Genomic DNA, 107,922 nt, shown 5'->3' on the forward strand with positions numbered 1-107,922 from the left:
TCTTTACTGAGTGTTGTCAGTCGCTTTCCCTGGAGAATCCGCCGTACTCACAGGGGCACGAAGGAAGATTTCGTCTGCAGCTTTTTCTTCTTCTTCTTCTTAATGGTGGTTGGGAAAAACCGCTAGGTAAGCATTATCGCCACCTACTGGTATGGAGTGCGGTTGTAAGTAATTTATTTTTTCTTCAAAATAAAAGTCACAAATTCTGTTATAAGCTTAATATCAGACTCAAAATAATATGTCCTACTTAATACACCATATTAAGTCACGTGACTAAAGTAAGACAGACTTCCTTTAATGTTTTAATATCGCAAGAACTCGAGCTTAATAAGAGCTAATAATCGCAAAATTGATTTGACATTTAAACATAGTGAATTTTTAACCACAACCTTTGAATAAAATCTTTCCAAATAAAAATTTTTTAGTTTTACAATAATGTTGAAGTTAACATGCAAATAAAAATGAATTATTGAACATGAATATTCCACATGGATGCTTTTACTTATACCTGCTTAGACGCGATCCAAACTTAGAAGAGCATCGCTTCGAGATGCAAATGTTTCTGTGCTTGATGGTGTAATTGCTAAAACAAAGCCCAAAATAGAGAAGGGTACAATAAAAGAATGGTCGAACCACATTCTAATGAAACCAGATGGGGTAGCTTTAATGTGCTTCAAAATTTAGTTTATGATGGGTTTTACGTTATGACTGTAAATATCTCTATAATGCTGTTGGGCGCTGAGGTAATGGCCCTAAACTCTGTGGGGAAGGACGGCCTTTCAACTGTTTTGTCACGATTTTCACCCAAAGCTCCGAAGTCAGATCAAAGGAGGCCTCTCGGGAGCTCGAGAAGGAGACACACCGAGAAAAGGAGGAGTAGGAGGAAGCAACGGATGAACCCTCGGCGCAGCTGTACTCCACTGGAACCTTTAAGTGCCCTTTGCGCCCTCCTGCTGTCAAACAACCCCTGAATCCTCTCTTGCGGCAAACTGCAGTCAAGCTGAGCCTGCCGACAGGCTCTGGCAACCCTGACTGTCACTCTTTCTGCGTCTGCGGAAACGTCTTCTTCCTCTGCAACCCGAAGGGGGAAACTTGAGGGCAGACGCACAGACCGAACAGACAGACAAACCGCAGGCAGCCTTTGCGCTCTCGGAGTTGAAATAGCATTCACATTTCACAGGAAGTCATTGCTCACTGCGATGCTTCGCTGCTCAGACACAACAAAGTGGCTTTCTGGAGACACAAACACGCAGGGAGAAAAGTGTGGGGTTAAGTGGAGGCCAGGGGCGGCATGAGAACTGAAATAAATTGTGTGCTGAATGCAAATTGCACCGGATGAATAACAGATATGTGAAATAAAACTGAGGTGAGCTGCTTTTTGAGGAAAAACTTTGCTCAGCCGCTCTTACGGTGCAAATGTATTCGTGCCCCTTGAAATTTTTCAAGTCTGGAACCACAAAGTTCAATCTATCTAAGGCGAAGAAGAAAAAAATATGTATTTTCATTTATGACAAACAAAAATCTGAAGAGTGTGGCATGCTTTAGTATCCTGCCATTTCTGCAGTTTTTCCCTCCACCCTCTTTGCACTCCTGCAAACTGATATTTTTTGCATTTTCTTTTATTCCTAAGTGGAATCAAACTAAAAGGCTTAGCTTCTTAAACTAACAGAACCCTGGATAAATGTGAAACATATTAACACAGCTGAGTACAGAACCCACACACACCACAATCAAATCATTTAAACCATCGTTAAACTCCTTGGACACCTTCGCCGACGCACATCCGGTCTTTGCCGAGTGCGCGTTCTGACCCGACAATGCAACCTCAAACCTCACTCACTGGTACAGAGCAATTTTCTAAAGATGTCGACGTCGATCCAGACTTGGCCACTGAAAACCTCGACACGCACTTTTAACTTAACTGTTCACAGTCGAAGAAACTGCGTTTAGCTTTGACTGATGAAAGGAATCGGTGCCTATAACACCAATAACAACACTGTTTCACTTAGCTACCATCTCACTGAAGCAGGAAACTTCATCTGGAAAACAAAAAAACTAAAAACTTCTCAACGTTTTGTCATTGATGTCCTACAGATGCTGAATCAGCAAACTTTAACAAGGTCGAGTTGACGCCGTGGCGTTATCCTGAACAACGGCACAGTTTGCTCTATGAATATGGACTGAGACCTTCACCTTGTCTGGGATCAGTTTTACACAGGTGTGTGTCCTGGTGCTCTGCTGCTTAGTATATTTCTATAAAATTCATGTGTCCAGTGGTGAAACGAGCTCCGTCTTCCCCCAGAGAGCAGGCGAAGGAAACAGAAGCTTGTCAGCAACAACTGGGAAAAAAATTCAAAGCTCCCAACTTCTGCTCAGTTTGCATCTCACGGGCTGGTCATTCTGTTCTTGAACATCAGATGATGTTATTGCGCAGAAAAGGGGAAGACAAACCCACTTGAGCCCCGAACTCGTAACTTTTAACAACAGGATCAATGCGCTAACACTTTAAGCAATCCATATTTGATTTCTTCCAAATGCAAGGGAGAGAAGCAACAAAGGCACCTCTCGCCCCCAACCCCACACACAACATGCGTCACTGCAGCGATGTGCAATGTTAGCTTTCTGCCGCACAAAGCTTTCCTCATCGAAAAAGTTCAGAGCGTGTTCTGGCCTCCTGTTTGCTGTGTCTGCTTTCATTGGGACGTCTTATGACTTTCTTTTTTGGCGTTCTCCCATTAAAGACGAATTTGTGGCGCTCATGTTAGTTAGTCTCCCACCTGAGCTGTGTATCTCCGCAGCTTCTCCAGAGTTACAAGAGGCCTTTTGGATGCGCCTCTGAATTATTCTCTTTCACTTTCTGTTGTTGGACAGTAGTTTGGTTTATAACCTAATGCCAGCATAAGTTTATCTAGAACAGAGAATAATGTCTGCATGGACTATTTACTAGTCTGGTGATTTGTGCAGGACTTCTTGTTGAACTTTGGTGGTACACTCTAATATAAATACAATGCATTACAGTGTCATACAGGCAAACGCATAAGCCTCTTCCATAAAAAAAAGTAATAATAAATAAATAAAAAGCTTTTTTTTTATCTAAACCCCATATCAGGCTACAAATTTAAAAAGAACAAAAAGCCATGTAGCACAAAAGTTCACCACAACAAACAGCAAGAATCACATCATCAGTGATCATCAGTCACATCTGATTGTCTAACAGCCATAATTTTAAGTCATTAGAAAATTATTAAAAAGACTGGTACATTCTTGTGGTATTTTACTCCAGTCATGAGAATCTTTCACTGAAAATGAGTTCTGAACGTACTGCGTGTATACGGTACAGAAAGGTTCAGCTCTGGCGGTCCTTACAGACAACGGTGTGACAAAGAATATAATTTTCCACCCACCTCACTACCGCACATTACTTTGTGCCCCAATAACGTCCAGTGCGTCGCCGTAAATCGGCAATATGCAAAAAAAAAAAAAAAAAGTCAAACGGGCACGAATACTTTTGCGAGGCACCACACGTTATTATTTTTCCCGTAAGTCACCCTTCAAAGAAAGATGCCATTGTCCGCAAAAGCATTATCTCTCCCCGACTATCGAGTGTCGGAGACCTCCAAGAGGCTCCCGGACCTATTTAAAATGTCCGATTACTGTTGTGGGGTAAAACAGCCAAACAAGCGGTGTGCGGGGCCGTGTAATGGATCCGTCCAAACATTCCTTTGTGTATGTGAGGCCCCTGCAAGGTTCAATGTGCAGCTGACACAACAAAGAGAACCTGTGTTTGACGGGCGGGCTGATGCCAGGCCCGCTCCGAGGACGTCGGGGAAGGCCGGGACACTCTGAACCCATCTTAGGTTGGACTGGCAAAAACGCTTGACAGAGATAGAAATGTTATCAATGCGCAACCAACACCTTGCTGATTGACTGTGTTTCACTTTAGAGGAAGAACGGCTGACATGAAAATGAAAAATCGTCTTCTTTTCATAGCACTGACCCTGTGGAGATGAAGTTCTTTGGGGAATAATGGAGATGGAGGCTTTAAAGGTAAGGGGGAAAAAAAAGAAAAACAACTTTATTTAACTTAATTTTTTTTATTATTATGTATTTAAAGTGAGCGACATGTGTCTCAACATGTGTTGAAATGTCACTCAGAGTGGAAGAAGCCACTGCAACAAAAGTCACGTTGCAGTTTCTAAAAGTTGTGGTGAACCTTGTCCTACCGGAGGTTGCTTCCTGTTAAAGGGGAGTTTTCCTTTCCGCTGTCACTGCATGCATGCTCAGTTTGAGGGATTGCTGCAGAGTCAACACCACAACGCCAGCGATCGTCTCCTGTCGCTACGGTCACATCCAGGAGGAGTGAACCTCTCTATTCAGTGACTCCATGCAGTCTGCTGGGTTTCCTTAGATGAAAAACTTTTTTTAAAACAAATTTGATGCATTGGATGTAGGTGTAATAAGATTACTAGATTCAAATTTTTTTTTTGCAAAGTGCTTTGAGATGGTATGTTGTGACTTGGCTCTATGTAGGCAAACTGAATTGAATATCAGCCAGGGGATTGGTTAATCGTAAAGATGATTGTGTGTGTTGGTAACTCTGAGAGAGGGAAAGCAGTTGCTGCAAAGAAAGGTAAAGACCAATTTATTAGGGAATTGATTTCTGTCATCCATGGCGATGGTGGTGTTATGCTGTGGGACCGTGTGTAAAAATGGTTCCTCAAACAAAGTGGACACAAAACTTGAGAACTACCTCCAATCGTTGACATGTTGATTACTGATCATCGCGACTTTTTTCGACAGTTTGGATCTGATGACCGACGCTTGGAAACAATGTGGTGCTCTGAACCTCGTCCCACTTGAAAATGTGCAGGTTCACCTGGAAGCCAGGTCTGTGCATAATGCCCGTCCACCAAAATAAACCAAGTCCATCAAGAACAGGGACAAAATTACACCGTCTGTCCATTTTTGACCTTGTATGGTTGAGAAAAAAATGTAAGAGTATAAATTCAAACTTGTGCACCAAAATTCTCACTTTTTTTATCACAACTCCAAGTGCACATTGTAATAACCATTGAACAATTTAAAAAAATAACTAATTATTTATTCATTCAACAGACAATAAAAAGTAAAAACAGAAATTAATAAGACAAGTAGTTATGTCAACTGACATGCAGTTTTACACAATTTGTTTGAAAAGGAACAGGTAGCAGATAAAAGATCTCTCGATTTCCTGCACCTCTAACTTATTTACACATTTACAGTAAACTCCAAAAAGACATTTCGACTGAAATTATTTATGCACCGAGGAGAAGTGCACTGCAAAGGTTAAGCAGGCATCGATTACCCACACCATTTGAAAAAGAAGAAAAAAAATTGCTTTAAGCCGATGTGCTCATCCTGAATGATTTACATGTGTGGGTTAATCAGCAAAATAATGAAACTCTGGAATAAATAAAGGCAAGCCTGCTGTGTTTTAGGCCGATCGAACTTCAGTGGCATTTCAGAATGCAAGTAATTTATGATGTAATCCAAGACAATAATAAAAGAATGTGGGATTAAAGTGCCTTTTTTTTCATGTTGTAACAAAAGTCTGGAGCTGATTGTTTTTCCACATTTTCACTAACCACTTTTCAACAGAGCCAGAGCGCAGTCTCGAAATGTACCAGCTTCTTGTTCTCGGCTGCCTGTTTGTCTTCGTGATCGTGCCGCTGCTTGGGGAGTGAAACGCCGCGTTATCTCCGTGACCCTGACTGGCGAGTCGAAACCTTTTGTCGGGGCAGCGAAAGTCAAACGGACTCCGGCGCATCTTTGAAATTCTAAGTTATTTCTCAACGAACGTGGCCCATTCATTTCTCCCGCGAGTGCAACCCGAGGCCAAGCCTTGCCCCGGGTTTGCGCGAGCCTTCACAAAGAGCAAACCTCGGGCCGTGCTCGAACGGCGAGGGGACGCTGTTTGAGTTGGGCGCAGTGCAAACACAGACAGCGCACGGCTCATTGTGTGAGACGGCCGAGAGGAGAACCAACGGCCTCCTCACACTGCAAACACTCCCAGCTGTTTGGCGGTACGAGGCGTGTGCATTTACACGCGCGCGCGCGTGTGTGTGTGCGCCTGTGTGTGTGCGCGCGCGCTCTTTGTCCGTGCACTTGTGCTCGTCCGTAGCCACGGTCAGATACAAATATAGCGCCACACCTTGAGTCAATGCCACTCTGTTTAGCTTTCGCAGATATGTAAACTCCAGTGCCAAAGCATGCATTTGATGTACCCGTCAAGTTTACCCAAAAGGAGAGGAAAGTTAATACCTAATGCCTTTCAGCAAGGCTTTCCTCAACATTAACCCGCTCTATCCCCAAGCAAGGCAAAACGCAATCATAATCTTTTCTGATACCAAAGACCAAAACATATTTAAATCCAAGATGACAGATTGATTTTTGTAGATGGTATGGTGGGGTCCACTTCAGATCTAATCTTGCCTTTTTCCTTTATAAAAATACTTGATGTAGTATATAAAGGGAAAAACCTTAACCAACTAAGTTCAGTCAGGATCGAAAAATCTATTGAATCTTGCTTAAGGTTAGATATAACATTACCTTAGTATTTGGTAAAAACCCTTCATTAATACCTTTAGTAATCACCTTCTAAACTATGTGACTTGGGATATGCCCTTTTGGAGTCTGTTCAGAAGCTTCTCACAATAGTTGGTTGAAATTTTGACCCATTAATCCTGGCAGAACTCATACAATTGGGTCAAGTGTACCAAATACTCTGAAAATGAGCACTTCAAAATGTTTACTTCGCCGTTTTCAAGGTACTTTATAGCTAAGCTTTTGGTATGCTTTGGAAGACCCGTAACTTTCCAGCTGATTGTTGTGAGATGTGGTTCCACAGTTCTTTTTCTCTGGTATCTTGGTTGATTTGCTGTTATTTTTTAACGATGTGACTGGAGGAGTTTGTTCGATACATCCACAGGTGTCCCTGTGAATTCGAACTACCCAGTGAGAGGCTTACAGAGCCATGACGTCATTGTCTGGGCTTTTCGAAATGATTTAAAAGTCTCTTTCATGGTTTTTATTCTTTTTTTTCTTTTTGCTAAAACCTGTAAATCTAAGCAGCCTCATATCTACTTGTTTTCATTCATAAATCACAAATGGAAACAGCGGTAACCCACACAGCTGCGAGCCTTCAGAAATAAATTTGAGTATGTGAAATGATTGGAGTTATGGTGTGGTAAGTGACTACAAAATCTGTGTCGGACGTCTCCCCATTTCATTCTTACATAATGATAATAGAATGAGGATACTTAATACAGTAATGGTGGATGAACTCTGTAGTTGTCATATTAAATGCCATAAATTGAGGTTTTTATCACTCGTTCTTACTCTTCTTGTTGGCAATGCGTTCTGTCTTGCTTTTAAATGCTGTCTCCTTGTGATCTGTTGCATCCGTTAACATATTCATCAAACCAACACCTTTTCTAATCTTTTTTTTTATGTAAGAGACTTCTGCAGTAAAATAGAAAAACCATTTTTACCCTTTATTGGAATCCTGATTGCTTGAATACACCAGGTGACAACATGTTCACTCGTATGAATTCAAAACAACGTCTGGGTTGTGATTCTGGCAACATGCAAGTTAACAAAGGTCAAAAAAAAGAAGAGGTGTGCTCTGTTGTACCCCCAAACCTAAAAGATGGTCACACTTCCTGTCTGCAGCAGGCTCCCACACTGCAACAACCAAAACAACAACCACTCAGTTTTAATACATAAGTTAGGCTGGTCGATAAATTAGCCTTCCCTTTACATTTAAAATTCTAGTGAAGAACGATAAAAAGTGACTTTGAATAAAATGTGAATAATGTGGATAGAAACCAATAAAAGTATAACCCAGAGGAGACTCATTAGTTGATCTCATCTCTGAATAAATGAAAAGGAAGCTGGTTACTGTTATAAAACCATCTGGCTCCCTCTGTAATGGTGTTCTTCCATGTCTTCTTATGTGCCAATTATCCTTAATGTTATTAAGAGTAGCTTGACTTTTAGTGTGGTGCCGAACTGTTTTTAACATGCTGCTGTGAAACCCCCTGTTGAAGGAATCTTTCTTCATTTCTTCCACAGTACTGAATCCGCAGTTTTAATTGTTTTTAATGAGATGTTTTTAGCAACGAACTATGATAAATGTGCTTTACTTACGCTTGCAGATTTAATAGCTGTTTTTGACAATGTGAACCATAACAACTACATATTCATCCTTTGGGGTGCCGCAAGGCTCCTTTCTTGGTCCTCTTGTCTTTTATCTTTATTTGATCCCACTTGGTGCTCAGAGTTTCCCCCTGAAAACCTGCTAAGCCTGGCAGTAGGGGAACGTAAGTCCAAAGAGCAGGTGCAGGGACAGCTCCCCAATTTCATGAGTCAACTATAAGCCTAGCTTAATCAGTCTTTACTGTCACTGTTACTGGTGTTTTGAAAAAAACAAACAAAAAAAAAACTATTTAAACTAAGCAAATGATCGTCAGCCTGGTGGGAAGGCAAGTAAAGCCTGATGGTCCACCAAGCTTATAGTCTACTGGGGAAAACCCTGGTGCTATTTTCTAGCATTGTACACCATTTCACATATATACAGATGATTGTCAAATCTATTTTCCTTTGAAACACAGTGGTTCTGTTCAGCTTCCCCTTGACTGTGTTAGTGTTATCAAGGAACGGATGACACTGAATTTTCTTAATTTGACCAAAAAGAGGTTTGAGGTCATGTGTTTTAAATCCAGTGGCTCCATCTGTGTCCCTTCCTTCAACTTTCCTTCTTTGGCCCTGCATGAAAAATCCAGCATCACAAATTTATGAATAAGCTCCTCCTGTCTAGACACCAGGTTGAGACACTGATTCATGCATTTATCACCTCACAGCTGGATTATAATCACTCTTTTGACTGAAGTTAGCCAAGGAAAACTCCATGTATCACTGTTTCAAAAATTAGACAAAAACATATTTTTGTTGTACTGCACTTTGGTCAACAGCTATTTTGTATTTTTGCGTGTTTAAGAAATAAAGTGGTTGATGTATTACGTTATAGTACGTGATGGTACGTTACTGTACAGTACGGTGCGTTACGTTACGCCATGTTATGTACGGTATGTTACGCTGTGTTACGTTACAGTACGGTATGCCACCAAAGTCATTAGGGTACACTTTCTTTCCTTGTTTTAACATACAAAATAAAGGTTTAAATTACAAAATGTCTTTTCCATGCAGATTAATTTAACCCACGTATTATTTGTCCAACTATTTTGGTTTTCATGCTTGTCTAATTGTAAGTTTGCGTTGGCAAGGCTTCCTTTTTTTCTTGAAACTTTGAACTAGAACTTTAGCACTTTTAGTAACTCATCATCAGCCAGTTGTAGCATTCTTCCAATGCTCACAAATCATTTCATTCTTTCTTTTTATAATGCTGCCTGATAAACAACTTGAAAGTGTTGGTGGCTTCTTCTGTGCTTTCGTAGTTGAGTCTCATTGACAGTTTTTATGAGTCAACTCTGTCAACGGGCAAACTCGTTTTAATTAGTCATATCCTGTCAAACCTTTATCAAAAAAAAAAAAAATAAAAAATCTGCAGAGATACTTGGCATAATAAATGCCTTAGTATTGGGAATATGAACTAAAAATCAGCCTATAGTTTAATATGGTGAAGACTACAAAGTAATGTACCACTGAAAAGCTGTCCATGCCTTCTGTTTATCGACAAAATCCACAAAATAGCCCCACTAATGATCTTATTTTTGTTGTTTTTCCACATTAAAAGGAGATTAATGTTAAGTCCAACTTTCAAAAACAACAGTCACTGGTGTATTTCAGATTGTAGATGTGTTGGAACCAAAAACGACAAACACATTTTCTTCCTGGCATTGCTTTGTGCCTCCTTATAATTTTCAAATAAATCAGAAGTGTTTGTGCAGACAAAATAAAGTCACACAAACAAACCATAAGTTATGTTGTTTTCGGCCTCACAGAGGTTCCCTACAGTGGAATCAGGATATTTCCCTGCTGAACTGTCACATGCAAATACAACATTTATCAAATGGTTATTACTTCACTTTCTGCGAAACTGTACATGTCCCTTGAAAGCGTTTATAGGCCAGTTCTCCACACATGGCACTGTAGAAACCTAATCTCGCTCATTCCAAGGCCTCCTTAACTTGAAACTGTACTCTTTTCTTTTCTTCAACTTGTTTTACTGAGTGGGCTCTTGAATAGAGGCTACAGCTCTGGCACAGTGTCCCATACTGTCAGATTTAGGTAAATTTATCCAGCCTCCCTGTTCTGTCTCAGAGCTTTGGCCCGATCAAGAAAACACTCACGACAGTTTGGCTCATAGGCTTGGTAAAAAGGGGACTTTATGTAAACAAAAAATATTGCAAATTACTATTTGAAGGATTTAACTTGGGGAAGAAAACACTAATCCCTCTCTGAGCTCAAGTTCAGGCTTTGAACAAGCTCTGTTTGTTGTGTTGGGCGCTGTGGATAACCTATTTTAAAACCTGACTTTTGTTGTGAAGCAAAACCAGATAGCTGCTAACTGATGACAGTGCAGCTGCTAACGATGTGTTTCGTTTTGTACTTTAAAACTTAATGTTGCTTAGTACTATGTGTGTAAAAGATTTTTTGAGAAGTAAATTGGTAAAACTGCACAAGAAAACAAACAAACAAACCTCCTGCCAAAAAATGATTTAGGCAAAAAACAAAAAAAGTGCTAAAAAATAACTTAGGGCATTATTTTAGGAAGGTGACGATGTCCAAGTTTGCCATATTGGATTTTCAGGTCAAGGTTGGTGAGAAACCTTCAGCTCCCAATTGGATTTACAACTTCTAGTGATTTTTTTTTTGTAAAAAATGTTCTAGCATCAAACTTTGAGGTACTGACTAAAGTGAAAATTAACAACAATTAAAAACAACAACAATGTTTTAAAAAGAAATACACTGTGGGAAGATTTGCTGTTTCTCAGTTTGGATAATTTATCTCTCCATGCAAAATCAATTTAGTCCTTAGTTTCAGGTATTTTCTTCTTCTCTGAGTGCAGATCGTACAAACGAACACACTACCGCCCTCTAGGAAGTCGTAGTGAAAACTGTACGTGGAAGGCAAAAATGGCATGAATAGAAATTCTTGTTTGCCCATGAGGTCAAAGCCGTAATAAGGCCTTAAAGAAAGCCCCAGTTTAGTTGCACTTTTGTTTTAAAAAGTCTGTCAAGATTGCGGTACTTTAAAAATGTGGTATTTACTGAGGTGGTACTCGTTTCATAACCGCTGGAGTAAAAGCGTCGAAAACCCTGCTACTGCAGTGAGTGAGTCAGGATTCAATCACACAACACTGGGTGTCCGTATCTCAGCTGCGGTGGAACGGGGTAGGACTGAAGGCCAAAGCCACAGTTAAGAATAGGAAGATTGTCGTTGGTTGGTTGGTTTAACCTTTGACACCCCGGTCACTTTCTTACAAAGTACTGCAAAGTTTGAAGTTACAAAGCTCACTATATTCAGACAAAAAAAAAAGAAAAAAAGAAAGTTTGAGGAAGTGTTAGACTCAAGAAGAGCTAAGAGTTCTACTGAGATGCCTGATGGAGATGGAAAGGGGGACTTTGCAAGCAAAGTACAGCTATTTTCCCCCTCCTGCTTGGGGCCCAGAGTAGATGCGGTGGACCCAGCCCCAGACGCCACTCCGTGGTTTGGCACGCTCTGCATTTCAGCCCTCTCACTGTTTCCAGTTGAACCAGCTCCCATGCAAACACATGGGCGACCGGTGGGTTTTCTTATTTAGTTGTCGGTCAATAGTACTTAATAATATTCAAAAAGACAGAAGCGACGCAGCGTACCCGCGCTTGCCAAAAATGTGATCTTCCTCTCTCGTCTTCCTAGCCTCTGAATCTTTAACGTTTGCAGAAAGTGCTTTCGGAGCAGATTCATAACAATGCAGTGCAATCTTAAAGAAAAAGAAAGAAAGAAAAAAAAAACTTGGCGGACACTTAAAAAGTCCGAGGAGGACAATGATTTCCTTTCAGATGCCTCTAAGTGGAAATATTTCACATGCAACGGCCTGTATGTGCAGCGTGAAGCACGCGCGGCGATGTGGCGTCCTCAGATTGATGTCCTCGCTAACCCGAGTGCTCTCATCCCCTGCCTCAGCTTTTTGAAGTTGAATAAACAGTGTGTCATAGGATCCTCCAGATACCACCCAAGTGCTACGGCGTGTGAGAGAGTCTGCGAGTACGAACAGTGCCTGTGTCTCCGGCTTGATTTGTGGGGCCTTCAGTCGCCGCGGCGAGTGCAAAAGAAAAAAAAAAAAGAGCCAGGAAGGGCCCCCGGGGGACTGTGTACGACCAGTGCACTGGGAACGCCGTCGACGAGCATAGCGTCGATGCGTGTGACATGTCTCCAGTGACAACGGCGGGGTGACAAATAACGCTGACGCACACTGTCCCCGGTCTTCATCCAGCCACCATAAAAACGGAGCTGGGCCTTTGAACATTTTAATTAAACTAAAAGGGACCATCTCCACCCAGGCCTGTGATTTAGGAACGTTCGAGGACAAACAACACCATCTTTTTACAGGGTAGACATCAAATGGATGTCTTTTTTTTTTTATGTCACCCTGGTTCCCTGGAGTTGACTTTGATTATTTCGAAAATCCATCTGGAATTTTGATGGGCATGTTTTGAACGAAACAAGGCCTCAAGACAATAAAAGCGGGGATGTCTTGAAACAAAAGGTCTCTGCGGTTTTGTCTGTTTCTCATGCTGAACAACAGCCTCACAGTCTGTGCACTCAGGAAACTCATGTCTGTAATTTTAGTTTATGCTGTCATTATTACAACACGTTAGCAAATGTTCATTTTTTTTTTTTTAATGGTTGGAAAGGGTGAGTCGTGTCATGCGTTATTTTACGGAGCCAAGTTTGGACTATGAAAATGAAAAGAATGCAAAAGTTAAAGTCAGACTTTTGCAGCGTCCAAAAAAGCTAACCCTTCTTCGCTTACTGTATGTGTCGATACCATCGAGAGGTGGAAGGATTTTCCCCGTTCTTCCTTGGAAAGAAGGTTTGAATCCAGTCCGACTGGACGGAGTGTGTCTGTGAAAATCTATTTAATGTCGGGGACTTTGAAAGCATCACCACAGTCGAATCCCTCTGAAGGGGGTCGATGTATTTCAGACGCCATGTGGAGTTTGTTTTGCACATCAGCCAGAAAGTTCAGTTTGGTCTCATCCGACTGGTGCATATTCTTACACGTATTTACGTGGGTGGACTCTGTTTACAAAGTGTCAGGGTTCGTATTCGGATCCTGCCACAGATTCTCAGTTGGGAGTTGGGTTGTCTCATTGTAACTCTCAAAAGAAAAGCGTCCTCACAGCATTTAGATGCCACCCCCCCAAGCTTCCCCGTAACGGCTTCTCCCACGTTTTTTGCTGTGTCTCCGACATCAGGGGTCCCCGATCCTGGCCCAACAGGTTTTAGATCCGCCTCTGCTCCAGCATAAATGAGTCAAGCGACTGCAATACATTGTCAACATCCTCAATAATCATCCATTCATTTTAGTTGTGTGTGTGGCAGATGGGAAATACCTAAAACATGCTCAAGCCACTGGACCCTGAGGACCAGAATTTGGGATCTCCAGAAACTGAAAATATGACAAGACCACCAGGGAATCATTTAAATATATATATATATATATATATATATATATATATATATATATATATATATATATATATATATATATATATATATATATATATATATATATATATTACAGTATAACCAGAGATGCACTGATCGGGCCAGTATCAATACCAGTACTGATGCAAATTCTGGATTTTCTTTGAGGCATTACCTGATAGTTGCGATTTTCACCATTCCCCAGAATGTCAGCACATGAAACAGGAAAAAAAAAAAACCTTTCTGCATTTAAAATAAAACTTTGATGCACTAGAAAAATATATATAATTTTCTAGAAGGATTCCTGGCTAAACCTGAAGGAATTATAGTTGCACATAATTTTATTTAGCGCCAGTGGATTAAAGGGTGGTTAATACAAAATAATATAAAAAAAAGTCTAATTTTTTTCTCCGCTTCACAATTACGTATGCACTTCTTTTTTTTGTCTATTACATAAAATCAAAATAACAGACAGTGACTTTTGTATCAACTGACAAAATGTGGAAAAGCTCAATTGAGTCTCAACACTTTTACAATAAATTTAGTGAAGCCGAACTGAACTGTATGCAAGCTGCTGCTACTTGGCCTCCAACGTCATTGGTTGGTTTTGATGCAACAAAAAAAAAAAGCCTTCCAGCAATATAAGGCTTAGTATATGTCAAGTGGGACAACAACCAAAAAAATGCAATTGTATTTAAATTAAGAATGAAAAAAAGGCTGGCTGAGACTCAGATCAACATCTCACTGCCACCAGAGGGAGTTATGTGTTGACTCCCCCAAGGAATTTATTTATACATCTGGACAAAATTCACAACTCGATAATAAATAAAAATCTGTTTTCTCTATACTGTTCCCCCCAGTGGGTCTGACAGAAAAGGGGACCAATGCGACATATTTATCAGAAAAGCCAGTTCGTCATAATTACTCATTATTAGTCATGCAGTGCTATGTTGTCTTGTAAGGCAAACAGCTGGAAAGCCATTTGGATTTTTTTTTTACTGGGCTTACTGTTGTGGTGTGGCCCATCCGGAGGGGGGGCGGAGGGGGCACAGAGGGAGGGGGGCAGCCCACACTGCCGGGGCAAAGTCGTGATGTTGCAAGCGCCCAGTTAAGGCTTATAAAAAGGCCATTCCGTTTCGTTCCTCGTTAGTTTTCTGTACAACAACCACACGTGTTGAGCTCAGGCTGGAAGCCCGTCCCATTCACTGCATATCTGGTGCAGGTAGGGGAGGAGTGGGAGGAAGAGGAGAAGAAGGAGGAGGAGGAGGCGGAGGAGGAGGCGCACAGCCCTTTTGTTACCTGTACTAGACGTACCTGGCTGTTGGACGGTAGTAACATGCTGAGAGTTTGAGGTTGCGGGGAAATACTTCCAAGTCAGATTCACAGAGTTTGGATTTCAATCTTGTGAAGACAGCAGTGTTTTTTCACCCTCCCCTCCTTGTTTTCTTCTTCTTCTACCTTTTAAATACGCACCGAGGGTTGTGGGGGGAGGAGGGAGAGAGAAAGTTAATTAGAATTTTAGCGTTTCTTTTGTTGGTTTGTTTGTTTTTTTAAAGTGAGGACGAATAGGAGTCACTTCCTCCCAAGAACTCATTCAACTTTTTTTCCCCCCCCAAACTGCGGTCACGTTTCCAGCTTTCGTTTTTCGGACTCCTCTCAGCATCTCACCTGTTCTGGACGATGGGTTTGTCGCCGTCGAGGATCCCCAAGGAGCTTCAGCTTGACGTGACGGGAACCAGGCGGTATACGTGCCTCTGGGGGGGTTAGGAACGCTGCAGATGTGAACGCCACTTTGTGTTAACAGTGCATGGCCTCTGGATAAAGTGCTACCGATCATGCACAAACCCCTCCGAAAGTGGAGTCTCTACGTGTTCCTGTGTTTCGGCATCATATACCTCAGACTAGGGTGAGTTTTTTTTTCTCCTTCTTCTTCTTCTTCCCCTCCTCTCTCATAGCTTCCTTGCACGCGCGAGCTGTAAAATTGACACACACAAAAAAACATGCGCACTTGATGTGTGGATTATAGTGCCCTCTGACCTCACGTTGAAAAAAAATTTTTAATATCAAAATTAGATGCATCGACTTTTTTATTTTTTAAATAGTCTTGTGAGTAAAAAGTAGCGCCCGGTTGCTTGTTGCAACGGACACCAAGAGGCTTTATTTGTTTCATGTCAGGAGGCTCTTTGCTCTTTTTTTTTTTTTGGTTGTTGCACAAGATCATTTCAGCCAGTGTCTCAGCTCCCGATCCTGCATACCTTCATTAATAGCGGCAGACTGAGTTGTATTTCCACATTCCATTGCCTAGACTGAGATCTTTTTTTTTTACGTCTTTACCTGTTTTGCAATAGCTCAGAAACACACCACACCATGACACATCATCCAACGTCTTCATAGCTCTGGAAGAACTGCTCTAATATTTTGTGCGTGTTTTGCTTGTAACTATTGTTTTTGCCAAAGCCGGTCCCGGGATATATGAGGGCCACGGCACAGTGTTACTGGGGTGGGGGGCCACCACTGCAGTTCACAGAGCAAAAGACAAAATTTTCAACTTAAATCTTCAGGTAGACCTGATTGATAAATTAGTCAGCTTGAATTGTGTACGTGGATTTTGTGTGTGTGTGTGTGTGTGCGTGTGTGTGTGTGTGTGTGTGTGTAAATTAAGGCTACATTCATTTTGTTTACAGTTTAATTGAAATATTCCTATAACGTGTTTAAAAAAAATTCCCAAGGGTCACAGACAGTATAAATCATCCAGAGACGAACAAATGGAAATGTAACTTCATCTTGTTGTGATATTGTGGGAATAATATCAAAGTGGAGAAAGTGTCTTTTTTTTTTGTTTTGTTTTGTTTTGGTGAAATGTTGAGAGAATTATGTTAAAACGAAGTAACTGTAATATAATTTATCATTTTCAGCACCCCAGATCCTCTAAAATGAAATCAGTCAAAGTATCCTGGAGTAATATTCTAGTTTATCGTGACTTCTCCGTTTCTCATGCGGATGTCCCGAAATCATTCCTAATGCTCGTTTAGATTTACAGGTCTTACAATTCATGTTGGGCTATATACCTCAAACTTTAGCATAACAGTCTGTTGTCAACTTAGACTTTTTTTTTCTATGGTTCGAGCTCAATCAGTTTTTGCATGTCGTCACAAAGTAACCAGCTTGTTTTACGGTTAACTCATTAATCGACTTTTGATTAAGTCGACGATGCATCAGGAGGCGTTTTGCTCAAAGTCATGTCACTTTATCTCATAAATAAATCAACTAGGAGGAAGTACCCGTTGATTTTTACACACAACAATTTCATGGGTGCAAAATAGCGCCGAGGTTAGCGCTGCTACCTCACAGGCATCGGGATATGCGGGTGTAGGTAACGGATGAATGGACGGTGCGTTTACATGCGCTGTGTGAACTTAAGTTAATGTCGAAGTGGATTTTTTTTAAGGTTCCCTTTAACCTCGGGCCGATCCGTGAAACTTAATTTGTGTTCTGTGTGTGATTTTAAGCGATCCCCAAAGGTCGCTGGATAAAATAAATAAAAATGATGTCAGAAGAAATAAATTTAAGCATGATATCTGTTGCAATTCATCCCAAAAGTATACATATTTTATGCTTCCTGCAATGAATATGAATCCTTTTGTTTTTGACAGCAGTGAGCCATGTGTCGTATTGTTCAAAAAGAAAATAATAGATTGCACATTTACAAAAACCAGAGACATAAAGTATCTGGTGAAGCCCTGAGAACTTAATGAACAGTGGCACCAGTGGAGGAGAACCGGGCAGGCAGTCGTTAAACCCCACCACGGTCTCGTATGCTGTCTGTTGTTCTGCTGTGCAGTAAAAAGGCTTAATGACGGAGAGGATACCGTGACTTTTATCTATTATTTATTTATTAATACTCGTCCAACATTTTAACATTTGTTACGAGCCACTTTTAAGTCAGTCACTCGCTGCTTGAAATTGGAATCAAATGTTTTTTTACGGTTTTCCCTTCGACCAAACAGATTATATGCACAACAGGTCCAGCGAACATACTGATTCAAGAGGCGGCAGCATGAACTTCGGCTAGTCAAGCAAGCACCCCGTGCACAACACCAGCATAACGTTTCCGCTGTGGCATTAAGCTTTGCTGTGCCACCCCGACTCTTTCGCTGCTCACCATCTGGCTGCCCCTTCCTGACTTTCTTTGGCTATCGCATGACAATAGCTCCACTATGAGGTAAAAGTAACCCATCTTCATGTTTACTAATCCGGAGCTCTTGGCTCACTCCGTCCATCCTTTCACTCCGGCTGAAAATCTTTCATGGTACCCTCTTTGCTTCCAGTGCAGGTGTTGAGTGAGAGTCACAATGCTGGGGCAAAAGAACGAAAGAAAGAGAGGAAAGAAAGAGAGGGAGGAAAGAAAAAAAAACCTGCGACAAAATCTTCAGTGTTTTATTTCCTTGCTCTGATTCCATTGGACTCTCATGATGTTATGCAGTAGATTCCTCTTATTTGTGTAGATATATCAGCTGGAATCCTTTTTCGGATTAAAACTGTGTCGTAAAATCATAGCTGTCATCTTCAGGTTAAGTGGAAATTTAATTCAAGGAATAAGAAACAGGGAGACAGATTGTTGATGCCTTGTCTTTTTAGGACAAGTATTAAGACTTTACACTGTAAGAAGGGAATTTGGAGGGAATTATACATACGAATTCACTCAAGTGTATAACAATATTGCCTCATTTTGAAAATAATTGAATGGACATGTTTGTTCAGTCCAGTCAGCCAATGCTTCCCTTTCATTGTCGTGTCCAACAGAGAACAGTAAATACATTCACTTACTGTTCTCCATAGACACAGTATCAATTCAGGGAAAGTCAAGACCCATAGTAAAACTTTGTGACCTACTTTAGCTAGTTTAGCAGCAGTGCTAATGCTAAAGTCGGCTTTGCTAGCTTCCTAACTCTAGGAAGTTGTTGGCAATGAACAGCTTAACTGTGGCTGTCAAAGCTTCCCGTGCTGCATTGCTAAAATAAATAGTGTCAGTTTGTATCCAGCTTTGGGTAGCTTAGCAATAGCCCGAATGCTAAACTGAAACTTGCTAGCAAGCTGAGCTTCTAATCCCTAAGGTAATCACTGCAAACAAATTGTACATCCAGCCATGACTTGCCACATTCTTAGAAAAGACAGTTTGCTACCATTTTACTAGCAACTATTTTTATTTTTGTTTCTTTTTAAAATGGTGGAAAACCATGTAACCTTTTTGAAGAAACAGCGAATTAGCTAGCTTGTCACATTTGGCCCTTTCCACTAGCGCCTAGCAGAGGGTTCGACCGGGCTGAATTCTACTCTGCCCTCCGTTGCAAACAGGTAACAGTAAAAGTGCATGTAAATACAAACAAACACTCAGACGGGTCTTTTTGTTCAAGTCAGAGTATTCCTCGCACATTCTGCATTCGCTCAGATGACAAAAAGAACAAACCACAAGCAGAAAATCAAAATACTGAACCAAGAGGCAGAAATAGCACAACGAGAAAAGGTACAGAATTTCACGCAACAAAAATAAACAGAAACTCTGTAGCCTAAAGATATATATCTCTGTACGAATATGTTAGCTTACATTCTGTATGCAAGCTAATATTTTTCACCAGCATTCGTTTTGAAGACTAAGCTAGTCTTAGCCATGGTTTTAACTAAATAATAAAAAACTCATAATGGAAATGGCTGACGTTTTCCTCAACAAATAAAACAGAGATGAAAGAAGCTGAAGTCCAATATTTGACCTGAATTTGTAGGATTTAAATCTACAATCAAGAAAACTAAGGGATTGAGAAATTTCTAAGTTCATCATATCACATAAACTGCAGATTTACTTGTACTTTACTTCAAAACAAATATAGAAAATTTGAGTAAGTAAGTATTTAAGTACTTAAGCTGTTGGATTAATCTGAGTGCAACTGTTTAAAACGAAATAAGTATATTAAAAGGTCGATTGAACGCTGCAATATTTTAAATCCTAATCTGTTTAAATAGCTAAAATAAAATAGGATAATCCTAACATAGTGGGATCTTAAAACGGATGTTGAATTAATCTAATTATGCACCCTATTTTTGTGGGAAATTGTGTAACTTCTAACGATTCTGATCATTTATTACGCATGTCAGTCTGCGCAAGAGATCAGATTTGAATTTGTAATCTTAAATCCACGTAAAACAAACAAATAAAAATAATCATTTTACCATGGCAACAACTTGTTGAATCAGAGAGAGGTCGCGACAGAGAAGTGTGCGCTCGGTCTGTTTTATTTGAAGCTCACGCAGCTTTTCGTCAGCGTTTGTTTATTTTTGGCTGGATGGGTTTAGGGTAGCAGCGGCAGGGGCGGCGGCAGCGGCGATGGTGGCTATGGAGGCTGATCATGAATGAAAACCTCCTTCACATCCAGCGTGGAGGTGGGGGGTGGGGGGAGTGGAGGGGATCGGATCAGTGTCACCCCATTGTCCCGCCGTGGCAAAGTGGGCGGATAGCAGTGTCTCCTCCTGCCCAATGGCAGCCGCGATCCTCATGAGAGCGCAGAAGAGGCACTTTTCTGCCATGCAGAATCCCTAAAACCATCATCGCTCCGGCTCGGCTCGGAGAGCCCACAGCAGTGCGCGTCAAAGAGCCTCGGCTGCTGAGAGATGTCAGAGCCAACCTCGGCGCACACACGGCCCTGCTGGGAGCTCGGAGCTGCGTAGGGAGCGCCGCGCAAGGAGAATCTCTGGTGTCTCTTCTCTCTCTCTTCCTCTCTCTCTCTCTCGAGCGGACATAAAAGCAGGAATATACATTTTTTTCTATTTTTATTTTTAATTTTGTTTACTTGCATCGGCGTCGCCTCACTCCTGTCCGAGCGTGGCCATTCGCTCAATGTCATCATGATCATCATCTCGTCGCGCAGTGTACTGCTGTCAGTCTACTACCCGCAGATCTTCCTGATCCTGACGAGCGGAAGCTACCTGTAAGTTAGAGCCAATTAACCCAACTGCTCCTTAATTAGCTCCGGAGCCTGCCTGCTCCGCGGCTCATCCACACCCACACCGCATTTTAGTTGTTGTTGTTTTTTTAATCCCACTTACTAAATACATCTGAAGATACATGAACGTTTCTCGCTGTAGATAAAGTTAAAGGGTTTTTTTTTGGAGAGCGCGTAATGCGCAACGAGCTATTTGTTCAATGCCAACCACATTGCTGCTGCTTCTTCTTCTTCTTTTCTTCTTCTACTCGTCGGATTTTAATTGTAAGATGAAGTTGGGGGATTCCAATCACAGTGCACATCGTCAGGAAAGCCATCCACGTGGGCTGATTAGTTACACTTGAACGCCGCGTCATGTCAGCGCGTAACGAGCCGCGCCGTTGATTAATCGGTCGCCGCATCAAACGGTTTTTTTTTTTTTTTTTTTTTGCATGTTCCGGCCAACCTCATTTTGATCATATGCTCTTTCTTTATTCTTTTTATACAAATTATTTTCCTCCAGAAACTTGTTTTCGGATTCATTTCGGCCACTGAGTGGCAGAGGTGTTCTAGACATTTCGGATGTGGATTTTCAGATTTTACTTTCTTTCTGAGGGGAAAATGTAATGTGTGCGAGGAGACGTTTTATTTGTGTGTCGTTACAGCACCTTCAGTTTGTTCTTGGTGTGTGAGTGTGTGTTAGTATTTGATCCTGCGTCCTTTTGACCTGCTGGCAACAAGTGATTGATGCAGAGGCGTCTCCAGACAGCGGTGTTGAATGAATGGACGAGCGCCCCCTGGGCCCATCAGACTTTTCTCATGTATTATTATGCTTGTCAAGAAGAAAGGTGTTCATAATTCCCACTAAAAGTACATTTATTTAAAATTCTCTCTTATTTTTTCTTTTTACAAATATTATGTCTTGAGAAATCCCAAATCATGTCTTAAGGAATCTAAATTCAGCTTTAAAATGATCTCCTTCCCTCTTGATCCGCTGGATGCTGAACTAGAGGTGATCAAATCCGATCCAGACTCCATTAAAAGAACTAAACTAAAACAAGAGGCTTTTTTTGTTTTTGTTTTTGCTTGTGTGTGTTATTTTTTTGAAAGAGCAGAATCAGATGCCGCAGTATCAGCCAGCTGCAGTGCGCAGCCCACGTTTCACCGTAACACCAACACCGTGTCGCCGGAACGCTTAGATACGACGACACGAACGCTAAACGTTGCGATTCTTGACACGCCGATTGCGCTGCGGACGTATTTTCCTTCCTCATTTGTCTGAAGCAGAACGCTGGCTTTTTCCAAAAATAATTCCTCATCCACTCCATCCCTGCTCTTCTCTCTTTTTTGCTGCCCAGAGACCCCAAACCTGAGTCCAAAATAGATGTGGTTTCCACTACTATGAATAGGAATGGCTTGCACATCAAAGCCACTCAGAACAGTGTCTGTTTTAATTCTCTCAGCATAATTCATGCCCAAATCTTTTCACCAGCCGTTTCAATAAGGGTTAAAAGCAACACGCCCGTGTCTTCGCAAAATATATTTTGACATGTTCCTTCATAGAGTTTGTTTAAAATGCCTGTGGCAAAGCAAGGCGATAGCAAAGTCTCCGCTTTCTGGAGGAACTTTGCTGCCGTGACCAGCATTTGGATCCGTGCAATTTCAATACGTTGTTATCCATCTCCTCTTATTTAACTTTTAAGCTGAATGAGCGTCTGTTCAGGATCTGGAGCAGTGTGAATAGCCAGTAAACAGTTGTGTAGGAAACACAGAGAAACAAGCGGGAACAAAGCAGACGATGAGACGTTTCAGAGAGTTTCTGTTGCTTCGGTTGCTCTGAAACAGATCCAGGATGCTCCGTTGACCTTTTCAGACCCCGTCCTCAAGGCTCCCCCTGGCTTGCAGCTGGAGCCTCATGCTGAGATGCGACACACTCTCTGACTAGACGCGGGGCCCGCATGAGACCGTCACTGAAAGATGAAAGATGCCCCCCCGCCCCCTGAGGAAGAAATAGTGCGATTAGAAGAAAAAGAGAATGATGCAGCATGTTCTAATCGCCTTTATGTAAAACGGGAAGACAACGTTTAGTCATACTGCTGCTAAAATAATGTTATATTCTCTACGTTTCTAACACACTGCAAAAACACAAAATCTTGACCAAGTATTTTTGGTCAAGCTTCTGGTGCAGACATCTCAGTACACGTTTCAACAAGATGAACAAATAACAAAATATAGTTTTAAGTCAATAATGATGAAAACGTGCTATTTCCACTGGGGGATTATTTCACTTATAACATGAGAAAAATATCTTGTTATAAGTGAAATAACCTGCCTGAGGAACTGTTTTTTTTTATCAATATTGAGGAAATATTGACATAAAACAAGCTCCTGTATTTTGTTGAAAAATACAGGAGCTTGTTAGTTTTGTCTAATTTCAAGTGTATGAAGACATTTGCACTAGAAACTACACCAAAAATATTTGGTAAGGTTTTGTGTTTCTGCGCTGCATTTATTCACTACATTGCTGCTTGTGCACTGAAAAAAGAAAATAGTTGAACCAGCTTTAGATGATTTGTTTCAGTTGGTAACAAGTAATTCAATTAAACTAATCCGACTTAATTTCTTAACTCTTCCGGACTGAACGGAGCGCCAGCGATCCAGCCGAAGTTGCAGTACCGTAATTCCGCCACACGTAGCGCTGTCTGAAAAATTCCAACAGTTTCTGAAAGAGGAGAGACGTTGCGCTTTCCATCTAATATCGGGTTATTACGGTAATTTCACCCCTGCCGTAACAGGGAGCGACATTAATCTTGAGAGGTGCGCTATTAATAGACGGTAAATTGCAAAAACAGCTACATATTGAAAGTTCAAAAAAGTTATGGATAAATGGGCAAATATATTTACTTGCAGGACATTTAAAGAACTGTGTGCACTTAAAATAAGCAAAAAATATCCAGGTAGATATTTTTATAATAATATAATTTAGGACATAAAGGGCTAAGTTTGTTTAACTTGACACATTTAAGACAGTCTTACTCAAATCACTTAGTTTACATCAAATAAAGAAGTAAACTAATGAGTCAAAATGTTTGTATTTGGTTCAAGCAGCCTTTATTTGAGAAGAGAGAGACAGGAAAGCAGGTAATGAAAGAGGGGGAAGACATGCAGCAAAGGTCATCAGGCTGGGAATCAAACCTGCGACAGCCACGTCAAGGACTAAGGTCTCCTTATGTTGGTTGTGCTAGACCCCTGTGCCACCACAGCACCAAGGTTGGTACAGGTTCTGTTGCTGGTGAATATGGCGTCATGACATCAGTCGTCAGATACGAACGCAGCATTGAACTTAATTGTTTCAAGTAAAGTAAAAAATTACTTTAAGTTAAAAATATGTAACTTTTAAGTTAATTCAAAATAGAAAAAAGTAAGTTGTCATCACTAAACCAAAAGAAAATTAAGTGAGATTAAGGTAAATAAGTCCATTGGATGACCTACAACTGTTAAGGTGTTTTACACTTTTTAGGGTGTGACATATTTGCTACAAGCGTAGCATTCAGCTGCCTGGCACTGCGCAGCAACAGGTTGGGAAGGGGCAGCGCTGTGTCACTGTTTGTTCCGAGGTCGATGATCAACGGGGGGCGGGGGTTCTGTTTGACATTTTTGAAGTGGGCAGCGCTGCGCCCGTTATATAATCATGCAGTTTGTAAATGAGCAGCCAGAGAGGAAACGCCTAACACAACAGCAATTCCCCGCTTTTATTCACTTGACACACTTCACTGTGTCTCCGGCGTTTTGGTAAGTGCATTCCTCAGCGGAAGATGCATGCCCCCGGAGCTTAGCAGCGTTTCAGTCAGGTTCATAGTGTTTCATGTGATGGAGTGGGTGGCTGGAAGCACGCTGTATGCCATGAGGGTATGGTTTCTTTTCAGGCCACCCTGCTTAGTAATAAAACCTTCAAGTTTTTTTTTTTTTCCCCTTCTTTTAAACCACTGATGTTGGGTAATGCTGCAGAAAGGCTGATGCCTCGCCGGTACTCAATCATTTCAGCGGCTGCCGAACTGCCCGGGCGCGACTTCGTGACACTTTTCGGTCGTCGGTTTTCCTGTCTCGTGGGAGACGAACTGTGCCCCCCCCCCCACCCCTCCTACCCCGCCGAGCCACTGCTGGCACAAACAGAGAACAGGGCTAAAGCAAACAGAATCACATTTGTGCGCCGCGATGATGCAGGGATTTAAAAGCTTAGCTCTGGAATTCCCTGTTTGGTGTTTGACGGTTTGGGACGGCGTTGGAGCTCTGTGTGTTTCAGAGAAAGTACAGGGGGATGAGCGAGGGAAACCGCTCGAGAGAAGGAGCCAGTGAAAAAACATCTTGCGTGGGCTTTCAGCAAAGAAATGTGAACACTAAAAGAAATGAAGGGATCTGGAGCGTATAGTGGCGTTGGCAATGATAGCGTCCGTCATGCCGGTAACCCCGTTCTACAGTAGCAGGTTGCTTTTACTTAATGAGTCCGCCCCCTTCGGCTTGTGCAGACAGCATACCGCCGTTGCTAAGAACAACCACGTATACAGCTGGGGGGTCAAAAAAGGTCAGAGGAGTTCACATCTCTTTACGGCGGAGAGAGCAAAGAGGGCCTGAAAGCAGCAGCCGGCTGCACTGTTTGCTGTGCACCTGACAAATGTCTTGTTCTCCGCCTCGAGGCTTTTTCTTCTCTCCTTGATATAACATCTCATTTTTAACTTCTTTTTTTTTTTTTTTTTTTTTTTTTTTTTTGCTGCAACTGCATTAAATATAGTGATATTTGGCTGCAACAAGCAGAGAAAGGTTAGGAAAATACGCCAGGAGTCTCTGATAAACATCTTTTTTTTTAAATGTGTTGCAAAAGTATCCACTCCTGTTGAGGTTTTTCATGTTACTACGTCAAACTCTGATGTTTTTTTTTTTTTGTTGTTTTTTTTTTTAGAAGTAGGGGGAACATTATGCAATACATGGTTTTCTAAAGGTAAGTAAAAATGATAAAAGAAAAATCTGAAGAGTATGGCCTGCATTTTTATTCCATTCCATTTACTCTGTAAGGAAATCCGGTGCTACTCTGACCAGCTTCCTTGGTCCTGCTGCTCATGCCTCCACCATGATGCTGCCACCAATGTGGTTTCATGGTGCGTTCAGGGTCATGTGCAGTGTGAGTCTTCTTCTGAACATGGTCAAAAACTTCCATCTTGATCTTCGATGACCAAAGCTGTAAATGCATAAATCCGCTGTGAGACTAAGGTTGCGTTCGCACCTGCCCTGTTTGGTCCACTTTTATGAAACTTCAGTTCATTTGTCTAGAAAGTGACATTCGTTTGGGGAGGTGTGAATCGAACTCTAATGCGAACTCTGGTGTGCCTGAAAAGCTTGCTGTCGTTTTGATTGTAGTGAACTCTAGTGTGGTTTGAATGCATATGTGAACGCCAAGCAGACTGGAAACCACTCCAAAACCAGGAAGTGGACTGTAGTGCAGAGCATTCTAGGTAAATACAACGAAAAGGAATTAAATGCATCTAGAGCAAGTGGAAGATATAACCCAAGAGAGAAATCCAACAACCACTAAAATCAGACGCCACTCCATTTTTGTTTACATTTTTGGAAGGAAGTTGGGTTCATGTCGTCTTCGGAGATTTTTGTGTCATTTCCTTCCGTGGTTCTTGGTGCAGCGCCACCGCAGGCAAGGAGGGGAAAAGGTTTTTCGAAGTTCTGCCACGGCAGTATGACGGCGAACTGCATCGACTGAAAACGTAACCAACGTTGCAGTTTTGTCCCCGATCGAACCAAGCCGACCGCACTCCAATAGTCTGAAAATTTGTGGGAGTATGTGCGTGCCTAAAACGTAAAAGTTTTTTTTTTTTTTTTTTTTTTTTTTTGTGAGGTGGAGCAAAGGTACTTGTCCAGATGAGATTATCTGGGAGTGACTTTTACCCAATAAAAATATATTAGTTCTCAGCCTGTGGTCTTCTCCCAGAAGCTCTGTAAACTCCAATCTAAATCCAAGAGACTATAATTCTTCAGCATTGTTCCTCCTCACCCATTCTTCCACTAACCCTCCTCTCCGCCTCTCCTTCCTCACGCTCCGCCATCCCGTTTTCGCTGACACACAACTCGCCTGAGTTCGTTCGCCCCATCTTGTGGTTAATCTTTTTCGAGGTCAACATCGTATTTCAAAAGGAGCAGTGTTCCTCCAAGCTCATTTCTGGCTGCCCGTCCTCGACATGTTTAAAAAAAAAAAAAAAGTACGTATCTACACGGTCTTGATGGCAGCAAACAGAGCCCTGGAGGGAGTCGGCACTTTGTTTTTGGCACCAATCCGCCTTTGGCTTCCTCAGCAGCAGAACCACCCCACCTTTTAAATGTGTTTTCTGTGTATTCACTGCAAATCACTGGATGTGTGTTGTCTCTGGGTAGAACAAGAGGAGGAGGTGTGTGTCATTTTCTCTAAAGCGTAATAACCTTGAATTACGGCGATTTGTGTTGAAAACGCTTTTTTTTTTCGTTTTTGTTTTTGTTTTATGTACTCATTACAAATTAATTATGGGATGTGGCTGCAGATAAAACAGTCTCTTGTGAACAGCGAGGGTGGCACGTTACCTCAGGAGTCTGCCTCAAACGTGTAATTAAGCAAAGCCTGAGACGTATTACTTTGTGTGACATTTGTTTGAAAGAGGGACACTGCTTCCACACCGAGAGAAACCACAACGGAGTACAATGTGTTTCCATAAGAGCCTGGAAGCCCTTCACAGTGCTATGGTACCAAACAATTAGCATAAAACCCCAAACTCATTACTCAGACTCCCATCATCTGAGCCAGCACTGAATGCTGTCAGTAGTCAAACATGCATCCTGCTTTTTTCTTTCTTTTTTTTTTCTGGGTACTTTCTGTAAGTTTCCATCTCCCTTAGCAGTTTTATGTGGGTTTTGTGTGAAACAAAGGGCCGAGGGGGAGGTACAAAAGCATCTCGTGTGCTAAGTACGGAGAATGTGTGATGCTGTGGGCCAGCGTTTCTCCCAAAGGAAGCTGGAAACTTGTCAAACTGTGTGGAGTTTGGAACCGTTTGAAAGGGCAGCGTTTTGTAAATTTGACTTTTTTATTTTTTAGCTTCCCATCATGTTATGTTATCTCCTCATCATAAACATATCTGGAGTGTTGTCTTGATTCTTTCATGCATGTTTGAGAAATCCTTTAATCTCCCATGGCAACCACTCAGCTGGACAAAACCCCTGGGTGGACCTGGCTCCGCCTCTTTGAGGACGAAGCTCCAGCTCGGAGCTGCAGTTTCCAAGCTTCAGCGTTACATATCGGCCTTCTCGTACAACTTACCCACTCAGCTCCTTCAGACTAGCCAGCAGCAATCAGCAAACACCTGGAGGAACTGCACACCTGCTGAGCTCATTATAGGAGCTGCTTCTCATCACAATGCTGTTAAATTGTTGTTAAGGAGGAGCCATGTTGGGATGGAGGAGGCGAAGGCGGAGTCTCAGAAAGAGGAGGAGCAGGAGTTTTTAAAGAGACAGTAACCCAATTTTAAGGTGTTAAATGACAAAGTCGGTTTTCTATTCAGTCGTATTTGACATATTTGGCATTCTTAATAACAGCCGGATGTAACATAGTTACTTGATTGTGCTGTAAACTGATTCTGTGTGGCTGGGAAATCCCTAATTCTGCCCCCTTAAGACAAGAAGAAAATGAGCTGTTAATGAGCTACCAGTGGGTATTTCAGGAGGTTCTTTGGTCTGACACATATCGTCAAATAAACATGAAAGCGGGTCGACCTTCTTACACGTCTATCAAACGTAAATTCTACAGAAAACCTGGGAGGAGAACATGAGAGAAGAAGCAGAACTGTAGAAATGGTCAGAGATCCTGCTCTCTCTTTACTTCTAGAAGGGAAGCAGAATAAATTTACTGTGTCAAATTGCACATCTACGATGAAAGATGAACTTATTTCAGTGTTATTTACTCATATTTACTAGAGGTGTAAGCATGTTTTCAAGGTTCACCCACCAGCCTTTCTTTGTGCGTCTGCTTCATGTGTGTGTTTCTCTCACTCCGGCAGGGCCCTGTCCTCGGTTGTGGCTCTGGGTGCCAACATCATCTGCAACAAGATTCCGGGGCTGGCACCTCGCCAGCGGGCCATCTGCCAGAGCCGCCCAGACGCCATCATTGTTGTAGGCGAAGGCGCCCAAATGGGCATCAATGAGTGCCAGTACCAGTTCCGGTACGGACGCTGGAACTGCTCGGCACTCGGAGAGAGGACGGTCTTCGGTCAGGAGCTTCGAGTAGGTCAGTCTGAGTTCTTTCACCGCAGGGAAAAGGGCACAGTGTGTGCGTGTGCGAGTGTGTGTTTATGCACGTCTAGGGCTTACCATTCGGAGCGCTGACATTTATTTTTACAGAGGAATTAAATTTTGGGGACACCTGGCTTCTTTCCTGAGCAACCTTTATCTTCCTCAGAAGTGGGATCAGTTTAGATTTGTGTAATAAATCTGGGCAAAAAGGTTTCAATATTCCCCTGTTTGATCTCTTACTTAGGTAGCCAACACTGAATGATGTTATTTTCACGTAAAAAGGTACAAAAGAAGCTTTGTGTGCTACTCCCGATGCATCCGATTTGACTTTGAAAGCTGTACGTTTAGGTGGACACCCATGTCCAGATCAGCTGAGTTGGACTTTCTGGTTTAGTTCTCAATTGGTTCAAGTCTTACATGTCAACTGGTAACGTCTCATCAGAGCTGAGGTACCCCAAGGTTCCATCTTGGGACTTCTCTTATTTACTATCCTCGTGCTCCAGATAACTCAGAAAACAACATGTAATACGATTAGATACCATAACTACGCAGATGATGCTGAGCGCTGAGCAGATGATTCACTCCTGAACCTTCAGAGACACATAAAGACAGTTACAAAGTCGGCCTTCTGTCACCTGGAGAACATTTCCAGGATTAAAGGACTAATTTAACAGCAAGATCTGGAGAAACTCATACATGTCTTTAGCTGCATTGATTGCTATATCGTCCTCACAAGTCTCCCCCGGCCCCAAAAAAATCCTCCAGCCGCAGTTGATCCAGAACGCCGCTGCTACTCACATTCTCTCTGAAACCAGGAAGACAGAACACACAGCCCCAGTTCTGAATTTCTTGCACTGAGTCCTTGAATAGACGTTTCTTTTTTTTTCTTTTTTTTTTAAATGCTTTTGCTGGTTCATAAATCTGAACGGCTTGGCACTAAAATACATTAAATATCTGTTGTCGTTACACCAACTTTCCAGACCGCTCGGATCTTCTGGTTCGAGTCGACTCGGCACACTCAGAACCGGATCCAAACACGGAGAAGCAGCAGTTAGTTTTTATGCTTCACTAATCCCGAACAATAAATAATTACTGGAGTATACATAAATTTTTTATGGTCTTCACTCCAGTGTTTTACAATTTTTGATGATTGCGATGATATCACTTGATAAAATATGTTTGTTTTATGTTTGTAGCATGTAAAGCACCTTGAGTTGCCCGCTGTTGAAACGTGCTGTACGAATACATTTTTCTTGCCTCGGTTGGTTTGAGGTTGTGTTACAGGGTTTCCATTTTGAGCTGATTAATTGAATGGAGCTCTGCTGGTCGCTTAAAGTTTGGGAAATTGCTTTACGACCTAGCTCTGCTTTACTATTCAGATGATTTTGGAGGAATGTACGCCACACTTTTCAGATTTTAGCCTTTAAAAACATATAAAATATGACATTCTGTCCTGCTTTACAAGGACACGCAACATTGTTGTTGTATTACACAAACTTACAATAAAAAGAAACGGTAGCTTGTGGTTGTTATGTGGTACAAATACTTTTTCCAAGGCTAGGTATGGGTTGAACCGCTTTAGCTACCAATAATGTAGTCAAAAAATTGAAATGCGCTTGTCTTATTTACACAGAGAGAGAAAGGGGGGGAGAAAAGCTGCATAATGCATGCCATCATATTGTCTTGATTTTATGAAGAATCTGAAACATTTGGTACCAGTCCCCAACCCACTGAACCCAATGACATGTGTCTTCAAAGGTGCCAAACCCAAGCTGTGCGCATCACGCAGCTTAAAACTTAAACCAGTAACACCCAATCTTTTTGCCTTTTTTTTGTTTTGTTTTTCTTTCACCAACAGCTTCATGTACTGCCGATTTGAGCCGGCCTCAGTCAGGAGGGACTCGCTCTTCAAAGGCGCTTTGCTTTCTGTTGAAGCAGTTTCTGCTCCTGACGGGGTTTGCAGCGCGTCGCCGGCGGGCCGACGGCGGCGTCCTGGAAAAGCTACACGCACAGAGAGCCGCGCTTCGGTCCTAATGGAGAAATTGTACGGTTGAAAAGTTATATCTCAAATGATGAGACGGCTAACGGTGTTATTGCAGACGAGTCACGCTGAGCCAGAATTAGACGGACACATCTGTTGTTAATCGAGTTAAATTGGTTGTGTCCGTTCCTGGCCGCTCTGTGAGGGAAGACGGTGCACAGCGTACAGGAATGTAGGCGAAGAGCTGGGAAGTAGTAAAACGTGTAAGTGTAATTTTGTTGTCCGTATTATTTGTATTTCAGATTTCCATTTAATATGCTTTTTTTGCTGGTATCCTGTTGGTTTGACGGTGCGTATAATTGTTGGTTTTCTCTTGTGCTAGCTTAATTAATGTTAGCTTTCTTGACAAACGAACCAGGTTAGAGTTAGCATCAGCAGGCTAACTGCATTCTTCACCTGCTTTTTGGTCCGGAACATCTTATGTGGATTTTTCTTTTTTTGCTTTAGTTTTTTTCTTCTTTACGTTTGATAAATACCCATCTGGAGTACACTTATACAGAGAGTTTTATCTCACTAAATCTTCCTGCGTTAGATCATGACAGAGTGTATGATTGGATGGTAATGAGATAAATTCGTTAAAAAAATATATAAATACTTTAAGCTGTGTGACATGGGTCAGAGGTCTTTTCTGAAGCGTCTCGCAGGAGTTTATTTGCTTGTTTCTGTAGGTATGTTTGTTGTTGTTGTTGTTATGATGCCAATTATTCTGTTAAGTTCAAAACTCCCCCACTCTAGGATGCTGTCCTCCCTGCACTGCAAAAAAACGTCTCTAATTTACGGTAAAACACCGGCAGCTGTGGTTACCAGAATTTCATTGTATAAAACCGTTAAAGTTTGGTAACTTTTATTGGAATTTTAGCGTATTGAAATGATAAAATTCCAGAATTTTATTGTATTTATGCAGAAAAATTTGCAGTATAAATATAATTTTACCGTATAAATACAATAAACGTCTGGAATTTGTACAATGTTTCTGGCAACCACAGTTGTCAGTATTTTACCGTAAATTAGATATGCTTTTTGTTTTAGTTTTACAGTGTGTACTTCATAATGTGGGCGGCGTTCTCAGCGTTGTGAGTTTACCGTTCCCCCCCCCTAAATAAATCGGTAATTATGGCAAAGCACTTCTACTTTAGTTTTATGGCTCCAAAATTTAAAGCTTTTGCATTTACAAACTGTAAATGTAAACTTTTTGTCTTTATGCTGGTTTTAGATTAAATGTTTTCTGTACTATGAGTGACCTTTCAACCTAAGTCGGTACAAGTCTCATTTTGTTGTGAACTGTGAACCTCCAGAAGGTGTTTTGCCTTTGTTTTTGGGTTTATTCACATATTTTGCATTAAAACACATCCGTCCTTCCTGATCAATATAGCTGGACATTCCTGTGGCGTTTAGAGTTATAATTATTTAAAATGATTTAAAACGGATGAATGTGGCACATCTGAAAGTTGTACTCCAGGATGAACCAGATTTGTGGAGTCCTCTTCCTGATATCTTGACTGATTTGTTTGGATTTTTTTTTTTCCATGACGTCAAACAATGAAGCATACATCCACAGCCGGGCCTCCATCTAACTCTGTTGCTGCATCAGGATCTTGTCGTGCAAATAGAGGTAATTTTAATGATTCTCACTGACATCATTAAACCGGAAAAGTTTAGTCTAGTTATTATTGCTCAGTGTGTCTGCTGGTTTCGATTCCAAATTTCCTAATTGTTGTGTTTATTTAGATGATTTCAGGCATATTTTTTCCAAAATTTTCCTGAAGTCATTCACAAGGTTTTCTGCCAGGAAGTAATTTATAGACCACCCTGAGTTCATACTGTGTATTTTACTCTAATATTTATCAATGCTTTGGTACAAATACCTCATATGGTTGTTTAAACGATTAGTGTCGTTTCTCTCTGCAACCGTTTGATGCTGATGGCGATTGAGTTTGAGGTATGAAAACTTTTTTTTTTTTAAGGTTTTCTAGGGATTATCATTTGGAAACGATTTTGAAGATCATGCATTGTTTTCTTTTTTCTTCTTCCACTTCACAGCGACGCGCTAACTTTGTGTTGGTCTAAAAATCCCATTAAAATACATGGAAGTTTGCGGTTGTGGAAAAAGGTCGGCGAATACTCTCGTGTGTCATCATAGGAAACTGCGTAAGCCGCAGCAGCTGCAGAGCTGCAGCGTAGCGCAGATGCAATCAGTAGAAATTAAATGAACGTTTTCTGCAAGCGCCCCAAATTTTTCGAGAGGCGTAGAATTGCATTCTTGGTTGTTTTGGTATATTAATCTTTGGTGGCGCACGGCTGAAGATGTACTCGGGTTTCTGTAGTCGCGTTTGTACATTTCACAGACTCTTTGGTGTATGAAGTTATAGAGCACAGTCCTCCGTTGAAGTCTTCCTGTTGTGTGTGCGCGCACATCTGCAGACGTTGGGAACATCGTCATCACAGTGAAGCTCAGGAGTGAAAAGCTGTTCCCATTTTCGGAGATCCAGGCTTAGTTCTGGACTCTAAAGATGAATTTTTCTCTCTTTATTTTTGTAGAGAAAGAGAGAGAGAGACCAGCAGACCACAACTGTTTTGCATTCTCTCGGTGTGCCGCCCGCTCTTGAAGGCGGTTCTGGAGCCGCTCCACAGCGTTACAGGGAGGCACGCATTAATAGCTGGGTTATTTGGCGTAATACGAGGTATTTTGATTAGGAAGAGATTAATTTCAGTGCCTTATGAAAGCATTTATTACCCTCAAACTTTCCCACATTTTGTCACATTATAACCGAAGCCCTTTATGTGTTTCATTGGGATTTTATTGGATCGTCCAACACAAATTGTTGAGCGGAAGAAAAGAGAGAAATGGTTTTGGTGTTATTTGAAAGTCTGAAATGTGAGGCTCGCGTCTGTGTTCAGCCCTCTCAGTCAATAAGTTGTAGATTCGCATTTTTCTGCGATTGCATTTATTTTTAGGGGATTCTGTGCATTTGATACCCGATGGATTTTTAAAAATTATTATTATTTTGAACATCATTTAGCTCAGCTAGAGTGAAGGCAGAGTTTTGTGAACATCATATTTCGAGTCAGATTCTCAATTTGATTTTGGTCTCAACTTTGACTAGGCCATACTAACGCGCTGCCGTTTTCCTTATTGAAACCAGGAGCGTCGAACATCAGTCATTAAGATCCCATCATGTTTTAAACGATCGCTGCTCCAACACAGCAGACTCAAATGGCTGTCATTGAGTTTTCCAAGAGCTTCATATTTGTTTGATTCAGGTGAGATAAACCAATGAAACATGAAAAACATGCAAGACCATAATCCATGAGGACTCATTTTGGAGTTGCAGCTCTGGCCCTGTTTATCCTTTCAAGATTGTCCTGTTTTAAGCTTCCATCACTTTTTCCATCAAATTCACTTTTGGTCATCTGACCAGAGCTGATCTTTCCAAATGTTTGCCGTTTCTGTTCCAAACGCTGCGTGGAACTACTGACAGCTTTAGTTTAACAACGGCTTTCTTCTCGCCACTGTTCTGACAAAGGACTCGTTTGTGGACTTTTACGACTAGCAGTTGCCATGTCAACAAGCTGTTCCTCCTGTCTGCTTAGGTGAATAGCCGTGTCTTTTTAGTTTTCCATACGCGTCGCCCTCCAAAGCATGAAATAATGCCCTGATATAAAACTCTGTGTAACTTTTTCTTCTCGACTTGTCTGCTGTTTTTTGTCTCTAAGCATCTCTGAGGTTTTAGGAGTCAAGTGTCTTCTAAAGACAATTGCTTGCGCTGTTTTTTTTAAATATGGTACATCAAAGTTAATGAGATTAGTACAAATGCATAACACACATTTCAGATTTTTATTCATTTGGAAAAGTGAATTAACTACCTTCATGTTCGGCTTAAAGTTGCACAAAAATGTCGAATGAATGATTGGGGGTTATTCGTTTTAATGTTTTAATCACAACATTAAACATTAGATAGGTTCATCTAACCTTGCATTAGATGAACCTATGCAGAACATCTAATCGGTGCCTCTGTTCTGTCTCAGTCCCTAATATTTTTTCTCCGGCTGACAAACTGGAAAATCAACACTGTGAAGTTTTATTGGATTGAAAACAGGGAGCCTAAGAGGATCTCTCTTTCCTGTGCAACAACTGACGTTCATTTCCTCGCCCTGCCATCGCCACGGCGGCTTTGCGGATTAAATCATCCTGCCGCTAAAAGAGATTGGTGTTATTGAGCCATTTGCAGTCTATGACGGACTAATAACAGAGTTATAGCCAAATCCATAAGCCAGTCAGGATGAACAGAAAGCCTTAAGTGAATCACGCTAGCTGAATAATTTTTAATTTTTTTTAAATATCTTCCTCTATTTGTTGGTGGGGATCTCTTTGCAAAAGCTCCGTTTGAGTCTGCAGAACAATCCCATCATGGATACATTGTTTGGCTCCAAGTGACATTATCAAATTGTTAGATGTATTTGTGATTTTTTGTTTGGTTTTTCTCTCTACCGCCTTGTTTTGACCGGGAAAGCCTCGTCCTGTGTGCTGCGGCGCATTCCTCTGGCTAACCACCTGTAATAGAGATGCCCTTCACTTAAAAGACCTGCCTCTGAACACCTTACGGCTCTTTTCAGCGCACTTGAAGTTGGCGATTAGAGCTTGAAAGTGGACACCTTTCAACGGCTACACTCAGCATCAAAGGCCAACACTGGACCCCTTGTCACAAAATGGCCTGCTCCAGTTACTCCCTGTTTGACTTTCCAGCCAGTTTGTCACCATCCTGACTCTTTCTTCTTCTTCTTTTTTCTTTTAATCTGAAAGGGGTTTCTTGTTGTGCTGGCAGTGAAATATGACAAAAGTTAACTCATCCCGCCTCTGGCTTGTTGCACAAGAGCAGATGAAGCACTTGGAATGGATAAAAAAAGTACAAGTAAAGACCTCAAAGTGAAGGTTTACCGTTTTGAAAGTGAGTTTCTGTGAAAAAGTTAAGTTAACATCTTACCTGCAGCCGACAAGACCAATGATGTCATTTTCATACTTTATACCTACTGACTCTTGGCGGGCCACCTTCTTGCCTCACTAGCTGCGTTTCCATTACAAATGTGCGCAGAAATTTGGCTACATTTCGCTAATGCCAACAAAGCACAATTTTGCTTTTGTTAAAATCATGTGAATACATTAGTTCACATAAGTCGTTAAGTCACGCCGCGTCGTCATCCTCCTACCGTCTCCTGTTGTCGTCTTTGTCTTTCCTGCCAGTAGGAACATCCTGTTGTTGATCGCGCCACTCGCCTGATGTGAAAATAGTTTTCCCATTGCAGTTTTGCAAAATTCATTAATTTTGATACGGCTGAAAAACACCACCTCATCCTACGCGTTTATTTTTGGGGTTTTTTTTATCCAAAACCAAGTTTTTCCAAAATCCTTTCAATCGGGAAGGATTTAAAATCAGGAAATTTATATGTTATATTAATAACCAATGATTTGACCACAGCAGTTATAATTTGTAATTTATGTAGAATCTCTACTTTAAGGTGTAACAATGGAAAAACAACATAATGGATTTTGATAAAACCGATTTTATTCTTGACTCTTTTTGGGAAAAACAAGACGAACACAGAGGAGATGTCAGGATTACAACTCGGTGTTTTACAGTCGTAATTTATATTACTCTGATTCCTCTCAGAAATAAATAAAATTAAAAAATTACTTTTCACTAGCAGGAGGCATGAAATAATAAAACCTTTTGCGTTCACTACATGTCTTCGATGGAACATCAACCAACACAAACAGGGCAAATGTGTGTTTGCTTCATTTCAGTTTTAAAGTGATTAATGATAGACCTATCTTGAACAAAAAAACTATAAAATAAAAATAAAACATGCTAAGTTACTAACTTATGCTAATGACTGCGTTATTTGACTCAGGTGTGTCGCAGCAAAGATATCTTAACAGTTGCAGGACTGGACTTGAAGACTCCTGAAATAAAAATGTGAACCATTTCTAGTTTAGATTTACTGATAATAACAGAAAAAGTGACTTTTCTGAAGAGGTTCTTGTTTTGGTATGTCCAGGTGTTTTGCATAGTGGCCACTTGGAGTCTCTGAACGGCGTTAACTTAGGATTAACGGCAATAAGTATGAACTTCAAAAGGCCGTAATCCCGAAATCTTTCATCGTACAGTCACCGGTGAGGGCTCTAGTGAAATGCGATACCTCGCGGATTAATGATCCTTATCCAGATTCACAGACGGCATTACTAAAGTTTAGGAAGTGATGCATAAAGAAAATAAAGAGCTCATCTTGTCCTACTGTGCATGACGAAAAGGAGTCAGAAGGAGTTGCATGTAAAAAAAAAATGCTTATATATTAACATAAAATATCAAACTATGTTTTTTTTTGTTGTTTGTTTTGTTGGAACCACGCTCCAAAACAAAGTACCACACAAGTAAAAGTTGAAAAACTGTTAAAAAACAAAACAAAAGATCTTTCCATGCTCCACATGCACAGACAGGTAAACAAGAAACTCTCCTCTGTGCACGCATGCATTTATTTTCTTGTTTTTGATGATATTTCACAAGTGAATGACATATTAGCAAACGGTAGTGCTAAATAAGTTTCCACTCGCTGCTAAAGGATAACAGCCTCTCCGTCTTAGTCCTTTCTGCCAAGTTGGCAAACATTAAGCGCTTTGCTTCAACCTCAAAGTCAGCATTACGGAACGAATTATTTGAACATAATTTGAGATTTGAACATTTTCATCATCCCGTTTAGCGCCATCTTCTTTCCTCCCCCCGCCCCGTCAGGAGTTCAGAGTGTTGGTGACGACAGAGGCAAATTCACCTGCCAGGACTGCAGGGCTCCGGGGGGCGAAGCGGCACCTAGTCAGATGAAGGATGCTGAAGTCAGCAGGTTCATTGAAAACCACTTGTGTGGAAAGAACTCCCAGACAGGCACGTACTTGGTAGGAAGCTGAAGAGTTCAGGCTCCTCAAGGCAAGGAAGGGGCGGGGGGAGGTCAACCTAGGCAGATAGTGCCAAACATAAATCAGGATTGGCTTTCGTTTCCAAATTTCAGGAAGGGAATGCTTGAACAGGCGACGGGGTTAAGAGAGGTGTGAGGGTGTTTCTGCTTCGTAACATGGCTTTGCAATACCACATTTACATTCAAGGTATTGAAGATTCCTCCTGAAGTCTGGGAGCTGGCACGTTGAGTTTCTGGAAGTACTAACTTAACTGAGACGCAAGAAGGAAAGAGGTGGAGTTCTCGCAGAGGAGCAGAGTTGGGTAGTAACTGCTTTCAGGAGTATTTTACTATGCTTTACTTTGTACTTTTACTTCAGTAACTTTATTATGAAGTATTGGTACTCTTACTTGAGCAAACTGTCTGGTGTGAGTAACTTCACTTTAACGAAAAACCAGCTTGTTTCAGCTAAAAATGTCACCATATTGCGACACACAGCTGCTGGTTTCGTTAAAGGCTCATACGTTTTACATTGAAAGAAATCGATTTGTAAAAATTTTTTATTTTGTCTGAAGTTGTCATTTTGTAATTATGTTCTCATGAATTACTTTCATTTTGGTTGTTAAAATACCAACATCTCCACATCACTTTGAAATTATTAAATGATCAATGTTTTGATCACTTACTCAGGGCTTGAGCAAATACTTTTTTACTCACTTGAGTAATTTCTTGGATGGCTACTTTTTATTTTACTCTTACTTGATTACAGTTTTTAGGCACTCTCCCCATCTCTGCAGAGGAGTTTGAGTACTTTAGTGTGTTGTCAGGTTCATGGGGATGAAGAAACGGCCGTGAAGCATGCCTCTTAGTTTACCAGTGGCATGAAACCTTCATACAACCTTCTAAGGTGGCTGAACTTTACCTTTCTCCCTTTGGCAGCGCGTCCCGATGGGAGGAGACAACCCAGGAATGCTTTGGGATCTCCTATAATGAGTGGATAAGATGAGGCTTATGGGCAAATGGATGGAATAAGGTGACCTTAAGAGTGAGCGTGTGCATGCATGATTATGGTGTTGGCTGCAGAAACGCATGCGGAAGCTCTGTTCACCACCTCTGGCCTGTCGAGATGAGAACGAGCCTCACGAGACCCTGAATTGGTTCAAGAAAGAAAAAAAGTGGACGGATTTGCTCTAAATTATGGATAGTTCATTTACATTTTAATCAATAAAGTTTATTTGTATGGCATATTTCAACAACGACTAAAAGGGCTTTACATCATAAGAATACACACACAAAAAAAAACATGGTGCAGTCGAAAATTTGAGAAACCAGTAACAAACATTACATTTTGTCGAGTGCCATCATCAAAATGATCAATACATACATAGATCAATACATATGTGTTGATCAATGTTCCAGTGGTTATGGGTCAAAAGCAACTGTAAACCGGTTACGTTTTTACTCATGTTTAGCGTCATTTACCCTCGGCCAGTAACTTGGGTTGAACTGCTCTCTAAGTCAAGAATAGACGGGACAAAGAAAATATGTGGCGTGATATTTGCATTTGCGGAATTTATTTCCCGTCTCATTGCCTAAAGCTTGCATCCATCCATCCACCCGTTGCAAACTTTTGTACTGAGAACTTAGGAAAAGTGAGCCTCGAGGAGTGCAGACGTTTGACTTGAACAATGTGTAGGAAGTCCGTATGCGCCGCGGTACACGGTCTTGGTCTGAGGACGACAAAAAACCCTCGCAGATAATAAATGCGCTGGCCGAGCTCCTTCCACTTCTCGGAATCGACACACGGTCCATTGTGGTGAAACCGTATCCCGGCAGAATGCAGAAAGCACAACAGCTCGGTCCAGCCGAGAGGCTAATAATGAGCGGCCGAGAAAACCCACTCCAATGGCCGTGTGGTTCCGTGCGTGCTTTGTTCCCTCGTTTAGACAAAAATCCCGAGCTGAAATATTTACTCAGAGCCTGACCGTTTTCTCCTTATAAATCAGCTGTGTTTAAGAAATGCAAAAAAACACGCGAGTGGAAAATTATCAAAAGGATAAACTCTCGCTGCTGGTCGGTCAGTGTAACTGGAGCCACGGCTACAATCAAACCTGTTATTATTCAAATGATGAATTGATTGAGAAGTGAAATGAATCTAGAAGAGCAGTTGTGTCTCACCTTGTTTGAGAGGGAAGCTCCACGGTCGAGTCTCTCTAACAAACGATACAAATACAGTGTTTGACATACGAGCCTAATCAGTTGACAGTGAGTGTTATGTGCAGGACTTAGCTTAATAATGACAGTCCAGGACTCATTCTTCACAACTGGAGGGGGGTTTCAAGAACGCACAAGTGGATACTCTGACTTGACTCCCTAAAATCCCATCAATCTTCCCACTGTTGGGAGTTTCCCTCTTTCCCTCCCTCCATTTCTGGGATTTCTTTCACTCTGCAGGCGAGTTGCGCTTATCAGTTGGGATACGTAATTTTTCACTCGATTCTGTTATTCCCCCCCGTGGGTCGAAAAACAAGAAAGACTGTCACAACCTGGATCATTCGCGTACGCGCTGACCCGTCTTTTTACAGCTGAGCTACCAGCTGAAAGTGCAGATTCATTCCCATGCCTTGCCAAGCGCTTGACACCATGCGGATAACAGCGTGGAAATGACGCGTGCATTGTGTTATGGTGGAACGGTGGCGGATAAAAGGCCTATTTTTCAGCTCATCATCATGCGGGTAGCGGTAATCCTCCCTACCCTCCTCCATGCGAGTCCAGAGAAAACAGTGTGACGGTATGGATGCATGTGTGTGTGTGTCAGGTTAGGGTTCCCCCACCGTAGATACAGTGAGGGTAATCATGGTTTAGTGCAGGTCACTGCTCACTAGGGGTGGGAATTTATCGGATCGTTTATCATTTATTGTGGTAAATTTCTCATGATAAGATTTTTCATTTGGGGTTGTCAAAATAAATTCCAACTAATGACTTTTAAGCAACCCAAAACTGTCCGTGTTGTTGGGATTGTCCTCTGTTTGAGTATCAATAATTATAAACAAAAATATTTGATTAAATTCAGTTTGCAGTTTAGTTGGTACAAATTACACATCTTTATGTGACTGGTTTCCTAAAGGAGCATATTATATCACGATAAAACTTTTAATTCATGTTGCTCACCTCCAGGATCAATCAGGTTTATTTGTATTTTTGTGTTTTTATGATGTAAACTTTGAACTGCCTTGTAAGCATCAAAATGTCGTTGATGTGCTTCTGTCCAGGGTGTGGCCCCCTTGCTGTTGCTCATTTATCAATTCTGACTCCTTCCCGGTTAGTGTGGGTGTGCCTGGAGCAGAGATCCCACCAAATTCTCTCAAACCCACCCACCGTTTGTCTACAAACCCCCGCACTCCTGGTGCTCGTTGTGGACGCTGGTCCTCCGGGGGTTTGGCCGGGGATCTCTCTCCTGTCGGTACATGCGTCGTTTTGGCCCCTGTCCTACCCGGCCCCGCTGTGGGCGCTGTGTTATCGGTGGAATCTACGTCCGTCTGAGTCTGCCGGTGACAGAGACAGACGCGGGAGGAAACAGGATGCGAGAGGATCAACTGTAATCTCGCAGCGCGCTTTGTCTCGCACAATCCCAGGCTGATCGGTGTGTTCTCTGCACGCTGGACACTTGCATGTGCCAACAATCACATCGCTGCTAGCCTCTTTAGCCAAGTGGGGAAGAGTTAGCCGGTCTGGGGAAAGGAGACACTTGCAGGATGGAGAGAGTCTTTTAGCAGAGATAGACGATTGATTGGTTATAGGTTGAAGAATTGAGAAATGTACCTTGTCTCCTTGCTACAACCAAAAACTTCAATCTATTTTATTTGGATTTCACGTGATACACCAACAGAAAGTAGTGCATAATTTTGAAGTAGAAGGAAGATGATGTGTTGCTTTCAAAATTCGTCGTTCGTCAGTATTCAGACTTCCCGTCCGAGTCACAACATTTAACCTCTCCAAGACATGGCGGTTCACATACACCAACATCACATACATCAATTCTCTGTTCCAGAACACCTGATTCAAATGATTGCATGACCTCCTCTGCATGCCACCAAGTACTGCAGAAGCCTGTTAGTCACCCACTTATTCAAGTCTGGTGTTTGTGCAGAAGAAGGGAAAGACTTAAAACTGTCCTACAGAGTCAGAGCCATACAGGTCAAGACACTTAAGGCAACTCTGGAGGAGCTGCAGAGATCTAGAATCTGTAAGCAAGACAACTCATTATGCACTAAATTTGTCTTCCATAAAGACAAATTTGGTCTTTATGGAAGAGAAACAAGAAAGTCATTCCTGAAAGTCTATTTTCTTTAGCAAAACCCATTAAGAGGTCTTACGGAAGAAGGTGCTCTGAATAGATAAGATAAAAACTGAATGTTTTAGCCCAAATGGAAAAGCTAGGTGTTGTTATAGCTGAATTGTGCTAGTGGAGACAAAGTGATGAGGAAGTTTTGTGGGATAGACATGCAGCCAGATCTGCAACGATTACCGCAAACTAGACATGCCAAAGTCCACCAACTTTTTGATACATTGCTTCCTGAAACACCACTGAGATTAAAGTCCACCTACAGAGCTGAATGACATGTTGACGAGGAAATTCGGCCATTTTATTCAGCTATGCTGGAGCAGATGCATTCCAAAGCTAATGGACAGAAGCTCTTGACTTAGACACCTACAGCACAATCCAGCTAATCCAGCAAACAGCGGTTCTAAAACTGCAGAGGCAAAAGAAGCTGAATACAAATGTTCGTCACACGTTTCAGGTTTTTGCTCGTAAAAAAATGTCTTATTTTTGTTCCACGTCACAACTATGTGCTACTTCCTGTCATATACCTATGCATTTCATCTTTGCTTCGTACGTTGGGTTTGTATTTTCCGTATTTAGTTCTGTTTTCCCAGTGTTTTGGTTGAGTTTCCAACTATTCCTTGTCTTTGTAGTGTCATTTCCTGAACTCAGCTCGAGCCGCCATTAATTTCTGATCGACTACATTCACCTGGCTTGCACGCCACAACCACACCTCCACCAGGCTCTCTGGTTTCTTTGGTTTATTGCTGCCTTCTGTTGCTCCCTTGTCCTCAAGTCTTTTTTCTTTTTTTTTTCCATTGTTGAATCCAATTTTCTGCTCGCCATCGTCCTACCCTACGCTGTCACGTTGCCAACGGCGCCCTCAACAAGCTTTACACATGACACTATCGCATAAAGTCCCTATAAAACACATAGCCGTTTGCGGTGGGAGCGTGAGAAAATAAGTTGGACCACATTTTGGTCGAGCATATGGAAATCTCAGCTCTGGAGAGCTGTTTTGTAATGAGAAAGGAAACGTGTAATCAGCGGGGGTATTTGACTGGCTGATTATAGTGATAATGATAAACGCATCTTCAGCTGTATATCTCAGTAAATATGTTTTTTTTTTTTTTTTTTTTTTTTTTTTTGACAAAGACGAAGCGAAGTCAAACGGGATCAAAACGGAGGAAAATCCTCAACATTCACCTCACTTGAACCTGATAATTGCCCCCGCAGAGCCCCTCATTTTTTCAGATCCGAGCAGGTGAGGTCCTGATTTGGTGTCATTATTAGGATGAAAGCAGGGAGGGAGCGAGGGGAGAAGGATTTGTGCTTGTTTTAGCAAGTCTGAGCGTTCAGTTAGAAGGATTTATATCCACCTCGGGGAGCTCAGAGAAGAAAAAGGATGCTTTTGAAAAATGTTTTCTGCCAGCACAATTTTCTATGCCTGGGAGACAGCTTACTTAAACTCTCAGGGTTTTTAATACTCTACCGCCAATGCTGAATACTCTCATAATTGGGTTAGCTTTACTGCTTAAAGCCCTCTTCATTATATGAATCAAACCCGGGGGGGAGGGGAGGTAGGGGTTGGGGTGGTGGGACCCATCAGTGAGCGGCCGCGCCAGAGCGTGCCGCTTCCTTGTCTCGCCGTTGCGAGCTCTGAGGGGAATGTAGAGCCCGGTTCTGGTAAAACAATATTATTTTATTGTACAGGAACATGGCTGTGCTAATTCCTCGAGCTGAAAAACCTCACAGACCACAACTGTGTCTATAATTTGCTAGGAGCATATGTTCATAGCAACGGTACATAAAGCGGAACGGAAAACAGTAGTGGAGAGGGCCGCAGTCAGTCCAGTGATTGGTATACAAAGCTCGGGGTTTTCCTCCAGCTTTCCTTCCCTTTCTCGGGGCCCCGGAGACACACTTCCAGGATCGGCTTGGCTTTGGTCGCAGCCTATTTTTGGTGCTTTCGGTGTCACAACTTTATGCCCTCGCTCCTCTTTTCCTTTGATGGAGTTGACTGGGGCTTCTGCTCATTATCATATTCATATTTACTCGGCTGCTTTGCTTTGAGTTTTCCGTGCGCTGTTTTGTTTTGGGGGTGGAGACGGCAGAGTCGATTCTAACCGGATGAACATAAAATGACGAAAGTACTGACCCCTCCCTCCTACAGATTCCTTCTGTTTATACTTTGTTGCACTTAAATACTACAGATTGTTGAACTAGTTCTAATATCAGACAAATATAAAGTGAGCACTTTCACTTTTTAGACGGGGGCTGAGGGGATGACTCAAGCTGAAAAACTGCGTACCAGCATCTTTAGTGGCAACAACTGCTGTCTGATACAAGATTCAATCATTTTACTGATCTCCGACCCAGAACCGCACAGCATTCTGGGGGATGTAGGCAGAGGAAAGGCTCCAGCTGCTCAACCTCTCACAGGCAGCTAACTGTGAGGAGTTAGCTGGCTGTCAGCTAAGCTAGCTGACAGCTAGCTTAGCTGCCAGCTAGCTAGCAGCTCGTTCTTTGGTTACCTAGCAACAGCCTTGTTGAGTAATTTGCGCAGCAGCAGCTTAAGTTTTAAGCCTCAACTGCTTAAAAATAGAAAAAGCAATGTTGTGGAGGGAAAAATGGTAAAACAGGAAAGGTCACCCAGTGTTTGGCAGTTAAAACAGCTAATTGATAATTATCAATATCGATTGGTATGAAACGTTCATCAGTTATGTCATCTTCAGCAGATGTGTCTTTGACTAGGATCTTCAAAAACCCCTCTTATTTTGTTGCTTTGGCATATTACATTGCTTTATTTACACAATTTATTGTAGAAAATGTATACATCTATGAGGCTATTTTACATTTTGAGCTTTTTTAGAAATCTTTTAAGCGGCATTCTTTAGCTTTTCGTTATCCAAGGAAGCGTGTCTCTACCAAGCATATGACAAACGTTGAACCTTAACCTGAACTTCAGAAGTGGAGTTTTTGGCGCGTCAGGTTTATTTAGGTTCGGGTTGCGTTATGTCAGACACGAAAACGTCTCTGATGATCGGAAACATGCAAGTCAAAAAGCGAGGAAACTAATCTCCGTTTTCACTTGGGAAACACACGGCTGCTTTCATGACCGGGATCCATTCAGACATAATCAGTGTAGAGACTCCTGACCACCAGCAGGTGACACTTTCCCCTTTGTTCTCCTTTGTGGTGTTGTTTGTCTGCGACGGGATCTTCTTGTTCCTAACGGACCCGAGGCTCAGCTGCGTCGCTGTCCGGCTGAGAGGTCTTAGTCTTACGCAACCCGGGCCTCCTGTGTCCTCGGGGTGTGAGTGCACGTCTGGGAAGAGTGGACTTCACAAAGCTTTCCCCTTCACTGCCCCGCCACAAACAGGCCCGGCTTGTGCGGAAAGGCCATTCAGCTGCGCTGCTAGACTCTGTGTGTGCGTTTCTCTGTTGCAAGGCTTTCAACTGTGTTCCTCTTCCATTCAGTCTTTTCTTTGTTTACCTATATATGTTTGGATGTTCTTCTCCGGTGCAGGACGATGTCTTGTTAAAGTATTCCCACCCCTTGGACTTTTACAACTTTGGTTGTTTTACAAGCAGAATCTTCTCTAAATTCTTTGGGGATTTGGGCATCGTCTACCTGTGAATTGTAAGGAAATTATAATATTTTTTACAACCTGAAAAATGTGTCGTGTTTCCACATCCAGTGACGGTTAGAGGCATAGCAGTAGTGCGTGTTTTATTCATACTGCGCCATTTTTTGGATCTGGTTCTTATTTTATGTTATTCTTTAATGCTTATTTTTATTTTCCTTCATAGTTTGTCCAGCTGGTTTCTGCTTGTGACCCATTATGTATTGTAATTTTTGCTCTGCAGTGCATCTCTGATGTTGAGTTGAATGACAGTAAGGATGACCTGAAGTTTACAGCTTTGCACATTAATCACTGCATACAGATTCTCGTTTGGATTTAGGGCTGGAGTTTGACTAGGCCATTCCATAGCATGCATGTGTTTGACCATCTCTTGTCTCCAGAGCTGCTGTCCTTTTCCTGCTCCTACACGCCTCAATGAAACGGCTTGAATTCCCCATCAGCAGTCATTTATTTAATTTGGCTTAATTGGAAGCATCGACCGTCTGCAGGATCCACGGTGAAGAGGAAACGTCTCGTTCCGAAACCTTTTGAACAGTTGCTAAGGATACCGCCTCTATAGGGCTGTGCGACACGGATTTAAAGTTTTATCATGATATTTTGTGGTACTATAAAAGTGACAATAAGACCTTTTTTTTAAACTTTTGTTTTAGGTAACCATATGACACACAAAACTGTCCTTCAAAAAAAACGGAGCTAGTTCCGACCAAAGCACCAGATTGACGTCTCCTGTCATCCAGCCTTTGATAGAAAGACACACATGAGGAAAACAATCATGCAAATGGAAATAATCAACCTTGTTTTAATTTATCACTCTATTAATTGATTTATTTCAGCAGGCCAAGCCTCAAATTTTTTTTATATTGCTTTATAATCTGTCCCTCCTTTAAACTCATCAGCGTCTTTCTCTGTGACCTGTCTGCTGCGTGTCTTGTTCTCCACGGCTCCGTTTGCTCTGACGCTCCTTAACGAACCCCGGAGGCCTCTGCAGAACAGCTGCATCTATTCTCAGAATGAATTACTCACAGGTGAACTCGTTTTACTCTGTGAGCAACTTCTGAAGGTGGTCGGTGGCACTCGATCTTACTTAATGGTATCGAAGTAAAAGAAGTTGACTGGAAAGAAATACACTTTACACTTCTAAGACTTTAATCAGTACAAAAAAAAGTTTATATTGCTAGCTGGTCTTTAGGAGAAATGTGTGGAGAACACAGTGGATAGACTGCAGCTCCTCCTCCGCAACACCGTGTAACGTCAGATCAATAGTTCTTTTAAACTCCTTTAACTCGACAGTTTTCATGTTTCAGTGTTTGTTTGAGCTGCACGCCTTTCTTTGCACTAGTGCAACCTGCAAGTGACAATTGGAGTCAAATTTCAGGACCAGCTGTTCTGAGAAGGGGGGGCAAAAAAAACTGTTCCTACTTCTAAGCATATACTGTGCACTGTAACACACAATATAGGGGAAAAAAATAAAAATAGAGAATTATGCATTCAGTAACAGCTTTTCCACACTGATTGGGTCTGGCTGTATTTCATATGGATTAGTAGATCCACTAACAAGGATCTACTGGTGTAAGTGATATAAAAAAAATAATAAAGAAGTGGTGCTGATGACATATCACAATATTACTGTGCAAAAGTAGTCACAGCTTTCCATATTTGCCTATTACACCAAAAAGGTCGGATGTATTTTATGGTCTGAATTAACACAGACTACAAACAGGAATAGATTGAAAACAATTAATTTTAATGCAGTATGTTTATAAGTAGGTTTATTCTGAGTGGAGGTGATGTAAAGGTTCATATTTCTTAGCAAGAGTCTGAAAGCTAAAGATTAGGGTGATGGCAAAGAGATCTTCCGAACAATGGTGTCAGTGGAAAAATGCAAGAATAATTTCTGACTATTTTGTTTCTGGGTTTTTTTAATGATACTACCTGTTGATTTTCTTAACCAGAAGCTTCAAGTAGAAAGCACCTAGTATCAAGGTGGTGGCTGCATCATGTTTTGTGTGAGGAGGGATGGTCAGACTTGATGGAGCAAATGGATAAGAAAGGATGTCACACTTTTTTTTTTTTAGGTTTTTGTTTGTAAACATCCCATAAACCCACTTCCAAGTTTTTTTGAATAAAATCTTGCAACGCTTTGCGGCCGTCTGTCACATAAAAATCCCAGCGCCACAACGTCAACGTTTCCGCTTGTGACGTGACAGAATGCGGGGGGGAAAAAAACCTCAGATGCTCTCTCAAGCCTCTCCGCGTAGTCGCGTACGGACACGAAAAAAACCCACTGTGTGTTTTGTTTGCCTCTCCACAGCCAAGCCTTTGTCCAAATCCCACCAGTATATCTTTTTTCCTTTTCCTCTCCTGTCAGCAGCACGGCCCAGCCTCGGTCTGTGATCAGCAGACAAACCAAGGCCTGTTGAGGTCAGCGGCTGTGTTAACATCATCCAGTTTATGCTACACCAGCGCTGCCTGCGCAGTATTGCTGGCTGTAAATCTCCCGTGCTGTGTCATATTCAATGCTTCCCTCCATCTCTAAACACAGATCGCCGTTTCAGTGGCCAGCCGCTACATCCTTGTATATAAATATATTTCTTTATGTGTGTGTGTGTGTGTGTGTGTGTGTGTGTGTGTGTGCGTGTGTGTGTGTGTGTCTTGGTTCCGACAGACGGTGAAAAAAAAAAACGAAAAACAAAAACATGTCGGGCATCTCAGCAGGGGCCGGTTTCCAAAGTGATGTGGGTGTTTAATGTGTAGGCCAAAAGCAGACTGACTCAGTATCCTTCAGTTCATTTTGTGTTGTTTTTTTTTGCTACTGACATGGTGGAATATAACAGGATATGTTTTGGTTGTTTATAACCTCCCACACCACATTTTGGGGAAAAGTAATGCTGATCTGCTTCGCCTTCCTTCTTGGCTACCGGAGCAGACACTTGCCACTAAACTCCATTAGACATCTGGTTTAATATAGCCCCCATTCTTCTCTCCTGGATGTTTCCAAATGCACTGAGGTTTCTCCAGTCAGGCCAACTTTCCACTGGCAGCCGGCGAGGCTATCCCAGGGTGGTTCCTGCTGGAGGACTGTCAGAACGTTTGGGGCTAAGGCTCTTTAGGGATTATCGATGCCCTAATGGGTGCGTTTAGCACAGTTCCGGCCAATCCGGGCATCAGCTTTACGGGAGTAAAGTGCAGAGTAATTAGCGCGGTAGTCTTAACGCTCGACTCATTTGACAAGCCAAAGCCAGCAAATTCTGCTTGTGAAGTTAGACTTTCTTCAGCCGGAAAGGTTTTCCAACCCCAGACCCGTCGGGAGGAGGAGAGGGAGTTCTGAGGGGGGGGGGGCAAAAACCTCAACAACCTCATCATCATGCGTTTCCCCCCGTGAACGGCGGAGCCCGACGGGCCCGGAAATGTGCCGAGGGAACCACCCTTTCTCTGGAAACTACCTTTGTCCTGTTTTAAACATTACAGTGTCACTCTGTTTGTGCATCCATGTACAAAATGCCTTTTAAACAGTGGATGTGTGTCAGGGTGGAGGCCAGTCACTTTGCGGTGCGTGCATGTACGTCTGTGTGTGTGTGTGTGTGTGTGTGTGTGTGTGTGTGTGCGCGTGTGTGTGTGTGTGTGTGAGGTAGGGGCAGCAGAACGTTACCACAAGCTGGTGGGGCACAGCTCTAGCTTGCTAACCAAAAAAAGCAAGCAGTGGTGAGTCAGTCGCCTCTGGGCAAAACCTGTGGCCATGGTATTAGCTGCAGAGTGCCAGTCCCAGGATGGGAAATTAACAGCAGCTTTGGGTGAAAACATGTTGGAGAGTTGAGAAAAAAAAAAAATTACTCCCGAGTCCCGATTGAGAGGTGTAAAAAGCCCATCTGTGGAGGAAATCAGCTGTAAAACAGCTGCAAACGGCATCATAAATGCGCTATAATTAGCAGTACATAAAAATAAATTAGTTTTTTTATTTAAGAGTCTCATAAAACATGGTACAAAAGGCAAAATAATCACCAAAAGGAAGTTAACGTTCAACCTTGGTTTAAATCAGACTGCAGTGATGTTTATTAACTTCCTCCAACTTAATATTTTTAGTTTTTTAAATATAGCGGGGGAAAAAAGATGCACATAGTTTTTTTTTTTTTTCCATTTCTCTCTTACATTTAGGTTTTTCTTTTTAAAGTTCATCAATTTTCTGCATCTGCAGGGAATGAAGAATGCAATTCATGTGTTTCCATGGATACCTTTTGTTGGATACCTAAATGAAGTGTTGAAAGCTATCGCTTTGTAGCGCTTTGAACATCTTTCAGAGGGATTATTAACGAGTGGTAATATTAGACAATAATCAGTTACTACACACTTTGTCTTCAACTACTTCCTGCTTTTGGTAAGCACAGCTTTAAGACCCCAAAGTTTAGGTTTTGCTTCATAATTGCTCTCGAGGGAGGATGGATCCATCCTGTTTGTTTTGGGTTTTATCTTTCACCGTACTGTCCAAATGTCGTGGCTGAAATCAAGCCTGCAGATTGCAGCCCCAGTTTGGAAGTGACGTTTTGCTGGTGCAGCTCATGAACTTTCAGATATTTCTGGTTGAAACCGGTGGTTACCTGAGCTACTGTAACCTTTCTGTAATGTTGACCCAATCGGTGCTTCTGACAAATTGTTTTTGTTTTAGTCCACGCAGCTGCAGCTCATCTGATGTTCTCGCATGACGTTCTAAAGTTATTCAAGCCCTCACTCTGAAGTGTGTAGATGGCTAATTGCGTTGAGTCGCTGCCTTGCGATTGGTTGATTTGAACCTCATCTCCCACGGTAACAAAATGTCACCACTGTGCTCCTGAATTCAGGTTTTCAGTACTTGCTCACGAACGCGTACTGTACCATGTTTGTTCCCAGAGTTGTCTTCATATGTTCCACTCCGCTCCTCTGAAAACCATTTAAGAAAAGCAAATTGTCACAGAGAGTTTGGGTTGTGAAAATTCAGAAATAATTTACCAAGGCTAATGCCAACAACTGGAGTGAAGCACAAGACAATCGGGGCTAACATTGTTTTTACTAGTCAATTACTCAATCAAATATTCTGATGATTAATCGATTAATTGGATGTAAAAAAAAAAAAAGACGTTGAACCAAGTAAAGCTGAAGCTGTACCACTTGAGGAGTTCTGAGTAGAATATATTTACAAAGATTTGTTTCTGTCTTCTATATATATTTATATACAGCTTTATCTTTTCTGCTCTGTGTTGTTCTTTAAACAAATGGCTTTTTTCTGAGTCTGTACACTCCAGTAAACGATTAATTGTTCACTAAATTAGTTTGTGATTATTTCAATAATTGATTAATGATTCGTTGTGGCTGCATCTGTGCTCAAGTCCCACAGACATGTCAAAAGACGGCATGACAAGATTATATGAGTCAGAGCTGAAACAATAAATACTGACCATTTGGGGGGGAAAAGTATTATGTAAATTCAACTCTTTTGAGCTTTACATGGTGTTGTGATGTCATTTCCTCATCAAAAACATACCTGGATTGTTGCTTTGATTCTTTCATACATGTTTGAGAAATCCTTTAGTCTCCCGTGGCAACCAGTCAGCTGTGCAAAACGCCTGATCTCACCACGAAGCTCGGAGTTGCAGTCTCCAAGCTACGGCCTCACCGAGCAGCCCTCTCCTTCCCCCCACTCAGCTCCTTAAGACTAGCTGGCAGCAATTAGCAAACACCTGGAGGAACTGCACATCTGCTGAGCTAATTATGCAAGCTAATTCTCAGTGTAACGCTGGTAAAAATATTAACGGGTTAATAGAGGAGCCGTGTCATGACTTGCTGCAGACAGAGTGCTGAAAAGAGCAGGAGCTTCTTAAAGAGACAGAGGCCCAATTTCAGGTCTATAAATTACAGAGTCAAATTTTTTTAAGGCATATTTGGTATATTTTTATATCAACTCGAGGAGAAGAAATTGACTGTGCTATTAAATGGCACTTTGTGCTTGGAAAATAAATAACATTGCCCCTTTAAAAATTACAGCTGATTGGTAACAGAGAAGCGTTTTCGGCCTTCAGCTCTGAACTTTTAAACATTGGTTGGATTTTTAAATGTTTAAAACTTAACCACATACCGAGACCTTTCTACAGAAGTCATATTTATACAGGACACCACAGACGAGAAGATGGACGGACGGATAGATGGCAGCAGCTAGTTTTTAAAGAATTAGAATCGTTAAGCCTGAACATCCATTTATTCTAATACACTGCTTCCCTTTTCCACCAGAACCTGAGAGCTGCTTAAATCAAAGTCCATACTTTCCCTTTGTCCTGGAAACTCTGGAAATATATATATATTTTTTAAACTAACGGCAGCAGGGCCAAAACACAGACCTGGATCAGCCCGACTTTTCCACCAGCATTAATATCGGCCCCAGCAGATCCAGCCGCCTCCATTATCACGTGAACACCTTGTCACCGCTGGACACGATGGAGCGATTTCTCCTCATAAACGAGGCGCGCGTGCGTCAGTGAGGAGAGGGGACCCGCAGCCCCCGGGCCGTGTGCAGAGTGGGCAGCAGAACAAGGTGCTCCTGCGGAGGAATTCAGCACTTTGGACAGCACCGAAAAAAATCTCTCCCCACTCTGGAATTCTGACGCTGCGCTCTCTCTGGGCCGGGCCCGAGGACGCTGCGGTCAGGAATGCAACCGTATTCGTACCGAGGTGCAGGAGGGAAGCTGGCGACCCATTAGGACGATGCCCCGAATTTAGAATCTGTTCTACTCAGAATTACCTACAAGAAAAGGCGTTACGACTAATTATATGTACACTTTTTTTCCCTCACTTTTCGTTGATCTCCAGAATGTTTGCTTTAAAAAAAAAAAAAAAAAAAAGACTCCTTTCTTATTTTTAACCTTTTTTTTTTTTCTAAAAACAATCTACTGTCTTTCCCTCAGGCAGTCGGGAAGCAGCTTTCACCTATGCCATCACGGCAGCGGGGGTGGCCCACGCCATCACGGCCGCCTGCAGCCAGGGCAACCTGAGCCAGTGTGGCTGCGACCGGGAGAAGCAGGGCTACTACAACCAGGAGGAAGGCTGGAAGTGGGGCGGCTGCTCGGCCGACATCAAGTACGGCATCGAGTTCTCGCGGCGCTTCGTGGACGCCCGGGAGATCAAGAAGACGCCCCGCCGCCTGATGAACTTGCACAACAACGAGGCAGGCAGAAAGGTAACGGGACCGCTTTCCGAGAACCTCAAGACGCTCGAAAAGAAAAATGCTTTCCTTTTTTTTTTTTTTTTTAAACCAGAGTCAACAATTCATATTTTCTTGCACTCGCTTTTGGGTTTGATAATTAGCAAAAAAAGAAAATGTAGAAATGCTTCTAAAAGCATTGGGACATCTCCTCTGGTCTTATTTGACAGCTTTTATTTTGACAAGGACACTCCTCAAGAACAATGCAGCTTAAAAAAATTAATAAATAGAAAAGGGCAGAAACTTCAATCACAAGATCTTTAAATAAGAAAATAAGCTTTTCAGTCTGTACAGCAAAACCGAAATGTTCGGGTGAAAAAGTGAGGCAAGAACCGTGATGTGGAAGTATATTGTAGTAACGTAGATCTGGACTTTGACTGGGCCATTTAAACACATGAATATGTTCCGGTTTAAACGATTTCATTGCAATTTTCAAACGTTTTGATAATGAAGTAAATTGTGGGGAGATTAGTGAAATTCACAATCCCAACGATACGGAAAGCTTTAAGGGATTTTAAACATTAATCAGAACGCTTATCCAAAAAAATTCATCGCAATAAATGAGAAACGACGCGATAAATCCCCGGCCCTGCTACAAGTAAATTGAAGTTTGTAGTTGTACCATGACCAAATGTGAATATTGAAGGGGAGTGAATATTTTATTTTACGCATCATTATCAGGCGATTGCTTGTTCTGATTCTGAAAATTGTAAACAAAAGAAAAAAAAAAATGAAGTGAGCGATCTGACCGACTGCTTGGTTTCTGCCCCGTCCGAGGAGAGCTGCGGCCCCGCCCGGCGGCTGACAGACGGAGGATTGGCTTTCCTTATTTCCATTTCTGCTCACGGAATTATGAAGTGTGAAAGTCAGGAAGTGGATATTATTGCAGTTGTCTGCACAAAACCAAAACATGTCACTCCCATCTGACTGCGTCTATTCAGGGTGTGAAAGCAGGCTGACAATGGCGGTGTTAGCGGAGCAGACTGATCCGGGTCAGCGCCGGCGGGTGCCAGGCTGCTGGCATGCTGGGCTGACAGGGCTGGCGCTGTTTCTGGTCTCGCCCCGGCTCCCTCAGAAACGCAGCCCGGAGGCTCTGGGTTCCAGTGTTTCACAGCAGTTTCTCACATTTTTGGTGGAAATAACTCGAATGGACGATTTTTAGAACTGGACCCCAGCAGCACGCTTAAGTTTAGACGCTGGTTTTATTCTCCCAACATCTCACAGATTGCCTGTCAATGCTGTTATCACTGTCTTCACTGCTAGGGATGGGGAGCGTTGATGTTGGGGAATAATCAAATTTTAAGTGAGACGGAGTAAAATGTTCTTTCCCGTCTCGATCTGAGGCGTTCCTAATGCTGAAAAACACCAACAATGTCTGTCATTTTGTGTTTTTATTAAAAAAAAAAAAAAAATCAAAGCAGTTTAAATCACTCTCCTTCAGCGCAGACGTAACCTGTTCAGTATTTTGGATTAAGAACTAATGTGGTCTACGCTGCAGCTTTGCTCTGATGAAATCATCTAGACTACAGCCTATCATCTCTAGTTCAGGTTAGGCTATTTGAAAGTCTAAAAAGCTGTAAAACAGCATGTTGGTGTTAGCATTGTGCTAATAAAAAAGCTACGTAGTGTCATAATGGTTAATAATTAGGCAGTATTAGTTGGGCTACCTGCTGTGGTAGTTAGTCTGCAGCCAGTAGTAAGAGCGATAGGCGACTTTGTTTTTGTCGAGTGGAAGGAAGAAGACGTGTACGTTTGACTGACGCCGAGGAAGAGTGTGATATTCTGCTCCCAGAAATCCAGAGAAAACTTCCACTCACTTTTTCTGGAATCTTATTTAAAGCATCATTATGTAACTTTTATTTTTTTTTAAATTTAAAAATCGTTTTCACCATGTCGTTAATATGAAATTGGTAATCTGTGAAAAAGAATTGAGCTCCTCCACTTCCTCCCTGTGCTGCTATTCCTGTCTGCAGACGTGCTCTCTGATTGGTCAAAAAACAACCAATCAGAGCAGGAGGAGTGTCTTAGCGCTGTCAGTCAACCCCGTGTATTCGCTGCTCAGTGTGGATTAATGGCAGAGAATCAAGTTAATGTTCGAGGAAAACCGTTTGTCTGCCGTAATCGGCGTTCATGCTAACTAGCCTTAGCATTCACGACAGGCTCTGGTGTGAACCGGCTGCAGCGCAGCAGAGAGCAAGAGGGAGGACATGAGCTGTGTACACGACTGTGATTGGCAGCGCTAAGACCCTCCTCCTGGCTCTGATTGGTTGTTTCTGATGGAGCTGCATATTTTTTTCAGAGGAAAGTAGATCCTCTGCCTCATAGGGAGAAGGCAGAGGAGCTCGATTTTTAAAAAAATGTTTTCATTGGTCTTAAATGATACAGTCACGGCATAATTATCATTTTAACAAATATGTAAAATAAAACATTAAGAAAAATTACACGCCCCAACTCTTAACCTGTATGAACAGCATGAAGGGAAACTTTGCTAAACATCAATAATGGAAACTGAGCGATGTCTTTTATCTTCCTACATCAACGTAGCTTATATAATATAATTTGCTCATCTTTCACAGAAAACGTCACGGTTATGCCAAGTAAATCTGCAATATGTGAGCTTATTCTACCTTTTAATCATCATTTAATTGTAATCATAGTGCGGTCGCCGCTCCAGAAGCCTAAACTGTGTAGTTTGTGGTTTCACAATGTGTTTTATTCCTCAATACTGTGGTTAACTGCACTTGCAAAGCAAAAAATAATATTACAAAACAATTATGAATCTTTTCACTTTTGCATTAAATGCCACAACAGTTTGGCCAAAAACCCCTCCTGTTGTATATTTATTGCCAATAATAAAAATAAACCCTGGTTCTGATGAGAGAAAACTCAACACAGGAAGAGTGATGAGATTTTATTTTTTTTTTTTTCCAAACACTAATATGGACCATCATTAAAACAGAAGACTATAATTACATGATTATATTCAGTGATCAAACCAAATGTAAAAGAACACCCAGTGAAACACCACACTGCTCAAATGGTGCAGAATTGGGAGGGCTGCAGGGTGTTTGACAAGCAATCTGGAGACGGGACTCTCGGCCGTGCTGGACTAATCAGGAACAGATCGGAGGCTTTGATCGACGTTCTTTAAGTAAATGTTTCCATGCATCTGTCAGGCTCCCTATGCCAGGCATTCCTTGTGGGTTCTGCGCTGCGCATTTTTGGAAATCCTCGCTCTGAATCAACATCCGCGGCAAATTTGACAGCTGACCCTGGCTTTTATGTTGCTCGGGGAACTCATGTTTTTTCAATCAAACGTCTTTAAACTGGGAAACTGTGACCGCACTGGTGCACAGACAAGACTGACAAAGATACTGAACGTCACTCGCAAACGTTCGTAGAAGTGTTGGACAGAAGGGATGACTTGTGCCTCTGGAAAGGCTGGGCGCCAGGAAAAAGCTGCACAACCAACCAACCAACCAGCGTCTTCGACAAAAAAAAAAAAAAAAGTCAAACGCTTGGTTCAGTGCAAGTTGAGGGCTCCTAATTGGGTTAAAGGCCTCATGTCAGACTATTATAGATGTGTTAATAGGAGCCATTTGAACTCCACTCCCTTGTTTCTGGCTCCCATTGCCTTTTAAGAATGATTCAGCTCAACCTCAACAAAGTGCAATTTTTTATTGCGAGTGTTTTTAAGTTTTGAAGTGTCAGAATACAATAGTCACCATATCCCGAGAGAGTAGGTTTTCTTCTTCTTCTTTGCTGCCATATGTGGTCGATGACCACAAAGAAACAGAAACCAGGCCTTAGGAGGGAAGAATCCAAACCTGGAAAAAAAAATTATAATAATTCTTTGGTAATAGAGTTGCTTTGCTAATTTATTAACATGTATATTATCATTACGGATTCCACTTCAATCCGCAAACCTATAATTGAGCCGGTCTTTGTTTGGATTTGCATGTGCAACACGTTTCCTGAAACAATCTTGATTTAACCCTTTCAGGATGACTGACGGCTTATTTTCCACCCTTGACTGATGTGGTTTAGGGAAGATAGAGAAAATTACAGGATGGTACATTACTCGTACGTACAATTTACCTTTCTTTCAGGACAGGCCGTGACACGCAGGGGAGAGAATTAAGATATGTTTGGATTTGTTCGCCCAGGTCGGCAGTCATCTAGACTGACAGCGTCTGACGAAGTGCCTGTGGCTGCAAGTAATCAGCGCTATCATCTCTTACTGGAAATATCAGCAAAGACACGAAGTGCTTCTTCTTCTTTTTCTTGTTGGTTCAGAATTGGCCTTAAGCAGTTTGATAGTCGGTAACCAAAAGCGTGCCATTGATTAGTTACTTTGTTGGTTAACCACTTGATTAACTGGTGAGTTAAATGCTTAATTATTTGTTTAATTGGTTGTTGATTGGATAGTTATTTTATTGATTGGGTGTTTAATTCTATAAGTAGCTGGTTTATTGGTTGGTTGTATAATTAGATATTTATTAGTTGGCTACTTGGATGACTGGTTGGTTAATTGCCTGATTTGTTAGTTTATTAAAATGGCTCTCCAGTATTCGGTGCTTAGATAAAATTCATGAAAACTTAGGCTAACTCTAAAGATGCTTAATATGCATTAATGCACCAAGTGAAAACCATCTTGGTCTGCAGGTTCCCTTATATTTGGTACAGCCAATAATCAAGGAAAACGAATGGCACGCCTAGATTGGCTGCTTGACAAACGGCAGCCAATAGCTTGTCAAATAGCAATACACCAAGGTGTTTCAGCTTCCCTTAGAAAATCATCCACAGATAGGCATATCTACATTTATATTTTGGAGTTGCATTGAAAAAAATTGCAAGCAGGTGAATCTGTGAATACTGAACCAGGAATAGCAAGTGCTTGTTGTTGAACGACTCAGTTCGTTTGTGTTTGGTTGGATTATTGCTTGATTAGTTTCTTTAATAGGCTGGTTGGTTGATTATTTGGTTGACTGTTTAGCCTCCAGCTGACATTCGTTGTGACTCGGCACTTAGAGACTGACTTAAATTGAATTTCACCATATTTAGTTCTGGATAAATGCCCTCATCCGTACACAACACAGTTGTGCCGCTGGGTGACGTGTGTTTGTCTGCTCCAGTTACAGCTGTTCTCATCTTCCCTCACCACTCTGCAGGTTTTGGAAGAAAGGATGAAGCTGGAGTGCAAGTGCCACGGCGTTTCCGGCTCCTGCACCACCAAGACCTGCTGGACGACGCTCCCGAAGTTCCGCGAGATCGGCTACATCCTCAAGGAGAAGTACAACGATGCCGTGCACGTGGAGGTGGTGCGGGCCAGCCGCTTGCGCCAGCCCACCCACCTCAAAGTGAAGCAGACTCAGGGCTACCGCAAGCCCATGGAGACGGACCTCGTTTACATCGAGAGGTCGCCCAACTACTGCGAGGAGGACGCGGCCACGGGGAGCGTGGGCACCCAGGGACGCCTGTGCAACCGCACGTCGCCGCACACGGACGGCTGCGACCTCATGTGCTGCGGCCGTGGCTACAACACGCACCAGTACACCAAAGTGTGGCAGTGCAACTGTAAGTTCCAATGGTGCTGCTTCGTCAAATGCAACACGTGCAGCGAGAGGACGGAGGTTTTTACCTGCAAGTAAAAAGGCCGCAAGGGAATGTCGTCATCGGCAGGCGAAACGCCAAGGACTAGTTGAACAAAGACCCGACAGAGCGAGATGTCCGCACGTCTTCAAGCAGTGAGAGATTGTATAGCTAAGCGAACGGGATTTAACACTATCAGCTCTTCGTGGCGTCGTTTTGCACAGCAGAATCTTATCTAATTGCTTTTCAGAAAGTAATTGCTAAGTATCAGTAGATCATAGCCCAGAACTTTGCTGTCAGATAGGGATTGTGCTCTTGTACTGATGTATCCACAGTGAAGTTGGGACCATCCGTAAGGAAGAAGAAGGCCGTCAGAGGGGACTGCGCGTTGCAGCCGGGTGGGGTTCGGGTGGGAGGGGGGGGAATGCACGTGTCGGTTTTTGGGAGGAACTCAGAGACGGATGGGAATGACAAAAGATGGCCACAGCTGATTTGAGGTGACTGATGGGGAAGATCTGTCAAATCTATGATTTAAAGAAAAAACAAAACAAAAAAAACAACAAAAAAACAACTTTTATAGATCTTGTTGTATCTCCGCTAAACGGGAGCTTAACTGAATCTCGACCCGCACCCGCCCAGGTTGTCTGGGGCCGGTGTCAGAGGCCGAGAAATGAAGAACATTTTGTAAAAGCGCGGTGCAATGTGTTGCACCAAAGTTTCGAGTGGGGAACTCTGTCAAACCCTTTGCTGCCAACTGGAATACGGTGGAGAATGTTAGTTTTCCAGTTACACTGGAACTGTCTGTTCTGAACACTGAAAATAAATTGTCTATTTATGTTATAGTATCTTAAAACAAAAGCACTAACGGGTAGAGATGTCTTTTTTTTGTACTAAATGTAATAAGAAATACATATTTAGAAACTATTAGGAGATGACCACGTCGTTTCTAAAACATTACCTTTTAGAAAAGGAAAGGGGAGAAGAGAAAAAGCTTTCATTGCTACTGTTGTGTTGACAGCAAAATACATAATTCCCGACTTCGTAGTTTGAAGTTTCCTTTTCTTTCATTTCTACGCTGATGTCTGAAAATTTACGTTTTCATTCGGGGGGGAAGGACAGAACAGAATCGCCAGTAGAACATGGTAAATAAATAAAATTGCACAATCGTGCAAGGTTTTATATTTTAAACATGATGGGTGTGGAATTACAACAACAGAAAGTGTCAAATAATTTGTTTCAGTCCTGCAGTGATGAAGTGAAACCCAAATGCTTTGAGTGGCACATTTCAAGCGTCCATTTTTGCAAATATTAAAGATTATGTGAGAATATCTGAGTGTTACACAGAACCAATGTGTAAAATATCTTTAATGCAGAAATATTAGACAACAATAAGAAAATGTGACAGTGGCTTGACATCCTCCACTGGGAAGAAAACGCATCACTGCTGAGGAAGCTGGCAGGTCAGCGTGCTGGAAGGTTGAGTGGTAGGAAAAAGTGCGGCAACAAAAAGAGCACAGGCATTTGGGAGGACCGCAACCTTAAAAAGATTGTAAAAACAACGCCGGTTCAAGAGTTTGGGTGCAGAAATGACATGCTGAGTCATATGTACTTGATGACCAATGGCTGTAACTTTGGCTAAGGGAAAAAAAATAAAAATGACTGGACTGTTGCTCAGATGGTCAAATGTCCTTTAGATGGAAATAGATTTTAATAATCTGGATCAGAGCCTCCATGGCAACAGCAATTCAAGCCAGAGTGGATACGGAGAAACGCAAACTACAAGAAACAGGAATAGATTTTAAGTGGGACGACGTTCCTGAATAACACACACAAAAAAAGAATCAATTTTATCAGTTTTATATCCTGCTTTTCTGGATTTGGTGTTTTTACAACCTCCACAGTCAGATGATTTTATTAACCCAGATAATTGTATTAATTTCAGGAAACTTCATTTATTGTTTTTATCGTAGCGTTCTTGGTTTCACCGGGACCCCAGAACAAACCAGTGCAGAACACACACTTCAGATGTTGGATCTACTCAAATTATGGAGTGTCAACAATTTACTCCAACTGAATTTAAATTATTTTATGACTAAAGATTTGTACTTTTTTATTTACATATTGGAGTTTTTGACACTGATTTAACCTGATGTTAAAGGTTGTTTTAATATTTTGAGTTATGTTCATACATTTTTGAGGTGTAGCTCAGATAAATGAATTCAAATTTAAATGTATATTATATATATATATATATATATATATATACACTTTATGAATGACTTACTGATTCACCACATCAATCATATTCCCATTTCTTTTCAAATTGCTTTTCAAGCAGCACACTAAAAAGAAACCATGTTTATTGAAAGAAGGGATTATTTTATTTTTCTACATGTATAAAAAAAAGATGTTCCTTTGATTTAATGATGAAGTGCTTTATGAAACATACACAGGATTATCCTGCAACCCAGTGGAGTCAGAAGTCCACATTCTTCATTTATTGCTTTTGCATGTCCGTACAAGACATTTTGTCTTCGGTGTTTAGTTGCCAGTTTCGACTGTTCCAACAAGCTTCCCAAAGCTATTATTTGCATAAATTTTTCCCTCTTTGAAGGAAAACACACACACAGACAGACACACACACACAGCTGGCAGACAGTTTGGGGAAGCATAAATCATTAAAAATTAAACCTAAATAAATCAAGCGTTCAGCTGACAGCATCGTTATTTTGTACACAGCATATGTTGGTAATATGCTGCGGTCGTACGTCCTGATTGTGGTCCGCGTGGAAGAAGTAGTCATTTTTTTTCTCTCCCTCTCTCTCTGCTCACGTGTAGAAAGGTCTTCATCTCTATGAAATGTGATCAGAATCACAATAACGATGAACAATAAGCACAGATAATGGGAACCAACTGTCAACGACGAGCACGAAGCACTGATGGAAACAGAATCTGGGTAAATTCCTCCGATTGTTACAATTTTTTTTCTATGCGAAACTGATATTGAACAAAAAATTTCAAACAAAAAAAAAGATGTCTTACTTTTTTTCCCTCAATGTCTCGGAGTTAGAAATAAAACTTATTCCCCTATTTGCCAGAATAATAATCAAACAATTTATTCCCATCTTCAAATTCAGATGTTTAGACAGATTTGATTAGTTAATGCAAATATCTTTATGGTGTACGACTTGGTTTCCGCCATCTCCTCGCAGTAGCTACAGAAAAACTGGAATGACTGAGTCGGGTTTCTACGCCTCTTTTCAGCTCCGTCCCAAAATGTTCCTTTTGACTAAGATTGTAGATTTTCAACAGCCTCTTGAACAACACTGACTTCACTGTCCTTTCACAGCCTTGTGAATAATTTTTGGTGGGATAGTAGTTGGGTAAAAAAATCTTGCTTTTGTTAGATCCATTTGTGCCTGAGCTTTAACTTCCTGGACAAATGAGTTCAATAATTTCCTCATAAAGTTATTTTCCCACGAAGTGCATCGGTTCCCTCCTGAAGTTTAACACACAACGTGATGCGGCCCCACCTGAACGTCTCAATGCAACGGCGTTCCCAGGCTTTTCCCCCCTCGATTCTAAACAATGGACATCATGAGACCAAGCACCTTTTTTTTTTTTTACTTTCATCAGAGTGAAGAGTGGATTATTCTGCCTTTTCCTACGTCGCTTTTGAAGCAATGGCTTCTTCCAGTCTGAGCAGCCTTTCATCCCATCTCCTCCCTAAACAGAATGATGGCTGGGTTTTTTTTATATACATCACACAATTCACACAAGTAAGCAGGTGTGCCTTAAAATGTACTGACAAGTTCTTAGTTTAACTCAGATGTTCTTAATTCAGTTATTTTGGTGATTATAACTGATCTAATGTGAAAAAGTAATATGTTTTTTTTTGTTTTTTTTAGCAAATCATTTCAAAATGGAGGTATCCAACATGACTGGTCAAAGCCTCAAAATCTTTTCCACGAAAGTCTTTATCAAAACATGACATCCTTCAATTTTAACCCCGAAAATCCTAAACATAGCGGCAACGATTAAGCCAAACGTGCAGTACCCAAATTCCGCCACACGTAGCGCTGTCTGAAAAGTTCCAACGGTTTAGGAAAGGAGAGACGTTGCGCTTTCCAGCCAATGTCGGGTTATTACGGTAATTTCGCCCCTGCCGTAGCAGGGAGTGAAATTAATCTCAGGGTCACTTTTTTAACAGATGGTGAATTACGACAATAACTTGGTAGATGTTGAAAGTTCCAGCTGTTATGAATAAATGGGCAAATATATATTTACTCACAAAACATTTAAAGAACTGCGTACAATTGAAATAAGCAAAAAAAAAAAAAAATCCAGACGGAGATTTTAAATTTAGGACATAAAAGGTTAAGAATAAAGACAAACTAAATAATAAAATAATAATAATAGAGAATTTTTCATTCTGGCTCAGCACTAGAGTCCCGTGTTTACGCCTGGCCGGAACTCCTCTGGTGACTCAGAATAAGAAGAGGACCTTTATGCAAATGATCCGATGTGAATGGGAAGTGGCTCAGTGTGGCCCTTATTTAAGGGGCACACAGAGAGAAGTGCAAGACCTTTTGTGGGGGTGTTTCGGAGACGGATGGGACGGCTCGCTGAAAGGAGGTGCAAGCGTAGCCGGAAACTGCGAGTGAAAAGAGCGGTTATTTAAGAGAGGAGCTAATTGAGGGCGGTTTTTTCAGAGAAAGAGTGGGTACACTGTGTAAGTAGGAGCAGCTGTTGAGGCAACTTGGTTACTGGTCGAGAGAGTAGTTCAAAGAAATTTATGGGCGCCGTTAAAGTTATTTACCGTGTTAGGGCCACTCTCCTGGGCAGCCAAAGGAGTTAGAGTTTGAAATTTCCTTTAATTAGATCCTTTTGAAATCAAACAAAACTTTATTGGTCACTTACATGGCACCTAATTTCCCATTCCAAGTTTCTGTTGTGTCTTTAAACTCTATGATTCTGTGAGAGCCGCTGCGCCGTCCATTCGTCCCCCCATGTGCGTGTGAAAAGCATTGTGGGTGGGCAGCAGAGCAGAAGTAAGATGTGTTTTGTTAGTCGTCTGAAGCCCAGGGGACCGGAACCCCGTAAGCTCCCCTGCATTGTACCCGTGGTTGAGAACAACTAAATCGGTTTGTTTCACATTTTGTGATTAAAAAATATTTTAGACTAGTAAAAGCCAGCGTCTGTCGCACACATTGATTTTATCTGCAATATCATTCACCTTCGGGATTTTAACTTTCTCAATTCGAGACTTGGGTCCAAATTTATTTATATAATTTTGCGGTTGAGTGACAATGTCTTGGGGAGGAGTTTGTGTTCACCGTCTTTACATTAAAACAGCATTACTGGGGGTTGTAGTTCATATTTCCTATGACTTGTCCACGTGTTATCACTAGTGCTGTCAAGTGACTAAAACAATTCAAAGCGATTAATCGCATTCTAGCGCGACAATTAATCACAATGCTTAACTTTTAAGTTTTCACATTTTCATAAAATGTTCAAGAAAGCGTTTTGCTGTCTCAAGACAAACATCTCAGTTTTTCCAGATTCTCAAATTCAGAAAGGGGTTTAAAAAAAAAGTCATTTGTTTCTAACATAATTTAGAAATCTTGATATATTTACCTTAGTTCTGTCCCCAATGTGTTTTTTTTTTAAAGTGAAATTTGAAGCTGAGAACAGCTGTCTGTCTCTCCTCGCTCATCTTTTCACTGCCGTTTGCGACTGCATTTTCTCAGTTGACCGCAGTACAAGACCGGACCGCTGTGAACCAAGAAGCCCTCAAAATAGGTAAACTTTTTAGATTAATCCCAGAAGTTAAACAACACAAAAAAATCAGATTGTTTACAGCTGTAGTTATCACATACTTTTTGTTCCTTCATGGCATTTCATTAGGATGAGCTCACGCTGTATGAACTTACTTTCAGCCAGCTGATTGGCAGTGTGCAGCAATTACTACTCTGTCAGCCCATGCATTATTCAGCTTGAGAATCCTTCGCTTCTTATGACATAATTTTTTTCTGGTATGTCATTAAACTGAAGTAACGGTGTGAACAAACGTTTTGGAGGCTTGAAGCCGTGGTCTTTTGAAACTTTGTTTTATCCCCGACACTGGAATCTGGTTAGTCCTAAAATAACTGGCTAGTTTTAACCCTTTTGGTCCTGTTTTTTATTCCACTGTGTAAAAAAAAAATAAAAATCTGTAAACATTTACGGAGGTACCGCTGTGTTCATGGCATCTGTAATTACCCTCATTTGACTTTTTTTTTTTTTTTTTTTTTTTTTGCACATTTAAAGATAAAGACAAACTAAATAAAAACAATAAGATTCCAACACGAGCTAAAATCTGAGATGATACAAATAAATGTCAGCCCCGGCAAATGCCGACGAACGCACAATGCAGCGCGACCGCAGCACAGCCTGCACCAATTAAAACGGCGTAGTCTTTTCGTGTCATGTGATCAGCCTCAGAACTGTTTCTCTGTGTTGCTATATCTTTGTTTTGACTGCTTGTCTTTGTGAAAGACCGTCATTTGGAGGTTTTCTCGTCATCTGTTTGATATTAGTGGTGAGGAACACATGGCCATTCAAAGGCAAAAAAAAAAAAAACCCTGTGTGACATCATAGACCACAAGGCAAAGTGGGGATCATGGAGACCCCAGGCTGAGGTCTGTTAACACAACCTGACTTTATTCATCCGTCTGCAACTGGATTGTTCAAACATTGCACCAGCAGCGAGGGCTTTCCGTCTCCGTGTGTTTTGTTTTGTTTTCGGCGTCGCCGTTTGAAATTGAAAAATTCCTCCTGATTTTAACGTTTGGGATAACACTGAAAGTGTATCGTCCTGTAAACAGCTGGGCGTTTGAATTTACCTATTGCATTTTACACAATCACAGCTGTGTCTTCCTTGAGTCTAACAACTGGTTGTAGTTGTGCAAGTATAAGCTGTAAATAACCTGAAACTGAGTATTTATGGTGCAGCGCACACTTGGACGTTAACAGTGCTCAGCCTGGGATGTCCACCTGTTTATGTTGGACTGGGAAAATGAGCTGTACTTGTAAAATGAGGTTAATGCTCTTGCGGTGAAGCCTGCAGGCCTCACAGCTACTGGGGAAGACGGCATCAGCAGTATGAGGCGATGGGACGGATCCAGCGTCGGGCGCTGTCGCGTTTCTGTGCCTCCGGCTCTTTTTTTGGCCTTCTGATAAACTCTCCAAGGCTCGTGTCACACGTCCGTCTAAATGGCACCTCTGTAGGTGCAAAGTGATTTTATATGCCAACGTCCAGGCCACGGCTTCACCTTGGAGGTTATTTTTCCCCTCCTTGCTTTGTTTTCACGACGCGAGGTCGGGGCTTCTGAAAGCAAACTCCACCCTAGAAGAAAAAGAAAAAGAGGAAAAACTACAAAAGTCTTCGCTTTTCTTAGCAATTTGTCTCCTCGCACTCCAATACGAAGAGGAACAACAGTTTCTGGTGGTGTGATGCAAACGGATGAGTGAAAACTCACTTTTTTGGCAACACGTTGATCAAGCCACAGTGTCTACCGGATTTTACAGTTGATTGCTCAACAATTCGCTTTTCCAATCCATGATTAACTTTGTCTTGAGTTGAATTTCACATATCGCTCAGACGCAGCGAATAATAAGCTGAAGCGAAAGCTAAGATTACGATGAATTACCTCAGTCAAAACCAAAGAACCTCAGAAAGGCTCCAAGTTCTGCACTCTAAATGATCCTTTCTGATAAAACAACATCAATATGGTGAGCAGCTGAGACCGCAGAACTTGACACTCCACAGCTGCCATTTGTAAAGTTCTGGTCTTCGGGTTTGTTAAGCTACACACAGCATCAAATGTTGTCCACACTAATAGAAGAAAAAAAAATAAAAACATTCCTTGAAGCAGTTCATAGCTTTTTGATCGCCTTCACTGCAAACCTTCAAAATAAGTTTTATCACAACACACAATGGTGGAATCACAAAAACGAGAGTTTTGCTTCATTTTTTTCTTGTAAAAATTCCCAGTCTTTTTGTTTTATTTTGATTATTATTATTTTTTTTTTTTTAAGTTTCACCAATCCTAAAAAGTGTTTTAAGCCATCTGTAAGCAGTGTAACTTGACCTGCTCCATGTTGGACATGGTCTTAACTCAGGAAGAGTTCAATATTTGGTGGAATAACTGAGGTTTTCAATGGGGCGCAAAATGAAAAGAAAAGAAAAATGTTCCCTTTGTCTTTGAATCAAAATAAATGTTTTATTAATCTGAAAGATGTTTAAAAGAATCTCTGTTCAGTGCAAAATTAAACAGTTCAGGCCTGAGTCTTGTAGATTTTCAACTAAATCTACAGTTCCTAAAAAAAAAAAATAGCCTGGTCCGATGAGTCTAGATTTAAGCTGCAGGATTGAGATGGCAGGGTCAGAAATGTGAGTAAACGACAAGAACCCATCGGTCCATCTTGTGTATCCAGGGGTCAAAAGGGTCTGGTGGTGGTGTAATGGTGTAGGTGGGATTTAATTGGTACACCGTGGCCATCCATAGTACCAATTGGGCATCGTTAGAACACCAGTCTGTCTGCGTATTGTTGCTAAACACCATGTCACAAACCTCAAATCATCTCAAGCTTGTTTCTTGATCATGACTATGAGTCCACTGTGCTCCAATTAAGACATGATATTTCAATCCAACAGAGAACCTTTAGGTTGCAATACGGGAGATTTGCATCATCAGAAACAAAGCAGTAGCTGAGTGAGTCAATATGACCCAAAGTCTGAGAGGAATGCATCTGGAACCTTGTTTCAACTCAGCAATGAACTAACACAGCTCTGGAAGCACACGCCTTCGTGTCATAATTACTTCCCCCATTCACTTCACTCCAACCAAACCCTGTAAATAGAGAGTGAAATCCAGTTGAAGTGAATCTCCCTTCCACGTCGAGCTTGTGGAAAAAAACCAGGCGAGGAGGTGAGGAAGGTTCCACAATGTGGGTCACACACACGTGGAAAAATTCTGCTGAATTTCTTTGCTTTTCCAAAACTCGGAACAGAGGGTCACCGGAACAACGCACAAACACGCAGATCGAGCTCCCAACGTTTCGAGTCTGCCCCCGAGTCTGATACACAAGGCTTCATTGTTCAAGAAAATCATCTTCATCTACATTTAATGGCTTTTCCAGCTGGGTCGAAACCCAGCAAAGTAATTTTGGCAAATGACGACCAGCAAAAGCGGCGAGTTGACAAAGTTCACTTAACGAATCGCGTTAGTCCAGCTCCCGATCTGAGAGTTGACAGCTAAAGCGTCCTCGCCACAGAGAGCAACATCAGGAGGAAAAAAAAAAAAAAGTGATTGCCTAGCTCTTGTATATTTCTATCTCCATCTGTGTCGTAAGCTGGAAGTGGGCATGTGTACATGGCTAATATGTAGGGCATTGGACACCAGCTCTGTGTGGTTTGGGAAAAGTTAGAGGCTGGTTGGGGCTTTAATCCAGCTACGCTCCTCCAAGTTTTTCCCTTTTTTTTTTTTTTTTGCTGCTCTGTGGGTCTCATTTTCCCCCTCGACAAGCTCCCCATGTACCACATTGGCCCATCTGGGCCCCGGCCTTCAAACACATCCCCTCCACTTCCTACCAACCGACTGGGCCTCGCCTCATCACCATCACGATCCTGACATCCAGATAGATGATGAGGGCACTAAGGTCACATCGACGTTACGGAGAAGTTCCTCTGGTTCATTGAGACGTTGATCACCGCTTTTAACCCTCTCTCTCCCTCTCTTTATGAGCCAATCCAGTGCATTAGAATATGGATTGAGTTGCACTGCAACTCTTTGGTAACACATGTCTTTGTTTAAGATGCTGCTCTTGCACTGACAGTCCTCCAAGCTCTTCTGCTTCTCTAGTACCCAAACAAAGCTAACACGGAGCAGATCTCATGAGAAAACGGACACGTTTTTACTAAAACCGTCGTCTGTACACCGTGTTGGTTCACCGCTAAAACAAAACGAAGCAGATATTTTAGTGCGTCGTTGACGATTTGAAATGGATATTTTATCTGTTAAATGTACAACGCACCCAGTCTCTAGTTGATTTCACTTTGGCTGAAGGAGTTGAAACAACATAGCTGAAATTTCTCAGGATGGGGAAACAGGATTTTTTAAAATAAATATCAAATTGTGCAAAAATAATTGTTTTAATTTATCAGCCACCCAGATTAGATTAGATTTCTTATAATCTTTGGTTTTTAAGAAAAACATGAAAGCCAGAAAGAATGAAGATTAAGGGTGAATTCACACCATTCTGGTTTAGTCCACTTTAATCAAACTCCAGTTCATTTGCCTTGAAAGTCTGGTTTGTTTTGGCAGGTGTGAACGTGCAATCAAACTCTGATGCGGTTCAAAAAAGCAAACTCCAAAAAGCTAGGTCTCAGTTCGGTTGAAGTGAACTCTGGTGCGGTTTGAAGGCATATGTGAATGCCAGATGGACCGGAGACCGCTCCAAAAAGCAGGAAGAGAATTAAAGCATTCTGGGTAAATGCAACCAAAACAAATCTATGTCTTATGATAGCGGGAGCAATGGTTCATGATCTTTTGCCAGAGACTAAAGGCCGCTAAAACCCGACGCCACTCCTTTTTTGTTCTCATTTCGTGAAGAAGGAAGCTGTGCTCACGTCTTCTGAGATTTTCACGTTGTTTCCTTCAGTGGTTCTTGATGCAGCGCCACCACAGGCGAGGAGGGGAACAGATTACAGAAAGGGGTTTGGTCCGTTTGACACGCTGCAGTGTGAAAGCGAACCACAGTGGCTGAAAAATGAAACAAGTGTTTCCATTTTGGTGTGAAGACACCCTAAGATCAGGACTTTTATTATTCTTATAGAGCAAACATTTCCTAATTGCACATCTCTCACAAAATCCAAACTTTTTTTTTTTACCAAGAGCCTGCTGTAGTTGTAATTGCTACAGGATATTTTCTGAATATCTATTCAAACTAGAAGCACATCAAACTAAATGCGGAGTTATATATTCTATATAAACATAGCATATGTTTAAAAGCATATTTCTTCTCGTAGATTTTAACAGCCAGACAGTCTCGCAAGTTCACATAACTTGTGAAAGAAGATCAACTCAATTGGCATCCAAGCTTTACATCTACGCATCTGTTTTTTAAATCATTTTTCCTGGGGGGTCGTCTTTGATACAACAAAGTATTTAAATTAAAGACACATCTTTAGAGTTTGGTACAAATTAATCTCTAAGCCAAGCCTGGTTGTTTGTAATTATTTAGTAATTCCGAATTGGTTCATGAAGTCTTTCTGCGAACAACATATTTTTCATCCTGCGAGACGCTAACCATGGCTGTGAAGTGCCACATGTGCCGTAAATCTCATTTAAGTGTAGAACAGTTTGTTCGCCTGCTTTGAATACTGTAAACACAACAAATCAGATTTATGTTTTCACATAAAAACCCTGCATTATTTCTGCCCTCGCTTTTTGTTGTTTCATGCTCTGAATGGTTTAGCAAAATAATAATAATAACCTATTTTCCTTTAATGTGCTTAGCTTTGATTTTTATTAGCCATCCTACAAATCGGAAAAGGAGGTTGAGAGAGCAGCTGCTCTCTTACAGGATCGCTTCAACCCGCCGTTGGATATGTTCTATCAATTAGCCGGTTTGGGCAGAAAGCAGAGGAAAAATTAATGTTTCTAATTTTGAGTGTCATTGGTTTCGACATATGGACGTGCGTTTCATCGCTCCAAAGAAAACTTCAACCCTTATATTCACTGTTTTATTGAGGTGAATGGCAAAAAAAACAAAAAAACAAGAGATCCAGAAACGCATAAATGCATCAGACCTCGCTGGGAGGGGAAGCGCCGTCATGTTCCTGGAGCAGCGGTGAAATCCATTTAAAAGCCCGACAACCTGCAGTTACACCTCTCATCACCCGGGCCATTACAGAACTCAAACTGCTCCACGTGGAGCCGGAGTGATGGAGAACGCAGACCTCCACCGTCCTGTCCTGCCCAGTGCCAACTGTCTGCTTGGACTCTTTGGACCTTCCCCCATCTGTGTGTGACGAGAAGGCAACAGCAGATGTCAGACGGTGGTTGTTGGCCCGAGCGAGCAGACACTTGTCCCGCTGCTCATAGCCGCAGAGCAATGATTGACCCTGAAGACTGCCTCAGACTGGTAGAGTCATCTCGGTCAAACTGCTGGGGCACATGGTGTGGGTTTTTGGTTTTTTTCCGGGATCGGTGGCCGCTTGTTTCAAGGTATACGGAGGTTTTTGAAAAGTTTGAAAGCTGCTAAAAGTTTCCTTCGTGCTGTTCCTCTGGTTTAGAATCCTGCCAGAGAAAATGTTGAAATAACTGAGGTTTTTCTTCTTCTTCTCCTCTTCTGGCTTTATGGACTCTAAATGACTTGATCATTCGTCTCCGTGTTTATAACTGGCTACACTGAGAAACATCCGAGCTCTTATTTCTTTAGTACAATGAATGGAGTAGAACAGAAACAGTTTGTTGTCCTGTAAAGCTGGAAATTCAGGTGCAACAGCAGCAACAGACATAAAGGTTCACACAAAAAGTCGCTAAAGTGTGAGAAGCAATATGTTAAAAAAATATAATCAATAATAATATAAGACTTTTAGAAACAGGCAAATCTGACTCAAGATCCAAGGCATGTGCGTGTGATGTGTACATTTTAAAAAAATTTACAGACCACTTACAATACATCAGTGCAGAAAAACCAATGTGTAAAGGCAGCAGAAAAATTAAAAAATTAGTTAATATATGCTTTGCAACGTAAGGTCTGGGTTGGCTAATAATGCCTATAAATAGTTGCTGGAAATTATTAATAAACTAGAAATTTAGATCATTATCTAATTACCCAGAAAATAATAGCGAAATCGTTCAATCTCAGACTCAGTTATTGCCTGTAATTACCGTCTTGATGAGCCGTAGCTTTCAAATAACAGATGAAGAACATGAGAATACACCTCGACGCCAACAGGCGAACATCGTGGCTCAGGAGACGACAGCATCCATCAGAGAGAAGAGAAAGAGAAAACAATGCCAGGACTGTGACAATCACATCTGCAGGAATACAAGTTTCTCGTGGAGAAGCTTTACTGTAACAACGCACAGCATGCCTGCGGTTCTCTCCCTGCTTCTTTCATTAATACTCCATCATCTGATGGAATCCATTCACAGCCATCTATGGCTCACTGTTTTTCTTTTTTCTATTATTTGAACATGAAAATCTGCTGTTGTTCATTAAACCGTTGCCTCAGTGATAACTCCTGGCAGGGGAAACCAGAAACACAGCTTGAAGTTCGGTTAGCAGCAGTGACCATCGTCGTCGCTATGGCAACATCCTTGTGTTTGCAGTCGGTCGTATCAATGGCTCCCGTTGTGCGCCGGGACGGTGAATGTTTTTAAAACGTACGAGGTGACTTATTAGGAAGTTTTCTAATTACAGAGGTGGGCCAAGGTGTGCAGTAAATCTAATAGATTATAGGTTGGTAGTGCAGAAAGCCGGACTATCTGCAAACTCAACACTTAGTACCTCGGAGGCCCTCGTGATTGCAGAGCTGCGTGGCCATAATGTGAAGCCATGGCATGAAATACTCACGACTCAAACCGAGGCTACATGAAAGTCAAGCTGATGAATGTGGATTCATAAAATATCCCGAGGGGGGAGGAGGAAGAGGAAGGTCCAAATGTAGCAAAAGCACTAACTTTACTTTTTCCATGTTTCATTAAAATACTGACACGTGTTATGGCCTAAACCACATTCATTTACTGCATTTACAGGGCTGAAAATTCTCCTAAATTTATGCTTTATTTTTTGCTTAAAGAATGAAAAATGTGGCGAAAATAAAAATGGAGTATTTTCAAAAAGGTGCCTCAGTAGCAATGACGACTGAAGGGTTTTGCACATGAGAGCCAAACCGAAGCCGTTTTACTTTGCTTTGTTGGTTCACTTTTGTTTTGTGAAACGTCCCCCTAAATATTAAAGGGACAGTACACGTTTTCCAGCAGATAGTGAAATTTCATAGCATAATTAAGTAACTATGTTAACTTTAGTTTTTGTAAAAATGCTACATATATGAAATATGACCTGAAAGAAATTTTACTTCATAACTTAACGCCTTGAAATTGGGTCTCTGTCTCTTTAAAAACTCTGGCTCTTTCTGAAGCTCCGCCTTCAGGAAGTTGTCACAACATGGCTCCTCTGCGTTACAGCAAAACATTGGGCTTAATGACTGCCATTTACTTTTCTGAGTTCACTTTGAAAAGGAACAATCTAACTTTATTCTAAGTCTAAAAACTAAACAATGAGACATAAATCTGTGTTTACAGTTGGAAAAACACAAATATGCAGAAGAAAATGCTATCTGTTCTGCTTTCAAAAAGAAATACTGCTAAGTTAGTGGTAGTTATTTTATTTCACATTTCTGGAGTTCTAAAGAAAAAAGTGACATAGCATTCGTCCAGTCCTGGAACAAGCAGTTCTAAAGTTAGGTTGCTTCAAATGCATTTTCTGGGAATATTTAACACTTTGCAAAAGGATTCATTCCCCTTGAGGTTGTTCCCATTTTGTCCAGTTGTAACCATTTCTAAAATGTTTCTGCTTAGATTTGACTTAACAGATCGATACAAACTAATGCAGACTTTCTTGCTACAAACTTTATTTCGGTCTAGACTTGTATTGTTATTATTATTATTATTATACATTAACATTACCTCTCAGCAACTTTTCCCCAACGGTTTTCCTGTGTTTAACTCCATCCATCTTCCTCTCAACTCTGACCACAAAATCATCACCGTCACCTTCGGGTTTCGCAGAGCGAATGGTGTGATTAAAGTTTTATTTTTTGTCTTACATGTAGTGTTTTATGAGTGCTGCAGAAAAGTTCAGTTTTGCCTCCATCTGACCTCAGCCTGTTCATGTATGTCTGCTGTGATCCCATCATTCCTTCTAGCAAACTGGAAAGGTTGCATCTGATTGACTTTCAACAATCTTGGATATGTAGCGTGTGCGACTAATAACGGTTCTTAGCTGTAATTGTAGCTTTGCTCCTTTTGTTTTCAGATGATGGTTTACACAGAGTATTGGTGTTTAAAGCTTGGAATATACAGTAGTTTTGTGTCCCGGTCTGCTCTGAAAGTCTCCAGAACTTTATCTCTGATTTGTCTGCAACCAACCTCTGGGGCCTCCTTAAAACAGGTTTTGTTACACCAATATTAATTTACAAAAAATGCCAGAGTAAAGGGGGCTGAATACATTAGCATCACAGTTTCCTAATTCCTATTTAGAAAATAATAAAAATAAAACCACCTTACAATTTTCCACTTCTTTGTGTCAATCTGTCACAAAAATGGCAATAAAATACGTTGGATGGATGTTCACGTTAACACAGAGGTCACGTTAAACGAATATTTTCCATATTTGACGGGGGGGATTTTTAAACTGTGACTGAAAAGTCTGATGGCCGTCCGACATTTTGACAGATTACGTTTACACCGGACCATTTGGTGCAGATCAACATTTTCAACGTTACGCAGAGAGAACATCGCAGAGTTCACTGAATCTGTCCATATAAGAAACATTTCTGTTAAGAGTATGATGACAAAATGTGGATCAATCTGTTCAGCTTGTTGAATATTACACAGAATAAAAATAAAATGCAACTCAGTGTCATTATTATCATTTTTTTTAATTGATGGGTAAAAATAGATTATTTCTTTTTATACCGTTTGTCGAAAAGACGTAAAACAAAAAAACATCTTGCGCAGCCTCTCAATTTCAAGATGCATGAATTGTTTTTGCAAGTCCAGCAGGTAAAACATTAAACCCATCACATTTCCTATATTCTCCTCTTTGCTAATTGATTTAAACAATAAAACATAAAGGATAAGAGTTGATATTTCAATTTTAAAAATACTGTTTAATACATTTAATTTGAATTACGCAAATTTTTTTCAACCTTCTTTCAGTTTAAACACCAAAAAAAAAAAAACCTTGTTATAAAAGAGGCTAAGAAACCTGAAAGCTGTGCCCAAACACAAACACTCCCAGTGGTTGAGAGCGGGCCGGGTAATGAGAACGGGTTCGGAGCCAGACGGGTCTAGAGGTTGGTGTATTCCTGCACAATGGGCCATGAGAGGTCCCCCCAACCAGCAGGCTCTTTCATAGGTTCCTCCTCCCCGGCCCTGAAAAGGACCCCACATGAGTCCCCCTTGTCCCAACAGAACACTTTTCTTTCCCATCGCTTCCACACAGCTGTTTCTTGGTCGTGTTGTGTCATTATTTGGACTCATTTGCAGCCCCCCTGCCTGAGAGGAGCTTGGTTTTCACAAAGTTGCTGTGGTAGCTTGCTCTCATTTGGTTTTAAAATATGTTGCATGTTAGTTATTTGATGGTTTGGCTGGTAGCAAGTGTTGGTTAAACTTATTTGGGCGCTCAGAGAGAAGGGGGGGGGGGGGTGAAAAAGACCTACAATGAGACTTGAGCACATTATTCAAAAACGTCTTTTTTCTTCTTCTTCTTCTCTCTGTCAAGCCCTGCTGTCTCAACATTGCATGAATGGTTTTTCTTTAACCATAATATAATATTTCTGGCACAAAATATCCTAAAGAAATATTTCCTAATTCTGAAAAGGGGAACATAATCTGTGATCGGATATCAAATGAAACCAACGTGGCATGTTTTTGTGTGCAGGGGGAAAACTCTGCTCTGCAATTTTGGGAAAGCAATGAGACGTCTCAGACACTCTGATTTGAGAAGAGCGGGTCTCCTCTGCACCACAGCAAATCTGATTTTTTTTTTTCTGGGGGCGTGTGAGGGGGGCGGGGGGGTGCTTTCAGTAAACAGGTGCACCACCACAAGTGAGAGAGTCTAATGTTTACAACTCACCGGCCATCAGTCCGAATTCGCTTGAAAACTCCCTGGACTTGAGATACGGTATATCTCAAAAAGCAGCGACTGGGGCAAACTCTGTCTTTTTTCCAGAGGAGCTAAAGGAGAGCTAGCTGTTTGTGGTGAAGGCGGTGAGGAGGGAGGCCTGCCGCTCCTGGCAGCCCGGCGCGTTGTAGGCAATCAGGTGTTATTCCGACTGCAGCTGCAGATTTAGGTGTCTAAACTGAATGCCTGCCAAACATTTTGTGACGAGCATTTACTCTACTGTAAAACTCTGTCCGACTTTACAAGGGAGTTATTCATGATTGTTATATACTTTATATAAATTAAAAAGTGTAAATCAGTTTAATTACTATGTGTATAATAAAAAAAACTGTCATGTGCTGCATAAGTTTTTATTTGGACCCTGCTTTACTGGCGTGATATATTACCTCATAAAATTAACTAATTATTAAGCTATTAAATTATATTGATGTATTCAAACTCATTACATAATATGTAATTTCTAAAAAAAAAGTCTATAATCAGTTTTTAAGTGTATTTTTCATTTTTCCTCAGGCCTTAACTGCGTACCTCATGAACTGAAACTGGGACTTAAATTATTATATTGTATCTGGCCTCGCACAATCAATAATTCACCTAGAAGTCATAACACAAGTGATCAAATGACAAAAAAACCTAACATGAACACACTAATGCAAGTCTGGAATTGTGATTGGTGGTACATATTTTCAGTATCTGATTAAAGATTTTTACTTTATCAAATGTATCTAGCGTCGTCTGTCTCACATCGATAAATCGAAGGTTTTTGTCTATATATTTTGTTTTCTAAATGCCTGACTGAAGTCTGAGGGATTCAAACAGTCGCCTGATATCTGATGGGATCTATTGGCAGAAAACGACAGAACATGAGTACTGTGAATTATTTCACAGCACTTTCTTTTACAAATCTGGAGATTTTATGATCCCCAAAGAGTTTGACACAATCCATTAGACTGAACCATGACACAATGTTACAAGTCAGTTATATTAAACCTAAAGGCCAGCCTGTAAGCTTTTGTTGCATCACTGAAAACTTGGCGCTGAAGTTGGAAATGGGTTTGTTGGCCCAGTAGGTCACAAGGTCTGGGTCCCCAACGACCCCTCCGGTTCGCGGTCAGTCGTTAACCACGGCGTTGCTTGTGCCGACACTGAGTGCAGCGACAGGTCAAGCGGCCACTCGGAGGAATTCGGCGTCGGGCATTCCTGCGCCTCCCCACAGCTTTGCGTCGCGAAGGGCTCAAGACAAAAAGGTCGAACAATGTGATGAGGAATCCGGGAGGGAGTCTACCACCTCTCACTCCCACCTCCGGAGATATGAGTTAAACATGCGGAATGTTAATCTGTCAATGTGTGGTCACGGTGCCTTCTTTCTAAGCAGTTGTGATTTGAATCACGAGGCCCGCGCCCCCCTCCGCCCTCGCTGTCCGTCAGCGACGATTAAAGGTAACCGACCCTGACACCGTGATGACCATGAGAGACATCCCTTGCCTGCCAACAAAGCCTCATGTCACACGCGGCCATCTTGTTCTCTCCCAGCCGAACTCTGGAATGTAGTTCATCCCTCCTCAGGAAGGCCATTCGACAAATTCAGGTTGAGAGGCTATTGAATTTTAACCCTCCGGGGCCGACGGATGCAAAGCAGCTCTCAGCATGTGAAGCTGTGTAGAACGAATGCATTTTAGCGCCCTTTATACGCCCCTCAATGCTCTGCATTCGGTTAAACAGGAACTCTAAAGGCTGTCTCGGTAAACTTGTCTCCAAAGTGAAACGGCGAAACAGCAGGGAAGACATGTGATCATCAGCTCGGGGCCTTTTTTTGCAGTCCGAACAATGCCCTGTCAAACGCAACCCGGGGTTTTAAAACTGACAAGAGGCAGTAAAATATTTCAAAACGGCTCGAAAGAGGCGTAGGCGGACTCCCCGTATCGGACGTGTACAATAACCTTTGCATGTTTCTCGGCTGAAGGAAGAGAAGAATGCATTTTTAAACCTCACTGCGCCGCTATACATCTATGCCATGCTGGAAAAACATTTGCACCATAGTTCTGGTTTGTGGCTGGCTATTGTACAGGGAGTGGTTTTCCACTTATGGAGTGATTCTGTTACAGCTGTCCCCTCAAACTATCCCCTCCAACCACCCCCCACCTCTGCACACACTTACTTACTTCAGTTTAACCACATCGGCTTAACTATCTGAAACACAGCTCTCCGTAAACATATCCAAATCAGTTCCCACAGTAGACGATTAAAGCTAAAACGTGGAACCAGAATAAGTTGTTTTAAAATGTCTGAGGTCAACATCTGCACTGTGAGTCTGTTAGGTCTAACCTGATGGAAAGGAAAGCTTTAAAAAAAAAAAACTAAATCAGTTTGTTTTTTTTGTCTTACAGTCCTCAGCTTGATGTATTTCTCATTTGATGCCAGAGTTGCTTCAACTGTAATCTGCTGCTCACTGCCGGTCAACAGGCTGCAATAAGGATGCCAACATTTTGCTTACAAGAAAGACAAATTTGGACTCATTTCGTCACAAAACACATGAATAATATGTTAACAATAATAGTCATGGGGTAACCATGATGACGGATGAATGACTTACTCTGTCAAACCAGAGGAGAAGGCCTTCACAGCTTTATGTGAAGGCCATAATGCTCGGCCTAGGGGTGTTTGTCTTTGTTACATCAGTGAACAAAAGTAGGTGCTTGCAACCAGATAATTTAATTGTCCCATGTTTGTTTCAATCTATTTCGATACTGGTAAAATATTGGTAAATATTATATATATATAGCATGGATTATTTGAAATTTGCAAATGTGAATGAAAACTAAGTAATGATGGTGTCTTCTATAGGGGGAGCTTCCTGTACAAAGGGAGGATGGTGCAGTGTGGTCTCGGCAGGAACTGTTCTCCATATTTTGTGACTTCAGTCGCAGTTGGACAAGAAAAATTCATTTTCTGGGTGACAACTATTGTACCAAGTTTGTCCTACTTTACAGATCTCCCACTAGCCTACGCCTGCTGCTGTGTGTGAAGCATAAACCAGTACTGGTCTCCATGTTTCCGTCTTTATGCTGTTCTCTCTGGGAAAAACCCCCCCAAAAAACAACAACTTTACTTTCTTCTAACACTTAGCTGTCTGTCTAGTTTGGGGCAAAACAAATCTTGAACAGATTATTGTATTTACTCTCTTTGGCGAGGCTCTGGATTGATTTGGGAGGTAGTTGCGGCTCTTGTGGCCATGTGTTTATTGTTTATGATTTGTATTCATGCCTAATTAATGCCGTGCTGACGAGAGCAGTCACTGACTCTGGCAAACGACCGTCTGGTCTCACGCAACGAGAGGATGATTTCCTCCCCACATTCAAGGCCTCGGAGAAGAGCGAAGAGCTTCCACTGGCTAAAGTCTTTGGGCACGAATACAGAGACTAATAATGCTCTGAAAAAAAAAAAAAAACAAAACACAGAGTGTCAGTTTTTGTCCCAGCTAATTTCTTTTGGAAACCTTCATTTTGTTTTCTCTGTGAGCTGAACAGCAAATATTGTCTTTTTTTTCCCCCCTAATCATAATCAGTAAGCAAATTTCTCCCGGATTAAGACTTGTAACCCATGTGCAGATGAGTCACGCGGGTCGCTCCGGGGTCTTCATGATCCTCCACAACCCCAAAGTACAACTACTCCGTCCAACAAATCTCAGTCGCAGGGTTATTGTTTTTAAATGATCTGCTCCCTGACAAATGATGTGTGACCAAATTTATAATAATGCAAGTTGTCTTCCTCGAGAACTGGCAATCTTTGTACAGTTGGAAGATGAAAATGTAGAGCGACTGACGCTTTGGATCGAAGCCCCACGCTCTCATTTGCATCTCACCAAAGTGTCTGTGTTAAAAAAAAAAGTTTGCTTTGGAATCGTACGCTTGGAAAACTAAATATTGGTGGTGAAACAATGGAAATTCTGTTTTATTTACCAAATTAAACTTGCTTTGGTGTTCGAAAACCGAGAAGGCCAGCTTTGAATGGAGGTGATGTTTTGTGTTCATGCTGTGGAAGATATCAGGTTGATTCGGAACGCTGCTGCTGACATTCTGACTAAAACCAGGAACATGGAGCACATCGCCCCAGTTTTAAAGTCCCTACTCTGGCTCCCGGTAGTTCTTACATTAGCAGAATATTGACAAAGTTTAGCAGATGGCAAAGGATTCAAAAAATGAGATTAAGACATCACAGGACACTCCAGCCCAGAATCAAAATAATAAAATTATTTTTCATATTTGCTTGTCCTGATCAGGAGAGGCAGGGCGGGAAGGACTTGTGCTTTTAGGGACATGGAGAAACTATGGAGTCATAAAAAAAAAAAAAAGAAAAAGACAAACCTTCATGTACACAAACTCAAGACTATAAGACTATTTTGCACTTCCCAATGTCTCTAATATGCATGTATTATTCTTATGATGGTAGAAGGTTGAACTTAAAGGTGCAGATATATCTGAAATCTACTTTTTTTAGGTTTACATCACGCTATGTTATTCCCTCATCAAAAACATACCTGGCATGTTGCTTCAATTCTTTCATGAGAAATCCTTTAATTTCCCTCAGCAACCGTTCAGCTGTGCAAAACGCCTGGGTGGGCCTAGCCCCGCCTCCGAGGACGAAGCTCCTTCAGACTAGCCACCAGCAGTTAGCACATGCCTGGTGTAACTGCTGAGCTCATTGCATGAACCACTTCTCAGTGCAACGTTGGTGTAAACATTGTTGAAGGGTTAATGTGATGATTTCCAGAAGGCCAAGTTTCAGAAAGAACAGGAATTTTTAAAGAGACAGAGATCCAGTTTTATGGTGTTAAATTAGTCACTTTTGATACATACAGCATATTTTGGAACAACTGTAGGCAACATAGCTACTTGATTATGCTATAAAATTTCACTACATGTGCCTGGATCACACATAATGCCGCCCCTTTAGGAATAGATCATGCAGGCTGCACACAGACAAGGCTCCGGAGTAAGATTTAACTAGGACATCTTCTAGCTGTGAGGCAACAGTGCTAACTACTGTTCTGTCATTTCCATTCAACTTGAAATGTATTCTCACCGACTTGATGTACCTGCCAAAAAATGTACCCCTGCACAGTGGTTGGGTCTCTCATCTCAGCCCTAATCTCCGAGCCAGCCTCTTCACCCTCCTTTCCGCCACCTTCCCTTCCCACCCTCCTCCACCCCTCCGCCCCCAGGCAGCTGAAAAGGTGTCATTGATGAGAACGCTGTGAGTGGGTGAGAGGTGCTCGGGCCTCATGGGCTCTTGTAGCAGCTCGGCTGAAAAGCTCCCATTTAAACAGACACACCTGTTAACAAACACCAACAATGGACTGCATGGCTGCCAGTTCGGTGCACTCCACAGGCTGACCCCACTCCCCCCTCTCGTCGGAAATTAAAGGCTCCCTGTTTACGCATCCTGGCTCACAAGGCACAGACTACACAGAGCAGCTCAGTTTGCTCCGTCTACTTTTGTGCAGCGACGCCTCGGTTTATGCTAACGTGATGCTGCAGCAAAAGGGAGCGATGGGTGGGTGCTCTCGCAAATTTACTTCATCTGTTAAAAGTTAATCGTTAAAAAGGAAAATGGTTATCTCAGATACTAACCTTAAAACATTCACAGTCAAACTGTGTACATGTATTCATGTTAACCAGTACAGGGGGAAAAAACCAGTAGGTTTCACCTTTCACCCTTTCCTGCAGTCCCCTTACAGTGGGCTTGTAGGTCCTCAAAAGACCGGAGTCCTAAATGTTTTCAATCTCCTGGTTCAGCACACCTGAACTGGTCAGATGACGTTAGCACTGGCTAAGGTCAATTCCCCACAAGCAATTCCCTGGACTGTCCGGCTGAGATAGGCCCGATGTCTGTTTTGTTTGTTCCTGCAGGAATTTGACGGGAATGTCATGAGTAAGACAGGAAGTGAAAGTTAAATACATCTGCTCTGGGGAAAAATATTTCACTTGCAAAAATAGTAGTGTCCTTACCCAATGCTATTGGGTAAGTACTCAGAAGTACAGAAAAAACAATGAAAGAGTGAAACGGTGGCCTCAACTGTACATCACTGTTTTTGCCACTGGGAACCAGTTGGCATGTTGGAATATTGATTTTCTTACAAAACAACAAACACAGATGTTGCTTTAAAAAAAAAAAAAACAGGAAACGTTCAACATTGCTTGACTCAACAAATTTGTTTTCCCCCCTGCAGCTAGTCAGAAATAAAGCCAACTGTTAATTGAAATGATTCGCATGTAGCCAAATCTTACTGACGCGAACCGTTTGTGGGGTGAGCATCTTCCGACATTAAGCCACCAGCTGCTAATCGCCACCGTTTGCAGTGGGGCTGCACTTCCCAACGGGTCTGACCATCGCTTTTGTGCTCAGTCTGGGAGGGTGCAGCCATTCATCTCCTTGGGACAGATAATAGCCTCACTGGCCTGCTCGCCCTCCATCCTCTGCCACGGCTCCATCCTCCCATAAAATTCCTCACAATAATTGTGTTCCCTGGAAGCCAGTAGGAGAAGAGGAGCTAAAAAGCAAAGGGAGGAGGGAAAAGAAAGACCCCTATAGTGGGGAGTCCACATTCATCCTGCGTCTATGCACTGCAAACAACAACAGTCGAGGAAGAAAGAGCCGTAATGGTCAAAAGCAGTGAAGGACTGGCCCACAAGCCCCGATTCAGCGGGGCCTGGCTTCTTTAATAACTGACTGAATTGACAATTAAACCCCGCTTGCTGGTGATACGGGTCTTCTTGGAGACTCAATTGGCGTCAGCGGGAGAAAGGGCCACTGTTGAGTCCCATAGATTAAAGCAGGAAAGGGAATCGAAAGCCACTTTTACAATGCGCCAATCAGCATGTTTTCTCTGTGAAAGGCCCTCCACTCTCCAATTTAGAAAACACGGGGCATTGCCTCCTCTCTGCTCCTTACAAAACCGCTCAATGTGCCACTTTGTTGTATGGATTAATCCTATGCATCCTGGTTCTGAGTGAGGAAGTGAAGAACTCAGGGCAACATTTGGGAGAATATAGCTATGTGAATGAAGTTTTCCTTTTTTAAATATTGGAAATTGTTGTGTAGTACAGTTGATGGGATTGTTTGAGATGGACAGAAATGATGTTTTTGACATCTGTTTCCATGAGAATCGAAACTGAACTTTTAATAGTTTATGATTCAATAGCTTTTAGAGATTTACATGAAGTTAAGAAGAAACAACCAACAGGGTCTCAACGGGAGTGTCATGGCTCAGGACCCAGAATTTCAATGACTCAACTCCTGGGCCACTTTACGTTACCTTGGTTAAAGTAAAGGATTTCCAGGCTGATCATTTGGTGCAGAAGCATCTCAGGATGCTGGTTTGTCGCTTTTGTTCTCCAAGCGGACCGTTTCCTAAACGCCTCAAACTTGTTTTACATTCTTTCTCACTAGTCTCTCTCATAAGTTCTGGGTGAGAACTTGAAGTTTGTTCAAAACAAGATTTCTGCCCGTTTCGAAAATTTTGGCCAATACTGTTAGACTGTGGTTTAAATATTTAGCAAGTTGCTTGTTCTTTCCTTTTGCTGCGTCCCACTTAACACACGCATGTTTGGGGAATAAGCCACCCTAATTTATCCCATGTGTCTGTCTCTGCCCTGCGATGGATCGGTGATCTCTCTATTGTGTGTGTGTGTGTGTGTGTGTGTGCGTGTGTGTGTGGGCTCTTAATTAAAGAATAGCAACATACCAAGAAACATGGAAGATGGGTAGATGGATGGAAATAAGGAGTGAGTAGTCATTTCTTTTTACAAGCAAAAAAAATAAAAACAGTCAAAACATGCTGTACTTCAGGATAAATGATGGATCTCTTGGGATATTTGTTTCTTGGGTTTTATTTGTAGAGTGTGTGAACTTACATATCCTGTCTGGAGTTTTACCACAAGTTTAAGAAATTATTCATGTTAGATTTTCTTATGTCAAAGTTGTTACATATAAAGTTTTAAATGTTAGTTTTCTTAACTCACAAGCATGGAATGCAGCGCCTGGTCCATATGATATATATATATATATATATATATATATATATATATATATATATATATATATATATATATATATATATATATATATATATATATATATATATGTGTGTGTGTGTGTGTGTGTATGCTGTAGAAGCTTTAAAGTATATTTATGAGTTTTATGTTTTTATTTATTTCAAATCCTGCATCATGTTTCCATGGTTACATGTAGCTAAAATCCTAACTAGAAACATCAGGCTATCAGTGTTGAAGTGTATCGTTTTGGTTTCATACTTAAATACTTAAAGTAAATTTAATTCAGTTGAGTGATGATTTAGGACACCAAGTATTAGAGACAAAGATGTAGATGCTAAGGCTAGTTAGCATGGCAACCAATGATAATGATAAACAGTTTTCTGTAACGGTTGATTGACAGCGCTAAGTCCCTCCTCCTGGCTTTGATTGGAGGGTTTTGGTCGGGTCGTATCCGGAGCAGTGCTTTTCTTCAGACTCATAAGATGTTGTCATGACTAATATGTAAAAAAAATAACATACTTTTTAAAAAAAAATAAAAGTTGCATTTAAATTTCATTGTTTATTCTATTTGAGTGACAATCTTATCTTGACCAATAAACCTCCAAAGTCTGAGTGGAGAGAAGTGAGTGATCTGCCTGCAGTCTTTTACCTCCGTCCCATTTAACGTGGAGTCAAACTGGGCATGCTGGTTACAGCGTGGCCGACGCAAGTGTGTTACAGTGCCTATAAAATTCCTCAAATAATGACTGACTTGTAAAAGCAATAAAAGGATAAAACAGCCAGCGGGGGTTGAACACCTTTTACAGGAACTGCAGCTGACATGCAACATGCTGTTTGATGATGTGTGACCAGGCAGGTGAGCAGCAGGAGGACGAGGCTGTAGGCCATCTACGGATTTTTTTTTTTTTCCCCCTTCATGCACACACTACTGACTTACTCCTGTTTTGGCAAATTTTGTATAGTTTTACCCCGCAAAACAATCCGAAAATTATTTTTTCTTAAATTTCCAAAGGGAAATGAGCAAGCTGTTGATCAACCAAAACTCTACCTTACTTTTTGTGCTAAGTTTAATAAAACATCTCTGTTACTCATTAGGACACATGAAATCAAATGGATATTTTGATGCCGGTGACGCTTTTACACCAGTCGTTACATCAGCTGCACCCGTAGTACTGACCATGTTTAACTGTGAAAGACTGCAAATAACAAAAATTCGCTGTCGTATCACAACCCTCGCCTGTCGCCGAATGAAACGTCCAGCTAATTTCTGCTGGCTTTATCGTCTGCAGCTAGCACACTGTCGTAGTTTCCAACTTCTGCGGCAAAATGAAAGTTCAGGCATGCTTCTTCTCCATGTTTGCTTCAATTTACATAAAGTAAACCAAAGGGAACTGGCTAAGTCAGATAAACACAGCGTGCGTGCGTGAAAGGAGTCAGGGCCGCGTCGTGCTGCTCCAGCAAGAACGTCTTTAGTTTCTGTTTATCCGATCTCTTCTTTAGCAGGAGGTATGAAAGTACAAAACATCGGTCTGAAAACATATTATTTAAGATGAAATTCTGGCTGGTGAGGAACGAAACATTTTGGGGGGAAAAGCAACGTTTCTGCGGCAGCTTGATCTAATCTTATTTAGGGACGCTTATGAATCGAGCTGGAGCTGAAGTCGGTGTGTTGCTGTTGTCGTGGGAACGTGTGGTGAATGCTGATGCTCTCCTCACACTAAGCACTGGCAAAGCTGAGGCCTCTGATTGATATTCTGTGGCAGCACTTGTTAGCATGCACCATCTAGTCTCTAATCTCCTAAAAACGGCAATAAAAAGGGAAGCGCACACACACACACACACACACACACACACGCACACACACATAAACACAGATAGGCCTTCCACTCTTGTCCTTGGCCTAAAGTGCTGAAGGGAGATTAGATTCCCCATTACTCCTTTTCTTGGTGGGCTATAGGCAAGATGAAAAATAGCCTTGTGGTCCTAATCCCGAAGACACTCAGCACGCTCATATTGTTCTCCAAGGGTGCACTTCTTCAGGCTTCCCATGCTGCCATGGCGACAGGTAGTTGTAAAGCCATTAGCGGACTTGTCGTGAGATTTCCAGCCCGAAGGAGCAAATCAGGAATCCGGCGTGTGCAATTTAAAACCACGCTTAGACAAACACCCCGGCCCTCACTCGCGCTACGTTTTACGATGATTACAGCGATCGCTCCTCTCTCAGAGCGAGACGAAAACACGCACGTTTGGCGCAAGAGAAAAAAGCAGCAAGGTGGGGCAAAAAAAAAAAAAAAGAAAAAGAAAGAAAGAAAAAAATCCCCCTCAATACGGGATCTCAATGATGAGTGGTGCTAGAAGCCCGGCTTACAGCCAGGAGTCCATTACTAATTCCCCCGCGGCTGCTGGAGTGAAGGTTGTGTGTGCCAGAGGAACGCAAGTACCACTGAGTATTCGTGTGTGTGTGTGTGTGTGTGTGTGTGTGTGTGTGCGCGCGCCTGTTGGGGTGTGCTTCCCAGCTCTTGAATTTGTGCCTTCCCATGACCCCTATTCCAGCTAAAAAAAAAAAAAAGAGGGTTAACCGCAACAGCTAGTTAAACAGTAACAAAGCAGCAGTGGAGGCTCCAAACACCTGGCTGTTGAATAAAATGTAAGTTTTTATTTCAAAATAGAAACATATTGATCTTTAAAAAGCTCTAATAATAAGGAAAGTTTATTTATATAGCACATTTTCAGCAACAAGGCAATTCAAAGAGCTTTACAGGAGTTAGAGGAAATACAAAATAAAAGAAAAGCAAGAGGAGAATAAAAGTATAGAACTACATATTGGTTCCCCGTGTTTTTATTCTTTATTTTTATGGCCTTTATTTGAGGGTGCCATGACAGAGGGGTGGGTAATGAAGGAGAGGGAAGACATGCGGCAAGGGTCACCAGGCTGGGAATCGAACCTGCGACAAAGTTGGCCTTTTATGGGCTGTTCTTAACCCCTGCACCACCACAGCCCCCTGGTTCCCCATGTTTAGTAAGAATATGAATTTATAAACTAGTGTGGGGATTTATCTGGCTTCATGACTTGATAAAACTAGTTGTTGGTTCCACAAAGTCCTGAATGTAATGAGTAGTTTCTCTAGACCAGTTTCTCTTTATTCTAAGTTTGTTCTAAGTCCTGAAGGATATAAACTAAATGTTTCTGTAGTGACAAAACAAAACAAATCTGAATGTTTTATATCAAGTTAATTCAACTAACAAGCTTTCTTTACTACGTCTGGTGTGTTAACAGCGAGCATAAACTACATAGTTGTGGCATTTATTGTCCAAATTACGGGCTTCTCTTGATTAGTTGTTTTGTTGTTGTTTTTTTTTTTTTTTTTTTTCTTTTCTCACAGTTGAAGAAACAATCCTAAAAATAAAGGTTCTGATAATGGTTTTGTTTACCAATCAAAGGCTGGCTGCGGGCCTCCGGATCCCTGCGACTTAACAAAACCCAAAGCGCAAAACTCGCCTCCTCTGCGTTTCCACGAATAAACGCCCTCCAAGCCGCTGCAACGAGCCGCCCTCGTGGATGTCCGCACGACAGCCTTCGATGTCTTCGGAGAAACCACAAGAAGACGAATGAACTCCCACGCTCGTAGGCGAGGGGGAAGCGTGGAGGGAAATGCATCAAGGCTCGGCTCGGTCGAGTTCAGAGTTCAGCGACGGGCAGCTCTGTGGTTCGGCTTGGCATTTTGGCTCTAATTCACAGCATGCTGTGTCCTAACAGTTGAAAGGCTTTGCTGCTCCTTTTTTGTTTGTTGGATTTTAAGCTCAAGTTTATTTAAACAAAACACAGCCTGCGCAGTCAAATCATCTGTCCCTGATTAGCTTGCCTTTTTTTTTTTTTTTATCATATTCTTATAAAATTAAGATCATGCGGTCAGGATGTCTTTGGTGCTGCTTTATTTTTCTGAAATTTGCCGTCTTTTTCTGGCAAAGTAAATCCCCCTTCTCAGAAGGGATAATGTTGTTTTCTGCTTGCCAAGAGAATAACATTTACTTATTTGCTAATCATACATTCAAAACAAAATGCAGGGTGCGTGTTGAGCTCGGCCGCAGGAATGACAAAAAGACATTAATTCCCCCAACACCATAAAAAAGCGCCCTGCGTGAAGCCAAAGCAGAGGCAAACTCAACTAAAATGGCATCCAAGTCTCTCCTTATTTACTTTTTCTTTTTTTTCCTCACTTGTTTTCAGAAACATAACCCACTGCTCTGTGCTTGAACCGGCCGCGGATCATCTCTGTACTGTTTGCTGAAAGAAAATAATCACACCGGCTGCATTTCCATCAACCGTAAAATAAAATAACGCAGATTATTACGAAAATAAATTTGCTTAATGGAAACGCACCAATTCGGAAAAAAACTAAAGTTTTTCGATAGGATGAGGTTTTTTGTTTTTTTTTGGCCATATCAAAATGAGTGTGTTTCGCAAAAATGCATTGGAAACACCTTTTTTTCCCCCGCATCACACAAGTCACGTGATCAACAACTGGATGTTTCTACTGGCAGAAACGACGAAGAAGAGGATGGGTTGGGAGGACAATGGGCGTGGCGTGTTTTTTGATGACTTTTCTGCGTGAACAAACCTATTTTTTAATTGTGTTTCTTATTTAACGGAAACACTGCAATTGGCAAATTGACATTTTTAGGCAAATTTTGTAACGGAGACTCGGCTACAGACGCTGTCCGCGTTTGTCTGACTCACGCTGATTCAACACGTTTCACCTCTGACTGTCGGCTGCGTTCTGTTGGCGCTGCTTTACTCTGCAAAGTTAAACATTTCCAACAAGTTAGTCGCTCATGCTGTGATCCTGGGGCGCTTTAGTCCGTGTGCCGTTCGGTGAGGGTGCGGCTGCTCCTGCCGCACCACCATTCACCTGTGTCTAATCGCCTCATGACGCCACCGCCTGTGAGGACCAGCAGGACTCTCCGTCAAAGCCTGAATGTCAACACTGGTTGCAGCAGTCAAGCTTTCTTTGTGTGACGTCTTCTGTGACTCCTTATTATTTGCCTTTGTGACCTAGAATTGTCGACCTGGGGCTCACAGGGAAATGCATTACCTACTTGGATAAATTGCAATATTCCACAACTCAAATTAAAACAGAATGTATAAAAAATAACTTTAATTTAGACGTATACAACTCAGGTACATTGGAAAGGATCAGAACATTGGGGCAAAGCTCCATATCTTCTGCCACTCTTTTCAGAAAGTGAAACTTGTATATAAAACAGATTCATTAAACATTGAGTGTGAAGAATTTCTTGTCATCATGATGATCAGCGGTGCCTTGAAATTCTGTTAATATTGTGAAAGATGTAGGTATTGGAAACTCATACATCTTTACAAATCCTACACACGGGCTACAAATATCTTTAAAAAAAACAAAACAAATAGAACTGGACTGTTGCTCGCTGGTCCACCGTCCTCCTTTCAGATAAAAGTTACATTTTCCATGAGAAGAGCGCATGGACGTGTTGACGGAGAAGGATGCCGTGACTGCAGCCGCGCCTCCTCCTCTTCGTCCACGGCGAGCCGACGCGCCTGGCTGCCATCGCCGTCGTCCTGGAGGCTGGTTGAAAGTTGGGGGAAAGTTGCATTCAGTGTTGGAGGAAAGACAGAACAAAACACTGTTTGTCTTGCACTGCTTTAGTGGGTTACAGTCTTGGAGTCTGTTTAGTTGGACAACTATCCAAATCTCAATTGAAATAAACATTACAACAGGGGATCTAAGTCTGTTAGTCATGCAGACTCTGGGAATTGTTTTAGATCTAATCAGGTAGCAGGTTGGCGTCCCAAATCATGGATTTTTTTTTAAGCTGATCAGATCTGAAAATCTGTTCTTGATCGTCTTTTGTTACAGAACAACAGACGATATAATTGGATCTGTCTCGCCATGTGACATCGTAGCTACAGTTCTCTAAACCCTTTGCTGTCAGCTGTCATCCACCAGGCCGCCGCTGATTTTTAGATCAAATCTCAGATTTTTTTCTCGTGTGTTTAATACTAATCAGGTCGTCATTTTACTGTTCATGTTGACGCTGAAAGTGACAGCCTAAATGTTAAGACTTAATTGGCTTTCCTCGAAGAACCCACAGACCTTCACGCTCCTGTCGTCACACTTCAGACAATTATGTAGCAACTTTTAAAGAATCTGTTGCATTTTTTTTTCAAATTTCATTTGTGTCGCTGAAAAACATGGATGGCAGAAATGTAATCGATAGCCCATCACAAATTAACGGTCCTGGTCTTTGTGTTACTTCCTTGTTTCATGTGACATTTGACAACGTAGCACGCTTAAAAAGAAGGTAATTATGAGGTTGGCTCCTTGGTTTAACTTTAAAGCTCAACACTCGGAAATCAGAGGGAAAACGTCACTTCACACATCAAGAGGAGTCATATAAAAAGATTTAGTCAAGCTAGAACAGCAGATTTTTATTAATTAACAGAGGAGAAAAAGAATAACCCTAGGTTTCTTTTGAAGACAGTTGGCAAACGTTCACAGACTCATGGCTCCGTGGAGCCATCATTTCCCCCAGCGCTCACCAGTAATGACTTGATGGGATTCTTTATGAAACAAAAATGACTAAAGGATTTAGCTAAATTGGTCGAAGCTCTGGCAGAAACCAGTCTTCAGCTTCTAGATACGAAGATACCCAGCTGTTCTCACAATTGCACACGCACACGCACACACGCACACACACACACACACACACACACACAAATGCTGCCTTCCTTCCTAATAGATTTTTGCCTAAAGTGATTTATGTTTTTTCATCTGGAGAGTTTCAGACAACTTGGGGTTACATTTTATCATTTGCGTCACTCTAATTTTTGTGTTGTGATTTTTTTTTAAAAATAGGTTTTTATGTTTTCACTACAAACAAAATCTTTAGAGTTAAACGACTACCATGTCTTTAGCATGAATCCATTCAAAATGGAATGTGCATCAGATTTTCTTCTTACATTTTAAACTTTTTTTATTTTTTACCTCAGGGGTTTCACCTTTTATTTGGGGATTTCCTGATTGCAACAACCCAACACACACACACACGCGTACACACACACACACACACACACACACACCTCCCAACCAACGTAAGCAGGAGTGGGAACATCAAAGCTATGGTTGGGACAAGATGATCAGAGCTGCTGCGAACCGCCATGAGCCGCAGTTTACTACAAGGCTGGTGTGCTTTGCTCTGACCTCAGGGGTCATTTGTCACCAACCTTAATGCATCCGCTCCTCGTGAGTGTTGACGGTAAAAAGGCTCTGGGGGCCTGGAAGTGAACCGGCGGTGGGCCAGCCACAGCAGCACCTGCACAGAGCTCATGAAGAGCTGATGGCAGGTGCGGCAGGTGTTTACCCCCCAACAACACCTCACCCAAAAGGCGGCTTTTTCTCAAGCCTTAATGACTCAAAGACCATAATGAGACGCTTAATATCACCGTTTTGGTGCTTAAATAATTCTACAGAAACGTTCGTGTTGAGACGGGCGGCGAGAGAAACGGTGACGAAAGCAAAACACATAAAAAGCCAAGAAAAACAAGAGGGTTTATTAAACACGTCAGTCGCCTTGTGAGATCAAAAGCAGCATGTCTCTTTAAAAAAACACACAAAAAAACTTTTATTGTCCCAGACTACAAGTGTGCCGTCTTATTTATTTCGCTTCATGTCATATTCACAGCTTGAATCTATGCAGATGAGGCCTTTGATTTTTTCACTGCGTAGCAGACGGCTGCTGTGAAATGTTGTTCCCTTCATTTTTTTATTTGTTTTTTATTTCTTATTATTGAAGGGAAAATAAAACCCCTCACTTCACTTTGTGACAAAGTAATGTCTGAGCCACTGCTTCCCTGCAGTAACAGACTCTGCTGAGGTGAGGTCATTGTCCAGAGTCCGTATGGCAGAATATTTGCTTTTTCTCTCACTGGTATTGAGCTGGAGAGAGTTTCCTGGGTGAGGGACGTCTGGGTCTCCCCCTTGAATTCCTCACCCCGTCACCCATTAAAGGTTAAGGGTTATATGGATGGAGGAGTCAAAACGCAGGCGTCGCCCAAAGCCGAGGTGCAAACTCCACCATCACGTACATCTAAATATGCAAAAAAAAAAAAAACAACCTTTTTAGAGGGTTGCAAAAGTATGCAAAACAATGCCATCCCAGTAATGCTCGCACACATCACAAAGCAACCACAGATTATAGACCACTTCTTCTGTAATTGCTACTGGCCAGACCTAGGGCATAATCTTGCAATTTCCTCTAGGACACGCACAGCATGCAAATACACATAGGCGCCCAATTCCACGCCGATCCCCCTTGTTCTGTGATAACTGGGGACGCAAAGCGCCGTGAAAGGGTTTGGGAGATCAGCTGTGGTAATTAATTGCTCTTAAAGGCTTTCTCTGAGCTGGATCTTCTGTCGACGGCGGCTTTTTACAAATTGTCGAGCTTGTACATGACGGAGCAGCCAGTGGGAGTAGAGGAAGAGATCCAAGGAATGATATAACTATCTCCACCAGATGAACAATATTTGAAACTTCCTGTACGTCTTTAGGAAGCAGGAAACGATCCAGTCAGTCTGACCCGTCACAGTCATCATCCTTGATTGAATTCATAAGGACCCTTCAAGTGACATGTCTTTAGGTTGCTTCACATGTCAAATAGTTGCTCATTTTTTTAATAAAAAATTATTCAGCTTGATAAATGGGAGTAAAACAAAACCTGTTCCATACTAAACCTGATTTGTATTTTTAGTTTTAGTCTTTTTGTGCCTGGATAAAACAAAGGTCTAGGAAGTAAGTGGCTGAGCAATTAAAAAAAAATCAGTAGCACTTTAATTGAAAGGGTTTGCATAAGAGTGACATGACACTGTAATAAACATGACGTAACACCTGTCATGAACATGAAGGAGTCTTTATGAATGTTTACAACTGAAGTGTCATTCGGTAAATAGCGGCACTTTTAATGTAGAGTTGCACTAAAAGTCGCATTAAAATTCCATTAAAAGTGTAAACTTTGCATCATTTGGTCAATAATGACCCTTTTAATGCAAAGTTTGATTAAAATTTGCATAAAAAGTGCTAACTTTGCCTTAAAAATGTCATTATTTACTGAATGACACTTTGCGACCAATAGTCATAAACATTCATAAAGACTTCTTCATGTTCATGACAGGTGTTATGTAAGTCTTATGCCCACCCCTTCACAGAGAGTGTTACCAAAAAAAATCCACACAAAACGCTTGACCTGCTGATTAGGGCCACTTTAAAAGACTTTAGAAAAGTCTTCAAACATATAAACTTTCCTCTGAAAATGAATGCAAATGATTGCAGCTGAAAATAATTAATAAGTATCGAGGTTTTACCCCCAATTGTAAGGAGTTTGAATTTCAAACATAGCTAAGATTTTCTATCAACCGCCAGGGTAATTTGCCAGCTAATATTAGCTTAGCATCCTTTCAGAGTTAGTTTCTAAAGGACATTTTCTTCCTAGTAGGCATGTTGAGTAAAACCTTTCGTTCTGCATAATGAGGATGTGACTGACCAGAGGAGAGCAGCTATTCCTGTTATACCAGAACCTAAATCACTGCAATTCAACTCTGTTTATTGAATTAAGTAAGTGATCGCTAACATCAGAAGATATTTAAGACATTACAAAAGATCTTCCAAAACTGAAAACAACACTTCTTTTGTTTTTGCCTAAGAAACTTTATGCTCACAAACGAGAGCTGCAGTTGTCTCAGTGATCTTAGAGGTATCTGTTGCCACTGTGGCTTAAGCATTGTTGTGTCATTGAGTTGTTCCTTTTTAATTCATGTGCTCAATGGCTGAAAAAGTGTTTGGAGGTTTCCTAGCTTGTTTACTTTCACAATCTCACCCACTTTCATTTCCATGACGATCTGTTTGGAAAGTAAAAGTTCCCTCTCCATCCCTTTTTTTTTTTGTGGTGCCAAAATGCGTGGAAAAGTAACAAAATGAAAAATAACGAAGACCCGACAAGGCTTATTTAGGCCATCTTAAATTTTGCCGAAAATATAAAAAATTTCCGGCTCGAAAAACTGATATTTACTCTTTAAACATGAAGAGATCGAGGGCGACTCAACACTTTTCCACAGTACTTAAGATTCGACAGATAGAGGATTAGCTATTACCGTGAGTGTTCCTGCTCCAAAAACAAACACATTTTATGTGGGTTCATTTCCTTGTGGCCATGGCAACTGAACATTTGCCTTCGTCCTCCATGGCGTTGCACACCTTTCTGCACCACTGTGGAACGCCTGCACACAAATACACTCGCCGTGTAACACAAGTCAACCAGGCATTGTTTTGTCTTTCACAAGCTTGTACAAGAAACAAGTGTGAGCTAAAATATTTGATTTTTCAGAAGTTCAGATAATGCCCTGCATTTAGCAAACAGGCAAGCGGTAAAGTCAGGGTGAAGTTTTGGTGCATTTGCACGACGTTTTCTCGCTCTACGTCAGTATACGACACTACGCATCATTACGTTTCAACAGCTGAGAAAAAGCAAACTCTCCAGTGTAAACACGACCTATCAAAGTGCACTTTCTGCTTTCCGTGATCCTCAAGGTCGGTTCCAAACGGTCAAGCGTTACAAACCTCCGGCACACATTTGGAAAGGTATTCCTCTTAACCAGGAACCTCAGACTGAAATGATATGCAAGATACACCGTTGACAAATATGATCTCTGTAAAAGAGTAACTAGCAAGGGACGGGATACGATCTCGTGGCACGCTTTTTTAAATTGCCCGTGTATCTTTTCTTCTAGGTGAAGTCAGGCTTGCGAAGAACTGTTTAGTTGCTGTCAGCGTGTGACGTTGTACGTGTAACGAATCTTTCCCTCAACGCTATGCGGTTGTAAGTGTTTCTATGTAACTGTTACGTGGTTCCAGACCTTTATTAAAAATCTTTTGTGTTCAAAGCATTTGGTGTTTGGCCTTCTGTGATCCAGAATAATTTTTTTCTTTATCATTCACAACCATTTCTCTCTCTCTCTCTCTCTCTCTCTCTCTCTCTCTTTTCTGAGCCTGATAATGTTGTGTTTTTTGTGTTGCGTACAGATCACTTTCTTAGCAAACATTGCTCTGCTTCTAGCGAACTCTGTATTGTTCATCGTCTCATGAGCTTGATGTATCGTCCCAGTGTTATTAGTTTTTAATCTGCCTCGTACTCCTTCCTTGGGTTCCTGTTACGTCACTCCCTTCTCAGTTGGTTTGATTCACGGTGTTGCCGAGGGGGTTTTCCGACTTACATAACTAGTTAACAGCATACAGAGTCAGACATTGCTGTCTTATGAAATGAGTTGTTTACATATGTTTACATTTTGCACATTTTTCATTGGGTCCTGGCCCAAGCAGAGGGAGTTTGAATATCAAAGGATTGGAGGAGAAAATGCGGTGAGAGATTAATAGATGGACTGGTGAGGCATCTGTAGTGATGTGAGTGCTATACCGGTCTACGGTGAAAAAAAAATGGATTAATTTTGCATAAAGTGTATGAATTGTTGTGATGTCACTGCTATAAAAGCAGCACAGAGGCAGGAGGAGTTGCTTTTTTTCCTCCCGTCTCTTGTTCGTCTTTTACGAGAGTTTTATTCACGTGCAAATTTTGGGTTTTGAACCTATTTGAACCTTTGAAAAATAATAAGAAGAAGCTTGGAAAGAGATAATGGCAGACAACGGAGGCTTGCTGTGTGCAGTCCCAGCCCTGCAGAAAAGAATCTTATTTCCAGTTTTCTTCTTGAATTAAATCATTTGTAATTGACTATTCACAATGATAACAGAGGAAAGAACATAAGAAATCTACCTTAAAAAGGCAGGACCATTTTTTTGCACTAAAGTTCCCAGTTGTCTCACCTACAAGCAGGTCTTCATTTGTTCCCCAGGTGCTGGCCGTTGGGGTGAATGTTGTGGTTTTGTGTGTATGTCAATTGTGTTTAAAAATAACTCACTCAGCAGGTCGGGCACTTCTCTGCTTAATTTTCTTTTAATACCAGCACAGCGACAAATAGGCTATAATATGTGGCTCAGTTTTATGAGCTTTGAAAGCCTTACAAACCAGTCGTATTATCTATAAATGAGCTTTATTAGAGGGTTGTTTTTTTTGGGTTTTTTTGCTTTAACATGTGTTCTAGGGTTTTTATTGGGTGTTTCATAAAACTTCAGACAAACAAAAATGTCTGCTTGATAGATGAATTAATCGGCCCGCTTCAAACACTTTATTTGCGAGAGTTTACATAATGCTGTCTTGCACGCTCTTTGTTGTATGGTGGATTTTTTTTATTTTTATTTGGGGCAATAAATAAATAGAAGAATGACATGTCATCTGCAAAAGTAACATTTGACATTTTGGCGTCTTGGTCTGTCGTTTCTTTCTTATTTTTTTTCCCTCGGTCTTCTAAAGATGTACTTAATGTTAGATATTCAAGGAATGTCAGAACGTACCAAACGCCTTTGAGAGATGCGCACAACACTGACCCCTAGTGTTTGACCGAAACAACTCTCAAACTCGCGCCTCAGAGGCAACACACAGACTTGCAAGACGGTACCTGCAAGTGATGCTTTGCGGAGCGAGAAGATTCATGTAGGTATGCAAAACACTAACAAAAAAAAAATAACAAAAAAAAGCAACACTTCACTGTATGTTTGTTTTTCCCACACTGAATTGTGAAAACAGAAGGGAGGCTTCAACCAAAATATAAATTAGGCAAAGAGGTGTGCGATGCTGATACAATTAAATTTGACATTGTACCCAAAACCACACAAAGACAAACATTCCAGCGTATGTCTTCTTACACACACACACACACACACACACGCACACACACACACACACACACACACCCACACACACACACACACACACACACACGCACACACGGAAAGGCAGATAAACAGTAGACTGAGCCTCTTAAAGCTGGAGGGCTGAGAGTGATAATTATGCGTGTAAATTCCAGGGCCCCTCAGAGCCGCTCTGCTGACTGGTGTTGAGAGCTGCGTCCTCCTGGTCCTGCTGGTAACGCTCACCCACATCCAACCAGCTGCCCGTCACTGCTCCCGCTCCGTGTCAGACACCTTCACTGCAAAAAGCAAAAAGCTTCATACATGTCTTGTTACGCTGCCAAAAAAAAAGAAAAAGAAAAAAGAAAAGAACATTTCTTATTTCTATGATCTAAAGATGAAGAGAAGCAATATATGAATTGAGGTGCAACAAAAATATTCAGCAAATGACACATGAGGCAGAAACTTTGCCACTGTTTATGGGAAAGTTAAGAGTCTCCAAATGTTTGTTTTTTTCTAAACATAGATGCACCTTTCTTTTTGTTTCATTGATTTTGAAGAATGTTTTAAAAAATTATTTTCTGTGTGGAAAACCCAAGTTCAGATTTAAAGGGACAGTATTAAGTAAAATCAACGTTTCTGAGCTTTACGTCATGCTACGCTATTCCTTCACCCTTCATCAAAAAACATACCTGGAGTGTTGCTTAGATTTTCCCATGCATCCTTGAGAAATTCTTGAATCTCCCAGGGCAACCATTCAGCTCCTTCAGACTAGCCAGCAGCAATTAGCAAACACATCTGCTAAGGTCAATAAGAAGCTACTTCTGAGTGAAACGCTGGTAAAAACTTTGTTAAAGGGTTAATAGAGGAACGATGTTGTAATGACTTCCTGAAGGCGGAGTTTCAGAAAGAGCAGAAGTTTCTTAAAGAGACAGACGCCCAATTTTAAGGGGTTAAATAACAAAGTCAAATTTCTTTAAAGACATATGATATATATGTATAATTAACAACTGAAAGTATCATAGTTACTTGATTATGCTATAAAATGGCACAAGCAAACATACAAAGAGACCCCAACCCAACTCAAGAACAAGATACTTTGTTCTTTCAAAATAAGAGTCTTTATATTAAACATAGATCCAGGCTCTCAAGTTTTTTCTTTACCTGATTATCCTGGAAACTGTGTTACATACTGAAACAATGTGATGGTTTCCAGTGCATCAAAGGCGGCATGGAGACAAAACCGATAGCTACGCAAATGTGGGACCACACTGAGAAAATGATATACAATATGAAAACTCCAAAGAAAAGAACCAAGCTGATATTTAAATCTACTTTGACCTACTTTTTTTTTTTACCAAATCATGAGAATGTACAAACATTTCCTCCTGCTGACTCCTCCGATGAAGTCCAAGAGCTGAAATTGTCTTCCATTTTAAAATCTGCCAGGTTGGGCACAGAGCATCCCCCATGTAGTCGCATACGTCAGTGTACACCTACAGAGATGAGGTGACTTAGAATGACCAAACTGACCTCTTCCTTTCGTGATCAACACACGAAACTTTCCATGAGGTCAACGCGACCACAGACGCCACAGAGAGAGGTTTCTCTTCCTTCACTTTCTCCCATGGTAATTACGGCAGCGTGTTTTCCCCCCCTCTCCCGAATGTTTTTCGCTGGTAGGCATGGTGGTGGTTTGATGTCTGGGGTGCAATGAGCCACGACTGCTGTGAACACATTCCTTTCCGTACCTGATAGATGAATGTTTGGCATGTAGATAGAGTGAGTGCAAACGAACCTTACCCAAGCCATGCCGCTGCCGCCGCCGCCGCCACCGCTGCTGTGTGTCCCTCTTAGCCGGAGGGAAAATGGTCCGTGACAAATATAAGCCTGAGTCCACATCTGCATCTTAAAGCCGGATGTCTGGGATGCTGAAGAGAGAGGAGCACGATTTATTGAATACAGCTCATGTCTGGCTTGGCAGATGGCAATCACATAATGCAGCTTTTTTAGCATCGCAGTCGCAAGCAGGAATCAGCTGGTTTAGACCGAGATGTGACCATGTGGCACAGAGGAGAGGAAACGCAGGGAAACGGCCTGTGGCCAGCTTGGTCTCCGTGAAGCTGTCAGCCAAACAGGCATTTGACAAAAGGTAGCAAAGCAAAGGAGGGCGGGTGGGAGCGAGGGTAACCGGGGTCCGATTTCCGTTGCATCATCCGGGGCTGACAGACAGTGTGGCAGACTTATCTGTCTGTGGTCTCTGGAGGCATTTGTCTGGACATGCAGTGAGTCAGACTTTCTGTTTGCCTCAGTGTGAGCCTTTCCCTTTCATCCACCGCATGATGGCCGCATGAAGGCTCTACAGGGGAGCTTCCACCTGCCATGTAAGGCTGGTGATGTGCTGCCCCTACACCTTGAGGGGGAAGCAGGAGAGTGAATTTAGCATTTACACTCTAGCTAATCTCTTTGGTCCAACGGCTGTAAAAGTATGAATTTCTACGAGTTGCTGCTTATCTCTTGTTTGTCTCTTGCATGACATAATACGTCAGCATAGGCAGGTGTAGAAAGGTGTTTAAAATAGTTAATTACACTTTATAGTACAGAGGGTGTTCCATCAACCATGACTCCTCACATATGACTGCTTTGTTTAGAGGCTAAGACATAAAAAGTGATTTGTCTTCATTTTTTAGAAATGATGTATTTTCATGCCAAATATTTTTGAGATTCTGAGATGACTTAATAGAATGAATTTTTTTTTTATCAATCCTTACATGTGTACTTTTATATTGATTTTCAACCTACGATATAACAGATACAGTCGTTCTTATTAGGTTATTAATTAATTCTCAACACAGTTTTAGCAGTTTTATTGTGGATCTGGTGATTCCTGGTTTTCCTTAGCTCTTAATTATGGAGGGTGGATCCTGCCAAAATTGGCGATGAATATATAATTACATAAATGGCTTCATAAAGTAGTTATTGTGCAAAAATCTGCGTCCAGAAAAGAAAAACGTTCCCAACGTCTTTTATTAACATGTGCTTAGTACGTTCTAGACCAGGGGTGGGCAACTCCAGGCCTCGAGGGCTGGTGTCCTGCAACTTTTAGATGTGTCTCAACTTCAACACACCCGAGTCAAATAATGAGGTCGTTAGCAGGACTCTGGAGAACCTGACTGCACTTGGGAGGTGATTCAGCTGTTGGATTCAAGTGTGTTGGACTAGGGTTGCCCACCCCTGTTCTAGACGTTGTCCAGCTGGAGGGAAGCTAATGTTGAAACCCTGCCCACCAAGTCGTCCTCCCATCTTCTTCTCCTTTTCCAGTTTAACTCTTACAGAATGTCAGAACAAAAACGAATAGAACATGAGGAAAAGAAAAAAAAACTAAATCTGTAAATAAATGGATGAAGGAGAAAAAAGGTGGCGAGAAAATGCAACAAAGAAATATTTGAGGAGAAAGTAATTCAACATTTGATTAAGAAAAAACTACTGATAAAAACTGTAGGAAATGAGGAAAAAAATGAAGCAAATTAATAAAAAAGATTAACAAATATAAATCTGTGTAAACAAATAAGACGGAAAGTTCTGTTTTTTATTACTTTTTGGATGCAATATTTGACACTAATTACCATATAAAGCCATTAATTTATTTTATTATGAATTTTGGCAGGCTCTGTCCTCCATAGTTACTGTGTTCCACCTTGTACAACAACATTCTGTCTGTTTGTACCAAATGAGTCACGTTTGGAAACAAAAAGCTGCTTTGCCGAACATTTTGTTCAGAGAAATTATTGTCGCTGTCAAGAGAGACGGATACAACAGTGACTGGAAAAGATTTGGTGAGTGGCTTTATAGAGATGAAATGTAGTGCGGTATGTTGTTGTTGTTATTTTTTAGAAGCTCTCTGTGTTAATCATGCTGCTTCAGTTGTGCTCTGTTAAGAAAGCTTGACTAATAATTTCTAACATTTTAAAACCACAGAGTTTCTCCAATTATATACGGAATTGATTTTAACGAAGTACAGAACATGATACGGGCGTTGCCATCCATCCTCAGACGCAGGTCAGTACATTGGCAGAGCTGGAAACAGGAGAAGGCTTGCGAATATAACGTCACTGTCGGACAACATCCCCCACAGGACTGTTAACGGCACTGGAGGAGTCTTTCAGCGACAGGCTTTTGTGTCCTCAGTGCACAAAAGGAGCAATTTCTTTGGTCGTTCCTCCTGGCAGCTGTAAGACTGTATGACCACCACTGCTCCCACGAAACGCAACAGATTCTTGTAAATTGGCTTGTCTTTTTTGTTGCACAAATATTAAAGTTGAACTGAAATTTACTTACTGAATGTGAAAAAAAATGATTATTCCAGTCTAATATAAACTCCTTAGTAGGACATTGCTAGTGTTGATTCATGTTTAGTAACTTTGCCAAACATAAAAATGTCTTTTTAGTCTTTGTACGGTTAACGTGACCCTTACAAAATCTCCAGGATTTTAGAAACAAAGCATCATAGCTTGTTTGTATGTTTTGGGTTTTCTTGACTAATCTCTGATAAATATCATGTTAGAAAGTGCCGTGTTTTATGCCCCTCACATATTTACTATAACATCATATAATTAGGAGTGCTGGTTCACCTGTTCCCTGTTATTGTGTTACTGTTTAGTGTTACTACAGAAGAATCACAAAAACAAGGGAGAAACTGTAATTACCTAAACCCAAATAAAACAGAAATCTCTTAAAAATGACAAAGACGCAAAATAATGTGGGACTGATTTAAAAAAAAAAGAAGAATTATGATTTAGTGTAGGATTAAAAATGTACCTGAAGCAAGTCACCAGTCTCTCTTCTCCAATTGCTTCCTACGACTGCTTAGCAGAGGATCCTGTGACCCAAACACGAGTAAGTTCAACACTAACCAATAAAGACAACATCCTCAACCAGTCAGGAAGCCCCATCAGTGGGACACAAACTCAGATTAGATGCTCATCCCCTCTGAAAAGAGCCCGCTGGCACATTGCCCTGGCCTCCAAATCTAAACCAGCAGTTCTCTCGTGACAGAATCCATAGGGACGACGAGCTGCAGAGCAGAGGCAGTGGTTGTTTCCTTCATCCAAAATCGTCTCTTCTTCAGAGACACAAAACATGTCATAAAAGGTAACATTCGGCAACAGTTTCAATTTGCCAGATCTTAAGCCGATTACGATCAATGTAGGCATTTCCTATAAGAGTACTGACAATAGCACTAGATTTATGCTGGAGGAATGCGATTAGAAGAGCTAAACTGATTACAAATGCTAATCGGTGCAACGAGACCAACGAAAGTAAGAGAGAGTTGCTGCGTTTCCCTTTACTGAATGTCTGGGAAACAGCACTTGGCTCGTCTCGGCGGTTCTACTTATCGGTTGAAGGGAGAATGAAGCCTACAAGCTGCTGGGGCGGCGATGTGTTCCTGCCAGCAAGACATGGAGTGAGCGAGTGAATTAAGGCATGGGAGTAAAGAGATTTACAGATAAAGCTCACAGAAAGGCAGTGTAATCACTGCTGTTCGCTGAGGTTCCGGGGGCAACCACATACACTCATTATCTCAGAAAGAATAACCCGGCAAACAGAGCGTGCAACACAGCTAAATAAATCCCAAGGAAAGATGTCATCGAACTTTCACATAACGCTTTGGGAAGATGACAGGGTGGGGTGGGGGGCTGCAAGAGAGGAAATCTTAACGCTCAATCTGACAGATTTATTGGGATTAATCTTGTTTGAGTTGTGGGGTGAAACCTCCAGAGTGGGATCACTAACTCGAGTTCTGCAGCACCTTTGCTATTGCTTCATCCCATGCTAAACCTTTGTCACTTTGCCTGGATATGTGAAGGATTTTCAAATGTAAACAGCAGGGTACATCCTCTGCTAATTGCACAGACACAACAAATACCAGAGACAGTAAGTAATAGAGTGCTGAAGGGAATGTTCTGGATCAGAAGGGACAGTCAATCAAACATAAAACCGCCCTCTGACAGATAGGAACGTCTCGGGAGACAATACCGGTAATCAGTAGTAGGACTAATCTGATGCTTTGCTGCATCACTTAGAAATTTGTCGATGACTAAAGTGGTTCATGTATAAATCAATGGCTTAAAATGCTGCGAAGTACACAATAGCCCCCAGGCAGGGAATGGGAGCCATTCACAAAAGAGCTTATCTGGAATGCTGGAGCTTGGGCAAGTTCACACTAAAACATAAGCAAATACTCAAAGAATGAGTCAGCGTCCAGGAAAGGCCAGGGCCCAGTGGAGATAGCTGCTAATCTGAGCGTGAAGCGGAAACCCAAACCGAAGGTGACCACTGGGCAGGCCACCAGAGCGCAGCAGCCAAATGCATCAGATACTAACCCGCAAAACGCATGAGAAGCCAGGAGGAAAAGCAAAGACAGAGCAGCTGTAACCTACTGTTGAAATGCCTTACCACACAAAGAATTTCAGAGGGGATTTGGTGAAAGCGAGACTACATAAAGGGCATGTGAAAAGATTTGTCTGAGGAGGTGAATTTTCTGGTCGAAAAACTTATATCTGATAGATATACATAAATGAAAATTGTGCAGATTTACCATAACTTTTTTACTTCTTTTGATCTGAAAAACAATGTTGAATCTTGAATACATGGTGCTTTAGTTCCTGTGCCAAATTAACCTGCAGACTAGTTTGTTAGGTACACATATGTTTTTGCCTGTTAAAACAACCAGGGACTTGACCAATCATGTGATATCAATTTAATGTATTTAGACATCTGGACTCAGTGAAGATGCCTTGATGGAGTTCAAACCAAACTGAGCTTCAGACAAGGGGAAGAAAGGGATTTAAATGACTTTGAATGTGGTTGTTTGGCACCAGACGGGCTGTTCTGAAAACTACAGAAACTTCTAATCTCCTGGAGTTTTTAGTGAACGCTCAGGTTTACAGAGGTCAAGCCAAAACAGAAAAGAATGGACTTGATAGGTTGTTAATGACACCTGGTGAAAAATGTATGTGCCCTGTTGTCTTTAAGACAGGCACGCAACCAAACGCCAGGGCTGGTTTTGAGAGGGACAGGCACATGGCCCACCTTCATTCCTGCCCAACTGCTCCTGCTGGTTGAGAGGGAGGTGTTATGATGGCTGAGACACTCTGGTGGTATCACAGGTGTGGTGCTGCTGTGTAGGGACTCGGACCACTTAATGGTAAATCCCCAAAGCCTCACACTACATTCACCCTTTCATGCACTCATTCACATGCTACTGGATTGTACAGCAGCCATGGGGGAGCCTAACAGAGACGCCACTGGGTCCACCAGCAGGCAAGGCAGTTCTTACACAACACCAGAAGTGGACGGAGTAGAGATTTGAACTGGCAACCCAGCAATTACGGGACAAACTCCTACCACCGTCGTTGATAGTGTGGTGGGTTCCAGACTTTGCCCTGGCCATTTTTTTTCCTGCAGATGTGTCGAGCCTTGCAGTGGGCTGGAGGAACATGATCTGGTGGAAATCCCTTCCTCTTGCAATCCCTCAGGCCAGCTTGCCAGGTGAGATGGTCATGTGCCCTCCCTTGGCCCTTAAGAGTTGGAGGGTTTCTTCCACCAGGTGATGGGCGGTCTTGCTACCTGGGGGATTTGTACTACATTCTGGTGGAATCCAGGCATTACTGGTGGACATGCTGGGTCAAGCAGCTCTCTGTGGCTCTTTGGCTTGTGTTTCCTCTTTGTCAGGTGTGAAGCTACGCTGAGAGAGTTCCTGGTGTCTGTCTGCATGGGGCTGCTGTTGCCTTCACAACGATGCTACCTGCACTTTGGTTCCTGTGGGCAACTTATACACCTCTCACCTTTCTATCAACTCCAACTAGGTAGCAAAATTATGCAAACATACACGCACCACACAAACAAACTCACGTGTGTACACACACGTTCGTCCACACATCAGTGCAGATAATCCTAATGGCTTAAGGTCAAACAAGCACTGGCTGCTTTTCCATCAGTGTGGTCAGTCTAATTTGATACAGCCTTAATTTATTAGAGTGAATGACACAATAAGGAAATTATTTCGAGATATTCTTTTGTTACATAGAATCTGGGAAGACAAAAGGAGGTAACTACCTTTTTCATATAGTGTGCCGAGACAGGACATGTGAAATATGGGGGTGGAAAGCATGTCATGCCAATTGTACCTTTAGAAACAGATTTACAATTCACTCACTGTATGTAACATCATATTTTTAGGCAAATTCCCACAAGCAGACGTAGGCAGAGTGTCTACTTAAACCACGGTAATTCATTTTGGCAGCAAAACAATAACAGTGTGGTTACTTCACAAACAAGTGGAAAATACAGTTGTGGGCTTCCCCCATATTTTTGTTTGTGGAATTGCCTGTTTGTCCTCTATATGGCACATCCGCCGCCATCAGTGGAACAACACACCACAGGGCCTTGACCTCATGTTGCGGGTTTCCTCAATGAATAAGTCACGCATGTTTGAAAAAAAAAAAGAAAACACACATTTCACACAAACACGGATGCCTCTGATATGCGTCTTCCACCAGTGGTTTTTGTGAAACGCTTCCAAAAGTTGTCAGAAGTTGTACGTTGGAATTGGGAATGATCCCTAAAACACATTCGAAGACACACAAAACTCTCACGTACGGAAGTGACCCGTCAGAATATAATGCAGTAAACAGGAAATATGGGCGTAAGAAAATGCACTCTGCCGTTTCAGCTGCACTCTGTCCTCAGCGCAGCAGCTATTTTTGGAAAGACTGTGAAAACAGTCAGACTGTGAAAACAGTTATTGCTCCTGGTTTTGGGGGGAAAATGTTATTTTATTATATAGTCAAATAAATGACAAGTCCAATGAGTGACAGAAGATTCGAATCTGGATATTTGGGAGTTGAGCAAAGACCAAAGCGGAAGAAGGGAGCCAGTTTTCCACTTTATTGTCTCCGGCTGCCTAGTTGAGACACTGGCATTGTGGATGGCCGTGGCGGGCAGAGGTTTTTCTATTTTTCTTTTTTTTTTTTGCAAGAGCTGGTGGTCTGCCAACATTTAGGATTTCTCTCATTTTCTGCGCTTGTGTTTCATTGATGGCCACATGCAGATAATGAATAAGCGACTCTTTTCTATTAAAGTAATACCCTCATCAAGCGGGGCTAACGTCAGCATTGTTGAGCCAGAAAGTGTTTCATCCATCCAGACAGCTCTCGGAGTTCGGAGCTGGAGGCTGGCATTTTAATTGTGTCATGGGAATCAGGTAATTAACCCTATCAAGCAGGCCTCTGCGTAACGGACGACGAGCGAGTCGAAAGAAAAGGGCTTCGAAAATGTTGCCATAAATTAATCCCAGACTAACTGTGGCTTTTGACAATTTTCTCTTTGTCGTCATGAACGACAAAGAGGAGGGGACTTGAAAGAGGAGGCTTATGGAGAGAATCAAAAAGGGGGTTAGCGGCCGTGCTGTGAAGTTTGCTAAAGAAGAGATGCATCCTTTTCAGTCTCAGGGGGATTAGACATATTCTCCGAGTGACAAAACACCTTATTAACCTCGGCCTGACCTCTGAGGATTGACCTTTGGCTTGTGACCCCGACACAGCAATGCTTTTTACTCCTGTTGGGATTCATCCGCCTGAACCTTTTCAGGGTGGCCAGTGACTGTCTGAATGTTGGTGATGTGTTCATGAATGAGCTGGGTCTGAAAGGTGAGTCTCTGTAGGGGACGGACAGGAAGAACCGACTCCTACGGCATAGAGCCAGGACTTTATTTTGATGGTCATATCACGCAGAGACAAACTTGGATTATACCATTATGTTAAGGAAAAGGAGCAGATGCTTTGAAGATGATGAGTGCAGAGGGAAAGGACAACTGCATAGAGCGAAAGAGACTGAAAAACTGATTTGTTTTAAATTAAGTTCATTTAATGACTTTTTAAGACCATAAGAATAAAAATTACATAAGTACAGTATATGAAATATGAAAAGTAACCTCATAAGAACTGACTTTAACCACCTGCGTTTAGCTTTCAATAACGTGAAAAGCATGTACAATCACAGAATAATATATATATATATATATATATATATATATATATATATATATATATATATATATATATCTCACCCAGCCGTAAGGTGAGCTTCCCAAATTGGGGCCCTTGTTTAGGATTGGGTTGGTAAGGTGTGAATTAGTTTTTGGTTAAGGAATAAGCTAGTAATGGTGTGTGAGTGTGTGTAGAGTACATGTAAAGTATTTATTAAAGCCTAAGCTTCAGTATCATCATTTTAAACCATTCTAAGACCTTTCAGAAACCTTGAATATGTTTCAGTGATGTTGGAGGTGTAATCTGTAAGAAAGTTTGATTCCACAGTTAGACAATAACAGCTGAGCATTTGCTGTAACAAATATAGGAAAAATAAGGAACTTTGATGGTGAAACCACTTTATTAGCACACAAACTATTCATACTTGCTGAACCAGATTAAGTATAATACACATTCTGTAAAAATATGGAGATCCATTTGGAAACTTTTGGAACTGGTCCAACAGCGACAGATCTTTGAAAAGATCCGGTCGTCTAATCACTGCTTGGCGCATATGGACGTGAGGATGGACAGACAAAAGTTGAGAGTTTAATTAGGGACACAGCACCTTTGTTAATCCATTCCTGTCTTATATACATTTACATGTACAAAAACAAGTAGAGTGGGAGGCAATGGCAGGCCTACATGAAGTTTTTAAGGAGAGGTCAGAGAAACAGACTCTAATCAAATCCACTGGCAATTCCCTAATCAGTCCATTGTTTTCAGGAAGTCTGGTCTCACAAACTCAAACTGTAGAGGAGGGAGTGGAGGGATCTTTGCAAGAGCTCCAAGCCACTAAGCTGGACAGCAGAAGAGTGCATGTGGCTGTCTGTGGAAGTGCGTCTCCGTCAGACCGTGCACAGAGAGGGGCTGACACGGGGAGGAAGGGTCTGTCAGGACGCTTCGAGCTCAAACACCTAAACTCCGACCAAAGGAATTCCAGTGATCTCCTCGGACTCTCTGGCCACCGAAAAGGGGCTGGCCACTTTTCCCACCGGTGACCTCTCCATCCATAATATGTTCTTTGGAAGCCGTCATCGCCCATGGTTTTTATTAAAAAATCTTCCTGATATTTACATGGCCTGGTGAGGTGCTCTCTACACAAAGTCGGCTTAGTTCAAAAATGAAATTCTCCTCTCCTTGAATAAACACGTCTTCCTCCCCTGAAAAGTTGCTTCACCACAAAAGCATTCGGCGCAGGAGCTCGCTCGAAACACTCGTGGCCAGAAAT

At 41.6% G+C, this 107,922-nt stretch overlaps 1 protein-coding gene across 2 annotated transcripts; it reads left to right on the forward strand.

Annotated features, from left to right (window-relative positions):
• Window positions 1-14,775: 14,775 nt before the first annotated feature.
• Window positions 14,776-60,595, forward strand: wnt7bb (wingless-type MMTV integration site family, member 7Bb). Of its 2 annotated transcripts, none has more exons than XM_014985982.2 (4): window positions 14,776-15,602; window positions 28,755-28,981; window positions 52,867-53,138; window positions 58,334-60,595. In XM_014985982.2, exons 1-4 carry the CDS (start codon window positions 15,532-15,534, stop codon window positions 58,811-58,813), a joined length of 1,050 nt encoding a protein of 349 aa, XP_014841468.1. In that variant the 5' UTR covers window positions 14,776-15,531; the 3' UTR covers window positions 58,814-60,595. The 2 variants fall into 2 exon arrangements, with proteins under 2 accessions (XP_014841468.1, XP_014841462.1); XM_014985976.2 differs by lacking the exon at window positions 14,776-15,602 and adding an exon at window positions 20,260-20,676.
• Window positions 60,596-107,922: the final 47,327 nt, after the last annotated feature.

Source organism: Poecilia mexicana, unplaced genomic scaffold (genome assembly GCF_051168715.1).
Source record: "Poecilia mexicana isolate PSO_F unplaced genomic scaffold, ASM5116871v1 scaffold_6, whole genome shotgun sequence".
NCBI classification, from domain to species: domain Eukaryota; kingdom Metazoa; phylum Chordata; class Actinopteri; order Cyprinodontiformes; family Poeciliidae; genus Poecilia; species Poecilia mexicana.

Bases quoted from the DNA above. Each gene is read 5' to 3' on its own strand.
- wnt7bb (XM_014985976.2), top strand. From the start codon at position 20,594: ATGATCATCATCTCGTCGCGCAGTGTACTGCTGTCAGTCTACTACCCG. The intron at 20,677-28,754 runs GTAAGTTAGAGC...TCACTCCGGCAG, and splicing joins CTGACGAGCGGAAGCTACCT to GGCCCTGTCCTCGGTTGTGG. The intron at 28,982-52,866 runs GTCAGTCTGAGT...TCTTTCCCTCAG, and splicing joins CGGTCAGGAGCTTCGAGTAG to GCAGTCGGGAAGCAGCTTTC.